The sequence below is a fragment of the Numenius arquata genome, chromosome 10 (assembly GCF_964106895.1).
Source record: "Numenius arquata chromosome 10, bNumArq3.hap1.1, whole genome shotgun sequence".
Classification (NCBI taxonomy): Eukaryota; Metazoa; Chordata; class Aves; order Charadriiformes; family Scolopacidae; genus Numenius; species Numenius arquata.
This window is the reverse complement of record NC_133585.1, coordinates 51,422,811-51,526,225: the sequence shown is the minus strand read 5'-3', so window position 1 is coordinate 51,526,225 and position 103,415 is coordinate 51,422,811. Positions and strand designations below refer to the sequence as shown.

Sequence of the window (103,415 nt, the reverse complement as noted above, 5' to 3'; positions counted from 1 at the left end):
ACCTGGACCCAACTGGACTGCAGTAGTACATTGAATTAGTGGGACTATTTTGAAAAACACAGCTCAAGATGCTTGTAGTTACGATTTGCCTATTTGCACCTTGCTTTGAATAATTACACATAATTTGGGGTGGCAAATCCTCCCTCTAGTGAAAGAAGAAAGGAGTTCTCCGCAGGAATGCGTGTTACGGGGCTGATAAACAGCATCCAGCCCCGCAGGAAAGTTTTGGTGTGCACCTATCAAAATAGCAGAGGTGAGGGCAGATGGAGCTGCCAGGTGGAGGCAGAGCTCCTCCTTTCCCAGTAAAGGAGTTCTATGGGAATGCTGACTCACCTGCTCCCTAGATAATAGAGGTGGAGGAAAAAAAAAAAAAGGCAATTATATGTAATTTCACAGCACTTTTCTTTTCCTCCCGCACCACCATTTCGCTTTGTGGAGTGGATCTGGGTTCTCTGTGCTGGAAAGCCTTATAAAATTATACCTTGGGCTAGATATGTAAAAGCCTGATAAGCAGGTGCTAATAGTTCCCAGCCAGCTTCAAAGAAAGGGTAATGTTTCACCGCTTGGCAAGCCAAGGCTTAATGCACATAAACCAGTTGTAAATAGTTTGTGGAATAGTTGCAGAGCACATTTACACAAAAGCTGTTAGCAGATCAGCTGGTGGTGTTTGCACAGGCTTCCCCTGTATTTAAAGTTTTCAGCACGTTATCTCCCCTCTCTTCCCAACCAGGGGAACCTGGTTCCTTAAGAAGAACGTTTCAACTCATCTCCAAGTACTTGCTCGTCCGCAGGTGCTGGTCCATGGCCGGTTGTCCAAAGTGGTGTGATTTTTAGCGCCCGGCCCTCTCAGCAGCAACATCTCTTACTTCTCCCAGCGAGAAGTCACCACCTGTCAGTCACCACCAGCTGAACGGCTTCTCCCCCTTGGCCAAAGCCAAACGCTGCTGCATTAAATGGTTTCATGTCCAAAAGGGAACAGACACGGAAGGTAGCTCTGAGAAGAGCTTCATTACTTGGCCTATCGTCCCATCTGATCACTCATGTCAAGTCCTTTAACTTCACCATTGTCCCTTGACCCAGCAGCATGGCTAAACCATAATATTAACCAAAAAAGAAGATCAAGATGCCCTATTGTGTTTTCTCCTTAAGTCACTGGCTCTGGGTTGCAGCAGTCCTGATGAGCTGAGGACGTGAGAAAGGCAGGTTGCTCAAAATGCCCCTTTCTCCTGCTTTATTAGTGGTTCTGGTGGAAGACATCACCTCTCTCTACAAGCCCCGTGCTGCGAGGTTGCTCCTCATCTCCTCACCTCTTCTCCTCATCTCATCTCCCACTTCCCACCAGAACTCAGATGCTGTTGTTTACACGCGGAGCTGCTGGTTATTTTGCTAACTGAAGGAAATGCCCAAAGGGCAAAAGCCACGGGGCTTGGAGGGCTCGTTGAGTGTCCGTCCTTGCAGGACTCCTTCTGGCCACTGGCCACCTCTGTTACTCTGTGTTTATGGTAAATCGGGAACGGTGGAGGCACGACCCCCAGCCCACAGGGCTTTTGGGATTTTGGCAGGCCCAAACCAGCTAATCCCAGCTGGAAATTACACCCCTGGAATACAGCAAGCCCCGATGCCCTGCCAGGTACCCCAGCAGTAGGACTTCTCCCTTCTCCTCGCTGCCCAGGTGAGGTTGGCCAGGCTGCTCGCACCTTAAAACAACGTTGGAAATCCTGGGCTAAATTCTCCTTGGTGTGTTTCTTTCCCCTCACCTCCCCCCACCCCCCTCTGGATCTCACTTTAACCTCATTAGATCCGAGTTTCAGTTTTCCCATTTCCCAACCCAAATCCCCGCGGGACCTGAGTGAGTGGAGTTGCAGGAGCGTTGCCGTGGCTTCTGCTACTGTCCCTCGCGGACGCTTCCAAGATGTGGAGCCAAAGCAGCCTGGGAATGGGTGGCACCAGTGACTTACGCCCGCAATCAGTGTTCGGAGTGTTTTGCAACATTTTGCGAGATGGCAAAACAAACGACCCTCTGTTTTAGAAAGGAGGTGAACGGTGAAGTCGGCTGCAGATACCTTATCTCTTGCAGTTGGGGAGAGATCAGGACAGAGGCAAAACAAGAAGCTGGAGGCAGAGGGAGCTTCCCTCTGTGTTTTTTTTTTTTTTTTTACGCTTTTTCAACTCGTATCTTTGAGTTCCGGGGGTTTGTGACATTTTGCTCCGACCTTTTGCAGGGCCCTGGCACAGAAACGACTGGTCGCTCAGTGCCAACATCTACACGTACGTCCACGCTGGAATCTCATTTCCCAGCTTGAGTTTGACACCACCGTGGTTTTATCCTCCTACTATCACGATTCAGCCGACTGCAAGCGGTGGGGCTTTCAGCTTGAACCCGGAGCAAAGCCAGTGAGTGATTTGGCTCCCCCACGAAGCTCCGCAGCGCTTCCCACTTGTAACCCGAATAGCAAAGAGAGGCGGTTGGTTTAGTGGGGTTATTGTCAATCCTGTGAAATGTAGGTTTCCTTTTCTTTTTAAATCACCCCCGGCATTGAAAGGAATGAACCCTAGAAGGTGGTGCTCTCTTTGCACCGCTTTCACGCTGCTCGGCTGCACGTAGGTTTCCACACCACGTTGATGTCTGGGGTGCTGGAGACCCCCCATGATTGAGTACTGTGTCCAGTGCTGGGCTCCCCAGTTCAAGAAGGACAGGGAACTCCTGGAGAGAGTCCAGGGGAGGCTATGAAGATGATCAAGGGGATGGAGCACCTCTCTGATGAGGAGAGGGTGAGAGACCTGGGTCTGTTCAGCCTGGAGAAGAGAAGACTGAGAGGGAACATCATCAACACTTATCAATACCTAAAGGGCGGGTGTCAAGAGGATGGGGTCAGGCTGTTCTCAGTGGTGCCCAGTGACAGGACATGGGGCAACGGGCACAAACTGGAACACAGGAAGATCCATCTCAACATGAGGAGGAACTTCTTTACTTTGAGGGTGGCAGAGCCCTGGAAGAGGCTGCCCAGAGAGGGTGTGGAGTCTCCTTCTCTGGAGATATTCAAAACCCACCTGGATGCGTTCCTGTGTGACCTGCTCTGGCTGACCCTGCTTTGGCAGGGGGGTTGGACTAGATGGTCTCCAGAGGTCCCTGCCAACCCTGACCATTCTGCGGTTCTGTGACAATCAGTGCAAGACACCAAATCACCCATGGCAGCTGTCACTGCCACCCTCTCCCCGGTGAAGAAACATGCGCACCAGAGTCATTTGTTCTGATTTGTTTGTATTTTGGGTTGAATTTTGCTTTGATTTTGGTTTTCAGCCAGCTTTCCTGAAGAAAGGAGGTCACATTCATGACCACGTTTTCTCAGTGCCCCTTTTCCACGGCCCTCAGCATCCCAGCTGTCACACAGAGGAGCTGGGGTGCTGGGGTCCCCCTTCCAGGAGAGCCATGGGCACTGGCCAAGGCGGGCAGGACTTTGCAGAGCACCCAAGGAGCCCTGAGAGAGGAGAGCTCACCCCTTCGCACGCGTGGCATGAAAGGAACATAAACAGGAAGCATAAAGCCACAGGAAATTCAACGACTGAAGTTTCACCGTTCATAGAAGCATTATTTTCTCTTGCTCTGTCGCTATATGTCAGCAAAGAGCGTTCGTTTCCTCGCTCTGCTCAGACCTTGGGTAGGAAAAATATAGTCCCTTTGGGCTATGGGTTGCTTTAGGTTCTGCCTCCCGCAGTGTTACAACCTGGTAACGCCGAGGCCCTGAGAATTCCCAGCGGGGGATGCTGAAGTCCAGCCCCGGGGACACGGCTCCAGCCAGAGCTTGGGAAGACTGGCTCGATGGGAATGTTGTATCGATTTAAATGGGTTTATGGAGCTTGGCAGCTGGGCAAGCTGCTGCTGTCACGTCGTGCCTGCGCTCAGGTGTTGGGAACAAGACATCCTTCAGTTGCTCTGTGCATTTCAGTCACCAGGACAAGGCTGATGGATTGATAACTACTATTTTGTTTTGAAGTAAGGGGGAGAAAATAATGTGCTTTGTGGCGTCTCTCAGAGCACTCCTTTTAATACTTCATAATATTTTTTCGCCGTTTCTCTCCACAAAATTCTCCCATTTATGAATTACACAGATGAGCACTTTTTCTCCCAAATCCTCCAGCTTTCAGCAATGAACAAGGGGTGCCCCATACTTCTCTCGTCCTGAAACACCTCTCCGCGGGGATTTCTTTATCCACAGACACAAACCCCACTGCATCCCCTCTGCTGCTGACTGACAGACTCACTCTCTGCTCCACTACCATTCTCCTGCCAAACTGAAAACCAGGTGGTCCTCAGAGGCAGGACAGAGAGGAACTGAAGCTTCCAGGTCCATTCATCCTGAATAATATGTCTGTCGGTTTGCTGGCACTGTGGGCTGGCAGGGAACCAGCCTGGGGGGACCTCAGCACCTTTCCAAATGTGGGAGCAGCGAGTGAGGGCCGTCGGCAGAGATCTCCTTACCTTCCAGGGCATCCATCCAGCTACGACTCTTGCTCAAGAGCTCCACACCTTGGCCACCGCCAACGCTTTGCTGGGGCCTGGCGCAGGTGGTTTTCCCCGTGGAGGGGTTCCTGGAGGTGGCTCTGCTGGTGGCTTTCCCAGCCCACTGTTGGTCATCGCCCTGTCCTCTGCTATTTCACCGTTCTCTTCGAAATACAGTTTTCTGGCACAGCCTGCTTGTCTTTGCTTTCAAGACTTCTCCTGGTCCCCATTGCCCACCGAAGCCCAAGAAGCGCTTCTCTGCTTCCTCTCCAGCTGCCACCCCCATTCGCACGATTTAAGGCCAGGCTGGATGGGGCTTTGAGCAGCCTGGTCTAGTGGGAGGTGTCCCTGCCCATGGCAGGGGGGTTGGAACTGAGTGGTCTTTAAGGTCCCCTTCCAACCCGAACCATTTTGTGATTCTATGATCCATTCTATGGCGATGCTCTAGAGCAGCATCCCGCACATCTCCTGGCATCTCTTCTTAAATCCCTGCATCCTAACTGCAGATTGATACCGCTGCCTTTCACACTGCCCAGCACCATCTCCTTGCCTCCTTTTCCTTCCCCACTGGACCTCCCTGCTTTTTCCTTTCCTTTCCTTTGCTTGTGGAGTCTTTGAGGTTGTGAAGTTTGGGACTTTCCAGGTGGCAGTAGCTTTCCTCCGCTCACCGAGGTAGCACAGGTCCAGCAGCAACTCCTGCCCAAACTCGTGGTTGATAGAATTGGCCGTTTCTGGGGACATTTTGTGCCCATCTCATGGTGCTGTCACAGCTCCTGGCTACAGCAGGTCCCCCGACCTGCCGGGTCACCCACCCTTCTCCTTCTGGGTGGGTCACCTTGCCCTTCTCCTTCCCCACCTCCCTGGCCCTCTCCTTCTCCCAAGCTCCATCACACGCTGCCATCTGAACACAAATTAGCACCGACGGTTCACCTGCAGGTTTTTACTTCTGCTATTTGGGGCATTCCCCTGGTTTTAGGGTTTTGCTGGTTTAGTCTTTCTCCTTGCAGGTCATTTTTTAGCTCTAGGGTAAGTCCATGCCTGGACTATGATCCCTCGCAGCAACCGTCCTCCTTCCTCCTTAATTTTCTCTGCTCCCTGATCTGTTCCCCCTTGTCCCCCCCCCCGGCTCTGTTTTGTAAGCCAGGCTGCTTCCTCCTTCCCCCCGCCTCTCTGGGACCATTTTCTGAGCATTTTTTTTTTTAGCCACTTCCCTTTTTTCAGGCTTTCCGCGTGGCCGTGGATGGCTGAGGGTCCAGCATCCCGGGCACACACTGGAGTAACCCTCTGCTCCCAACCGCCTGCCGCAGCACATTTTAATCTCATCAACAACTGCACAAACTATTTATAATCAGCTCTCTGATTACATTCCTAAGGTCAACGTCCAGGCTAAAAGACTCAGGGTAGCTGACAGGCCGCTGCTGCAAAGTCTCTTCTCCCCCAGAGGTTTGCAGAGCTGCTGGGCTGTATGTAAAGGTGCCCGTTGGAGGTGCCACCTCTCTCCCAGGTCCCCCACCTCGCTGCTGCTCCTCTCGTCTCCCCTACCCTTCCTGTTTTCTCCCACAGACGTACCTCTGGGGAAAGCTGGTCAAAAAGTGCCTGCGTTGACATGCCCCAGCAGATCAAGCCTGCAGACCAGTTACCCCAGCAGGGTGTCCCCAGCTCACCCAGCCTGCATCTGGCCCCAAGGGGGTCGTAGAATGGTTTGGGTTGGAAGGGATCTTAAAGATCATTTTGTTCCAACCCCCTGCCCTGGACAGGGACACCTCCCACCAGACCAGGTTGCTCAAAGCCCCATCCAGCCTGGCCTTGGACACCTCCAGGGATGGGGCAGCCACAGCTTCTCTGGGCAACCTGGGCCAGTGTCTCACCACCCTCTGGGGTACAGCCCTCGCAACACCCACCTGGGGACCGGAGGCAACGATGCTCACCAGGCTCCTGTCCCTCCCTGCTGCCCGAGGTTTCAGCAGTAGGTGGCTGTTGTCCTGCCATCGTCACAGACCCAGGTCACTTTGGGCAGCCAAGCCACCTCCCTTTTCTTAACTGATTGCAGCACGACCCAAAACCCCACTCTTTTTCCATGACTTACAAAAGTAAGCCAGTGCCACCCTTTGTACTTACCTACAGAAACCCCGAGTCCTGTGGGCCACCGAGTCCTGCACAACACTGGCCCTTAGAGCTGGTCTACAGAGAGACCAGGTAGCCCCTCTACAGCCACGAGGCTTCTACATCAGATGCAGCCCCCGGGAGGATTGCGGGCACAAAATACGGGGACTTGAGAAAGTAGGGGGGAAGAGTGTGGTTGACATTTCACGAACCCCAGGTGCTTTCACTCAGTAGCATTTCAGCAAACAGCTGCTATGAAGCATAAGGCAGAGGTGGTACCAGCTCCCATCACGCTGCTGGAGGCTCAGTAAAGCTGCTTCCTTCTTCTGATGCTTTTCCCTTAGATCTCAGGAGACATTTTTATCACAATAGCGTCATGGAATCTTATATAGACCCTATCCTGGGCAACAAAAGGTTAACCAAGAATTATGGACTCTTGGGTCAACCTATGTCTGCTTTAAATGTCCAGCCTGAAGGGCAGAGAGACCACAGCTCACTTTTGGGGTTATTTATTGCCTTCCTGAGGTCTCAATAATAGGCAGGCTGAATGGAGAAGGCCACACGGGTGGGGTCACCATTCTTATCAGCAGTCCAGCCAATGGGACCAGATGTCAGGTGAGGAAACTATGGTCTCCCAAGTGCTTGGCCGGGCTCAGGACCTCCTGCATCATCATCGTCATCAGGGATGCCATCCAGAGGGACCTAGACAGGCTGGAGAGGTGGGCTCGTGCAAATTGCATGAAGTTCAACCAAGCCAAGTGCAGGGTCCTGCACCTGGGACGTGGCAACCCCAGGCACAAATACAAGTTGGGTGGAGAATGGCTGGAGAGCAGCCCCGAGGAGAAGGACTTGGGAGTGCTTATGGATGAGAAGCTCAACATGAGCAGGCAGTGTGCACTGGCAGCCCAGAGAGCCAACCGTGTCCTGGGCTGCATCAGGAGAAGTGTGGCCAGCAGGTCTCGCGAGGTGATTCTGCCCCTCTACTCTGCGCTCGTGAGACCCCTCCTGGAGTACTGTGTCCAGCTTTGGAGTCCTCAACACAGAAAGGACATGGACCTGTTGGAACGGGTCCAGCGGAGGGCCACGAGGATGATCAGAGGGATGGAGCACCTCTCCTATGAAGACAGACTGAGAGAGCTGGGGTTGTTCAGCCTGGAGAAGAGAAGGCTCCGGGGAGACCTTATAACAGCCTATCAATACCTGAAGGGAGCCTACAGAAGAGCTGAAGAGGGACTCTTTGTCAGGAAGAGTGGTGACAGGACAAGGGGCAATGGTTTTAAATTGGAAGAGAAGAGATTTAGATTAGATATAAGGAAGAAATTCTTTACAGTGAGGGTGGTGAGGCACTGGAACAGGTTGCCCAGGGAAGTTGTGGATGCCCCATCCCTGGAAGTGTTCAAGGCCAGGCTGGATGGGGCTTTGAGCAACCTGCTCTAGTGAGAGGTGTCCCTGCCCATGGCAGGGGGGTTGGAACTAGATGATCTTTAAGGTCCTTTCCAACTCTAGCCATTCTATGATTCTATGATTCTATGATTATTATCCTCATCACCTGAAGGTCAACCCTCACCCAGAAAACTCACATAGCCTCAGCTGAGGCGTGGTGGGAGAGCTGAGCACGGAGAACCAGCTGAGGATGAGGAGGCAGAGAAGGGTGAAGAGGCTCTGCAGGAGAACCCCTCTGTCCAGAGGAGGTTACATCTGCCTTTAACTGACCTTTTTGCGTTGCATCACGCAGGAGAGGCACGGGCTGCGCGTTTGAGGAAGCTGCTTTTAGCTGAATGGGATAAAAGGGAACACAAAATGTCCCGGGTTTTGTATCGGAAGTAGCCAAGGAGAGAAAGAGGAAACGCTTCTTTCTGTTAAGAAGGATCCCACAAATTTAAATCCCCCTGTAAGTTAGTGTTCGGTTTTGTGCAGAAGAGCATAAATTGCACAGCACTGCTTGTTCCCACCGCTCTCTTTAAAAGGTCTTGTGGTTAAATACATAGAACCAATATTTTCCTAATGGTCACGGAGTACTATGATAGTTGTCTTCATCCATAGGTACAACTTTGCACCAGATACTCTCAAACCACTCCGATAACATTACTAAAGCTTTATGCGTGTGCAGGAAAACCTGTTATCCGGTCCTCCTTTAAAGGTGGTGAGACATCTTGGTATAGCCTCTTTCTGTATAGAATCTGAAGCCAGGAGGACCTACGAGACCATCAGGGTTGGTCTCCTACACACCCCACGCTACTGAATTTCTCTAGGCAGGTCCCTGTGAAGCTCACCACATTCAGCCGGGCAGAAACGTGTTGGTCTTGTGCGCGGCTGGCAGAGGCCGAGCATCCATCGCTGGTCCTCGGACGCTGGGGACTCAATCCGATGCCAAATCTTGCCCGCGAACACTGAACAAAACCACTTCTTCTGGAAACTGACTGCTGTGCACCTCGGTGTCTTTCGAGGCGCTTTAATTACACGACTGGCTTCATGACAGAACATCCTGGTCTCTAGCAAATAAATAAAAAAAAAACCATTCTGTTTCATTTGATTGGAAAATTCAGGTCTTAATTTTTTTTTGTTTTGTTTTGTTTGTGATTATCCAGGAAAATCCCAACATCAGCATTCGGTTTTTAAGACATAAAAACAAAATTTGAGAGCTTACAGGGCACATTCTTCCCTCTGCTTCCAGTAATCGCCTTTCATGATGCAAGCAAAGCAAGGTATTGCGCCATCCTTCTGCTTGAAGAGCATCGCCACAGGCACGGCAGAAGCTTTTTGGGGGGGTTAAGTGGATTTTTTGTTTAATTAAACATTACAGGGCTATCAGTGGTATGGCAGGGATCCGCAGGGGGAGATGCTCCACGGCACGGAAGCGTTCTCTGGGTAGGTCTCGGACAGCAGAGACGACACTTTTTGCTTCAAAATTGGCTGATTTCGGTTTACTCTGACACGCAGCGAGAAAGACGGGAGGTTTTCTTGGGAAGCAGCGATGTGAAGTTCTGGGATGCGAATCCCAGGATGTAATAAATACCTCGAGCTGACAGACAGCAGCCGACCACGGAGAGAGGCGGAAGGGTTGCTTCACGCGGGAGGCTTTTGGTTTTGCTTTTAAATGAGTCATTAACGTGAGTTTTGGAGATTATTGCGCTATCTGCAGTGACACCCCGTGGCAGCGAAGCAGAAGGTTCTCTCTCACCCCCCCCCCCCCAGCCCCCCCTTATCTCAAAAAAACCCAGAGCGGTTCTGCTGTGACTGCCCTGCCGCCTGCAGCCATCAGTGGGAGGAAATACACAGCCGAGAGGTAGTTTTTCCTGAAAAATGAGTAGCATTCCTTACGGGATACGAGGAGACGAGTCTTTTGCTGTTACTGTTATAATTTAGCTAATAATAATATTATTATTAATATTATTAGTCGTACGGGTAATATTTCCAAAAGTGATTTCATACGTGTACTGCCTCGCTTTGGCAGAAAACAAATCAATGTGAGATTATGGTTAAAAATATAAATTGCATATGACTGTAGAGTAATATAGTTTAAAATGTAAGGAGATACATATATACTTCCAAGAGGAATGCATTGGGGTGGGAACTAAATGATCTTTAAGGTCCCTTCCAACCCAAACCATTCTATGATAATGGATAAAAAAGGGCCTCGTAGCTTGTTAAAAACTGTATCATTATAGAATAATGGAATAGTTTGGGTTGGAAAGGACCTTTAAAGACCATCCAGTTCCAACCCCCCTGCCCTGGGCAGGGACACCTCCCACCAGACCAGGTTGCTCAAAGCCCCATCCAGCCTGGCCTTGAACTCCTCCAGGGATGGGGCAGCCACAGCTTCTCTGGGCAACCTGGGCCAGGGTCTCACCACCCTCACAGCAAAGAATTTCTTGCTAAGATCTCGTCTATATCTCCCCTCTTTCAGTTTAAAACCATTCCCCCTCGTCCTATGGCTCCCCTCCCTGATCAAGAGTCCCTCCCCATCTCTCCTGGAGCCCCTTTAGGGACTGGAAGGGGCTCTAAGGTCTCCCCGGAGCCTTCTCTTCTCCAGGCTGAACAATCCCAAATTTATACTTTGAGCAATTTGCATGGGTTTTCTTCTGTTACGGAGCAGAGTACCAAAAGTGTGCATTCTGTTCTCAAGAACAGGCTGTTTCCATGAGACTTAGCAGCATCACTGTTTGACTTGCCTTTTTTTCTTTTAACAAAACCAGATTTGAAAAACCTCACTCTCGGAGGGCGGACTGACCTTATTCAACGTAAGGATTGGCTTAGCCACAAGGGAGTGCCTGACCTGGTACAAACCAGGCAGCATGAATTGCCTCCCCAGTTTCAGCCTGGGATTTTTTATTTTCTTCATCCTTCCATTGCTTAGCTTGATGTACGAGACCTCCGTGGTTTTGGTGGCTTTTCAAATCAGCAAAATACTATGGTTAGGCTTTTTAATAGCCTTTTGGACACGATTTAACTGGTGATGCTGTTAGCCATGCAAATATATGTATCTTCAGGTGAAAATACAGGCGTGTGCTTCACAGCTCGGCTTGGAAACAGCAGCCACACCTGGCAGGAAGGTCTTCCCCCGGGAAGCGATGAACTGTTCCCATCAGTTCGTATATTCCAAACTGTGTAACACTTTCATGCAAGTGTTTTCCCTCAGCTTTTGACCACTGGTCTCTGTGAAGGTTTCCGTATTTTAACATACCAATTTCCTTCCCCTTCTGGAAAAAAACCAACAGTTGCTTCCCTCACATTTCAGACGTTTGTTGGACTTCCCAAATTGCTTTTTTTCAAAAGATAACGTGTTAGGAAAAAAAACGTATCAGGCCCTATCCAGCAGCCAAAGAGGTAATGTTGCTGCAGCTCCATAGAATCATAGAATGGTTTGGGTTGGAAGGGACCTCGAAGATCATCCAGTTCCAACCCCCTGCCCTGGGCAGGGACACCTCCCACCAGACCAGGTTGCTCAAAGCCCCATCCAGCCTGGCCTTGAACCCCTCCAGGGATGGGGCAGCCACAGCTTCTCTGGGCAACCTGGGCCAGTGTCTCACCACCCTCACAGCAAAGAATTTCTTCCTAATATCTCATGTAAATCTCCCCTCTTTCAGTGTAAAACCATCACCCCTCTTCCTATGGCTCCACCAGAAGCAGCGCAGGTAATAAATCTGCCTGGAACTGAAGTTTCAATCAGTTAAAATAGACTCACCCTCCCTCACCAAACACTTCAACAAGAGAGAGACAAGATCCCTCAGAGATGGTCATCAGAGAACTCATCTACAATGTTTAAAATTGTCGCCTCTGAGTAACTTTTGAACCTGCACTTCCCATGTCTCAATCACTATTCATATTACCTGGCTATATGGGATACAACACCTTAAAGCAGCTTCTTTTCTGCTTCAGGTGGTAAGACAGGTGGGGAAGACAAGGGAAAGTTGTATTTTGAGAAAAAGGGACATAATTAAAGTTAAAATTAATTTGCCAAAGTTGTCCAATCTTTAACAAACAATACACATAGAAAAGCACGATACAATTTAGGAAACAGTATTTAATTTAAGTTAAAAAAAACTCAAATGCCTCTGGAAGTGAGCATCAATTTGCTAACGTTGTTTATCTACACAATTTAAGAGAGTTTTAAGTCTTGTTTTGCAAGCACCCTATAGTCATTTACCACTCTGTCCTCCTCTGATCTTACAAAGACTGCCACAAGCTGAAACATCAACAAAGATGTTTTACAGTTTGTAAAAGCCGGTTCCACAAAATTCAGAGTTGAGGTATAAATTTACTGTTTGTTAACATAATTTAGTTAAAGTCTTGTAATTAACTCAAATGATATCAGAGTTAAGAAGTTAAATTTCTCCAGCACCACAAATCTAGGTTTCCACATGGTATGCACACAGCACAAAGCAAACCTGCTCTTATTTATGGCCAGAAAGAGGAAAGCAGACAATTCAGAATATAAGCCTTCTTTTGCACCGATTCTTACAACCCCAAATACGCCCCAACAGCTCCCCCCTTCGGGAGCTGCAGGCAGAGACATTTTGGAAGACTGGTCCCTTGGTCACTCAGCTTCAAGGCCAGAATACAAAATCTATTTTGAAACAGCTACTGTGTTGCTATAATCGGCTTTACCTAACACTCCATATGAAAAGTTATAAAATGACCAGGAAAAAAAAAATTGACTGCATTCTAAATACTCCTCCTAATTGTACGTAAAAAATGAAACGGCTGTTTTCCACAGTTGATGCCCTAAGTTATAAAACCAGTTTAGGCTCGTTTATAACCTAAACTTTAAGAACTGGAGTTAAGAAGAAATGTACGACAACACTGCTATCATATTACCACCATTAGTGAACGTATCAGGTTCTGAATCTCCTTCCTATTGGCAAAGATACGGAACCAAACTATTTACAAGAACTGTTTCTTTTCTCTGCCCCTTCTGCAAAGTGAAATGTAGCACCAAATAGATCTGATAAGTGATCTGATCTGCGATCTGATTTTTCCTCAGGCTCCTCTGCCTAATTTTTCAAGATAATCTGAGCAGTACTTTCAAACTTGCCTTTCTAACATAGCCAGATTATGTTTTACTTCTAATAACAGACACATCTAACTTTCAGACAGTCATTATGCCACACGCAGTAGTGAACAGTAATTCAGATTCAAAAGTGGTATTCTGTGCTAACATTGCATATAAATTACAGATAAAAACATGAACTGAAAAATTCCAAGGTGAAATTCGTTTAGCAAGGGAAGTAAAATTCTTTGGTGAGCATAGAGACAATGCACGGAATCTGCTTCTTTGCGTTAAAATCCTGCCGAGTTGAGCAGGACTCGTATTCCGCCACTCTGCGATTTACACGAGTTAAAATCTGCATGAGTTCAAGTTTCCTTGCGTGTTCCTTCAGCATCTTACACAGTGACTGGATAAACCAGGAGCCTTCAGCTGAATTCCTCCAGGAGTAATAGCCTGTGGAAGAGAGAGATGTCAAATTGATCAGATGTAGCAATACAGGACAGGAGAGCAATTAGAGGAAGCAGACACCCACCGACTGGATACAGCTTCAAATTGTCATTCACAGTATCAATACAAGCTGATATCTAAACACAATTTGTGGAACAAAAATTCCTTTGCAAGCCTCACCTGGAGCTGTAGAATATGCATACAGGAAGTCTGCTTCTACAGGTATTTTCTGGCACATTGTTTCCTCTGATCCACTGTCTGCCTCAATGCCGGAATCTAATTCTGTCCCTCTACAAGCCTATTTGGTAGAAAGAAGAATGGAAAATGAAATTTAAAAAATAAAGAAATAAAGGCAGTGATTGTGATCAGAACACTGGGGTTTTGTTTGGGTTGGTTGGTTTTTTTTCATTTTAAAGACAATAATATCCAGATTAAAAACCGGCAAAAATAACAATTTATATGTAATTTCCATTAGACAGACTCAGAAGAAAAGTAACTAGCATTTATTTAAATCAACTACACAGTTTGGCTAAGACATATATTCATTCAGAAGTGCATTCAAAAACTCACTAAAATATTGGCTACTGTTCAGGAAGATTTTACTTAATTCATAAAATTAAGGTAATGCGACTGAAAAAGGCAGACTGTGCCATTTTTGGACCTGAAAAGAATCTTATTCTGAAAATAATTCCATTTAAATCAAATTTAGAAATAATTAACTTTTTTTGCACTAATAATTAATGGGAATCTATTTTCTTTTTTAAGTACCCAGCTGATTTGATGATCGTTGTTCAGCTGCACATTACCTGAATGAAAAAGAGCTTGGGTTTTCCCGCTAAACTCCTGCACCTGTCACCTCGGAAGAGGCTCGTTAGCGCTTTCAGTTCAAGAGGGCCGTCTGTGCCGTAGATTAATCCTTCGTCTCCATGGCTTAGCAACACGCAAACAAAACTGCTCCGCTTGCTGTGATCGTCTTCAGACACTTGGAAGAAAAAAATAGAATTATCTTAACTTCTTGCATTCCCTAAAAGCTTCAAGCATTTGATGCTTCCTATATGACAGAAGTCTTTGGGAATTAAATCCCATGTTTAGAAACTTCCAACCAGCTTTCACTCCCGAGCAAAAGGAACCTGCCTACTTTACTTCAGGAGGTTGAACACAGAAAACCCCTACCCATTCTAAGACACAGCCACAGAACTAGGCCAGGAACAACACGAGGAGACAAAGACGGTATTGCCAGAGTGTCTCCAAGTCTGAAAGGTCCACCTCGCTCATGCAGTAATGGGAACAGTCTCGTGATCTGGGATTAAAGGGCCACAAAGATGACCTGAGGGCTGGAGCCCCTCTGCTGTGAGAACAGGCTGAGAGAGTTGGGGGTGTCCAGCCTGGAGAAGAGAAGGCTCCAGGGAGATCTTAGAGCCACTTCAAGTCCCTAAAGAGGGTCCAGGAGAGGTGGGGAGGGACTCTCGACCAGGGAGGGGAACCATAGGACGAGGGGGAATGATTTTAAACTGGAAGAGGGGAGATTTAGATCAGACCTTAGCAAGAAATTCTTTGCTGTGAGGGTGGTGAGAGCCTGGCCCAGGTTGCCCAGTGAAGCTGTGGCTGCCCCATCCCTGGAGGTGTCCAAGGCCAGGCTGGATGGGGCTTTGAGCAGCCTGGTCTAGTGGGAGATGTTGGAACTGGATGATTTTTAAGGTCTCTTCCAACCTTAACCATTCTGTGATTCTATGACTGGACTGAAGGGAAGTTCTGAGTTTTGGGAAACGATGGGGAAGTCCTACCTCTCGTTCCAATCAGAGAAACTTCACTACTCGGGTTACATGGGAACTGAATGCAGCATGAAAGTTCTTGCTGCTGCAGGGACCTAGGTACCAGCATCATCCCTCTCCCTCTTGCCCTGTAGCGAGGTCTAAAAAGACTTTTCAAGCCTCTGAATTTTGTACTTAAACACATTTATGTTTGATATAAAGTGTTTGTAGATTTGTATTTTTTTCCATCTTATGGTATGCAAAGAGGATAGAACGGAGATTCTCTGATGTCTTTTGTTGCCGGACATTGTGGGGATGGTACTTGAGGACCAAGAGGATTCTTTTAAATACATGAAAAGATACAAACATGGTTTAAAAGAAAGGATCCAAAAGGAATTCTGAGTGGGAAACTCAAGAAGACGCAAGAGTTTGCAGATGAAAAGTGTAACAGTCCCAAAAGCTCTGTTTAGAGCTTGCCAAAACACTTCATTTCTATTCTGGAAAAACTGAACTATAGGCATTTTTCTCAAGTGATGCACACTCAAGCATTTCTAGAATGTATGGACAAGCACTGCATCTAGAAGAGTCGGGAAACGCTGTTTTTTGGGAATCTCTAGTTAGGCTGCAGTCTGTAGTTTACTTTGTCTATTTGGAGGCCTTATGGCACAGGTAAGACAGAGACTTTTCCACTGTCAGCTACTGTCAGCAGACAGGCTGCAACTATACTAATAAATTAACCATTCCTGGGAGCATTCCCTGGCATAAACAAACATTAACTGGCACTAAACCTACACCTATGTTAGCAAACACATTTAAAAGAAAAGCAGGCTTGCTGCAGGCTAACTGGCTGGTGGGAATAATCCCTGGAACACTTTAACTGTTGAACTGTGAGCTGGAACAGTCTGGGAGTAGGGATGAGCCACAGCCATGCCGGAGAACTTCCCAACAGTTAACTAGAACACACTGTATTCCAGGGCTACAGGTACCTCCAGGCACCGCTTAATTTACTGGTCTCGATGTGGCCAAGTCCAAACAAAGCAGAACAAACACAAGCAGTAGCATAAAGCTCTCACTTGACAGAAGGGTGTTTTCTTTCACAAGTCAAACAGAACATGAGTTGTTTCTCTAAAAGAGTCATTCAGTCCACACACTTGCAGTTCTGGTCCCTCGATCAGACTTCCCCCCAGATCAGAACACCTCTTGGGCCAAACCACTCAGCACATTAGCACAGAACCCCTCTACCCAATTAAGCAAGTTTCTTTCCAACTCACAGAGTTTCAGTGATCCCACGGTCAGAATATAAATCAGTCTGCATTTAAGTTTCAGCCTTTTTTCCAGCCTTCTTTAGAAGACGACAAAGGATACGGAGACAACAGTCATGGCACAAAAGATGGAGAGACAGCAAAGATGAATAAACATAGAAACCATGATGTACATGTCATCCTTAGCAATAAACCACCGGTAGGTGTGAAAGATCGTCTAGAAGAACCATGGAAGAAGAGATTTGAGGGCTAGAGATGTATTTGGAAACAGTAGTTGATTTAAACCACACACTGAACATATTATTACTTACCATTTTTCAACAGTTTAAAAATGTCCTCGCATGAAAGATCATTGTTGATCTTTATTTTATATCCCAACTTCATAAAAACTTCTCTGACACTTGCAGCATCCGCATCTGTACCCGAACGGGGTGACATCCCTACACATAAGAGAAATGTATTATTTTTTTAGGATGTACATGGCATGGTCTGATTGAGCCAAACTCTTTTCTCACTTATACCTGTATCAGTTTGGAATATTATTCCATTATTCCAGATGCACTCTAACAGAAAAAAACATTGCATGTTATACATGCACACCATCTCCTTCTCTCTTTACTTCTACTGTAGACTTATGTACTCATTTTTATATCTACCCATCTATATAAAGACATAAAGAAGGATTTCATTTGCAAAAGACAAATCATCACTAAAAGGTAAGATAGACTTCTCGTGCCTATCAATTTTTCTCCCCATTACTGCTGTACCCTAACGTCTTGACTGTAAGCATATTTGGAAGGATGCACTGAAATGAATCACATTCATTCAAACCATTTAATTTTAGATTGCAATCAAAACAGGTCTGCATATTTATTTCTGAAGAATAAAACATGCCACTAATTTATCTAAATTACGGAAAAATCTTAAAAATTTGAAAGTGGTACCGGTGTGTTTGTAGAAGTTCTTATTGTTTATTATTATACATTGCCCCATCTCTGGATAATCCATTCTATAACTGTAGTCCGGCAGAATTCCAGAGTCCATAGACTTGCTAGGAGGTAGGTTCTTTCTGTATAGAAATCAGACAAACTAAGTACCTGGAGGCAAGACCAGCTCTGAGATTGTAAATCTATTCTGAATTCTAACCAGAAGTCATATTACCATTGAATTTCTACAAGTAAACATTTAAAACCTAGAAAACGACCAAGACTCCATACGCAGCTGTAATTCTGCCTTAACAAGCACACCAGCTACACCACCCCTCATGACTCTGCAGCGGCTGTCAATTTTACTCAGTCCATATCTGTTGAAGACAGTATGGATTTTCTCATTTAAGCACATAGGTAAGTGGTTACAAGACTGGGGGCCGCTGTCATATGGTATTCTACAAATAAAAAGTTTGTAATGCCCTTAAGTCTAATTTTAATTGAAATACTAAAAAGAATGACTTCAGAAACAAATTAAGTTCCCAGAAAGAGCATAATCTGGTGCCAGGGCTACACCAGCGTAACAACCGACTGTCACTAGGAAGAACAGGCCTGCGTTTTCTCCCTTCCACCCCTGTACATTCCCCTCACGCTTCTGCACACATAACCCCACAGCAGGTCAGCTCAAGCAGCTGAATCGGTTGCCACAGGTTCAGGCGAGTGTTATCACTTCTACGGCTCTCGCCTTCTGTTACAGCCCAACATTCCTCAAGACTTAAACTGAAGACTTTAACCAGAAGTACCTCACTTACCCTTTGGAACCAGGAATAGATTTTGCATCTGTCAGATCTTCCCCTGAATGTGGTCCATCTCCTGTGTCTGCCATTGTGGCTCTCAATGATCAGCTTGAAGACATAAGAAAATGGAAACAGATGACAGTTCATTTTCATATGAAATAGTACCTTCAGATTGCTTAATTTCTGTTAGGTTTCCTTAAAGCCTTACACAATCAGAGAGCAATTTTTTAGAATTATAGAGAAAACAGGAATGTTAAAAGGGGATAGTCACACTGAATAACTTTAGCCCAGGAGTATTAGTACTGGTAGGCAAAAAATAACATTTCTGAGTAATCCCTACATATATTTGAAAAGAAGAGCATGAAATATTTTTCTAAATTATTGCATTCTAAAACAACTCCGGGAAAAATAGTCTGCAGATCCCTGTGACCAAATCATTGAAAATGCCTAAAAAAGCAGGATAAGAGACAAACAAATTGAAAACAATCTTTGAAATATTATAATGTCCCTACACGCATTAGTCGCATTTTAGTATTATGAATATCGTGTCATATATGGATCCTTCCATCTCCGTAAGACAGAAATTGAAATCCAAAACCAAGCTACACAAGTTATCACGTGTGTGCAAAGACTAACACAGAAGATTAGACTTTGGGTCATAGTATTTTGAGAAATAAAGTATTTCTCTGCATTCCATTTCAAATGAAACATCACTGCATGCATGTGAAGGTAACTATATAATATAAATAACATAAACCCACAATGATATAACTTTTAATAGTTGATGAAATAAACTCTATGCTGTGGGCTGCTATTTACTTTTGATCTGAACACAGGACAAGAAATGATGATTGATACCAAGCCAGACATCAATTTAAAAGCAATAAACCTCCCCCCCCAATTACTCTGTGTGTACTCACGGGACACATTGCCACAACTTACCTTTAACTCGGGATTCAGAAAAGGATTAAGCATCGTAAAGTTAAATCAGCAGATAGGACAAAGTAATAAATGCTCAGAAGTGAAATAAATGCTTAGACCTTAAGAAGCAAACAAGGCACTACCAGGCAAGAATTTTAAAGAAACTTACTTAGCAGATATATTTATGGTAAATAGGGATGTATAAATAACCAGGCCAAATAGCAAGATTTGCTGGTCAGATATGATGAATATTCTTAGTTAAGGCCATCTGCCATCTTACAGCACCATATCATTATTATTATATTAGGTCTTTTCATATCTATTCTCTACCATGAACATCCATTTTCTGTGTCAACAATTACTGATGCATCAAAAGTGCTAATCTGGGTATGTATAACCCTCTATCTTTCCTTGTTTCTTAAAAGACATTTACTTACCTTTTCAGTGACTTCAAAAGATCTTCAAGGTTACTTGGAATACTTTTCCGTGTATCTTGGAGCACTGATGTAATTAAGAAATCTTCTCGCTCACAAAATTATTCCAGATTTGAGAACTGTATCATGTAAATTCGTAGCACACTAGAAATTTCCTGAAAACCAAATTACAGAAGTATAAAATAAGCTTGATATTTTAGAAATAAAATTTCAAAAATACATTATTGCTTTACATTCCAGAAATTTACTTTAAAGACAATATCATGGGGCAGGAACTACATCTACGATGCTGAACTTGCCTGCCTAGCACCATGATCTGGATTAATTCATCCTAACTTCAAAGTCTAATGCCTTAAAAGTTCCTGATGTGAAAAAAGACGAGCACTTCCCAAGGGTAATTCAAGTGCATAAGACCTGTAGCACGACAAGGATCCAACCCTATGCCTTATCACTGGGCAGGGAGCATTAGCATTGACAACAAAGTCTACTCTAGAGTGACAATTTGTGCATCCATCCAGCTGTAACTGAAAAGCAGAGCTTCTGATCCCTGGCAAGTGGAAAGAATGGCTTTCATTGACAAGAACACTGGAAGTTCCTCTTCTACAGCACAGACCAGCTTTCAGGAGTTTCTATGCCTCTTTCAGCCCTGTCCCTACCACAATCATCCTTGGCTTTGGTTTCCAGTCTTCCTGATCTCTCAGCTTGACACTTTTGATCAAAACTTTATTTTGTAGGAAAACATCTACCCAGACTGGCCCACACTTCTGATGCAACTCAGGCTGTTCCTTCTTCTGGAGAAGCACAACCCAAACCCTTCACTGTGGCTGGGATTAATAGGAGAGACAGGGAAAAGGTTAACTTTCTTCCTTGTTTGTTCTTTAACAACAGTAATGAAGAATCACACCATATAAAAAAAGCACAGTATCGCTTCCCAACTCGAAGTTGGGAGCCAGCAGGTGTACTAAGTGTAGCCCCTATCAGCATGGAATTCAGCTTCTGCTAAAAACCCAGGTGTTAATCCCAGCTGTCTGGCACTGGGAAGATCTGCAGTGCCAGTGCTGCAAGTACCAGAACCAGTTAGTGCAAACTAGTAAGTATGTGCCTACCTGAGCTGTGGTCACCTCCTCACTATCATATACACCATCAGTAAACTGGTGGGAATAACACTGGTGAACAGGAGTAGATTAAGTAAGCAAACTGGAGACCTAACAGGCTGGGACCACTGAATGCTTCTCTAACACAAACGTTAAACCATGTTGCAAACAATAAGATCTTCAACACTTAAGTGACCTTAAATTAAAACTTATCTCCTTGACCCTTTTGCAACCTTAAAACTTAAAACTGCTGTCCTTGATCCAACGCCAAAGAAACAATGAAATTAGAAGAAGTAGCCAGCAAACCCTACAATTACAATGAACACAGTACCCCATTTCTGAAAAATGTAAAGCACATTTTGTAACACCGTATCATAAAAATATTTCTTACTAAAGCCTTTTCAAGCCTAGCTCACAGCCTACACTCTCAGTTGTTTAATGGTTAGAGCTTACTGCATTCTACTGCATCATGACTGAAGCTTGTCTTTACAGAGTCAGAGAGAGAGTGAATTAAAACTGGGTATAATACGTTAGCTATTTAAACCACACATGCTTTATCTTCAGAATAGAATCTGTAACTTACCTTCAATATCCATCAATTTCTGAGCACCTTAACGCACCAAGTCACCTGCACTTCTTTAAAGAACAAAAGACATCCACAAATGGATATCTCTTGTGTTGCTAGGCTCTCAAACACACGTTTTAATAGGTTTTCTGGTCTAAAGCACCAGTCAGGGTAACAGCAACGCTCTCTGGAGGATGGTGCTGATTCTAACACACTACTAAGGATTGCCTCATCTTGGTTTACGTAATGCAATGATGTCATGGTTGGTCATGCAGAATACCCATTTCCCTGCAGACAATGATCTCATGCTGTCAGGGATGGGGATGGGGGGGGGGGGGGGGGGAATCAGGACAATGCATTAAGAATTTAATTAAAATTGTTATTCTGTTCCTTGATATTTTTTTCTCTGAAAGCTTAGGTAAGACAAGCTTTTCACTGTAAGGAAACTTAAAAAACAAGTACCTGAAATGAGCAACAGCATTTTTCTAATCTAGCAGAATATGTTCTGTAGGTTTTAGGAAGCTCATTATACAATATTTTATCTTAAAAAAATATATTCACCATCTCTGTTACAAAGTAATTTTTAAAAAACGTTATAAAGACGATGCTACAATGATCTTTATAGGTACCAAGTAGTAAAAAATAATGCGCTTCAGAAAGATCCAAAACTATGTCCAGCAAGCTACTGAAAATGACCAAAGTCTCTCTGTATAGCAACAAAAGCAAAAATTTATTTTGCCTTATATAAATACAGTTGTTCCAATGCTTTTCTTCTGATAGGAAAATTATAAATAAAACAATGTTTGTACTCTATTCCAGCCTAGATTTACTTTTTCTACCTGGACCTACTGAAAATAAATTCATATCATCACATATCACCACTGCCATAAGAACCACCAGGTTTCTTTTTAAAGCAATATTTATTTGAATTGTGAGCCAACAAGGCAAATTAATGACCCAGTGATAAAAATAATGCCAAAGCTTCTCAGACAGGGAAGGAAGCGAATAACTGAATAGTCTCTAGTTACCAACTGTATCTTGAAATATGCAAACCACAAGAGACAAGACAACACATGCTCAGTGTATGTCAGCTGCTACAAAGCAATGACTGTAGCAGTATTAAAATACACATCCAAAAGAGAAACCAGTATCATAAAACATGTCCTAAAAGATTTGAAAAGGGCACAGTTTTCCATCTGACATGACTGCAAGAGAAAATGTCAAGCAGTCAAAGCAAGTTTTTTTTTTTACATATGCAAATATATACATGGAACATTGTACTAATGCTGGCATGCAAATTTATAATTTTCCATTCTACCATGTATAATAATAATTGATAATTATCTAATTAGTAATGGAAGGAAAATATAGAAGCTGACTGTATGAAAAAACTATCATTTGTGTGGCCTTAAATTAAATACTGCTACTATTAAATACTACTGCTACCACCACTGATGGAAGCATGCCAGTACTGTGACAGCCCTTCACATTGCTTCTGGTCTAGATGAGCTCTTCGGAAAGCACTGACAGGGGGCCAACATTCTGATCTTCCAAAAGCAAACAGACTTTCAGTTAGTCAGCATTAATCTGCAAAATCAGCGAGACCTGAAATTATTCTGAGAGCAGATGGGACCCTTGGTTATTAATTCACCACGTCACCACCACAGCAGGTAATAGCCCTGTTGGGCTCCGTAACATTAGTTACGGGCAAGCCTGCCAAGAAATAGAATCATAGAATCGTTTTGTTTGGAAGAGACATTTAAGATCATCAAGTCCAACCGTTAACACAGCACTGCCAAGTCCACCACTAAACCATGTCCCTCAGCACCACGTCTACTCATCTTTTAAATACCTCCAGGGATGGTGACTCAACCACTTCCCAGGGCAGCCTGTTCCAATGCTTGACAACCCTTTTGGTGAAAAAATTTCTCCAAATATCCATCCTAAACCTCCCCTGGCACAACTTGAGGCCGTTTCCTCTTGTCCCATCGCCTGTTCCTTGGGAGAAGAGACCTTTTCCCGCCTCGGCTACACCCTCCTTTCAGGGAGTTGTAGAGAGTGAGAAGGTCTCCCCTCAGCCTCCTTTTCTCCAGGCTGAACACCCCCAGCTCCCTCAGCCGCTCCTCACAAGACTTGTGCTCCAGACCCCTCACCAGCTCCGCTGCCCTTCTCTGGACCCGCTCCAGCACCTCGATGTCTTGTAATGAGAATAATTAAAGGAGAGAATTACCAGTCGGAGGGTCAAAGACTAGATTACCAGCGCCATCCTTCAACCCAGCAGGGAACAGACCGACACCGCCTCATCCAGGGCCGAGTTTAAAACTAAAGCTTTCTTCCCTCCCCCCCCCCTTTTGTTTAGGCAGCTTCTCCACAAAAACAGGCTTAAATGAGCAAATTGTCTTGCCTTAAGCTGCAGGGAAAGCGAGCCCCTGCGCCCTCCCTGAGGGGAGGGCCCGGCGGCCGCTCTCCGCCAACCGCGCCCGGGAGGCCAAGCGCCGCGGCGGGGGGTAAACCGCCCCCGATCACGGCCGGGCCGGCCATGGCAGGCGGCCCGGGTGGCTCCCCTCAGCCGGCTCCCCGCCGGACCCTGGCCCGCCCCACCGCTCCGTTCGGCCCGGCCGCCCCCATCCCTCCCGGCCCCGCCACCACCCACCGGCTCCGCCGCCCGCCCGCCTGCCCGCTCCACCGCCGCCGCGCTCCGACCTGCCTTCCCCGGGTCGCGACAGGGAGCTGGGGGGAGGAAGGGCCGCCGGTGTCCGCCGCGGCCTCACGGCTCCTCCCCGCGCGGGGCGGGGGAGCCCGCCTGCCCGCCCCTAACGGCACGTCGTTCAAACGCCAACGGCGGCAGCGCGCGGGCTGTGGCGGTGAGTCGGTGGCCGCCGCCTTCCCCGTAACACGCCCCGGTGCTGTTCCCCGCTGTGCCAGGCGGCTCCCGGCCGTGAGGGGGAGGTGGTGCGAGGCTGAAGGGGGGGGCCGTGGCGCCGTGGCTGAGGGGTCTGGGGCGCAATGGCCAAGGGGCCCAGCGCCATGGCTGACAGGGGCTGGGGCGCTATGGCTGAGAGGATCCCTGGGCGTCGTGGCCGAGGGGCACAGCGCCATGGCTGAGGGGGTCGCCGGGCATCATGGCTGGGTGCCATGGCTGAGGGGGGCCAGGGCACCATGGCTGAGGGGGATCCTGAGCACCATGGCTAAGGGGGGCCTGAGTGTTACAGCCCAGGGGCCCAGTGCCATGGCTGAGGGGATCCCTGGGCACCATGGCTGAGGAGATATGCAGGCCTTGCCGTGGAGGACTGGGCCCCTCGGTGTGCTCTGTCACACAAGGGGGTACATAAAGAACCGGGCCCTTTGGCTGCCATTCTGCCCCGGTTACCCACCTCACCGCCCGTGTGGGTTTTTGAGTGCCGAGCCTGTTGTGTTATGTTTGACTTGGTCTAACTCAAATCCTGTTGTTTTTTTGTCTTCTGTTTTAGTTCCTCCGTGTGCTGAAAAATCTTATCTTTCTGACAGGATGGTGGTTTATGAAGGTAGTTGCCATCTGCAGTAATTTGTGGGGATGATTACCACAATCTTGCAGATTTCAGCGAGCTAGAGAAGTGCGAGTGTACCGGACTGTGTCCAAGTAGGACCTTCCCCTTACGGTAGGGTTTATTCCCCACTGCTGCATGAGGAAAGCTTGGAAATCGTAGAGCCAATTGACAAATGCCTGCTGCCCTGCCATCCAGCCTCACACAACAGCCCCCTGAAGCTGAGGGCTAGTTTCAGCTTCACCATCAACTTTCAGGTCAGTTGGTTTCGTATTTGTACATTGACCTTTGGTAGCAGGAGTCAGAGTAAGTTTAACATTAGAAACTGAGTTTTCCAGCTTCTCACAACAGGCACTAGCCTGTTTTTTTTTGAGGTCTTATCACGAGGTGTAATATCCTGCATTTTGCACAAAAATCCTCAAAGCTTAATTGCAGAAGCTACTTTTATTAGGAGCGCAAGATGGAAATTTGGTGCTCCTTGGTTTTGTTGAGGGAAGATGAGCGATGTTGTCAATATGTCACAGTCAGCTCAATGTAAAGATAACTAAGCTAATTTTTGCTGATGTTAAGAAACTTAGCACTGGGGAGAAGGTTATTAAGTAAGTTCTTCTAAGGCTGAATCAGTAGCTGGGAGAAAATCTCATGGATTTATTGGTGTTGAGCAGCATGAATTCTGCCATAGAGCTATGTTGCATGATACACACAGGCCAGGAAACCGATGTAATCATGGTATTTTGAGCAGGGGTTGATTTGCATGTCTAAGCTTCGTTTCTCAGCAGGTGTGGGTAGTGTGTTTTGGCCGTAATTGTTACAGATTTTTGAGTATGCGGCTTTCTTTTTTTTTTAGCAAAAAGGTAGGGACACGTATGATGAAATCACGCATTTGTGTTTGTCTTTCCCCAGTAGCACAAGGGAGAAAATTACCATTTCTGAAATGGTGAGTCCATTTGTCTAAAAAAAACCACCAACCAACAACCATCTAAGATATAAAAACACAAGATATCCACTCCACTATCCTCATCACTAAAAAAGAAATAGCCTTCCATCAAAGCAGGGGAAACAAAATAGCAAGTTCTTTAAGTCATCTCCCCCGGGGACACATTTTTTCCCAAGGCCTTCATGTGATCATCCTGCTGAGTCAAAACCACTGATGTCCAAACATGGTGATGACAGAATTTCTTTCTGGCAAGTAAAATAATGACTCCCCTTACTTCTGGTGGGACAGAAGAGAGGGCAATGAAGTGGTAATTTCCCGGTAAACTCGGAAGGCTAGTCTGTAGTTACACCTCGTCTGCAGGTGTAAATTGTACCTGCTATAAAGAGATGTGTTGTGTTAGGTGTAGTTGATACAGGAGCTGAAGTTACCTTGAAAAGACCCAACACGTTGGGCTGCGGAGTATATAGGAGTGTTTGGACTGCAAGAAAAGTGACAGATCTCAGTTGAAAGTAAGGGTCATCGGCCTTCTGCCACGTTCAGATACCCTCCCAGCTGTGATTCTGCAACAGTACGTCTTGATCTAACTAGGAAGTTTAAAATGAGTAGAGAATTACGGGAATTGTCCTTTGCTTCCCTTCTTTTTAATGGTCACCTTGTGGGAAAGTGCTGATGTAGGGAACGCCTTTTGCACCCGCTTAATTTACAACAGAGTCAACAGCATCAAAATGAAACTGAGAGTTGTGCTAGCACTTCTGAGAAATGCTGATTGCTGCCTCTAATTTCATATTTCATTCCCAAAGAAGAAACTAATTGCAATAAGAAGAAAGGAGTGAAGGAAATTCGTAGGTCAGGAGACTGGTAAGGACAGAGAGGTAATATGTCTGTAAGAGGGAGAAAACATTCCATTATTTAGACTTGACATAGGTACTAAACTATCAAAACACAGGCAGGCTTAGACACACCATGGGCAGAAATGTAGGTGTCCAGAAATCTTTACTGTGGAAAACTTGCAAGGGGATTCAGAGGATTTAAAATCTGGGCTTTGGGACCCACAAGAATATTTAGAGACTTAAACTCACCATGTGGATCCAGCTTATTCAAGGTTTGAATACTTTTGGGTATAGTCAGTTTAATTGTTATCTCTCATTGTAACTGGGAGGTTGTTTTGGGAACCAAGGGTTGGTAAGTGGTTATGCTGGACAGAACAAAAAGATGCACCTTCATCTCTTTCTGCTTCTTGCCCCTCTTCATCTGTTTCACAGTTTCTTAATGATGCTCTTTATTGATTTGCAGGCGTTCAGAGGGGCAATGAATTTTCCCAGAAAAAAGTTAATTAAACTTACAAATATGTATAACACATATGCTAATGTGTGTTTATGCTTTGCTACGTTACTTTGCAATGTTTGGATTACTTTATGTGACTAGAAGCTTAAAGGTTGCAAGATAGCAAGCATTACTGCATCATGTGCTGTTTCTTGAGATAAGATTGCTATCTTAAGTTTGCAAGAAAGTACATGAGATTTTAAAGCAGAATGAAAGTATTAGTGATGAATAGCAAAGGTCGGTGATGGAGAACGGTGCCATCATTTCGGATTTCAGTTCTTTTACTTTGAGATACAAAGCTCAGAGCTAGAGTCACTGAAATCTGAATTTTTCTCAGGAAATCAATTGCTGTACTACCCATACAAATTCATTATCTCATCTGTCTCTCAACCGTAAAGCAGAAATAATAGTATTTTTTCACTCCTTAACTAAGGTGGTGTGGCCAATTAACACAGTTTGTATAATACTTTTTGAGGAGGAATGTAATACCATTCTGTAAACAAAAATGAAACTTCATAGGCCTTCCCTTATCATGCCTATTCTGTTGTGTTTAACTTTGACAGTATTAATATGAAATTCTTACTTCCAGAACTACGTAGAAACGATGTTAAAATGAGTATCATAGCGGAGTTGGGTGTTGATTTGGAATACAGGTTACTTTCAGTTAATAAATAAAATACATTCAACAAAACCAGAATCAAAAGCAGTGATGGGTACAGGGTATTTTAAAAGTGAGCGACAACCAGAAACTGATACTGATTTGACAATTTGCAATTACTTTAGGACAAATGAAGAGAAAATGGGAAGAGAGAGTGAAGAAAGTGGAGGAACTAGCGGCTCACTATGAAAGAAACCCTCTGCCTCCCGTTTATAGACCAAAACTGTCCAAACCCTTTCTGCCATCCTCTGTTTGGAAAATATTTTGTCGTCAGGCTGAAGCTTTCAATTATGTGAAAACCTGCAAAGAGGTAAATTATTTGTTAGGTGAATGTCTACTCTTCAGGTACTTTCAAGTTTGAACTTAACTTAAAAACTTAGTTGACAGTAAAGTCTTTATCAGATTGCAAGTGGTTTGGTTTTTTGTTTCCTTTTTTCTTCTCCCCAATCCTGAAACAGCAAAGGGGTTTTTTTGGTCTTTGTGGGAGATCATGCTACACTGGAGGTAGCTCCAACAACTATTTGTTCTAACACGTGAATTGATCTGTAGTGTTAACTTCTAACGGTAAAAGTGCTTTTTTGCTAACAATGTAGTGATAGATTTGTGCCTTCTGAAGACAAGCAAGCTGTCAGGGTTGGCAGGAGAATGGGAAGGTAGAGAGAGTTGAGTGGGAAGAAAGAGGAGGAAAAAACTGAGGAAGAAAAAGAGATAAACGGGAGTCAGAGACAAAATAAAAACAGTAGAACTCTCCAATGGCATCAGAATTCCAAGTTCAGCTGATAAGAAGTTACGAGCCAAATAAAGATTATGCAAAATGTTTTCAGTTCAATACTTTTCAAATTGATTGCTGCTTTTAAAGAAAGCACTGGCTCTTTTTCCATGCTGCTTTAGGTGTTTAACTGATCCTGACAGTCTGTTTTCCAAAATGCACTCCCGCTGGTTTGGCAGTAGGGTTTTTTTTTGTTTTAAGGTTTCCATTTTTGGATTTAAATAATATAGAGTCTAAAGAATATTTGCTATAAAGCCATATGCTGCCATCGTGTCCATGAGGCTGTTCCTTTCAGGACATGGTTTCTCTTCCTGTTAGATGTGCTTTTCACTGATCAAAAAAAAAAAAAAAGACTTTACAGAGAAAACAGAGTTTATATTAATGCAGTGCAAAGAAAAGCTTCAAATTTTTACTCATGTAACTGAAATCAGAATGATGTTCTTAATTAAAAACAGATGCTACTTAGCTTGAAAAATGATGTGATCTACTTAAAGTTTTTTAGTATTTACTAACCTTTGACCAAAAAAATAAATGTCAAATAGGAACTTAGAATCATAGACTGAAGTTCTGAAGACTTTAACTGATTTCTTTGAATAAAAAAAAAACCTCCAATGTTTTTATTTTAAAAGGATGTTCACGTATTTGCCTTGGAAAAGAACACACGAAGTGGACAGAGGTTTTACCTTGTGACAACATATAAAGAGCTTTGGTTTTATTACACGTGAGTAGTTGAGAAGGTCCCCTGTATGTCACTGTAAGACAGTAGTATACTGGATATACTATTGGCTAGTAATGGCTGTTACTGGGTAGCTAACCCCAGTAGCTATCTGCTGCTCTGCCTAGTACAGAGCTGTAACAGGTGGCCTGAGGTTTGATCTTGGCCACGGGAAAACCTTCGTAAGGACAAACCAATCTATTCTATACTGGGTTTCAACTTTGTTGGGAGTTGCAGACTGCCATGATTTCCCCATCTACTGAACTTAAATCTAATAGCAGTAGATTTGCTTTTGCTGTCAGCTTTCCTCGGGGAATCATACCGACGCGTGACACAAACCTATTTCTATGATTAGTCACATATCCATTTACATGGGCATTAATATAAATGTCCAGTTACTGATTTATGGTTTTGTAGTTGCATGATGGAGTTTCAAGTATTGACAACTTGATTGTGCGCTGAACATTTTTTCCCAATTTTTTGTTTTACAATAAAACATTTGGTTATGAAGTAAAAGAAATCTAAGAGTCAATTTTTATACAAAAACTAAGCTTGAAATTTTTTTCTGAGTTTGAAAATGATATTAATTTTTAATTTAGTGGGAGAAAAGGCTACTTAATCTAATTTTTAGTGCTTAAGACATATGAGTGATAACTTACTAAGTTTTTTACTGTAGGTTCCATTATTCCTTAAATTCTTAACAGCTTTTCTGTTGACAGTATGTGTTGTGAGACTTAAAGGGGACGGGGAGGAGAATACTTAACAAACATTCTAGGCCAGACAGATACCTTTGTTGGTATTTGATGATGAAGTTAGTTACAAATTTTTCAAAGCACTTCTTTTTAATATGGGTGGTTGACTGAAAAATAAAAGAATATTTAGGACTCGTGGGATCCATGTTTGCAGCTGATAAGTATGTATTAATGTTTATTATGAGAGGTTGTGATTTGTTTTTGTTTTTCCTTAGCAAAGGTTATAAAACGAGTCTTATGCATTGCTATGAAGTCATTCCTGAAAAAGAGGCTTGCAAGCTTTATTTTGATTTGGAGTTCTACAAACCAGCAAATCCTGGTGCTGATGGCAAGGGTATGGTTGCGAAGTTAATTGAGGTAAACTGGAGCGTAGTCGTGTTGTAGCTTAATATGAATTTGTTGTTGATTTAATATGAAACCAAAGTATTTACCACTTTATCTTGATTATTCTGTAGTACAGTGAAAAAGAATTGTAGACCTAGTGGTTATTTTTAATGAAGTAAAAAGTACTGTTTTAATTAAAGCACAGTGAAAGGTCAAGATAGAGAATGTGAAAGTGAAAGTGGAAAATGGAGAACGCTGGTTGTTGGAATGTTTGTATTCACTCTAGATTTACTGATAGGATAAGTTTGCTTTTGCGGATTGTTTTATGTGCTCTGCCACTTGAAAGCTGTAAAACTGAAGGAGTGTTTAGGTATTTTTCAGAGTAGCATCAATAAAAGTTCCATTGGGATATTCCTCTGTCCGTTTCCTTTGCCAGCTGGTGCGGTCACATGTCAAAGCTTAGATAAATCCCTCCTGATTTTAGGTGTCTTCAGGTGGCAATTCATTATAGTTGAGTTTGATGATGATGATGTAGAGAACATGAGGTGACCACACTTACCAATTTGTTACCTGAAGTTAAATATCTTTGCTAATCATCAATTTTCTTAAATAGTGCAAATTTCCATTTTATTGCGAGTCTGATTGGAAAATGAGCTCCACTGCAGATTCAGTATGTCAGAGATGGAAAATAAAGGAGGTTTTTAGAAGAATATTTTTTGTTCCAATAAAATCTCTTGTGAGAGTTGCCATTTAGTTGTGAGATTCCTAATGCTTACACGTCCCTAGCTAGAAAGGAACAAAAGAAAAACACGATTGAGGTCATTCCTTTGTAAAGAACTCTTGATACAGTATCTGGAGGGGTTTACTCCATTGCGGATCAATTCTGAAATCAAGAGATTCTTCAAGTTAAGAAGAGAACTTTGGATGTGCTTGGTGGGGGATCCAAGATGCTAAAATCCAAAGCTTCCAGAGCTTTGGGTTCTGAGTCCCAGTCCTAAACAGGAGTAATCACAAGATTAACTTATAGAAGGTTTGCAGAGCTATTTAGAGCCAGATACCTTATGTTTTCTGCTTATTAGTGTCCATTGGGTCATACCAATGAATTACCTAAATCAAACAGTGAATACCAACCCTATATATATGTTTATATATATATATATATATATATATATAGCCTCTATCTTCCATCCAAGGCGAGCCTGCAATACAAACATTGTCACTGTGGGTGTGAACTGCTTTGTGGTGGAAAAACACCCCCACAAAGATAAAGCCACTAAATTAGACTTTGACCTGAAACTGAAAATCTGCTCAGCTTATCACTGTTAGTATATTCAGTGACTTGCATATTTCGGGAAATACAGTCTATGTCAAATTTGATTAAAATCTGCTATGTTATGAGTTAGTTTGAATTACAATTCATTTTATGCTCAAAATGAGAAAAAAAAAAAAAACTTGACAAAAAGATGTAGAATCTGCATTTGTGTTGGGTTTTATAGATACTGCTATTAAAAATGCTAGAGAAAATAGCCTAATTAATATTTATAATTTCAGCTTGTCAGCCAAAAATTAAAAGAACTTTATGGTATAAGTTGTTCGGCCAAAGATGTCTTGAATTTAGATTCCAGTACTGAAGAAAAATTTAGTCGACATTTAATATTTCTACCCCAAAAGACTGTATTTAAGGATAATATTCATGTTGGTAAGTGTGTTCTTTTCTCTTACACTGCGAAGCTGTTGCAATCTGTCAGACTGTCTTCATGCCCAGTTTTCCTTCTCCTTTCTCACCCTTATCTCTTTTTCTACTCTGCACCTTCTCTCAATCCAGTCTTAAGTAAATCTTGTACTATATTTCTTCTTCTTTTATACCTCCTGTGTTTTTTAAGTAGTTTCTTACTGTGCAGTGTGTATGTCCCAGCAGGGGATTGCAGAGAGCACAGGGACTATGGGCTCTTTGCTTTTAGTACCTAATGACAGCACGGTGATGTTGTCATTAACGACACGGCGCTGGGATTCTTTCTAGCCCAGTACAGCGTTACTGAAAATCTTGTTTTCCTTTTGAACTGACTAGTTATTTCACGGGGAGTTCACGTGTACTGCTGGATCAAAGCTGTGTAGGGTTCACACATGTTTTGTGTTGCTCTGAGGAATCATCTATGAAAGGTCTTGTCAGCAGGAACAGCTGGAGTAGAGCAAAATGTAAGGAGAAGCTGGATCTTGTAGGCCTGCGTACATGTACAATTTTTTTTCCCACCAGATATTTTTAATAAACGCATGTAGCCCATGGCCTGAGTATCGCTTCAAGCCAAAATTCAGATCCTTACTCCAACAAAAAGAGGCCATAGGATTTCTCAGAACCATTTTTTTTTTCAGCTTTTTTTAACATTAATAAACCTATTTCTCATTCTTAGGAGCAGTAGAATCCGTGTCGCTAAACCTTTTGCGGAGTAGCCGACATGGCAAGCTAAGCCCATTGTCAAAGTTATAATCAAATGCTTATAATATTGGCTGCCAGCCCCAAGTGTGACACAGAGCAGTCACTTCTTACATGACGTTGTGCTAACGGCTCCAAACCTAAAAACTTAAATGGGATTACTGCAATTTTTAGTTCAAAAGTATGGTCTTAAACTCCTCTGCCACTGTAAAACTCTTAAGTAACACACGGATGATAAATAATTTGGTATGACAGCGATTTTAGCCTGTGATCTTGATAACAAGATTAAATTAGGCAGTTCTTTCAGTAGAAGCTTGAACTGTTTATTCTGGTCCATTAGTCAAGTGTTCTGTGAATTTGACATGTTTACTCTCAGACTTAAAATATATTTAGAGATCACGTATTCATCTTCTACCTTTGCCTTTCCAACAAGATGTTGAAGTCGCAGTAAAAATTGATTTATAATATCAGTGTTAAATTCATGCCTGTTACCAATAACATTATTCTCTAGACTTTTCATTAATGCATTTTGGTAACCTGCTTGACAAACTTAGCTTAAATTGTATTAGCTTTGTACTTTGTGCAAAATACTGTGCTGTAGTAAATAACTGAAAATGCAGATAACTTAATGAATTAATTTCACAGAATCTATACGAAAATTCTTTGAGGTGATGGATTTTGTCTAATAGTAAACTTAAAAAGGTTAATGTATTTTTCAGACACATTCAAGTGTTGTCTCTTTTTTTAAATTCATCATTGTGTTGTTCTGTCTAATAATAATTGAGTTAGTGGTATTTACGTGGCATAAACTAGAATATGAACTATCACATGTTGGATGACGTTATTTCATAAGCATTTTATGCCAGGAGTCATGCACAAAGCGCATGGGCTTAAAATGAAATATGATTAAAAACATTTAGTATATAATATTTGGAATTAGTTACTAGTTAGAATGAAAATACAGGGGCTGAGTTTGTAGCTCATGTAAGAAAGCGCAGATCACGTAGGTCCACAGGAAAGCTGTGGAGATCAATGATTTTTACATAGAATTTTTTTTATATAATTTTTTTATAGTTGTATAGTTAGTATAGTCTTTTATAGTTTTTACATAGTTGACAAATCCCAAATATAAAAATACTGTCAAGGATCGAAAGTGTGAAATGCAGGGTTCAGTTCCCACATCTGATCAGTCAGAAGAAATGGAAGAGAGAAAACAAAGGTGTGTGTGAACAATCAAGAACTAACACCCAAAATAATCTTTTACTGACACCTTGCTATTCTGACACCTGACTGATCGCTACTTAATTACACACAAAAAAAAGGAAGTGGTCAACCAGGACTTTAAAAGATACTTTAACTTTTATGATTGAAATTAACTTCAGTTCTGAAATAGGTACGTTTTCTCCCTGAAGATCTGAGTAACTCCTGTTATAAACTCCAAAAATTCTGTGTGCGTATTTGAACACTCAGGGTTAAAGCTATTTATGACAATGAATCATTTGTGTGCCTCAGCAGTCCTGTAATTAATTTTGAGGATGGTGATATTAATGCTCGATACACCCAGCCATTCTGCCGATACACAGCGTAGGAGGAACCTATAGTTCAGATTCTTTCAGGTTCCCCATGGAAGCTTCAACCAACAACTGCAGAACCCTCCTTGCCACTATTCCTTCCGCTTCGTAGTTTTTCTTCCACATTTGTATTTATTCTCTTCTTTCTCCCTGCAAGTAATTTTGCCCTGGTTTTCATTTGCCCGTCTTTAGTTACCATCTGGCAGAGCCTGGGGTGCAATGGGAGCTGGATTACAACGCTAGGAGTTTGAAAAGTCATTACAAAATATGTTTGTAACAGTAATTTGTTGTTCCAGTAAGCCCTGGTCAAACTGTTACGCCAGTTAATATACTGTGAAGCTCCAAGTAAACCTTTTTAATTATTCTGAAAGTGAAATTAGGGAAAGCAGTAGTGAGAGGGAAAATCACCACCTTTTCAGAATCCTACATCTGAGCTTGTTAAGGTCGTTGCATGCTGTCATTAACTACTGCAAAAACATTGTTAAATGATTAAAAACTACCTGTGATTGGATAAAAAAAGTACGTTGTGTAATAGCAAAGTTATATGAATGCTTTATTCATGTATTGAAGAGTTTCACTAAGTGGTACTTGAAATATTAAACTACGTTTTATAAAGGACCTTGACTACTTTACTTATTTTTTTTTTTATATCACTGTCATTAACAAAGTGGTCCTACATTAAGTCTTACTGTTAACAGCCTAGTTTATATGCAGACATGTTCCCACAAAGTCGGCATGAAGACCCAAACTGAACTCGTTCAGTAAGTTGCTGATGTTCTAGTGGAAAATTCAGATTCCCAGAAATTGCAGCGCAGAAGTCTTCCTTGTTTTAATCATTAAATCAAGATCATTTGTGCTCCAAGCATGGGAGCAACTTGAGATCTTGTCCATCAGAGGCTTCAATAACTGCAGTGCTACAGGTGGGATGGGTAGGAGAAATACTTTGGAAAGATATAAAAGACATTTTTCAATTTTGTAATTTTATCCGGGACTTTGAACTTAGTTTGGGAAACTGCAGCAACAGCCTGTGCATTTCAGTTTTGTTTTCTTGTCTTTATTTCTAAAGAGGTGATTGCCAAGCCAAGTCGCTTCTCGCTTCTCTCTATTCTCAGTAGTAAAATTCCAAAGGGCAAGACTGTGGCTGATGATACATTTAATATACACACAATTGTTTACTTTCCTCTGTTTAAAAAAAAAAAGTTAGTAAAAATTGTTTCCAAACATGGGTTTCTTAGTTAAGAACCAGAACCATTTTGTGCACTCGTCTTGGTCCAAAAGAGTTTTTTAAAAAATCCAGGATGGGGGAAAAAAACAACCTCAAACTCCAACCACTTCCATCTTGGCCGTTTTGAAAAATGTTTGCACAGGAACTATCAAGTTCTCTCTTGACTCATAAATGATGTTATCTGCTTTTGGGGGGTTTTTGTGTGTGTTTGTTTTTAAGGTAACTTTGTGAGAAGCATTTTGCAGCCTGCTGTGAGGTTACTGAAGAGCAAAGCTGCGGTTGTGACTCCAGAAGGAGGAGCAGGAGGTGTTCTCCAGTGTTCTGCGGAGGCAGTTGGGTTAGAAGGTTCTCTTACAAACCTCGCAGCCGTCGAAGATGCTTCTGAAGGCCGGGCAGCCATTGCTCGCGAAACAAAGGATGCGGAAACATCACACCAGGGAGAAAATTCAGAATTTGCCTTTCTAATAGTAAATGGTAAAGATGGAGACAAGCAACTTTTTGTGGATCTAGGTAAATATAAGAAGTGCTTTTAAACCTCTTTGGGGGTGGAACAAATGTTAAATGAGATGTTCTTTAATCTTTGATTAATCCTTAATCTTATTGTTGTCCCTACAGTCAGAATTTAAACCAAATACAGTACGTGCTGAAACCCTGATCATAAATGCTGTACTTTAAAGGAGCCTTAAAGTCTTGGTCCATGGAACTTCCTCTATTACTACATTTAACTATTTTCTTCTGAAGTTTGAAGAAACTCTTGCCACACAAGACTAATTTTGTTCCTAAGGACTTGATGCTCCTACGTGGATTAAAAGAGGATAGCTTATATGGCTTTTTTGTCATTTCGGTTGAATTAGAAGCTGCTTAATTACAGAACAAGCCTTAAAGGTGTGGTGTTCTGTATTGTTCTACACGTGTGAATTGAGCCTTTGTCCCCTATTTGGAATGGCAGTTTTAGGCTTTAATGACAGAAATGTTGGGTTGGGCACTTCATGGCCCAGCTGGGCTGAGCCCGTTCGTGGTATTAAAACGTTAAAAATCTCCAGGAGCACAACAGCCACAGTCAAACCAGAGTTAGGAAGTTCCACCCTTCTCCGTCCCCACAGCTGGTTGCTCTGCTTTTCGCCCTGTCTCTGTGCAACGAAACTAGCTTAGCACCCTTTTGCACAGCAGTGTCTTACGTGCTTGAGGACTTCATCATGGTTTTGCTCAGACTTCTCTGAAGAATCCCCGTTTCCTTCAAATTCTTCTCATGGAATTGGGGATTTAATTTCTCGCTGGCCTTGTCAGTATCTCTGACTTGTTGAAATGCAATCCCCAAGTTATAAGGCCCTATAATAGGCTTCTCCATTAATGATTCAGGATTACTTTGCACCTACTGTTCAAAAACAGTTGTGAGTGGAAATTAAAAACGTTATTTACTGCCTCACCTTTTAAGAAATCGACGTTACTCCCCAAAAATCAGCCATCCTCAATATTTATGTTACAACATTACCTCAAAACTGGAAAGCTAAAGTCAAACTAGCTGGAAATACTGAGTTACATCACGAGGCTGCAGTGATAGAAAGCTATGCGGCATTCCTGTTATATCAGTTCTTGAAATTCTTTTACCTTCACGAAAATTAAATGCAACCCAAAAATAAAGTACCCACCTGCTCAATAAATTCTTACATTAGGCAATGTTTAAAGATTCCTTATATTTTTTGGTGGTGGTTTTGAGACTGGAATTGACTTTTCCTGATACGTGCTTCAGGCAAGTGGTGTCTGGTCCACAGAAAACAGGAAGTTTGATGAATCTTAAGTCCTTTCTGGTTAAAATAATCACACAGCCTTTTATGCTCAGGTGTATTTCACAAAGTTTGTGTAAAAGCACCGATTTCTTATACTGAAGGGAAATTTTTAGCAATGGTAATATCAGAATGATTAAAACACCTATGTAGACGTGTTGAGTGTCTTAATAACATAAGCATGAAACATAAATATACAATATTAAAATATTAATATTTATATAGACATAAAAACGTACCTGTGTACTTTGTTGCATTTCTTCTCTGGGATGTCAACCAAAGTCAGTGAGAGTTTTTGTCCGTCCCTTAGACCCCTGGCTGGGTCTACGGAAAACTGTTTAATCTGCAAGCTCTAAGTATCTTAACTCCCAGCCAGCATTGTTATGTTAAGAAATACTTGTTTTCCTGCAGGAGTTTATACAAAGAACAGAAATTTCCGGATGTATAAATCATCAAAAGCAGGAAAAAATGTGATTCTGAAGATAGCAGAGGATAATCAGTTTGTCCCTAACTGCGAAGAGAATGTTTCTTTGGAAGAAGCCTATTTTCTTTCTTCCTTGATCTGCAACATTAGGTAATTGTTTCATTCCGATGGATTCGAAAATATTTTAAATACTTATTTTAGTGGTTTCCTCCTGCAGCAGTTACAAATAACTGCTATCAATGGGCAGTTGTTCCATGAACATGGTTACAGTGTAATTTAGTAGTGTAATTCCAGTAGAATTCCTTTGGTTTGAAGGAAAAATTTCTTGGGACTCTTTTTTTCTTTTTTTTTTAATTTCTTTTTTAACTTACCTTCAAATGGTCAAGGAACACAGAACACGTGGTACTGCTTCCGAGTTGTGCCTCGTTTCTCTATTCTGTATAGCTCTGAAGGGAAAAATCACAGTTTTCCAGTTAATTAAATATGAAAAGGCTAAATATTTTCTGAAGCATGATTAAAAAAATAAAAAAGGATTTTTGTCCGTGTTTACTCGCGTTTCCCATTTGGTACAGATCCCTCCACAGGTTGGATACTGGTACATACAATAATCAAGTTTTCTGTATCTAAACCTCTGATACAGTCAGTGCAGGGTAAGATATATCTTAACATGATCCCAATCATTGCTGCAGCAGAGAGGTGGTTAAAATGGTACATCCCTCTGGAGGGATTTTTCCCAGGAGCCCAATGTTGGTGCTCTGGAGGAGGAATCCCTGCCCTCTGCTGGTGTTGTAAATGGGAGGAAACCGGCCAAAGGAAAAAGTGCCTCAGGGACAGTAGGAGGTGGCATCAGGATGGCAGGGAGTGGGTGGCCTAGGACCGTCCTCTGTTGTGCCACACTGGGTTATTACACCGTACCACGTTACGCTGTAAGAATCACACATTTTCCTTTGTTTCCTCTTTTCTTCAGAATGAGGGATGACACACAAGTTCTGTCATCTGGCTTTCCTGAGGAGAGAAGGACGTCTGATATTTTAAACAGAGAAACTACCAGAAGCAGTAGAGGTACCTTGAGCCTTTTCCACTCTATAGTGAAAGAAAAAGGAAAAAAAACCCAAAACCTCTTAAATTGGTGTTGTGACTGACACCCCTGATAACCTCTAGGAGAGGTGGCCAAATGCCACTTGTCCTCCCCTGCTGCCCCCATGGCTGTCCCATGCGGTTTAAAGATGGATGGGAAATTAACACTGGGTTTACCCTTGGTTTTATTGAAGGATTTGGTGCAAATCACGTGCGTTTTGTGTCTGTGCTGAATGTAACAATTACCTATCACAGTGACCATACCAATAACGGCGCTTATCTGTGGTCTTTGTTTTAACAGATCCCATGGAAGGTTATCAAGAGTCACCATATCCAGAAATTGACCATTTTGTTCATTCTTTGGTTAATAAAGATGGAGTGCAAGGAGGTAAAGACCACTTTGCTATTTAGAAATGAGTATTCCGCAGCAGTGTTTTTAAAGAGTTAATTCATTATTTTTTTTTCCCCAGGGATACGGCGATGGAATTATTTCTCTCTGGAAGAAATACTTGTGTATGATATTTCTGGTTACCGTTGGTGTGAAAATATTGGAAGAGCTCACAAAAGTAACAACATAATGTACGTTCTTGAACTATTCACTTTAAAACAGCCTTTTTTATTTTCCTGCTCAACTGTTATTCTATAAAAATGCTGAAAAGTCATCTTCATGCTATTTAAAATACCTGCCTCAAGATGCCAAGATTACAAGTCAGAGTATGGCAAAGCTGTTAAATGGAACTGTGCTTTGACGCTTCTTCACTAGGAAGCTGAACAATCAGAAATAAGATAAAGAAAACAAATCAGTCCTAAAAATGCAATTTAAGATGCACTGTAAATTAAGTTATTCAAAAGACAAAGGTAGCTCCTGCCACTTCAGTCGAGATGAGTTTTGCCAGCAAATCTGCAAAGACTCAGACTTCGTATGGTTTTAGCAAAATTAGTGTTGAAAAGTCAGGACATTAGAATTGCAGTATGTCATTAGTAGAAAAGTGTTAACTTAAAACTAATTGTATTTAACACTTAAAATAACTGAAAGATAAAGAATGTGTTTTTGAGAAAGACATACATATATAAAAAACCCCACAGCCACTAGGCTCGATGAACTGGGTTGTCTGATCAGTTGACAGGAAACAGTGATTTTGATCTGGCTTTTACAATGAAATGATCTGTAACAGCAGCAGCAACAAAATCTTACCTTATAGTTTGGGTCCCATATACTAATCTTACTTTAAGCTTGGAAGAACAAGTCATTAATGTAATCAAGTTAAACTAAATTTCATTTTCAAATGTTAGTCTTAAGTCTTAAAAGAAATATATTTTTTTTAACTGAAGAAACCTGAATTTTATTGGAAGCATGTAAGAAGTATGTCAGAGTATGAAAGCCATATCCATAGATGGGGACAAACAAACCCTGTCCACTTAAGTGTCAGAGTTTCATACTGTGCCCATTCACTTCATTTACATGCTGTTTCTAAAACTTAAATTATTTCATTCTTAGGATTCTGGTAGACCTAAAGAAGGAAGTCTGGTATCAAAAGTGTCACGATCCTGTCTGCAGAGAACAAAACTTCAAATCACAAAGTATGTATTCTGCGATTTCCAAGCAATTATGCTTAATACTTTTTGGAGTGTTAACTTTACTTAATGCCGTGTATTTGATTTAGGTTTTCCATTACCACCTCGGCTCTGTCTCCCTTTTCTTTTCAAAGAGGTATGTTTTGGTTCTGTTGACACTATCTGAAGTTCTTGTGAGTAAAGCTGTGAGGATGGCACCTCCATATAGTCAATTTTTGAGTTCTCCAGCAGCAGATCTAGCATAAAAAGTAGACATGATCCTGGAATGCTCCAGTCAGAGGCACATCCAAGTCAGTGACCCTCAAATTTGAAGTTCACTTAACTCCGTTTTAGTGTATTAAAGCAGTTCTGTTTACCCACAGGGGCAGAATATTTAAACTGATCTGATACTGCACCGAGACTCTAAGGCATGAAAATAATAGTTTTTTCCACTGAGTAAGCAATAAGAGTTGGCATCTTTGCAGCTTTTAAATTTACACTTTTAAATGTCATATTACAGACAGGTGTGCCATATAAATGCCACATTAAGTGCTACTTAACACTAACAGCTATTGATGATCTGCTTATTTCATTGAAAGTGTAATTTAAATACATTTTCAGGTCCTGACAGTATCTTTAAAAAGACACTAAAATTAGTTTTAACCTTGTAGTCTTTTAAGAAGCTGTGTACAGCAGACTACTTGTAGTTTGTTAGAAAAACAGCAAGTTTTTATTCCTACTAAAATAGGCTCCCACAGGGTAACGTGGCTATAACTGAACCTGTCTTGTTGGCCAGCTCTCTATAGCATCTATTATAGGTGACAATACCAGTGTCAGACTTTCAGATCAGAGCAGTTAAAGGTATGAAGACCGTTTTCATATAGAATCATAGAATGGTTTGGGTTGGAAGGGACCTTAAAGACCATCCAGTTCCAACCCCCTGCCATGGGCAGGGACACCTCCCACCAGACCAGGTTGCTCAAAGCCCCATCCAGCCTGGCCTTGAACTCCTCCAGGGATGGGGCAGCCACAGCTTCTCTGGGCAACCTGGGCCACTGTCTCACCACCTTCACAGCAAAGAATTTCTTCCTGATATCTAACCTAAATCTCCTCTCTTTCAGTTTAAGAGTGGAATAAATAGTATTCTTGTTTCTAAAAGGAAGAAGAGTGTGCACTGACGGATGAAAGGGGAAACACAGAAGAGAAAGTAGAGCTACATTCTGAGGCATTAGACTTGTCAGAAAGATCAGTATCTCTAGAAAAAAGCTTCCTGTGGTCAGACAGCGAGTGGGACAACGCAAGCGATGATGCCTGTTTCCTTGAAGCTACTGATGACGTGGAACTAGCTGAAGCTGCAGATGACAGTCTGAACGAAGCCACGGAAGAAATTCCCGATGAAGTTCTTCTGGAAGCTTTAGGACAGCAGGACCCTTGCGCTGAAGGCGGCAGCTGACCACAGACCTGGCCGGCAAAGGGACAGCCAGCGACAAAACCTGCTTTAACCCAAGGTGCGTATCGCCTGCCTTCTGCCAAAGGCGCTGCCACGGAGGCCAAAAATGCTCTTCCAGAGCTGGAAGACAAAGAACTGAGCAACAAGTATCCTCACAACTGGATGATCTTCAACAAGCAGGAGGAGATCGTGGAGGATTGCATGGGGCTGAAGGGTACTGGACTGAAAACTCCTCACAAATGCTGCTCCAGGTTTAGCACTTTTAACCCTCGCTGCTGTATGGTTTCTGTTTTCTTAGCTGTATGTCTGAGTTTTAATGATAAGCCAAGTAAAACAGATTTCTTTACTTCCAGAAATGGGAGGAAATTTTTTATTTCAAATACAAATATTTATCTATCAATAGTTCAACCACTGTCTATGTGTTCTCTTTTAAAAGTATATATTGCTTTCAAGATCACATTACTTCAATAGCCCAAGACTAAAACCCAACGCTGTCAACAGAGCACAGAAAAGTTTTACTGCTTTACCTGGAATTGCTATTTCATTGATCTCACTGACGTTCTGACTATTTGACAACAGGAGACAATCTCCAATGAAGTCACTGACTTCTTTTAAACACTGAGGCAAAATACCACAACAAAGATTAAACAAGCTCTAAGCACTGACCGTTCTAATAATTGTGACTAACGAATGTCAATAAATCTATTAAAATGACTTAATGTTTCTCTGGTGACTTCCCTCTTTGTGCAGCCAGAGCCTTTTCCAATTTCATATTAATGTTCTGGAAGTGTCTTTCTGCTCCGAGAATTCTCTGTGACTCCACCAGAAGAGCAGGGAGGCTGGAAGTTCCGTACTGTTGTTAAGGAAATAAAATGACAAGGCAACACTTTTAATTCTTGGGAAGAAAAAAAAAAAAAAAAAAATCACTTACATATCTGTATTTATTTTTCCTCTATCTGAAATGATGCAATGCGATTTTTAAGAGTGAAGGAGAGACTTCTGCAAGGGTGGGATTTCCTTACACCTGGCAGGAATGTAGGAACAGAAAGCAGCACACCAGGTCCTATGCGTTAACCACCTTACCTACGGGGAAGTACCAGAGCTTTCCCCACCACCTTTCAACAATAGCAACAAAAGAAACTGGTCACTTCTTTCTCACTGTTAATCTTTCTTCAATTTCTATGAAAAAAATCTTGGGCCTGAGGACAACCTTCTACGTCCTTTGAATTCCTGGACATAGACAGCAAGGGGGCAGAATCCTCTCTGCAATACCTCAGTTTCTAACATGAGACCCAAAAAAAAGTGATACTGTAGTTACAGCGAAGATTCTCAAGTTGCTCCCACAAAGACAATTAACAAAATACTGCTATTCAATGTAAGTTAAACATTAATAGAAACACCCACCAGGCCAGGAAATAAAAAAGGGCAGGGGAGGGCTGATCGAGAACAGTTCAGAAACACCCACAGAGTATCTACTTACGACCACTTTTTCTTTTGGGTTTTCCTCTCTATAATTCAAACATTCTTGCTGTAGCTCCTTTAAATCAGTAAGTAACTCAGTTGCCTGCCTCAAGGAAGATTTCTTCTCCTGCACCTCGGCGTATTCTCTTTGCAGTTGCATCAGTTGCGGTTCAGCTCTGAAAAAGATCAAGGCTTTCATGACTGTAGTTGCATTTTTATTTCACAAGGAACTATGAATGTAGTTCCTCTGAAAAAGACTCAAGGAAAAGCGTGTATGTTATACGCAGCTTGGATTCCGGGAAGCCCAAGGGCTCTTCCAAAAAATATAATTTCTGTCTTGTGCATCTACACTAAAGATTAATGCCAGGTTAGAGAAGGGGAACCGTGTGGCCACAGGAGATGGAAACAAGTCATGTACTCAGAGGCATCCCTGCCAAATTTCACCCTGCCAAGGTGAATGAAATATGTTCTCCCACCTCAGAACCAAAAAAGCTCTGTGCAAATTTATGATTCATCCCCTTTGTGATTCCAATTGTAAAGTTAAGTGTTTTTCTTACAAATGTATGGCCCCAAATGCCATCCCACCAAGAGAACTTGTAAGAATGACTATCTAAGCAACCGAAATATAGACAGAAGAGCTTATCCTGAGCTTTTGTAAAACCATAAGGCAATACAGAAGTAGTTTCATCAAAATAAAATGAAAAAACCCAGAAAAGTTCCTTTCACTTCTGAATTATAAAATACCACACTCAGTTCTTCAGGCTATTATTGTGTATCATTAGCTACATACCCAATTAGTTCTTCCCTGAGCTGCAACAGTCGCTGCCTTTTCTTTTTGATGTCTGTTATAACCTGAAACAAATAGTGAGGAAAGTCGTTGAAATGCTTCTATAACTTCAAAGGCAAACATCTCAAATTTCATCAGCTTTTTCTCTTTGAGGTTTTTACGCTTCTGATTCTGGGTGTGGAAGAACCCAAGCTACCAGACCTCGTAGACTGCTGTATTTGAAATTCGTATTTTAGACATTTTAAAGAACTTTAAAGGGTTAAACTCTCATCACCGTCCAAAATGCTCTTAAGGAACACTGGATTTACAAGCAAAAGGAGTTTGTGACATTTTTGAACTCCAACATGACCAACTCCAGCAGGTTTTGCTTTGTTTCTGTTTTAAAAATGCAGACTAAAACAAATGTATGTTCAGTATGAGTGCCGTAACTAAAGAACTAAGCATAATTAAGCTTTCTTTAATACAACATCTGATTTAAAAACAAAACCAAAACTGATCAAAAATTTAAATTTAACAGCTAACAAATTTGATTTTAAACAACCGTGTAAGAGGCAAAATAAGGGTAACTGAGTGGCTGCGAATGCTAGATGTGTATTCAAATTTTCATTTTACCTGCAGAGCAGCTTACCGTATCACTGCAAATTAACAAGACTTTAGCACACTAATTGCTACCTCCCAGAATAAGCTTTCTGTTGACTTTACTTGTTAAAAGCTATTTTGTCATCGAAATGTTTGCGGAAGAGGTTAATCCAGGCAGAAAGCTTCTTAAATGTCTGCTGCGGGGCATTCACCTCTCTCCTGATGAGAGCACTGCCATGTTTTCCTGCTCTTACACTAATTCCTCCTCCTGCCGACACTTCCCTCTTGCATTTTCAGCGAGTTACTACTCGCTCTGAATGAAGCGAGGAACCGCCTTCCTCCGAACAACAATTTTGCAGGTATTTAGGGAACGCAGCTCCCTTGGACTTCTCTCAACTAAACAATCTGATTCTGTCCTCACAGGTCACCATCTTTTCTGCTTTCCCAGGTTTTATAGTCACCTATGTTTCTTGAAGGTTAGCTCTCAAATCAGGTCTCCAGAGGCCTCTCCAGTGCTCATTAAAAAAATAGAGTAATTCACACGTGTAGATACCTACACATCCTAATGTGCATTCCTTCTTTTTACACCAGAATAGCAGTATATGTACAGTTTTACTCAGATCTTTCCCAAAAAACCTCTGGTGGTTCCCTGTCCTCTATTTGTGCAGTTGATTCTGTAGCACAGTACACTTTTTTTGTGTATTATTTTATTTCTTCTAGTCAACTTCTTGACATTTCAATGCCCAGCTCCATACGCTGTACAATCTAGTGATATCAATGTATTTACCTTAGCATTTTTCTTCTTCATGTTCTTTAATTCCTGGATTTCCGCTATCTGCAGAGGAAAAGAAGAATTACAGAGGGACTATAGATCTTGATTCCATCTCCAGCCTCCTACCCACATGGTTGCAAGGATTACTTTGGAATAATATAAAAAGCTACTTTAAAACTGCAACACTTGGTTCAAAGGAAGATTACAGGTCTATCTTTTGTCTCGCCTCAGGCCAGAGGAAGGCTGTTGTACAAAATTAGTCATCTTGCACCAATTAGTGCAAGTAATACTCCTTGTACCGATTAGTGTAATACTACTAGCCTAATTTTTATATAAATGTATAAATCTAGTAATTTTAAAATTTGTCCATCACTAAGAACTAGTTTCAGTACTTATCCATTGTATTTATCACAACTCCTACAAAGTTCCGAGTTTATTTTACTCGTCTTAATTAGTGAGAAGAAATCTTAGTCTTCTAAGTGAATGAGCTTTTTACAGTTAAGTTCAAACTGTTAATTAAAAAAGGTTGATTTTCCCTGAAAAAGGCCTCTACACAGCAGTCACTGAGATACCGTAAAAAGGTTAAATCATCAACCTTTTAAAACTCTAGTCCATGAGCTTTTAAAATGGTTTTATCCTGACAAAAGCTTAGAAAATTTGAAGTATCATAAAATAAACATGTAAAGGACAACATAAACCCACAGGCATTTTGACTACAATGTAATATACGGCTCTATAATCACTACCACAAAATTGATTTTATTTATGGTCTACTTACCAGATCAGTGATCTGGTCCTTGAAAGCTGAACAGAAGCTGTTGATGGCTTTTCTGCAAGCGTTTGATTCTATCCTTTGTCTGGAGGAGTCAGGGGGACAAAACACAACCCATTTGGTTTAGTGAAGGAGAAATCTCATCCAAAAGCATTCCTTGGAGTAATGAATAAACCCCAGTGTTAAGCAGATCTTTTGTGCACTAGCAATAGCTTAAATTTGGCTTTGAAAAGCATCAGCTGAGATGTGTCATTCTTATGTTTGGAAAAATACCTAATTCTTGGAGACCACCTCAAGATCACATCCAAAAAATATCATTAAAATAACATCAGAAAATAAGTGTGCGTTACCAATTCCCTAAAGGACAGCCCACTAGCGAAAACGCAGGTGATTTGTTTTTAGAACTTTAGGTATTCAGCCATAGGAAAGCAGAATATTTACCTGTAATTTGCTGCTATCTTCTCAAATTCAGCCAGAACAACGTCCAGCTCTGTAATATCTCTGGGAGATCTCTTCAGCTCTTTGGGACACCAAACCGCTACAGAGCACGAGCTAGCCACTGAAACAACAAAGTAAAGACAAGCACTCTACAATTCAGGTACTGGTTCTAAAGTAATAGAAAAATTATTGTGCTCACCATTAAAATAACCATCTAAAAGTTATCAATATTTTAATATGAAACTTGAGAAGAGGGAAATATGAATTATCTCATCTGTCTTTGATGATGGAACTACGCTAGACTTATCTGGAAACACTTTAGAATTTGGATGATCAATTATATACAACTTATTTCTTATTCTTCATCATTTCAAACAAGTCCAGGAACACTTTATTACACTAACTAATAAATTATACAGTGTGCTGTAGATAAAGCAGTTTGTGCTGTAAAAACTATTAGCCTGAGTTGGGCAACCCCCACGACTCAAAGAACCGTGAGTTGTTATATCATATTTGTATACATTTTGTATCAATGCCATATATGCTTCAAAAAAAAAAGCTATACACAAATACGTTTCTTTACATTTTGCAATAGTATCATTAGCTAATTCCACAAAGCTGCAGGCCAGCGATATTGCACGCTTCACCCGCTCAGGGGAGCCATAGGCAGGTCCAGGGATGCCAACCGTGGGGATCAGAGCTCCTCAATTTAACTGTCACTAACGAGGATCTAGACCAAACCTGAAACTAAAACCTTCAAATTCTACAAGCAGTATGCTGCTACCTATCAGAAATTAAAACCACTGAGTTATGGAAAAGCATTCATGTTGAATGAGGAAAAGCCGTATGGGAATTCTGAAAAGTCTACTTTACCAGAAGGATCTGCTGTGTTCTCTGATGATGTGTTCTCTGATGTGGCCTCCGAAGGCCGCTGCTTCTTTTTTGCTGGAGTTTGAGCAGTATTCAGAGTCTTCTGTGATATAAAAAGCAGATTAATGTCAAAAAAACCTCAAACCCCTAGGTTTACTCACCTAAAATTCTGACAGATGGCAGCTGGGCAGAACACATGGAAGTATTTCACCTTTTCACGACTGACTCATCAGTTACATTCACTAAGGGCTTTTTTTTCCAGAATCACAGCACAGCGATCACACCGCTGGACTGAATTTTACATAAGGATTTTCAACAATTCCAATGAACTTCAGCATGTAAAACACTTTCACACAAACTACTGCATAGCTCCTTTTACCATGGGCCTATTTTCTCCAGTCTGCAGAGGGTTAACCCTTCCTCGGTGCGCCTGGAAGCTAAGGGGGCCAGAAGCATTTCACACGAATTGCAGTCTAAGTGGGGAAAAACACTCATTGCAAACCAAGTGGGCTTTTTTGTCTATTTTTGATGTATATTCAAAATTCATTTTATCCATGAAAAATTCAATTCTCATAAATATGTTCTTACTTCAATACTGAACAAGTATGAGAGATTTACATTCCATTTAGTATGCCACTCTTTAAGAACATATATTCCAGATATAAAGAAAATATAGAATGTATTCCCAAGAGAAGGGGCTACAGGACACAGGAACACCGGGCTGTTACATTCCCCACTGACGCGAGACTGTAGCTTTACAGCATTTCCCTTGGCCATCTCACAGGAATACTTTGAGGATTAATTATTTGGGACACAATTAAGTACCAAGGAAGTACTAAGGAATAAATGAAAGGTCTTGCTCTCCGCTCCTCTCTAATGTGAGCATGGCATGAAGTAATTTAAAATTAAATTGACCGATACACTCGTGCAATTTTCTCTGTACCATGTTCTCCTTAAGGGGTTCAGGATCAGCCGTGCTCAATTTCTGAGCGTCATCACTAGACGTTTTCGAGCGATGCAGTCTCTTACTAGGAAAAGAAAAATATCCACGTGTAAATCCACTACACACTGAGAAAGAACGATCTTCAACCATATAAACAAGAAAATCTCAGGTTTCCGGGAACATTTTGTGTCGCTACATCACTCAGTTTGTGTCTCCTGTCAACTACGTAAAAAGTTGCAAATGGCAGATAAAGGGAAATAGAAACTTCATCCCTCAACAGCAACCCTTGCGACAATTAGAAATCCATTACTACTTGACCATGTTGCTTTGAGAAGAAACTTCAAAACAGAAACAAAATTATTACTGAGGATATTTTAGCAAGAAAGGAGGCAGCTTTCTTGGTGGCAGGGCAGGGTTAGAAATTAAAACACAAAAAAACCACTCCTACACTCTCATACAAGCTCTATTATTGTCTTGCTAGTTCATTCAAATAAGAACTAGTTCAGATTTAAACCAAATTTGATTTAACAAATGAGAAACACACTAAAATTTGTATTGAAAGATTTTTTTTTAAATTAATTTTCTTTGTTATATGTCATTTACCTGGCTTTTACCTTTTTTCCATTTTTTCAACTTTTTAACTTTAAAGACACCAGCATTTAGAGGACTAATCAGTATCTTACAGGGATATTTTAAAATCTTTTTATTTGGAAAAAAATACAGTGAGTACTTAAATCAATGTACTGCTTGCAAAAGGCAAACACTAATTTATTCTCCCATTTCTTTTCTACATTCCCCAACCTTACTTAGTGTTTTGGTTTCTCATCTGCAAAATTCTAAGTTATAGTTTAATAAGCAAGTAGAGAAACCTGACAAACAGAACATTTTTTCCCATTTAATCTAAAAAACTAAAAGATTAAAAGCTGGCAATTGTTTTCTTTTCCACCAGACCTTCTTTCTGCCTTTTTCCTCTGCAGAGCTGAAACACGACCAAGCGGCTCGTGTTGCGACTGCTCCTCTCCGTAAGCGTCCACGGCAGTACTGTGCAACGGGTGATCTGGAAAGGGCAGAAAATAATGATCTATAAAGAACAGAAAATAACCCCTATGAAAATTGTTTCCCTCTGTCCAGGCAAAGACTGTGGACACGCCAGTACTGCCCACCGTTAAGCACTTAGTTAGAATATTTGTGGTTTGCTCACTAATACAAAGGAAATCTTGTAAAATGTATTATTTGAGGATCAGGAAAAACATGTATAGTGAAAAGCTTCATAGTTCTATGCCTTGAGAGGTGGGCCCATGCAAACCTCATGATGTTCAACCAAGCCAAGTGCAAGGTCCTGCACCTGGGTCATGGCAATCCCAGGCACAAATACAGGTTGGGTGGAGAATGGCTGCAGAGCAGCCCTGAGGAGAAGGACTCCCAGAAGAGGCCAGGAAGGTGCTCAGAGGGCTGGAGCCCCTCTGCTGTGAGGACAGGCTGAGAGAGTTGGGGGGGTTCAGCCTGGAGAAGAGAAGGCTCTGGGGAGACCTTAGAGCCCCTTCCAGTCCCTGAAGGGGCTCCAGGAGAGATGGGGAGGGACTCTTGATCAGGGAGGGGAGTGATAGGACGAGGGGGAATGGTTTTAAACTGAAAGAGACGAGACTTAGATTAGATCTCAGGAAGAAATTCTTTGCTGTGAGGGTGGTGAGACACTGGCCCAGGTTGCCCAGAGAAGCTGCCCCATCCCTGGAGGTGTTCAAGGCCAGGCTGGATGGGGCTTTGAGCAACCTGGTCTGGTGGGAGGTGTCTCTGCCCATGGAAGGGGGGTTGGAACTCAATGATCTTTAAGGTCCCTTCCAACACTAACCATTCTATGATTCTATACTCATCCACCCACTATTTCTTTACAAACTGGAACCAAAGGTGCAAGAAAGCTCAGCACGTCTGTATCGCACACAGCAAGCAAAACATTTTGCACAGCTGATTTAAAGTCTCTCTTTGCTAAGGCATACACCAATCTTCTATACATTTAAACAACTACTTTGTAAGTTTTACCTTTTTTAAATATGGATTTTCAGCTGATCTATTGGATGCTACAAGAAGACAGTCACAGCTGCTTCAGAAAGTTTGTAAATGTAGAATTCTCGAAGGTGGCTACCAGGATGGATTAAAACACTGAGAACCCTAAGGTTTTAGCCTGCCTTCCGTAGTGTGTATTTCTTTTCTCAAGCATATTGCTATGAAAGTTTAGTGTTAGCTTATATTAGTGTTAGTGGACATCCTTTTTATTGTTTTTAACACATACCACAGAAGCGAGGAAGAGTTTTTCCTTTTGCAGACTTTCCCTTATGACAACCCTTTTGTTATATTGTTCTTTATTGTTCACTTTCAACACTGTTTCTAGTAGTTACATGTATATTTCCGTCGTTTTCTTAGAATAATAACTATTACAGCTGAGAAACAGCCCTTATTTTTTTCTCTACAACTTCTAATTACATGTTTTTTCTTACCAATGTTGACATGTATGTATTTAATAACAGAGAACTTCACACAGGTGCACAAATCCTTCTAAATTCTCTTCCAGTATATTGAGGCCTCACTGCACAAGCCTGAGGCCTCATGAAGCATGAAAATGGTTTTAATGCTGCACTAAAACCAGTATGTTTTTATGAGGTTACTTCTTAAGTAGCACAACATCCCTGTGAATGTCTGAGTTTGCTGCCATACAAACTTACGATTGCTCTAACAATAGCAAAAAATTTCACTTTACGATTTGTGTAATTATTTTAATACAGTAACTTAAGATATTGAACTTTTCTTTTAAAATGTAAACTCTTACACAATTGCAATGTTATATTGTGTGAAATTCTACCATTCAGACTATAAAACTTGAATAGACAGTATTTTTCTTTTACTTGCACATATTAGAGCATTATTATTGTTACTTCCTAAGTGACAGAAAATAATACCACTCTCAAAAAACCCCCTCCGTCTCTCCTGCCCATAACTGTCTCTGGCAAAGAAACAATACCTCTTCCTGGGAAAGCACTGAAATATTTTGCCCATACGGTTTGTTCATGCAAATCATATATTATAGATTCATAGATTGGTCCAGGCCGGAAGGGACTTCCAAAGGTCATCTAGTCTGACCTTCCTGCAGTCAGCAGCGACAACCCCAGCTAGACCAGGTTGCCCAGGGACTCATCGAGCTTCACCTTGAATATCTCAAGGGAAGGGGCCTCAACCACCTCCCTGGGCAACCTGTTCCAGTGTTCCACCACCCTCAGAGTAAAGAACTTTTTCCTAATATCCAATCTAAATCTCCCCTTCTCCAACTTAAAACCATTGCCCCTCGTCCTGTCACTGCAGGCCTTTGTAAACATACTCTCCCCAGCCTTCCTGCTCACCAAACGAATCGTCAAGCTCCTCCAGTTGATTCACTTCTGCCACCTTCAATATCCTGGAGACATCTGGTTCCTCCGGCAGAAGCAACTTCCAGCGAGAATGGGAGCTGGCTTTGTGTTCCTGCATGAGTATGAAATTAATCAATAGCTACTTCATCCAGCTTTTTCAGCATAAAACACATTAAATATGACAATGAATTTCACAAACGTTTTACTAGAAATACATTTAACTTGGACCGTATTGACAACTGACCTACGTGATATAAAGTATTTAAAGCATGTGCTTTTTCCTCAGACTGTTTTTTTTTCCCTCCAAGAGAATTAAAGGCATAAAACTAATCTACTCTCCTATTTGCTACCATACTGTAACGTGAGCTTTATCTTATTTTATAAAACTAAGTGTGTAAGCTTAGAAATCTAATAACAGTCTAATCTGGTTTTTATGATCTGTGGCCTTTTCAGGCATTAAAATATTTCTTCTTTCACCTCTGTATTGCATTAAAGTCCATCCTTGTCCAATCTAATGATTCTCACTTAAAAAAAAAAATATAATGAAAAGCTATGCGCAACTTCTCATAAAAGGTGGAATTTATAAGTCAAGCATCAATTTTACAAGCCCATTTTCAAACTGTCACCTGTCTGAAAGTCAACGGCCCGTTTTGCCTGATGATGTGCTACTCCTAAAAGAAAAATAAACCATAGGAAAAGGAAAACCCCAGCACCCAAACAGTCCCCAGCAAAGCCCTGCGTTAACGCCTGCACCTCCAGAGCCAACGCCACAAGAGCACGGCAAAACAACACAACATTTGCTGCTTTAATTCTGCTCAAGCTAGAAAAATTTACCTTTAATTTATTTCCAGAATGATTTCTCTTCCTTTTCTTCTTGGAGGACATTTCAGTGTTCGGTATAAGCTGGTAAACACACAACTGAGGATACAGTTACCAAGGATACTGACAGTTACCTGAGGATACCAACACAAATCTGCGTTCTCTGTCTCAATACCTGGGAGAGAACGGGAAATCTTTGTTAATTCAACGTATTATGCATAACTCGCTTCAAAAGCACTAAAACTCACTCTATTAGAGCAGCCCAACGCCTGATGTAGCAAGTATAAATCAGTAACAAAACATACATATTAAAAATTTAAAGCAAGGTGATGCATAACACTACTTACACCTTTTCTTTAGCTCCACAGCTGCCGTTCCCCTCAGGCAGGAGCCCCAGACCCGGCCTGGCGCCTCAGGGAGTAAAATGGCGGTCGCCAGCCTCACCCACCGCCCCCCCGCGGGGACACCGGCCCCCTCAGGGCACCCAGCCGCCTTCCCGCCGCGATTCAAACCGGCCGGCGGGAAGGGAAGAGAAGGGAAGGAAGGGAAGTTGACAGAGAAGGAAGGGGAGGCGCGACGAGGCGGCAGAGCGCCGGAACGGGAAGCGGCGGGAGCCGCCATGAAAGGATCGCCCCGTCCCCGGGCTGAAGGGAGGCCGGGGAGAGAAGCGGCGAGGCCGGCCCCTGTCAGGAGGTAGAGCCGGTGTGAGGGGGCGGCCCGCCTCCGAGATCGCTTTAAAATGGAGTACTGAGGTACTTGTGCACCAGGTTGTGGATCGGAGTTTTCTTTCTTTATTTTAAAAGAGATGGGGGGGGAAAAGCTGTTTCCTCATTCCAAGTATAGAGGTGTTTTTTTTTTTCCCAGTACCCAAGCATAGCCCCGTTGCTAGCTGACCAGCAGCCCTAGAAGAATTCACCTATATTTTTTCCTATAAACTACGCTACAACAACACCCAAAGCCCGTGTTTTCTTTTCAAGACGTTGCTGGAGACCAAGACTTATTCCCCATCTAGAAAAGCAAGTGAACAAGATCACATCTACAAAGATAACCTGAAATCTAAAGGTCGAAAGAACCTTGCAGCAGTTAAAAAAAGAAATTGATTTGAAACATGCAAAAAGACTGCTGGCTGTAAGAGTGTGCCAATAAAAAAAAAAAGTAGGATTCAGATTGAAAAGTTGTAATTCCAGGTTTCTGGCATTTAGTTACTCAGCAATTTAATTGCTAATGGGAGGCTTAGCAATTTGTCCACAAAAGCCTTATTAGGGGGGCCCTTGTCATGTCACATCTCTCCCTCCACAAGAGTGTTCCTCCAGGGATCTGTTGTCCCCCACCCCGCTTTTTCCAAGCAAATAAGCTAAAACTTCAGGAATATCACATGGAATGGTCTCCTTACAATTATAGTTTAGCAGTCCACAAGCTGATGGTACCAAGCAGTAATACATAAAATCACAGAATGGTTTGGGTCTCCCACAGGACTAGGTTGCTCAAAGCCCCCGTCCAGCCTGGCCTTGGACACCTCCAGGGATGGTGCAGCCACAGCTTCTCTGGGCAACCTGGGCCAGGGTCTCACCACCCTCACAGCAAAGAATTTCTTCCTAATATCTAATCTCAATCTCCCCTCTTTCAGTTTAAAACCATTCCCCCTCATCCTATGGCTCCACTCCCTGGTCAAGAGTCCCTCCCCATCTCTCCTGGAGCCCCTTTAGGGACTGGAAGGGGCTCTAAGGTCTCCCCGGAGCCTTCTCCAGGCTGAACCCCCCCAACTCTCTCAGCCTGTCCTCACAGCAGAGGGGCTCCAGCCCTCTGGGCATCTCCATACATCACAGCTTCATTTCTGCAGTGAGAAGTGGCTCTTCCAGAAAGCTTACTTTGACAGGATGAGCCAAGAACATAAACCTTAGATCCAGCTCTCAACTGTCTCCATTAGGAGAGGCGTGGTGAGATTTCACTCTTTCCAAGCAGCATACACACATACTTGAACATAGTATTGAATAAGCAACAAAAACTTGGTTTAGAGTTCTTTCAGCAGGGAAGGAATGTATAAAAGGACATAGAAAATTACTCAAAAGGAAAAAAAAGTCTGTGACTAGAAGCAGAATTGTGCTTATTTCACGGTAACATCAGGATGGCTCTAAGCATTGTCTTGATTGGTGATGCTTCATCTACTACGGTCTGATAAATCTGCCCATGAAATCTTTCATGCCCCACTGCTGATTAAAGCCAGATACATGGTATAAAGGGGGAAGGGGAAGAAGGACAACACAGTAACAACAACCACCATGATCCCCAAAAGCAGAACAAGAGTTTAAGAAAACTCTAGATTTCATTCAAGTCATTTATGATGATCATAAGAAACCTGTCAGAAACCATTACTGAAGACATAGAGCAAGTTACATACAACACCGTCCCTTTCTTAAAAATACTGGCCAAAAACCTACCCATAAATATCAGACTGAAACAGAAAGTCACCTTCCAGAAGTAAAGTGTCAACCACCAGCATTTCTGCTCCATTTAGAGTATTTGGAGCAGTGGAGTTTCACAGCTTGTCAAGAGTTACCAAGTTACACCTCAGCAGCATCCTTCCTTGATAAAACACACATACTTCACCCACTTGAAATGCAGAAATATTTATTTTGGTTTCCTTCATTGGTTTTGAAAATTGTTTTGGTTTTATAAAACATAGAAATAGCCAACACTAAGCAAACATTTGAATTCCAATGTAACAAACTACCGCTCTAACAGTTGACTCGGATTTGTGTACTTTTAATTGCACACAGGTATGAAATTATGCTACAGAGTAGTGCATTACAATCACACACAAATCTTAGTGCAAACCTCGTTGTGCTTGTATTTTACATATATCCATGTTTTAAAAAAAAAAAAACAGCAATGAATGCTAATGCAAAACCAACTCTGTTAAGGATAGCAAGACTTATGCTGTAATAAGGCTTATTTCTGCTGATTTCTCAAAAAAAAAGGTAACCAGTTATTTTTGTAATTTATCTGTGAATTAGGTTTTTAATCCCTGAACAAATACCTATCCTGTGCCAACACACAGTTCTGTTGGCGTATTTAAATACTTCCCAATTGCTGCAAAGCATCAGGCAAAAAAAAATAAAATAAAAAATAACCATTCTACCTGACCTATTTTGCTATTCGGTGAAGAAATATACTCAGTGGCTCATACGTAAAGCACAGAAAACCGAGAGGTTATGTCAGAAGCTCTTCTGCTTACAGAGGACCTGGCACATTTTAATTTTTTTTTAAATAAAAAGATGCATTTTAAATACAGGGAAACGAGTGGGTAGTACAGGTGGGGTGTTTACCTGACTGTTAGCACAGCCCAGCCTCCTGAATGGTTTTGGTTTTCGGTCTCTAGCGTTGTGGTTTTGTTGGGTTTTTGTTTTGTTTTGTTTTTTTTTGCCAGAGTTGGGATCTGTTGGTTTACGGGGCTGCCATTACCCTGGGGGTGTGTTAACATAGCCAAGGCCACGCCAGCTGAATTACCCGCGCTTTCAGCACGGAACCAGCGAGGAACTTGTACTCAGCAGTCTCCTCCGGGTGGAGTTCTGACTTCTACCCTTATGGAAAGCAGATCTCAGAACTGGCTGCAGATATAAAAGGGAGAAAAACCACTCAAAATCCTTACCCCAGTTAATATTAGGACTAATGCAAGGTGTGATACCGGCTGTACAACCGTAGAGGAGGGTATTTTTGGTGGTTGGTGTTTGGTTGTTGTTTTTTTTTTTACTAAGTCATCCTTCTGAGGATGCAAGATAGAGGCATTTTCAAACCCGCCAAATCCTTTGTGGAATTGACAACTGCAAGAGACACTGCAGACAGCAAACACGCTGGCAATAAGAAAACCGTAGCTCCTTGGTGAAGGAGAGTCCCATTTGTTTTTTGGCCAAGGAAGTCTTAAATAACTTACATATATAGTTACCATTTATAGTTAAGGCTCTTTTTGGAAATTGTAGGTCACCATAAAAACAGTATGCAACACAACTCGACAGTAAGGCAGTGTGTCCATCTCTTCCGTGTTCCTATGGCAAGTACCCATTTTTGTACAAGTTAATGATTGCACAGTTTCCTTCCCTAGGTTTGCTGTAGTCAAATTACAGATATGAAGGCCAACAGTAGACATCAGACACGCGCCACTTTCCCTCGCAGTTCTGCTCAGCAGTTACATTTTGGCATTAGCATAGAGTTCGTCTATCTGCGACTGGAAATATTTTCGCAGCTCTGGTCTCTTCGCCTTCAGTGTGGGCGTCAGCAGGCCGTTTTCAATAGAAAACATTTCCGTGTGCATGAAGATGTCTTTAACCTGGAAAAATAAAATATATTACTAGCTAAGCTGCACTCCTCGGAATAGACAAGGCCATTAAAAAGATTGCCTAGACATCCTAACAAAAGCCCACCACTTTAAAAGATCTTCCAGCTGCAAATGAAAACCAGTTTCCGCAGAGTCATATTATATTGGGATTGAGAAGTTTGAAGAACAAGGTGTTCGGTTCTCATTAGCATCTTACCTGTTCAAATGACTTCAAACCAGATTCTTTCCCGATCCTCAGCATGTCTTCCAGAATGCGTTTTTTGAGGTCCTGTGGATACAGGAATATGTTGTACGGCTTGAAACAGCTGGTGCAGAACAGCTACACGGCTTCCTTAGCCAGGACTCACCTTGTTTTTGCAGAGCTCTTCATACGAGCCTTCAAATCCCTTTTTCTTGGCCCAGTTGCGCAAAGTCTCAGGATCTGGTACCACAATTGCTACTAAGAAGGCCTAAAAAAGGAATTTTTGTCAAGCTTTTTTCTTTTTCTTTTCCTTTCTTTTTAAAAATCAACACTTTCATTCCTACAGATTTCTTGCTCATCAGGGTTAGGTTTTGGACAGCAGGTCTCATCCTGCTGTTAAGTCAGCATCTTCCTGCTACTTGGACACAGAGTGCAGTTCAGAAGCTTGCACTTCACAAGAGTAATAATTATCAAGACCCACATTTCAATTTACACCTGGATATCTTGGGTTTATGGAGGTTTTGTTAGGGCTGTGTTTTTGGGTTTTTAATTATTATTTTCCCTGCACACTCTTAGCAATTTATGTACAGTCATTAATACTCAGTTAAGTTATTCCAGCTCTACTATCTGGTCTGAAATTAAACCCAAAAACATGCTGTATAACTGCTGGAGTTGGAACTGCATTCAGAACCAAAATGCGTAATGTTAAAATTTTTTAAGATTTCAGTCTCAAGTTTGGGTTGGAGGGAGGGAGAAAAGCAAAACCCTTTTCTGCCATCTCCTCTTGCATTCATTTTTTAAATGACCTGAAGAATGCTTACCTGCAAGCTCTCTCCGTGGACAAACACTTGAGCAAGTGCTTCACATCTCAGGTACACGTTTTCTATTTTCTCTGGTGCTATGTACTCTCCCTGGGCTAGTTTAAATATGTGTTTTTTCCGGTCAATGATCTTCAACGTACCATTCTGTTGACAGAAATAACTTCCACTCAGAAGAGGCACTTCAAGTGGAAAACCAATCTACGCAGCATTAGTGCACCACGCTGGATCACATAATGAACCAGAACAGAATTAAAACATACAAACAAGAGCTTTTTTCTGTGTATTTCAACTTCAGGTATTACCGTGCAACCTTTGTTAAGCTTTCGACAACAGACCGAAAGTGCTATTGCCTGAATCCTGGTTTAATACAAACTTAAGTGCTGGGAATGATCCAAGACAGTTTATTTAAGGTAGATTAGGCTGTACAGTAAAATAGTGCCAGAGCCAGAGTACTGCCAAAGTAATGTTAGAAGAAAACAGGCTCTGCACCCATCTAACCTGAGGTAGGGAAAGCCTCAGGATTGGCACTGCTAATACCTTTCTAGCACACAGATTTATCTACAGCAGTAATTATCCTCCTCCTAAAATTACTTGTCTTTCACCTAATTAATTGTGTTTAATGCCAAATATTTTCAATTTTTTGTGTGTTAAATTCCTGCTAATGACTACAGAAGTACATTTCAGCTCTATACATTAACTTACTGGTAGCCATTTCCCAATATCTCCTGTATGGAGCCAGCCATCTTTGTCCAGAGCTTCTGCTGTTTTTTCTGGATCTTTCAAATAGCCACGGAATACGTTTGGCCCTTTCACACACACCTGCAAACAGCCACTTGTTAGTGTGTGCTACGATGAAGGGAAGTTAACAAACACTCTTTGCAACAAACACTTTCTCCAGTGGTTCTCAATAACCCCCACTAAAGAGGCAAGATGAAGTTTATGCATTAGTACAAAAATCTCTACTCGTGGTTTTTGAGACCCAACATTTTCTATCAGTATGAAGTATAGTAAGTAGTAATTGGAAGCATCTGTTGTCTTCCAGCCTAGCAGCAGTGTTCCTACCTGCTATTTGAATAATATGAATTTATCAGAGGAAACTTATTTTTATTTATTTAAAGAAATTCTGCTGGATCCAGAAATATTACCCCTCAGCCTGGCAATGTGTCTGTTTCAGCTTCAGGAAGCAGCAGGTGCATCACACTAAAACTAGTGACAAAAAAAACCTGTGTATTACACAATCACCTGTTTGTTGTCCAAAAGTAAACAAGTTAATACCTTGGGGCTCAGAGCACTCAAGACTTCTCTATAAGGAAACCTGCAATTTCTTTAAATTGAAGGTTATCCAGATTTGTGTACCAAGTGGAAAACTAAGAACAACTTCTCTGGATAGAACTGGGTGTATGGGCACTATTAGGATCAAAAACCAAGGTCACAAGATATAAGAAAAGCACCAACAAGATTAAAGGTTTATAGGTAAAGAGGTTGCCAGAGAATCAGGTCAGACCTTACAAGCTAAATTAAAAAAAAAATCTGTAGTAAGAGAATATATAAGTAAAACAATGAGTCAGGAACAGAGAGAGCCTGAAGTACCCAGAGATGATCCCCGATTTAAGTATTTTCTTCTCCAGATAACACCCAGGGGTGTGTAAGTTTTCTTTGGTGGGTAGAAGGGGGACACAGGACAGGACTCTTGTTATTTAAGGATCAGCAGGACAATAAAATACCTTTTAAGAAGTGAGGACAGAGAGATAGGCAAGATAAACAAGACCGAGGCAAAACTTGAGATGCCCACTGCACACAACTGTGGGGGAAGCAGGAGCTCAAAAACTCTGAAAGCTCCACACAAGAGTCCTCAGAAGCAACAAAGATCCAAACCGTCGCACCAGCTTGGGAGCACCTCGGCATGTCTGGGTGACAGGAGACAGTAAGAAGAGCCTGGTAAATATTATCAGGACTCTAAAACTGATCTAGAGGAATGGGACAGAAAATCCAGTTTTACGTTAAGGCCACATTGGTAATAACTATCAACAAGGGCTGATAAAATACCAGGCCAACTATTAGCCTAGGGGATTAGTACAATTGTAAAATGGGCAAGGAACTGGCTAAAGAATCTTCAGGCACTAATATAAATTCTCAGACTAGAAGAAATCACTAGTGTAGTTCAGAGACCAATTCCTGAAAAACTCATCCCAAGTGTTCCCAGTGCTTACCTCAGCACAGGATATAGGAATGCTGTGAGCTACAACACGGTGAACAGGAGGTGTGTCAACAGCAGGGAGATGAGAGTATCAGTGAGGGTTCTGGTGCCCTCATAGAAACAGTACCGAACTCATCACCTCATCACCAAACCAAGCTCATGTTTTAAGAGCCAAGTCATTTCTGCTCTAAAACACAGCTTATTGGGAAGGATACGAGTAGAGAAGAACTCTATATGTCCCAGTCAAGTCAAAGGCTGACTAACCAAACATCTCACTTCTCATGGCTCCTACAGTCACAGGGTGGCAGTAGCTGACAACTCTCCTCCAGTAGAGGCAGCAAGCCATTTATCTGTATCCTGCTAACTGGCACTAAGACTTTACCTGCATATCAGCATATATAATTCTATTCACAGATTTATCCTTCTTGAACATGAAGAACTAGCACAAGTGAAAAGCAAGGCTGACAGAACAGAGAATATTGAAAGCTGACTCTCAGAAAAGAGGACTGGGAGCGTGAAATCCAGCTGAAGAGCAGGACAATGAGGAAGAAGATCTATTTTAGGCAAAGGATAATGAGAGCCAATTCTATAGCTATGGTCTTCAGTTCTGTGAAACAAGTTACAACACTTATTTGTTAAATTCAGAAGAGTTGACACTGAAAGTTTGCTGCATTAGGAGTTTCTTTGGACTTGAAAAAATACAGTAGCCCCTTAATGTATCAGGTACCATCTTTTAGTCTTTCACTCCTACCTTCCTCAAAGTGCAAGCCAAACATTTTTAGAAGTTTATTTTGAAAGCTACTTAACTGTTTCTCATTATGACAATTTATACTCAGTTTCTCTAGCAGATTGAGCTTTAAAAGCATATTTAAATTGAAGCAAAAACTGCTAATGAAGACTAAACATGGGGTCATATGCAAGACAGGAAAGAATCTTAACATTGCTCCCTACTTGCAAATAGTTTCCCGCCACCATCCACAACTAAATCCTTCAGTATTTCCAGGAATTAAAGCCCAATGATTTATCTTTAGTCTCATACAAACTACAACCAAAACAAAGATTATATATTCTTTGCAGTCAAATTAGCTACTTGCTTAAGCTACTTTTTATTTACCCATTTCTTACCCACCAACTGCTTGAAAGCATATGGAAAACATCAGTTAATTTGCTTTCAGGGTTGGGGAGGGAAGGAAATAAATCACTACATCAACATCTGTTCAAAGTCTCCAGACAAAGTTCAAGCTTTATACATTTTTTTTACTTAAAAAAAAAATATATTGAAAAAGACAGCATATAGCATTACATACAAAGCTGAGTCCTCAAAGTGCAATTTGTAAACCACACGATTTGTGCAGCCTGCAGAAAAAAAAAGTTAAGAACATGCAGGCAGTTGTCACAAATCATTAGCAGCCTTCATGGCATTTTATCTCCATTTCTCTTAATGGTGTCCCAGCCACTTTAAATTGCCTCATCTCACACATCACAAGCTGGGTAACAAGCTACACTCATCAGCTCTTCTCCAGCACTTGGCAGGGGGTGGGAGAAGCCCTCTGCGAGCACTTTACTGAAGGATACATGCAGGATACATATATATATATTTGTACACAGAGATAGCAAGCTTCGCTGCTGTCCCACAACCAGAAGATGGAACCCCAGTCATACAACCATAAATATATAGCATGTTATCCCACAGTAACCTGCTTTTTCTCCTGTCTAATACATTTTCTGTTTTGCATCTGTGAATCATTAGCTGACATTGCACACAGGCAAAGCAGACATCTGATTTTAGGTAACAGGCCACATTTAGCTCTTTTACTAAATTCAGTTACTTGCTATTTCTGGAACGAAAAAAACATTTTCCAAGATTCCATAAGAGGCTTTTATTGACCTTTTGAAATTACTTACCTCACCCTCTCCTTTGGCAGCGAAGTAATTCATTTCTTGTACATCAACAAGCTTGATGATACTGCATGGCATGGGCGCTCCAACATGACCTATTAGGGACAGTAACACTTCAATAGCCTGAACGGCTTTTTAGTCAGGTTCTTAGAACAATAAGCTGGTTACATGCAAAAGTAAAAAAAGATGGAAACCTGATTTCTGATAATATACCACACCAATACCACTACAGCAATAGCTTAAGTTTATTGGGACTGAAACATTACATTCTAGGGATATCTGAGAATGTAACAAGCTGAGCCATGTACTCAGGCTTGCTTTTTCTTATAACCAGGATCCTCACTCTATGGACATATTTAAGTAGCAAAAGTCCCACTATAGTTTTAATTACCAGTGTTATTTCAGTTAGGGAGCTAGAGATGTAGCAGCTGAAAGAAATGCAGCCTGTTTGTTCCAACACCAAAAAATACCATTTAAATTTCCAGCACTGTGTTTATACACAGCAGATTCTTGTTCTGCAAAAGTTACAAGGGTTGATACTATGACTTCCCCCCTCCTAAATCCACTTCAACTTCCAAGGACAAAGCCTATTACAAGTTTGGATTACTGAACATTCCTAAGCTATTTAGGGGTAGAAACTTCAAGGGATCCCTTCAAAACTTTTTTACTTCACTTGAAGGAAAACAGAATCTTATGCTTCATGACAGGTGCACTGAAGGCTAAATAATGGGATCAGGGACCTCTAGAGCATCCTGAAATTTGACAGGCAGACCATTAAACACCGTACCTGCTGTCCAGTCACCAGGCAGTGACAGCGAGCATCCAGCTGTGCATTCCGTCTGTCCATAACCTTCATAGAACTAGGATGTGAAACCAGAAGACTATTTAAAATTCTTACTTTTCAACATATAGTTTCTTCATTAAGCTGAAATTAATCACAGAGTGGTTTGGGTTGGAAGGGACCTTTAAAGACCATCCAGTTCCAACCCCCCTGCCCTGGGCAGGGACACCTCCCACCAGACCAGGTTGCTCAAAACCCCATCCAGCCTGGCCTTGAACCCCTCCAGGGATGGGGCAGCCACAGCTTCTCTGGGCAACCTGGGCCAGTGTCTCACCACCCTCACAGTAAAGAAGTTCTTCCTGATACCTAATCTAAATCTCCCCTCTTCCAGTTTAAAACCATTCCCCCATGTGCAATCTGATTCTCCCCAGTCTCATCTTCAAAGCAACAACACTACAATTATCGTCATGTTGATTGGATTCTCTACAGTAGTTATGAATACTTCTGTAAGGAAGGCAAGTCCCAGGAACTTAATCCAAGAACATTAATTATTATGCAGCCTGCATAAAAATCTTTCCCTTAAGATAGTTCAGCTGGTTACTTCAGTTATAATAAAGACTTTGGGATGAATCCAGAAATCCCAGGGGACAAAGAAACTCTAGAAAGGAGTATGCACATGTGTAGTCTCCAAGAAGAATGCCAGAAAGAATTAGCCAATATCATCAGACTACTAAAAATGCTTTAACATCAAAGCTGGAATGAGTACTAAGAGTCTTTGTTTTAGGATTAGGGCCAGAAAACTCACCTGACAGCCAAGAGCTGTTCTCAGGAAGGTCAGAACACTTGCAGATACAGGTGCTGCTCCTGTGATCATGAGCCTCACTCTTCCTCCCAAACTTGCCTACAACAGACACAAGATACTGTGGACACCAAAAGCATTTTAGAGAAGTTTCCAGAGTCCTTTTCCATCCCACCCTCAGCCACTGTTCACCTACAGTGCCACCCACAGAGATTAGAGATTAAAATTTAGTCTTCTGTTGCAGGTTGTCTTTTTTTGTAGTGTTTTGAATATCATTAATGGCTGGAAGAGGCAGTATCTCAAACATACAGTATCCACAAAGACTGTGCTGTAGTGTCACTGCAACGCACGCTCGGCCAAAAGTCTAAAAGAGCTTAAGTTATGGCCTTACAGCAATGACTATTTTTAACTGCCTTCTCTCAGCTTCTTCTGCATCCTGAGCGCTATAAAAAGCCACCCCAGGGGCACATTGTACGACCAAGGTTAGGGCTGCAGCAAGCGAGTGCCAGATAATAGCAGGCATAGCTTACTAGTGACCAACAGCCAGGAGACAGTAGGGGCTACAGGTGGCACTAAGTCACATTCAGCATTCCTCCTCCTGCAGAAGGACAGTGTTTGCTCTCAAAGCGGCAAGAGAGAAGCACCAGGCTGTTTTAGAGAAACCTCCCTAATACAGTTATCGAGTATTATTAGAACAAAAGGAATTGAAAAATGGAGTTGGAAATGAGTTCCAATATCCACCATGCAAAGACTCGTGGATGCAGAGGCTTTCAAGCATACCTGTATTTTACGGAAGATGACTTTATCCCAGAAACTGTTATTTCTAACTATACCACTTCTGAGTTCTGCTTCTTTCCTCTTGGAAGCAAAATCCAGCATCCACCTCTTTAATGAAGTATCTGCCTGTCCAAAGATCTGTTGACAAAAAGTATCTGTTATTAGAAGCTTCACAGACTACTGTTCCCTTTCTTACAGAAGCATGCAGAGAAACTCTTAACAGTGAAAACCAAATAAATTAACCTCTATTGGTAAACATCTTAATCCTGGTAAGAAATACTTGCATTTTGACCTCTTTACCTCAGTTCAGGAGATGTCCACCAAAATTAGCACATAACTAATTCCTGTTTCCCATCCAACTGTGTGATGCTTTTTCAATGTATAGTTTCTCCATTTAAAAGTATGATTGAAAGGTGATGTTTTACTTTTCTATTCCACTTTGATCAAAAGCAGAATTAAGTATAATCCTCACACATCCTAGAGAGCACACCATCATATTATGTAAAGTAACACAAGGTTTTCTGAGAAGATGCAGCTCCCTTCAGAAATAGCTGAGATTTGTCTTGCCTATATAAACTTGCTGTTTAGATTACTTTTCAAAGGCTCCTTCTGGTTGTTCTCAGTCACAGCAGACTCAGCAGCAGACCACGAATAAACATATTCACTTGGAAAGAGACAGACCCAGCAGCTTTTCAGCATTAGCCCCCCCAATTTCCCACTTAACTTCACGTGCTAGTTACTGCAAGGCTGGGTGAGATTGAACCAGTGCCACAGACGCATACATGAAAGCCTCCGGGCAACAGAGTCAACAAGCAAGACAACATCAGGAAAGAGGAGAGTTCCAAGCTTTGGCTCCATTTCCCAAATTCCAGTACAGAATGAAGGGGTAAAATTTAAGTACTACAGGCAGGGCTTACAATTTGTTCCCTCCAAATGTATCAGAGTTGAGCAACTTGGTCTAATGGGAGGTGTCTCTGTCCATGGCAGGGTGGTTGGAACTGGATGATCTTTAAGGTCCCTTCCAACCCAAACCATTCTATGATTCCACAATTTGTTCCTGGGACCAAACAGAACCTTGTTTTACTCGCTGTTCTTCTAGTCTCCTGATTAGAGCAGTGTCCTGGCTAAGACAGCAAAGACAGGTCTGTCATTTCTTTAGCAGTCACAGGACTTCCTGCTCTATCCTTCAGCTCCTCTGGCTGTATCCTAAGAGTCAGCCACCCACAGGCAAAAGGATGACTTAAAAATCTTAAGTTCAAGGAAGAATCTACTTCTCAGATGACCCTGGGCAGGCAAGCAGAGGAGAGACCAGGGTTGCTGACACACCCTCTCCCCAGTGCTCCTAACTGGCTGGTTTCTAATTCTCCCTGCTAGAAGAACGCTGGCTGCTGCATAGGAAACATATGCGTCCATGCAAACATAGGCAGACACCTGACCTTGGTTTGCAAATTCCACTCCATGAGTCAGATGCTAAAAGCGTGGCATGCAGATGCTAAGCCAAGTTCATGGTGTAGGCTGGACTTAAATAACTTGCTCAGAGCAAAGCAGTAAGTCATTAATCAAGCTAGAGAGAACCCAGTACCCCAGTCAGTCTTTTCAACACCAGTATTTGCTGCCTGAAAATGTTTTCATACAACCAGTACTACTCTCTGCACTTTCAGCTCTATTTTAGGAAGATAAACCAATTTGCCAGCATCCCATTGAACGTCCCAGAGCACAACAGTTCCAGCACAGACTTCACAAAGTCTGTTAAAACCCTGCAGAGATCCAGACTCATGCCTGTAGACTTACCTTGTCAAACATTCTGTTCAATAACCTGGGTACTACAGGAAATACAGTTGGCTGCAGCGTTTTTAGGTCATCCATAAGTAGTCTGATATCCCCTTGGAAGAATCCTATCCGAGCTCCGTGGCACAGAACCACACACTGTTAGAAAAAAGTAAAAAAAAAGTCTGAAAAGACAGCACGTATGGTGTGTTATAGCTCTGTGTGTATGACAATCCCATGCAGGGTGGACATTACAGTATCCACCTTAAATCCTCTCAGATTCTGGACAAGTTCTGCATCATTCTCAGACTATAGGATGGGAGTGGAAAGACCAAATAGCATGACATGCCTGGTGTACACAGGTCTTCGATAGAATGAGATATAGCACAAAAGCCCCTATCCAAAAAAGAGCAGTTGGCCAAATAAGGCAATACCAGCAACTCAGAGGTAGCAAGAGACTGAAAAAAGAATAAATATTTCAAATAGGAAAGTTCTTATCAGGCTTATTTAGAAATACTAGTACTTTGTTCCCTGCTATACACTAAAAAGGTCAGCACATGCTATGTACTGGTCCAGCAGGGATTTCTGCCTTGTGCTACTTGCGTTTCATTCTCTTGCACTGTTTTTCCTTTCTGTTTCACAAGATTGATGCAAGCAGAACTGTGAGGTGACCAAGATGCTCCTTGGAACATTCTAGTAGACCCGCTGATTATTTTTGCATCACTTAAGACCTACACCAAGGAAGGCAGACTTAACCCTATTGTGCTCTATATTCTGCATTAGAGTCTAGAAGCTCTAACCCCCCACACCGACATATCCCTTTTCTTCCTATTTATTTTATTCTTTTAAACACCCCTACTCTTCTTTTGTTCCTCTATACCCACTTGTTCTTCTTTCTTCTTCTTCCTCCATAACACCTCTTCCTTCATTCCCTGCCATCCACTCTCATCTTTTCTGCACGAGACGTGTTAAAGTGTCACTTCTCCCTTCACTTCACCTGTGCTTTGCCACCATCTGCTAAAAAGCTGCAAATGCATCAATCCAGATGGAGTGAGCAGGAACTGCCTTTGCTAGGTGGGAACATATTTGTCCTGTCAAGTTCACTGACCCTCTACCTTCGTCAGGAAGCAAAAAGAAAAATAAAAGAAAAATCCACAAACATGAACTTAACAAGAGGGGCACGCTCTAAAGGCTGATTGCTTCTCACAGAGCCTGTGGTCATACCTACCCCAAACAGTAATAGATCTTTTCTCCTTTCTACCAGAGGTGTCCTTGCTTAACCTCCTTATGTAAGTACACAGGTAAACACCTACTTTGTAAAGACCTCAAACAGCAGAGGACTACTGACAGCCAAACACTTTCTTCTGATTTTATCCTTTAGAACAGAAGTTCCCATCCTGTTTCCACTGCATGGTGAAGAGCAGAGCTTTTACCTACAGACCTTGTACCTTCAGATGCAAGACAGGCATCTGAGACACTGAAAGATAACTGGTATCCAGGTTACCAGGAGAAAAAGTTCTGAAAGCCTATGGGCACCTGTACACCTCAGTTAAGCTCTATTCCCAATCTTCATAACACATGCATACACAGACATATATGCATTTTTATCTATGTGTATATAGACACTTTTTTGGTAGAAAGCTCAGGATTCCTAACTGAAATCGCAGGATGATTTCTGGCTCCATATGCCTTCTCACACTTGCACAGAGGCTGTTTATTTCCCTAAATAAACTGGGACATGACCTTCCATATACATATAAGGGAGAGGTGTTAATTCAACTTCAATAACTATGGTTACTAAATACCTGTGCCTCTACTGTATAGAAGCAGCTTGAGGAAATTGCATCCTTTCGATAATTCATACCTCTTAACTATGGGCTCAGATGTCCTTATTCAGGCTGCCAGCATTAAGACAACCTGAGCCCCCTCATCCTCACAAATGAAGCCCCAGGTTTTGCTACACGCTAAAACAAACTACCCAAGAAAACTTCAGAGTTTGCCATTAAGTAGCATTAAAAGCCATTTTCATTTCCTGCAGGAGCACTCCACTGAAACAAAACCTCTCCCTTTTATTGAAGTTTCTTGGAAGCAATGGTACGTTTAACCAACCTAAAATTAGTATTGTGTAAGCAAACAGGATGCCACATAATAAATTAAATTTTTAAAGTTTGAGGACTGAAGAGTGGAATGGATTTTCAGTTGTGCACTGATTATTGTAGAGGGAATTTCTAGGCAGTTTCTGTGCTAAGGGATTGTCTCGTGTTCCAGTAAACCAGTTTCTTATTAACTCTAGCCGTAAGGTTAAAACTTATATTTCAGCATGAAAGCCAATTGTCTAGAACTCACTAGATGTTGTTTATGGGATATTGTTTTCCTGAACCTTACCTCCAGCTTTCACACACGTGCAACTCAGAGGAACAGCGTGTATCACTGGGATTCAGGAGACACGCATTCTGTAAGAAGAGCAAGCTTCTCAATAGTTCAGTACAACAAATGGGTGCTTACCTCAACGATTCTCTCAAACATATGAGCCAAGGGCAGGAATGATATCAGAACGTCATCAGAGGAAGGCATAAATGTTTTCTGAAAGTGGAAGTGTTAGTAAAATTAAATTTTATTCTCATTGATCCTCTAAGTTAAACACAACAATGAAATCTGAAATCTAAACTCTAGAGCAAGGCCTTTGCTTCAGTTTTGTTTGTAATGAAGCTGCACCTTTCTTTCATTAAAAATATTACAGCCATGACTTCTAGCTTAAACACACACTGCAGAAATGGTACTCTTAGAGTCGAGTACAGTGACCAATTTATTACAACTTATCACTCATACGATTACGAATAGAACAGATTATATACACTAGGAGGGAGAGGGAATGAAAAAGTTAAAGTACTGTGCCTTAAGGGTTTAAAAAAATAAATACACAGTTTCATCTTAGATTAGAAAGTTTATCCAATTTGCCATAAGCTTGATATCAAGAGTACCCTTACGTGATCTAATTATGAGACCAGCTGTGTAATTTAAAAACAATTCTACATGCAGAATACTTGATAAAATTACAATTGTATTTTTAATTACATCTGTGTATGTTAGAACTTAGAACCATCGTCTTAGCTAGTCTGCAGATTAAGTTTAGTCGGCTATATTGTAAGCTAAAAGTTAACACTGTATCAAGTAAAAATACAGGTTCATGCTTCTTGCTCATTTATGCGTGTGCTTTAATTATTTTGGGGGATTAAAATACATTATAGCTTCTCCCATGCTTAGTGCAAAAGGTTAGCCTCTACACTAACCCTCTAATATAGAGCTTGCACTAATGACAAATCTGATAAGCCTGTGGCAGAACATAATATATACCCACATCAGGATCTTTATAAGATTTTGCTTGGATCAGACCAAATTGTTAATCTGTCAGGGTCTTGACCCTGACAGAACAATTCAATAAGTATTGACTTTTGACCAAGCACGGGCAGAACGCTGTCAAGTTACATTTTCACTTGGATCTTACTAAAAGTTAAGACCAAAGTTAATGAGATTTCAATGTTGGTTTTCCTTCCCCTTCATGCAAATCCACAAGGTTTAACCTTTGCAGTTTACCTCTGTAGTTTTCACAAAAGCTGAAGCATTGCTGACTATGTTTTGGTGAGTGATCATCGCTCCTTTGGGGTTTCCTAAGGAAGAAGCACATCAGCATGCAACAGTGAGATATATTTTTTAGATCCTTTAAATTACCAAGCAATGGCAAAACTAATCTAACAGCATTTCAGTCAATCAGTCCTCCTTCAATATTAATATATCTTACTTTGTAGATCAATTAAAGGCAGAGAACTGCTAACACACTGTCAAGCACAGCTGGTAACAGTGAAGTAGTAAGTTTGTGTTCAAGTCCTCAAATTTCATAAAGAGAACAAATCCTTAAAAAATTGTCATGTTTCTCAGATGAGCTCCTCTCATTCAATATTCAACACTTCCGTGAAGATGCAGTTATCAAACCCAGACTAATTTCTGTTCTCACACCTGCTTTAAAAGCATAGCTTGTCGCTGTACTTTTCCCTTCTTCTCCCTGCCAGAGCTGGATATTAACTTAGAAATGTGAACCGAGTGACATCTAGACAGTCTTCCTGTTTTAATCTTACAGCAAGGTTGCTCAGAGCTAACGAACAGATTTTGGTAATACAGTTCAAAAAGACTATGGAAGAACTGAAAGTCTGATGCAGAGCCCTTATTATAATGAAAATATAGGTTCAGTATTTATTTCCAAGCCCAAAAACATAACACCTCCACACACCCCCAACACTGCCACGCTGTATTGATCAATGGGAAAAAATCAAAGGGAGCCTTACCATAAAACTTCCCCAGCTACTACTTGCCAAAAAGATGCAGCAGCAGGGGAGAGTCTTGAAAAAAAAAAAAGTAGGAGGACTTCTGAATTAATTTTGCACATACGGGATAATAAATTCTGCATAATGTAATGAGGTGTACCTGTCGTTCCACTGGTGAAACAGATGACTGCTAGATCTTCTGGCTTTGGAGGCTATGAGAGTTAAGAAAGTATTAGTATGGTTAAGATAGCAAGGAGAAAAAATAAGATTTTCCTGAACAAAACACTGAAATACTAGTGTTACTTTTGAGCTATGGGAGGTAGGGAGATTTGCTAGTTTGATCTACAGAATACTATCCAGCTTCAGATTGTCACTTTAATTTCATACTTACCATAGGTTTTTGCCTGTGTGCTCTTCCCAGATCCTGCAGAAAGGAGAGAAAGAGGAGAGACACAGTTTACACCTGAGCATGTAACTTTTTTTCTCTAAATTTACCAGACAAATGTTACCAAACACCATAACATTCCATTATTTAGACTGTCTGTTAGGGCATTTTAACTTACAAGAAGAGTAACAAGGCTTTAAAGGACATTTTAAAGATACATAGAATAACTACCATGTTCTACAAACACAAAAGTGATAACTAATCTAAAACTCATAGGGTTTTTTTTCCAGCTAGGAAACCAGAAGTCTCTCACTCTAGAGAGGCTCAAGGTTAAGCAGTGTTCTGACAATCCACAGCAGGGAATCAACCCTGCGCCTCATGCAGAAGACATATGCCACTGACAACCGTTGAGTAGATGAAGCAGGATTCATCTCAGCAAGCACCGCACACCAACATCACTGCTTGTGAGAAGGAGCACCGAGTTTCCCCATGAAGGGTCATGGGGTGGTTTGTACTCCTTATACTGAAGGGTGGAGACCCCAAGAGTCTCTCCTCCAGAACCTCTTCTCCCCTCTCCATCCTTAGGATCATTCAGGCCTGACCATTAGTTATATTGTATTTCTTTAGGCAGAAGGGAATGGATAGCAAGAAGATCCTTGTATCATCAAGGATACAAGGATCAAGAGGAAAAAAGTTTCAAATCAACACTTATTGTCATGCCTATTTAAGACTAGAAATAATACTATTTTGAGGACTTAATGCAAATTAGAATGGACCTTTTGTTAAGTATAGCTTTGGAAGCACCCATTAAGGACAGGCATTTCAACCTCCCATTGCCTTTACATTCCAAGTAGGAAAGGACAGAACTACACATTCCTTTCCCTAGCCCTACACGGCCTTTAGTATGATGTACCTTTTAGATTACCCAAAGAGGTTTAAGAAAAACAAAGGACTGTCTGGAAACTCTGTTAACATCCCTATACCTGTAAGTTTGCCCTTTTGAAACACTGCCATTATGCAAAAATTTGCCACTATGAAAACACAGCTCAAAACAAAAGCACCTGCATCTCAAATACCACCAGAAACTCAATGCTCCTACAGCCCGTTTTGAGTAAGGTCTGGTATTTACTGAATATACAGCTATCTAAACACACACATCTGTTGATATCCTAGATCGGAACTCCAACATCTCTTCCTACCCAAGAGCCATTTATTCACAGCTACTCAGCTCTAAGTAACCACAGTAATCCAAACATCACGTGCTGTCGTTAAGAAAGAGCAAAGTACTACTGGAAGTCACTGCTTAAGCATCTGAACGATAACATTCACCCCCTGGTTTTATTTTCCTGTAACTAGAAGATCCAGTGGAAAGCATCTTCCTCTGCCAGAAATGAGTTCATTCAAGGAAAGAAGCTGATTTTAGTGTACCAACTCGCAGTTGGGTCCATCTTTTCCCAAGTTTAACCCAACCCTTTTGCCAGCAAGCTACAGCACGGTGTTAAGTCACTTACTCCACATAATGTTTTTAGCCCCACTTCAGCCCGGCAGCCTCGCTGAGGCTGGTTAGCTACCATACAGTTAATCATCTTTTAAACAACACGCTGGCATTTTTGTATCTTTACCAGAAGGTGGCCCTGTTAACATAGAAGCTAAGCCTGCTGTGAAAACAAGTTCAGTGAAATGAAGTATTTCACACGGGTTACTGACACTTGCAAAAGACAAGCACACTTTTATTTGGAGATATACAGTCAAGTCCTGGTGAGCCAAGCCTTCACCAACTCCAGCTGGAGCCAGGCTAAACCCGGTTTCATAATCTCACAGTAAAGATGCACTTTGTCCAATTCGATCCTGGGACAGAGTTTTCCAAATAGTGAAGTTATGAAATAGCCTTGCATAAGAGATCTATGCAGACAAAACAAGCAAAACCAGACTTGAACATTAAGTGGTGAAGAAAAATGGTTTCTACTTCCAAAACCTGGAAGTCTCGTTCCCCTACATTACCATAGGCTTGCCCTGGAACAGTTTACTGCCATTTTCCTCCTCCTCCAGAAAACATTTTGTAGATTCAGTGTTAAGGGGAAGATGCCATTTTTCACAAGACCAAAACCTACACGGGCTCTTTTTGACGTAAGTATTTCTGAAACATTAATCACAGTATATAATTATCATTTTACTGCTTCACATAGGCAAGCCTTAACACTCCGAGCAAATGTTCGCTCTGGACTATGTTAACAAGCTTTTTTTCCATCATCTTGGTATACACAACTTTTACATTTTGAGCATTGTGAAATACTAGTAGCAATTTGTTTTCCTTCTGGTTTGGGGTTTTTTGTTTTGTTGGGGGTTTTTTTAATATTTTTTGTGTAAACCTCAATCCAAGAGATAGTTAAGTATTTTCAAACTAATCCACCACATTTTGTTCAGTCCTAAAAATCTGTTCAGACACCGTCTTCTTCCTCCCCAAGTGAATGGGAGGAAAGCAGTAGAGTAGGTTAAGCGTGCTTACCTCTAGTTCTCTCATGCTGAAGACTTCCACCCCACACTTTTTGCCACGTTCCACGAGATCCATGCCAAAAGACTCCATGATAACAATGGTGTTGAGTATTGGAGTTTCCCCCTTTTCCACACCGGTTAGCAGAAGTTTGGCCTTGTCAGGTTTGTCACAGAAAACCAACGACAAGTCAGCTGATGAAAGCACAATGTTATCAGTATGACAAGTTGAGTGTAGACTAGATCCATACATGCTTCAGAACGTGGTAATGGAAGACTCTTCTGAAGAAGGCTGAAGAAGCCCTCAGTCAGGTCTTTCGTCATACATTCAGTCACTGAGCTATGAGAAGTGTCCTACCTTTGTTCACGATGTAGGTAATTGCCTCAGTTCCCAGTGTGTCATAGAGCGGCACCACCACCATGGAGAAGGCGTAGCATCCCTGCTCAATGATCACCCACTGCACAAAAAGAAGAGATGTGAGTCACTAGGCGTTTGCTTATCACAAAGACCTCAAAGACAGACTCGTATTTGGATTCCAACAAGGAATCCAAATAGGACAGAGCTCATTCGGACAAGTCTTGCTAAAAAAAAAAAAAAAGAGTAAGTGGCAGTTTGTATCATTTATTTACTTTGAAGACCTACTACATTTTTATCTGTGAAAAGAAGAAAAAAATCCAAACAATAAGGAGCTATGGGAAAGATCCCAATCCGGTAAAATTCAATTCTGCCCCTAAGACTAATTTTAAGTACTTCTGCAACACCAGTTAACATTAACTGTCTCCTTAGTTTACCTATTAACAGAAAGGGACTGAGTACAGTATTTTTTTTTTCTTGGTTTTAGGTTACTGAGGTAGCCAAAGCCTCCGGTGTTCTATATTACCATGGTATATGAATCAGTAAAGAACTTGCTCATGTCTTGACACACATTAAGTTTATATACACAGAGTATTCTTACCTCTGCATTATCTACATCTCATTTGATGGCCAGATATGGAACAAACAGTTAAACTAGAAGTCCTTTGGAAAGCCAGCCCCAGAAAGTTTTTCAGCACTTTTCAAGACTAACCATTATGCTTTAAAGGAATCTAATCTGAAGACTTCTATAAAAAAATTCATTTACATCCCTACAAGCTGCAGTAAGGAGGATTTGCCTGCTAACAAGTGCAGCACTCATAACATGCTGGATATTGCAGCCTTCCTGTGTGTGACCAGCTGACAGTGCTTTACAGCAAGCCTGATTTCATCCAAGGTACCATCAAGGTAAAACAGTCAGGCAATTCTTTTTCCAGAGAGTAGCTATTGGGTACAGTTTGTAAACAATGAGGTACACCAAAATACAGGGTAACATGTGACTCCTGAAGTGGGAGCCTCAGGACACATGAAGAGGCCAGTGGAACTAGAACATTTTAATTTTTTTTCCATCAAAAAAGAATTACAAAAATTCTCAGACACCCTACCTTTATTTAGTCAGTTCCAGTTACAGGAACAAAACAACATGCATCTTTAAAAGTTATCAGAACTTACAATTCGACAAGGATTGCATTAACAAGGGTGCTCATTTCCCTTCTCCACCCCCAAACGTTGTCACACTTTCCAGTGTTTTTGCAGGACAGTAGCCAGTTACCTCACCCCCATATGATGACAAGTTTAAACACTATTCAGCTGGTTATTCCACATAGCATCTAACACAGGGGCAATGTTAACAGAGTTGCTAAATCTCAGTTTTTACAAACTGTTTATTATGGGCAAGCTCCCTACTGATTGAGACAGCCTTAAACGCAGACTTTTTCTGTAACCATTTAGAATAGGCAAGTTGTACACCTCTTGTCCAAAAAGACTTCTTATAAAACTAGTACAAGGCCAGGTAACTAGACTTTCATGCAGACATTAGACATACTGGTAAGTCTAACCATGCACACCTATCCCAGCCATAAAAGGGTTCGCTGGATATTTCTTCCCAGATAACATCCACCTGTACATGTAACAAGGGGGCAGCTTTATTTGCTGTTCACCAGCCTGAAGCTTAAGAGTTATTTTAATAGGGTGGGGGTCCGCTACAGTAGAAGCTGCACACAGTGATAAAAGCTTCCTGTTGCAGCCTCCAACAATTCTTGCACACCATCATTCTCACTACAACAACCAGCATCATCTCTATTTTCTGAACTACCAAGACATTTTTCTACCATTTTAGCTTCTAAAGTTAAGAGTATTTACATACAAATATCAAACCTTGACACTTGTGTTCTCTCTCAAAGCCCAAGCAAGCAACTAGTACTCAATACAGACAGTCTGAAAGTTTTGTAAGATCAGAAAAAAAAAAACTATTAAGGGACACTGTATTTCACTGTCCTGTTTTCTTAATCCAAACCACAAACTTCCTTGCCTGCAAAAAAGATCATCTGTTTTCCAGCTACTCAAAGAGAAAGTAGAATTTTTATTTATAAATCCAAGTTTGTTTTTTTTTAGTGAGTAGTTAAGCAATATGCTAGGATCTTCCCCATGAGGGGATTTCCCCAGCAGTTGTTCCCTGAACTGACAAACGTGAATCATTTCACATCAAAAAAAACTTCAAATAATCTTCTGTCTGGATTAGTGATTATGATGGGGATGTCACAATACCCATCCAGTGGTTTTCAGCAGGGAAAACCCCAGATTTAAAATTGCTGGTTTAAACAATCCCTTCCAGCTCATCCCAAGCCCAACTCAAAGCCTGCAGGAGAAATGGAGCTCAAGTGCATTTTGTCTCTGTGACCCAAGAGCAGACCATGCTACCCTGCTCTCCTTCAGAAAATCCATCAACCCAGTCAAAGACTTTGCACCCAAAGGCCTACGGACAGTTCAAACTGGCACAACGCTAACATCTGGCTCCCTTTTTTAGAATTATAGAATGGTTTGGGTTGGAAGGGACCTTAAAGATCATGCAGTTCCAACCCCCCTGCCCAGGACACCTCCCACCAGACCAGGTTGCTCAAAGCCCCATCCAGCCTGGCCTTGAACACCTCCAGGGATGGGGCAGCCACAGCTTCTCTGGGCAACCTGGGCCAGTGTCTCACCACCCTCACAGGAAAGAAGCTCCTAATATCTAATCTAAGTCTCCCCTCTTCCAGTTTAAAACTGTTCCTCCTCATCCTTTTACTTCCAGTTCATCATGTTATAATCACATGAGACTGAACTGAAGAGTTTGTAACACGATGTCATTTAACAGCTTTCCTCGTTGGAGACATCCCAGCCTTTTTTTATTACATAAAAAAAACTGTAGATGATAGAACCAAAACTCCAGCAGGAAAATCCAAGCAGCAGACTACTGTAGATTTCAGAGTCTGGAAAAAATGCTTTTCTTCATCTGTACAAGGCCAGAGTTAGGGTTCTTTTTGTGGTATAGGTTGGGAGGAGAAGAAGGGGTCAAGGTCACTTGTCACACAGCTTGCATTTTAATGACAGCAGCGAAGGCCCAATGACAAGCTGAAATCAGAAGAGATCCAACAGCAAGCTGTTGTCCAGCACGACTGAGACACTGATACGACTCCTAGCCCTGTCAACACTGTGGATGGCTCCAGATAATGGCATCCAGCTGGGAGCGTTTAATCAAGAGGGACAGCATATTCTTGACAAAACTTAAGAACCCATCTCCTGTCTTAATACAGGTTTGGATTGAACCAGCTCAAGCTACTAAGCACATAAGCATAGGCTAGAGAAATTCAGTCCTATTAAATAGATTTAATAAACAAGTCTAGAGAATAATTATTTACTATTTCCATAATATTTTCTACATCAGCAATCTAGAACCACTTCAGGGTTAAAATGGAGAGACACCAGCTAATCAATCTAACTATGCCTATAGTTGTCTCAGGTTTGTAACATCATTTTGCTTTGTCAGGTGGTCTTCTTTAATTATGTCACTATTAGTCTTTCTGCCCCTTTATTAAACTGCAATTAGTTTTCAATTTTTTGTCTTCATCAGCAGTTCTCCTTCCCAGAATCTTTGTGCCCAGGGCCTCTGGCAGAGACAAAGCTATCACCTTGAGCCATCTTCTATTTGTCCAAATATTTAATCACTAAGTGCTTTGTTGGGTTTTGCAGGGTTTAAACACCTCCTTATGACTTCCAACCACTTTCAATTACCTCATACTCCAACACCACATTTTAAGAGAAAGCAAATGGTTATTACATCCACTATGTACTGCATTAGCTTCCCATTAAACAGCCCTCCTCTATGATCTGGAAAAAGCAGAAGAGAATGAGTTGAGTTCTTCTGCATTCAGCTCTAGGAGTTAAAGAAAACCAAACAATGTAAGACACTAACAGTTGCATCAATTATCAGTTGCGTTTCTTAGCTAAAGATGCTGTGCCTATGGCTTGGGGGTCTACAATGTCAGCTTTTAGCCTTTCCCCCCGCAACACCAAATCAACTCTTAGCGGGGAAGCTCAGTAGACTGCCAAAAAGCAACAGATATTACGAGGAGGCCACTTCGGTAACAGCTCAACCACCAATACAAACACTGTCAATTAAATTACCTCAGGTCTGTTTTGTGCGAAGATTCCTATATATTGAATTTGCGATGGTTTGAAGCCTCGGTGGAGTAATGCAGAGCCCACGCACTCAGCTCTGTCTGAAACCTGGGAGGGGCAAAAGTAGAGACAGAAAACAAAATATTGAGAGGAAGCTCATTAGTATACACCCCTCAACATTATTTTACCTTAAGTCTTAGAAAAAGAAGGCAGATAGCTGAGAAAAGCAGTATGAAGCAGACAGAAGTTATTTTGGATGTCCTCTGTGACTTTGATAACCTAAACACTGCAGCGCCATTGCACTGCACTGACTGTAGATACTACACTTGCACTCAATATACAGCAAACGAGACACTTAATCAAGTTGGCCTTCAAAGTGTTAAGTGTAAGTTTAAATGTTAAGCTCACATACACGGAAAAGGCTGGTTTGTTCTATTTGCATCAAACCCCAGAAGTGACCCTGGAACGATTCAGCGTTGTGTTTCGGCTCAAATCACAAGCACTACATGTGCCACCCTTCTGCTTCATTCAGTGCCTATGGCAATAGTATTTCTCCCTTCAAAAAGCAGGAGAATAAGTAGGAAAAACCCATCTAGTTCTGTAAACAAAGCTTGCAAAGGCAGTTTTCTAAATTCTTTCCATATAGCACATGACCTGAATCCATGTTAGTCACATGACTCAAACAGAAAAGCTTTATTAACGAGAGGTCACGCCTAACAAGTGCCCAGCAAAATGACCTTGGAAAAAGTGAGGTCTGCTACATACAAAGGTGTTTAATGACCTTCACAGTATGCAACAGGCAAGCTTTATGCAAATTTGAAGACAACAACTGATTAAATCAGGAACAACCTAAAAGTGCTCAGCTGTTTAAGATTTGCATAAAGGTATTTTTAGCAATCAAGAAGGAGCATGCTACTAGTTAGAAGCATATCTTAACACCCTATACAACCACCATGCAGCACTATGGAGACAAGCTGTCAAGAAGCAGAAGTAACATCTGTAAATAGGACTTCTCCCAATTTAAAATGAGCCTCTCACAAGCAAGCACCTAAAGTAGCAGCAGTCCAAGCCCCCAAATACTACTTCAAAGCTGCGGCCCTTCAGAGGCAGCATCCAAGTTCTAAACAATTCAGCCATGAGATGCTAAAAGCTACCAAGAACCCAAAAAAATTCATAGATAAAACCATTAATAAACCAAGCACAGGAGATACTCTTCTTTTCTTCCCCTTGCACATACGAGGCTGTTCCTTTAAGATACTCTAACAGGAACCTTTCTGCAATATTCCGCTACTACTTTAAAACATCTATAAATAATTAAGATTTGTTATATCACATTACTGGGTGTTGTATCGATGGTCGCAGCAGGCAAAGGCAGATCTAGCACTAAGTCTGAGACTACTTACCTCTTTATAGGAGATCCACTCATAAGGCTGATTTGGTTTTCTAACACCTAGACATGGACCGTTATCTAAAAAAAATTATAATCAAAAGTTACTCAAAATTTAGCTCCTAGTTACCCTAGCTCCTCTGCGCCGACACCACACTAACTACACTGTGTTAACCCTCTAGATTCTTTGCAGACAGCTTCAGAAGACAAACCTTTTTTTTTTTTTTAAGAGGCGGGGGGAAGCTGGGGAAGGACAGAGGCAACATGGTTGGTTTAGGCTAAGGAACACAGTACTGACTTCATTCACATAACTCTGCTCCCCAAGAGGTCACAGTTAAATTTGCCTTCAAGAAAGCTCACATCTGATCCATTTATCATATTGCTAGGTAGATATTCCCTATTCCCAACTGCATTTCAAAAGAGCCCAGACTTTTAGTTCTTGTTGAAAGAGAGTTATCTTTAATTTTAAACTTACTCGATACTTGCACACCCCTTTGGAAGATATCATAGGCTGTTCTCACGTCATCGTAGTAGAAAACCAACGGTTCATCACTGTTAAGAAGAGAGGACCTCCGAGCATGCTCACCACCCTAAGAAAACCAATTAGAAAGGTTAGACACACTCGTTGGTTATGAATGAACAGGAATTTCCTGAAGGAATAAAAAACAACTCATCCATTAAGTTTTGTTATGAGCCTCGGCACATTCTGCTTGAGAGAACTTCAGTGCTGTTCACCACCAGGGGAGAGGTCTGCAGGGCTTCCCAGGACATTGTTTAAAGAGTCAGACTGCTCCCTGCATTACTAAATCCCTGACAGGCAAAAATCTTATTCCTCAACTACCTACGAAACACAGAACAAGCGAGAACCACAGAATGCCTTTTGACATTCCTTACTAGACATAGGGTTTTTCTTAAGAAATGTTTTACTCTATTATTGCAGTACATAGCATAATTAATTCCATCAAGCTTCCTAAATGCCTCAGAGCTCTCTGGATACAATATTAATGCTGAGATCCTAATCTACTTTTCTAATTAAGATTACAAAACATAATCATGCTTCAAACTGTGGTTTCAAAACCTAGATGATTTTTAGGGTGGTTGACACCATCCTGAAACAAGTGTTCTCATAAGCAAAATACCCCGCACCAGATAGAAATGTAGTCCTTTAATCCAATTTAAAGGTCCATCTTACAAAAACGGTGTCCTCCTGACCTAGTTAGAGGCAGTCAGGACAATACTACCTTGAGGATTAAAATCACAGCAGGTGATTTTAGCAGGTGAGCATTTACATAGAGTACAACTGGAAGTAAACACAAGAGTTTCATAGTTTTAACATAGCCTTTTTTTAGAGTGACTGATTAAATAATCTCATTTTATATCAATCAAGTTTCAGACATTGCAATTATACAAGTACTACTGGGCCACATTTATTAGTCCTGCTACAACAGACACCTACAAGCAAGATCTTAGCAGGAAGAGTCCACCTGGTTAAACAGAGGATCTTAGGTAAACATTGCACAAGATTCTGTCTCTATCAGTGGTTGTAGTCAACTCCTGGCCCTTTCACAAACTCAAATCCTAACTAAATCTGTACCCTGTGCCATCATCCAGTGTCAAAAACCTATTCATATGCAATCATAGGCTCTTCCTGCCCATTGGTTTATTTTCCCATTTTCAAAGTACCCTGGAAGACCAGAGAGCATCTGTTCATGTTTAAGTTAGATAAACACAGGTTTATCTGCAGAAGATGTCATATTGCCTGTGTCCACAGAAAGGAGTTAACACATTAAAGGCACATAAGACAGGACAAAAAAAATATATTTTTTACACTAAAATAAGTCTAACTTGTTTTAGCAAAATGTTATGCATAAGGCAGTGCTTGCCACTCCTTTGAGAGCAAGCAGAAATGTACACTGTGAACACAACCCAGAACAAGTTAATGACTGGCTTACCTCTAAAAATCTGTAACATTAGAAATTCAAGAGCTTACTTGCACTCAGACCAACATCTACTCCATGGGAAATTAAGAGATTGCTAGTACATGTCTTTGCCTGGAAAGAAAGGCAAGACTACTTGCTTTATTGCACTGGTTTCACAGATATTGGATAACCATGGCCAACTTGTAGATTTTTCCCAGTTTTACCACCTCTGGACCTAACCTGGGGGAGATCACACAAAGTAGTTTTCCCACTTATTGACATTACCTATGACTGTGGGTACAATGTATTGGTACCACATTTGATGTGCTACAATTCCCATGCCAGGTGAAATATCATATCCTAAGCCATTTCTGGGCAACAGTCAAGAAATATTTGTTTTCTCCTCATCTCAACTACTACTGTTTTGTTTACACGCCCTATTAGTCAGCAACACAAAAGCATTTTTTTTGCAGGGCCTGGGGCACTCACCAAATTTGCGGATGAGACTTATCAGACAGACCACACAGTCCCTAGACAGAACACTGACTGCACTGACCTCCTGAAAAAACAGAAACTCTGTTAACAGACTACTGTTGAAAAGTAGTTCTCATAAGCTTTCAGTAGAGGGAAACACAACCAACCTACGGTTATGCTTAATTTCACTTCACTTTGGGGAAAAAGAATAAGGTAACTGAGTTTTCAACAGCCCTAGAGAAGGACGTTCACTGAAAGACACCCAGCTCCTTGTGTGAAGGCCGTCAATTCTATGTTATTCTTCAGGGAAGAAGTGAAATACACCTGGATATGCTGAAGATCACTTAGACCTTACTTACACACCCAGTTAGAGCTCATCTACTGGGCAGTATTTGGTATTGGTCTACATTTAACTTGAGAGTAGCAAGAACGACTATTTTAAGAGCCTGTCCAAAGGATTCTTATCTAGAATATTTGTGCAATATCAGGGAAAGTTCTGTTCACAGAAAGCTTTTTAAGGAAAAAAAAAAAAAAAAAAATCACTGGTCATTACAACCACCAAACATTTGAATCTGAGGACTGGAAAGTTTGGCTGGTTTCACAGAAGTTATTCAAATGGGATCTAGCAGATCTGCCCGGTACAGAGGTAAGCACTCAAAAGGGTTGTCAGTTTTACCAAAGTGTTCTTAAGGAGCCAGGCAATAAAATCTTATTAATGTGAGAACAGCCTCTGGTCACTTGAGCAAAGCAGCCCTTGCAGCAGCTCAGAGAGTGGCAGGGAATTGACCCATTACACAGCAAGAGCTGGACATTAAGAAAAGCCTTGGCACTGGTTCAGAACAGCAGCAGCTGAGGGAAAACAGATTTATTCTACCACAGAGGCATGTATTACTCTGTCAATGCCTTTTTGGGTCACATAACAAGATAGCTGCCTTTGTTCAAGCCCTGGGTTTGCTTCTTGTTGACACAGGCTGTTTAGGATTAGCAGTAATATCAAACCAGACTCTTGGCTCCACCACGTCTCAGAGGCAGGAGACCCAATTCTCATTTTCCTGAGAGGGAAAGCACAGCAGCAAGTGGTGCTTAGGTCACCAACATGCATATTCTGAGCAGCAAGAAGTATAAATTGTTAGAGATCTCAAAGCAGCCATATAATTTTAAGCGTGCTAATGCCTAGGTAAGCACAAAACAGCTAAAACTGATCACTTAATAGAGAGACAAGCATATGTTTAATCAAGTGATTCTTGAAAGACAAGGCAAGCTACAGTTCTGTTAATGTATCAGGAAAATGCAAGGAGATTTAAAAGATTGGAATTCTTACTACTAGAAAATACTGACATCCTAGTATTTATTTATATTTTGTCCTCCTACATGTTTTAGCGGAACTTGAGCCAAAATAGAAGTATTTTGGTTTTTAAAGCAAGATTTAACATATTTGACAGCCATACACCTGCACTCAAATCAATAGCCAAAGTTATTCAGCTATCCATCACCAACGGATAGAAGAATCTAAAAGCTGACAGATCCAGATGTGCCTACAATTACAGACATTATTAAGGGTGCACAAGGTTTGCAAAACACAGGACTAGAGCCCTACTTCTATTACCGTAACACTGAAATTCTTAACAATATGGCACATGATTGAGTATAGCATGAGCCTCAGCAACGCAGTCTCACACTAGTCAGACTTTATTTAGAATTACTCTTCATTAGCCTTGCCTCCCCTCCTACAGACAATGGATTCAAGTGGATCCTGAAAGAATTTCCACCTATAACTCTGAGAAGTTCCCCTGAAGAGAGATCAGGTTGGGAGCTTTGAAGACAAGAGGGTTTCTTTCAGCAAGATGTTAACTGTAGTAATGCATACTTTAAAGATGATACTCCACGTCTTCTAATTACAGCATCTACTCTGGAAGAGCTGATACTTTAACTCTTTGTATCGATATTCAACTAAGCATGGAATCTTTATGCTCACTCAGTGACAGTTAAAATGGGTCACTGGGTGCTGGCCTACCAAATCAAAGCTTTCCAGAGATGGGAAGTGACCTGGAACAGCAGTGAATAGGATCCTTTCTCCTCTCATACAAAGTTATGAAAATTTATTATCAGAACATGTAGAAACTCTAGTCCAGTCACTGGCTTCATTTAACTTTGCTAGAGGCCAAGGAAATAAGACACAAGTAAGAATTAAGCAAGAGCTTATTTATAGTTCAAAATTTTTATCATTAATGATCAGGTAGATTAGATTTTAAAACAGTAGGGAAGAGGAATTGCCTTCTGCCATGCCTTTTTTGGAGCACATTTCTTACTCCCTAGACCTTTTAATATTGTATTGCTTAGCCAAAAAAAAGTTAAGACATAGTTTGAGAGCAGTATTTGATAATTTTTTTCTATGGAAGTGACAATCCATCTTAACACATGCATAAGAACAGAATAAGTGAAGTGAAATTCTACACGTGGTGAGGAACTGAATCCCAAGCACTGTATTACACTCTTGTTACTGTTATAAAAGTACCAATTCTAACAGACACTTGAAACTTGCTTCAAAACATACATTCTCATTTGATTACACTTTAATACAGTTTACAACATTAAGGGCTGTGTCATCTGAATGTCAATAAACAAAACTGGATAGATCTTGGTCGTTTCAAGATGTTCTCAGTTTCAGCACTTTTATCACCAAGACACGCTAACACACTCAGCTGTTTTTTCATTTAACTTTTACTGCTGTTCAGCCTTCCTATTAAAGGGTATTTTCTGAAGAGGCACTGGAAAATAATGCTGTTATACCTCATCAGAGCAAGATAGGTAATTAGTACCATATGGATCAGCGATGCATTACATAGTATGAGACTTCCCTAAGCTACCAAACAACAACTTCAATCACAGAATCCAGCAGTGACCAGCTATTTTGCCCAAAGACAAAGGTGGTGAACTAAGACTGCTGTCAAGAGTCTCAAGCAAATAAGCATTTGTCACTAGTTTTATGGCCAGTTAAGAGTCACCGTTTTACCCATCTTCCAACGCAAAGCCCCCCAAATCTGCTGAAGTCTCTACTGACTAGTGAGGCCCTCCACAGCCAGAAAACTTTCACTGCTAGTTTATTCCAGCCACCAAACCTTGCTCCTCCACAAGACTGTTCCACCCACTGCCTAAGCACCTGCTGTCAGGGTTGGCAAAGCTCACCAAGAGAGGCAAGATCTAATCTCTGGATCCTTACTCTACATGTGTTTCTTGAAAAGAGACGTTTTTGGCAATTATCACATTGCCAGAGCACATTTTTATTTCCCCTTTGTGTACTTCTAACAGCAGACCATTTCTTGCTATAGTAACACATGTCAGTGAGCTTACTATAGAAGATGATTAGGAAATAAATGGTACCAACTAAACTTTTGAATGGAGGGGCCAGTTAACGCTTCATTCTTCAATTTCAATATCAAACATTGCGAAGAAAGTGCTTGATTTGAGGCTATGACAGGAGCTTGCTTTGCTAAAGATCATGAGAGTCTACCTACTGTATATTTCAAACTGCTCTGCCACATTTGTTTACATCAGCTTGTAGCCACATCTACTCTTAAACGCAACAAGAAGTCATGCTAATTGCATTCGATACAGGACAACTAGATGCAGCCTATCCACACAGAAGAATGTGCTATAGAGGTAGACTTCAATTGCAAGTATATATATAAAAAAATATCTGTAATGGTAGTTTCTGACTATAAAGAGTAACACAGGAAACTGTCAGCCTTACAGTCCTACATTTTGTAAACATTTCCTTTGAAGATCGCAACTTTTTAAGGCGGTCTCCCTCCTTCAAAAGGAGGAAAAGCCTTGTCTACCCTGAAGAAACATAAACACACTCTTGAAAGAATGAAACAAGTAGTAAAATCTTGACTCTGTAGTGAACAAGGGAATTGATATAACTGCTGCTGAAGAAACCTCAGCCATGTAATCAGTTGTCTATATTTGCTTCTAAGCAACAGTTCCTCCCAGTCAGACTTTCCATATTTGACTTTACTATTAAAAAAACCAAAACCCTAACAGCAACTCTGCCTCTAAAAAAGCACAAAACAAAAGCTAAGCTAGCATATCCAGAGTTTATCAGGTGGTTGCTTTAATTTCAACTTACTCTATGGCTGTGATCTCTTGGCAGGACTAATATATCTTTCCACAGATCATCCGAGGACAGTTAGTACCCTCTTCATGCTTGTAACCCAATATAAAGTCTCATCTGTCAGCTATTATAATCTAATTATAATAACAGAAAATTATTAGCCTAATCAGTATACACCAGCACACATACCCTGACCCCAAGACCTAATTTAATAGGACATCACCCAAACACGTGGCCAGGAATTGAAGACTGCTCTGAGCCAATTTTAACATTCACAAGTCTCCTCCCACCAGTCAGATCAGAAGCTCGGTTTTCTCAGCACAAAGACTTTCTCCCCTGCTAGGTATTACCACTGACATCAACCCTCAAACTGGTTTTCACATTGAAAAAGCTAACACACCGAGTTCAAGCCATACTTCAGAAAAAACAACAAAAAAACCACCATGCCCTGAAATGCGTTTCCCCCTTCACTGTAAGTTTGGAAACACTCACATAAAATCAGTGTTTGGTCTCTCCCAGAAGACAGCAACCATCAAGTGACACTCACCTCCAGTTCCACAGACTGCATTGCTAAATCACATGGTGGTTTTAGCGCTTTTGGCCTTGTCGCATACCAGTAGGTCGTGAGAGCTGCGAAAGCACCAAAGCCCATCAGCGTATTTGTTGGAAGGGTGCGCACATACTGTCTGACGTCCCCAAGTTCTGGCATTCGTAGGTATCTGAACAACTCATGTGCTTGCATTGCAGTTCAGTGCGGGTTGTCCCGATGCTGGAATCTGTTGATATGAAAGAAAGTTACACACAAAGATTTGAAATCCCCTTTTGATTCACTGTTGTTGTAGGAGAGCAATGTATGCTTTGTCCTGCTAGCTTCCCACTATCAAAATAATTTGATCTGCCACTAGGCAGGCACAGGCAATACCTTTAGACTTCTGTGCTGCAATTAAGCAAGCAAGCAATTACTGGTTCATGCTCTAGAAAAACAGGTGGGACTGACAGGAGGAAATTCTGCAGGGTTTTAATATTGCTTTTAACAGACCTTGCATTTTAACAAATGTTTGGCTTTTTTTATTTTCAAGGATGGCTTTTCACAAATGCTAAATCTTTACTTGTAGAGTAGCTGTACTATAAGATGGTTCAAACAGTGTCGAACAGGGAAGTCAGGGGTATAAGATGTTAACTTGCCTGCATTAACCTAACAGAGAGCATCCTAATCCTATAGCAGGAGCAGGATTTTTCACCTCTGAAGTCTGTTAAATAAACTCACTCTCTCTTTTCTACTGTCTGTTCAATTGTGCACAGAAAGCTCACTACAGCAAGCTGCCTTCAAAGCTGATATCCTCCCGTAGCTCCTCTACGCTAGCAAGCTTCCTATTTCTCCCAACACCATGCCAGCAATTTATCTCTGGTCACGAGGCAGCCTAAAGCAGCATCTAAGGAGGCCCAGGGCAGCAGCACACAGCAATATAATCAAGTACAGGAAGCACATTTGATTTGTCACGTTCGCGCAGAAGGAAGAGCCGAAAGAGGCTGCTCCCCGACATGGATATTCCACAGCAAGAACCAGCCATGGAAAAAATAAAAATAAATAAAAGGGATTGCAGTCAGCTCAGCTGGTGCTCTCCTCTACAGCCAAGGTCTCCCGGGACATTTGTCACATGCCAAACCCACCAGCCCCTGCCCAGTAGGTGAGAGGTAAGCAGCAGGCAGCTGGCCTGCCTGGGGGCCAATGGTAGCCGGCACCCGGTCACCCCACTGCCTGCTGAAGGGCTCCTGCCTGCCCGACTGGCAGCAGCCCTCACCCCTGCCTGTCACCCGCTCAGTCCCCTGCCACCCACGGCCAGCCAGCAGCGGCCACTGTCGGGAAACCACACGCTTTCCTGCTTGCTTGAAGAGCCCGAGATGCATTTACCCAGATAATTTAGGCCCGGCCGCTCCCTATGGACAACAGAATTAAAACAAAGGGCCTAAACAATGTCAGAATGTGTGCTTAAATAGCTAGAACACACTGTGTAACAATGCACTGCTGCCGGACGGCAGCGTAGGAGACACTGAAATCCAAATGGGCAGAATTATATGCTTATTAGTTTTAAAGCCAACCATACCAGGCTAAGATTTCATATTTCTTTAGGAAAAATCCCTACTTTACAGCCTGCCCTTGAAATCTTTGCTGCTGCAATCAGTTATTCAACTGGGCAGGAGAGAAGTTGTCTAGTTCCAAAAAGAATAACCAGTATTTGGACAATTATTTGCTAGAAACAGCAAAAAAAACCCATGAAAATAGTTCAAAGGGCCCATGATTTCACAACATTAGCAGAAGGACAGGCAGAAGTAAGGTCACAGATGGGGGGGAGCGTCAGGATGGAGTCAAGTTCCACCTCTGGAAGGGTCCCGGACCCATGGAGAGCACCCCAGCCTGCAGGCACTGCCTGTCCTCCCCACTTTCCTTTACTCTTATGGCAAAACCTCAGGGCTGCAGCACCCAGATACGCAGTGCAGGGCCACTACAGAAATGCCTTTGGTTATTTGCACTGTGATACACTGCAGCCTATGGTCAAAATCCACAACACGTCAAGCTGTAGTAATGGAAGGTAGAGAAGAACCAAATATATTAACAAGGGATCTCTCCATCTTCCCTCGGCATAAAAAAAATTAAATAAATAAAAAAATATCAATTACTAACTGAATAGTTAGGATTACCACACTGTTGCTTTTTATGCATCAAAATATGTCCATTAGCATTGCAGGCATGAAAACTACCTCTTAAGTTTTAATATACACAGACGAACAGTCAGAATAAAAAGTCATTCCAACAGGGATGTCTTGGGTTACAAGTAAATTTTGGGTATATTATAGACACCATGGTAATGAACTAGAAGAAGGGGGCTATAATGTATGTAAGGACTAAGAGCAAGCTTAGCTCTTTCCTCCTCAAGCCCTGCAATAAGCACCTTTGACTTTTAGAACACATACTGGCTTTCCTCTCTGCATTAGCCCTGCACACACACTGTATGAATTAGGAATGCAGCGTAATTAGAGAGTTACTCTTTCAAAAGGCTGTGGTGCCATTACAGCTAACAAGAGCTGAAGTAAACATGATCATTTCATTCACAAGTCCCATTGTAGTCCAGCAGCTGCTATGATTTCAGCCCAGGTAAAGAGAAAGATGTACAACCACTACTTTTCATTGCCTCAGCCAGTGGTTTGTAAAGAAGCCTGTAACATAAGCCTTTGAGCAGCTACACCACAAGTTATCACCAGTGACATAATGATACCTCAATATAAACCTAAGCAGTAAAATGTATTACATTTTTTTATTACACCTTCTGCCTCATCAGCACAAAAAACAAGGTTAGGACAGAGTTTTCTGCAAGACTAGGCAATTCCTACCTTTCACACTATCTGCTAAGTCCTATCAACTCTTGCTTTCTGTATTTAAGACAAAGCCAGATGCAACAGGGACAATATATTCACATTCTTAACAGATGCATCCAAATATGCTCTCTTCACAAACTCAGGTCCTGCAATTGCTTCTCATCCAGACAGGATCTGGACCACAAGGAACAGACTCAGAAACTCAGCCCCAGTGTGAGACAGGACATAGGAAGTGATTGGAAGTCACAGCTGGCGACCTAAAGGAAGAAGATCCCAAATAAGAGAAGCACCAGACTGATACTCGGGCTGCCACATGTAGCAAAAAAGAAAATAGAGCAGAATGGCTAACATTCGAGGTCAAAAGAACTTTTCTCCTCGATGCAACCAATACACCTTGGTTCCTTGGCAAATTGAGAAACAGTAACAGACAGATACGGGAAAGTTGTTTTCATAACAGAGAAAACTGCTTTAGAGATACCTACCTGTGTCCTGGCCACAGCAATTCCCAAAAATCCAGCCCATGAAAGCAATGGCATCACCAATTCTATTAAGGATTTCTGTATGGCTCAGACAAAGGCAGCTCTCTCTGCTCACACATACCCCACATCACCCAAGACTCGTTCTTTACAGCAGAGCCAGTATCTCAAGGCAACAGCCCAAGTTGGCAGAGCTCCGCCGTTCTCTGCTGCTCCTACTCGCAGGGTACAATGGGCTATTTACAGCAGGCAGCAGCCTGCCTATTGTCTATCCATAGCCAGACATCGTTCGAGTGCGACGGAAGAGAACAGGAGAGCGGCCGTCAGCTTCTGTACCACAAAGAAAACAACCCCCAGAGCCAATGGCCTCTCTTCCCCTCTAGCCCAATATTTAGACGAACGGCACACTTCGCACTGCAGTGGCCTGACATAAAGGCAGGTCCACCACATCGCTGTAGAAGAAGCGGCTGTGTTATTTCTACAGCCTCTCGCAGGCAGGAGAAAGCTACAGGTTTCCCATCTCTTATTATGGGGAATATGGCATCAAGATGTTTTCACTGTGATACGCTGGAACAGGATCAGCCACCCATATACCTTTAAGTTATCCTGACAACCACTTGCCGTTGCAGTTTGTTGTTTTCTTACTGTTACAGGTTACGCCACACAGCTCCCACGGTTCTCTGTTTTACTCAAGTCTCTCTCCGCTCACCTTTTGAAAGAGCAAGTGCAGAATCTTGTTCGAGCTCTTTCGTTGAGTATAAGAGGGTGCAACAAATAGCTTTGGCCATTAACAAGGGAAATCCCTTTGAGTAAAATACATAATCCTAATCTCAGAGTGCATTTACAATCAGCTTAAATTTGAGCCAGTCCAACCCGTCCCAGATACACGCTCCCACAACCCTCTTTGTGCTGGCCAGGCACTCAGCTGGTTGTGCAGTCCCACAAGGGAGGTAACCGGGCCAACACCATTTTCCTGGGTTAGTTCTGATGCTAGTTCTCAGCTAGACCAACTCTTGTCTGGATGACCAGTTAGCCATTAGCTCCCAGAAGGAAGCAAGACAGCACAGCTGGGGGAAGGGATGGACTGTTGGAATACTGCATCTTAAGCACAAGACTCCAAACACCTCCCAGGATTTTTTCCCCTCTGCCCTGCAGTAAAGGCAGTGACTTGCCCGAGGTCTTGCAACCACCTGTGACAGAGCCAAACTGTAACCAGCAAGGAAGCCACAACCACCCTAAGATACAGCAAAGGAGCATAGGTAGAATGAGAATCCAGCTACGAAGAAGCCTCAGTTTAAGCCTTGTATAATGTGAATATGACACCAAGACGTCTCCTGTGGTGCAGCCTGTCACGTATGACGTTACAGTCTCCTCTTAGCCACAAAGGACTTTTCCAAACAAACCAAGAACTGTTGAACTGTCTAATCCGCTACTCTGCCCTCCTCCACCAACCAACCCGCCCCCCCAGTTAAAAAACTAATTATCTCATCTTACCCAGAATCACCTAGATCGCTCAGCCAGGCTTCGGAGCTATACACCCTCCTTTTAAAGCTGTAAGTGACAGATCCACTTTCCTGCAACAGTAAAGAGGGAGGAACTAAAAAGCTGTTAGGGAGGAACCCATCTCAAGCACAGACATGAACCTGCAGGTCCTTAATATTCACCCCCTCACATCCAGCCCCTCAGTCTGTCTCTGAGCAATGACAAGACATCATGCAGTGGTTCAGGTCGCCTCTGCTGGTTCAGTTTCTGTTCCTGCATTTGGGACAGGGCAGGACCAGAGGGAAGCAGTCTGGAAGCTGGACTCAGGCCCATCAGTTGGGCCACACTGATTTACTTCATAAGCTGCAACTGAAGTTACAACTCTTGCTGCAACCTTTAAGAAGCACTACATCTGACACTGATGTGTGAAGGCTCTGTCCCCATCTGCAAGGAAAGTCACAGCCCTGTCCTCAGAGGTTTGGCTGCAATCCTCCTGCAATCAAGTGGAACAACACCTGGATTCTTGCCTGTTAATGATGTCCAACAAGTAATCTGAGTGCACTCCAATGAGGTCACTGGAGTTTATTCAAGTTCAGGAGCTGAACCACATGACAAGAACCTGCTCAATGCCTTTTGTGCAACTACAGTCCTCCAGCAGCACTTGGTGACCCTGTATATTAAGGAAAACCAACACTTCCCACTAAAACCTTTGAGAGAATGATCGATTTAAGTTTCCTTTGATCCATGCCTATACACATTCACACTACGTGTCACTGAACAGTCTTACCAGTTTCTCATCTTCAAAGACCACAGAAGATGCTTGCAAATAATCTATTTTGCAGCCTAAATTACTGTCCATTATATCTGCATCCCTACAACTCCAATACGCAAGTACATCATCGCAATACTCTGTTAATTTAGCCTCAATCCAAATACAGTTTAGACGAAAAACCAACCTACAGAAGCAAATTGCTACAAACCAGCAGCTTTCTTACAGCACTAACACCTTGGGCAGATCATACCAACTTATTCATTCTACTCCTCCCAGGAAAAGTCTACTATTCAGAAAGCCCATGCTTTCTCACATGGCTTTCTCACACTCACGCTTCAGGTGCTCACCTGAGACTCTGCAAGAATGAGTTTCTTACTCATACTTCTGTCACCTGAAGTCTAGCAGAAGGCGGCCTGGGTCAGGCACGCTAAGCCACATTGCATCACACTAGATACGTGTTTTTTTAAAACACCCTTCTGAATGTAAACACTAACCCTTAATGCTGTGAGATTGAAGAGATCAGTAAGTACTTACAAGAAGCGACTGGTTCACCGAGTGACCTCCCAACACCATCATGACAAGAAAGACTATGACAAACCAAGCAACCTTTTGACCTCAGGTACTAAAGTACCCCTGTATATCCTCTGAGTTAGTAGTAGTAAGCATTTTCTTCTAGCTTTCCTAGGAAACTAATCCATCCTCACCAGGCTATTAACGCAGCCCAACTGCAGAGGCAAAGTTTTGGAACCAAGGCACATGTGGTATCAAACTAAAAGAGCTTAAGAGTTCCAGGTTTAAGAACAGTAATTCATACAAAAGTCCTTTTCTGCAAATGGGACATCATGAACTTCTGCTATAAGCCTTAAATGGTCCAACTACAAACACAAAAACCATTTTTTTTCTCTAAATCCCTACAAAACCAAGCAAGTGGTTTTCAGTCAGTTTTGGACAAACTACCCAATATGACTATGATTCAAATCCTAACCAAAAAGGACTACTTTACTATCATATTTTACTTACTGCAGATCAATATCTCCCAACATTAAAGGCAGCAAAAGAGAGCAGAAGCCCTGTGTTATCAAGTGTCCTTGTTTCAGGAGTCAGGCGGGATCTGCAGAAACGCAAGCCCCCCCATCTGCAGCCAAGGTTCAGCCTACCGCCTGTAAAGGTCAGCACTGTACGGCAGCGCTTCCTCGGGCCACACAGCATCAGGAACTCCCACGGAAAACCATCCACTGATGAACAAACCGTCTGCCCTCCTGTTTGTGAGGATTTCTGGGGAGTTACCGCTAGTCATATTTAGTGTATTAGAACATTTAACATACCTGAACCTGTAATTTAGCAGAGCAGGGAAGGAGGATATGGCAGGCAGTCTATTCATCTGACTACCAGAAGCCCCATCTATCAAGCATTGTATCCCCTTGGGCTCTCTCCCTCTCTGCTGCACATTTGAAAAATTGTGTGCCATTAGCCTTTTTGAGTCTACTCATTTCAATTAACTGTATTACCGAGATTTGGAAAAACAAAACACAAAAACCTACTACTACCTCCTATAGTCAAAGTGTTGTTTTCACATTAGTCAAAGTGTTGTTTTCTTGGAGGGGAAAAGAGAGAAAAGAAACCATTTATTCTTCCCCATCGGAGAGCAACACACCCAGGCCAGACAAAGTATAACTCACACCTACCTCCTCCAAAAAAAATCCCATGCAGTACTCATTTCTAGTGGAGCCATAAGGCAGAAGAATCAGCTGCAGAGAGACTTCACTCAAGAAAAAACAGATTCACTTACCCAGATAACTATTTCAAAGTTGTCTTTCCTTCCATTCTGAATCACTGGTTTTGTTTTTCCCATTGACACCAACCTTGTACTTGCCCTTGAAGCAAAAGGCTACTTGGGGATTTGTTTCTCAAGAACCGAAGACTTACTTCCAACCTCGCGTTGGCTGATTTGTAGTTGTAAAACAGCATCTACCAAATTTAGAAGCTGCCTTTTAAATGCGTTACGATTGTGCAGTCCTCAGAATAGGCTAAGGCCGTCTGCTCAAGACCTTGAATTGAGTACGCTACACACAACAGCTACTTGTAATTACAAGCTTTAGATTTTCCCCATCAGCCATCCTCAGATATTTTTATATTCCAACACAAGCAGGCTAGATATCCTTGCACTTTAAAGAATCAAGCAGTAGCAGTATGGCTCCATGAGGAACTTTTGCAGTTCGGTTTTTGCATTATTAATACTACTAATGTTGCAGGAGGAAAAGAAAGGTATTTTTCAGCGAACTCAATGCCGCCTTACACTCAGAATTTCTTGATCCAAGAAATCTGATCCAAATCTCTGGAGCTGAGAAATCTCAGCTTGTGAGTTTGAGAGCACATTCTAAGCAGAGGCAAATACAAACACCCCGGAGCAGGCTGAGGAGAGACTGCACCGTTCCCTGTAAAGCAACGTGGATGAAAAAAAGAAAAATAGTCTGCATAACACCACATGGAATAGCTGTGTGGTCCAGGTACAGATATAGAACCACAGGGCTTTGACTGCAGCCTCTTTAGATGTCACTCTTTCCTATCACAGGACCTGACCATCGTATCTGATTCTAACCCAAGCAAGGCATAGGTTTAGATGGATTACCAGGTCCAAGAGGGTGCCTTTAACACCCCAGACAGCTCACAGACGTGCCCTTTAGAAATTCAGAAGGCTTCAAGTGTTGCAATTCCTGTTCCACAGGAACGAGAAATGTATGCATCCTAGAACAAAAGCATCGCGCAAAGCAGGCTGAATCCCTGCGCTGAAGCACCGCAAGCCCTACCTCACAGCAGAGAGGGAGGCCTGCAAAGTCAAAGCCGCTCAACCTTCCATTTTAGGTCAGTTTGCCTCACGCTGCATTTCCATACACGCTCCCAACTGCTTAAAAACAACAACAACAACAAAAAAAACCCAACCAAACACCCAAGCTGCTTCAAGTACATGCTGCATTCACGCCCCTAAGAACTACCTAATTGAAGACAAGGTCCAGTAATTAAACATGAAACCCCTCAGGTTAACAGGCAGCACGGAGCGGCCGGGCAGCACCGGGGACTACTCGGGGACGGGCTGGGGCGACCACCGGAGCCGCTTACCCCGGGCCGGGCCGAGGGCAGCGCTGGAGCCCGGACAATGTCCCGCAGAGCCGGGGATGGCTGGGGAGAGGGGGGGGAAGGCCAGATCTCTGAGGGGATCGGCGGCCCCGCCGCCCCTCACCACCCGGCCCCGCAGGTGACAGCGGCCGCGCAGGCCGCCCTCAGCCCCGCGGCGAAGGGCAGGCCCCGGCGGGAGCCAGCCCGCCTCAGCGGCGGCCGGCGCCTCCCTGACAGCCCCCGGCCCTCGGCGCGGCCGGGCCCGCCTCCTCGTCCTTTCTCCCCCGGACGGCGGCGGCGACAGCAGCAGCACCCCCCAAACCCCGCTCACCTCCCGGCAGCAACGACGACCACGACTGTGCTGTGCGCGGCTCCCCCCGGCGCCGCCCTATTTAAGCCGAGCACGGCGGGAGCGGCGAGTGCGTCTGCCGGGACCGCCTCCTCCGCCCGCCCTCCCGACCGGCGGGCGCTAGGGCCCGGCACGCCCCGGCCTTCCCTGCCCGCCCTCTCTCACCGCCCCTGGGCCACGGCACGGCTCGGGCGCTCGCCTCGCGGGTTACCGTCTCGCGGCTGCTCGGCTCGCGATCCCCCCCAGCCTCACGGGAGCTCGCCTCAGGGCTTCCCGCCTCACGGGAGCTCGCCTCACGGGAGCTCGCCTCACGGTCTCCCGCCGCCAGCCGGCTGCTCGCCTCCTCCTCACCGTTTGTGAGGGAGCCGGGGGTTTGAGGTGCGTCCCGATAAGGCACCATGTCGGCCACATCTTGACAGTGGTTGGAGCTGTTTTTTGGGTGGCTGCCGGCTTCCATCAGTCCCTTTGACCGGTAAACCATCAACCCACACCTCAAAAATCCCGCAATGATGCACACTCTGCGTTGCCACAGCTGGCTCTTGCGGTTCATGGGTGTTATTTGGGTTATTTTAAGTGTGGGACATGAGTTATGACTACACACATTCATATGTATCGTAAATTATTGGAGGAACTTTTATTTTACGTAAAGGCAACCACTCTTGTCTTGTTGCTTCAGTTTATAGTGGAGTATACCCATAGGACTTCCTGTAAAATAGAGTTATTAGTGAATTAACAAGCCTTTCATCACTTTTTAGCAGGAAGGAGGAGCGCACTTGTGAAGCTGCGGATGGTCCCTCACCTGCTCTTGGGTTCCATCGTGGAAGGGCCCAGAAATGCAAAATAAATGCCTTTCTCAGGAGGGGAAATGGAAGCACGTCATCCAAGGGTGCATCAGATGGACCGCAGCTGCTGACGGGCACGGAGACCATAGCACCACGAAAGGTAAGTCCAAATAAAGCATGGGCAGCACAGACATAGGCCGCTCTGGTGGCCTGTTGCTCCTGCACCACGCTTCATGCTCCTGCACCACACTTCATGCTCCTGCAGACACAGCCAGGCTCTGCCAAGTGGCTTTTTGCATTACGTGCAGGGTTTTGGGTGAAGGAATCGAGTGATGTAGAAATATGCTGTCTCAGGCACCGGTGACTTCATGTTTTGTCCTGAGTGCATCTGGCTTCCATCTGCCAGCCACCAAAACTCATTCTGATTTTATCTGCTGTGCTAATTAATCCTTCATTATCATGTCTTTCTCCATAAAGGCCATAAACAACATGATTTTAGCCCTCTGTCAGAAAAACTTCAGTGAACCGATTTTGCTTTCTCTCTCACAGGAAAGCGGGTTTCCAGAAGGTCTCTCTTTTGTATATACCTTTTAATGAAATTGCAAAAGCCCCAGCAAAGCAATATTTAAATAGGTATCTCACCAATGCCAGGTACCACCTCTCTACTCCTACTTGACACTCACCAGATTATACATCCAGGGACTATGTTACTCTCTGAAATTGGCTTTTTTTCCAGCTGGTCAGAAAAGAGAGGGACCCATTCTCAACCATACTACCTAGAAAAACAGATAGAGAAAACAGGGAAATAGGAGCTGTACATCAACAAAATTTGTCACAACAATATTGGACTGTCGCACACAGGGGAGTTAAGGAACCTGCCTCCTGGGGATCAGCGTGGGCTAGGACACTTTAACAACTACATTTGCATTTTAAATTGTATTTGAGATGTCACCAACTCTTTTTTTTTATTGATGTACAGGGCGCATGGGCTCTAAACCCATTTCGCTAGGGAAATCTACTCTCATTAAGTTAATCAGATGAACGAAATAAGTAAATAAAGAGATCCGAAAGGAGATTTTGGCTTTCTTGTTTAAAGGGAACTCCCTGTGTTCAAGTCTGTGCCCGGTGCCTCTTGTCCTTTCACTGGGCACCGTTGAGAAGAGTCTGCCTCCATCTGCCCCTCGAAAATAGGTATTTATACACACCAACAAGATCCCCCCTGCCCTCAAGCTTTCCCTTCTCGAGGGAGAAGGTGATCCTTGGAAAATCAACCAGCTTTCTTGGACCCCTCTTCTCCCCAGGACCATTTAGTTAATCGGGCAATTATCCTGTAAATTGGTTACCCAAAACAGAGGATTTCCATTTCAGCAATGTATGGATATTAGAATTTTCAGCACCAGCATTTGCTTTTCCCGATAATATTGATATGGAAGTATTGTTCTCATATACATGTATTAACCAAGCAAATTAAGCATCTGCCAGAAAGAAATATCTCTTAGCTGTGTTCTTTTAATTTTGATCTATAGGGCATGCACACCACTCTGCTGAATCGGGTTATCCCAAGCGTACCATTTGAGAGCCATCCCAAGCGTATCGTTTTTATACAAAACAGACTGCCTAGCCTTCTTACCATACTGTATCTGCATCTGCTAGCACTTGCAGATGGAATCTCAAGAGAGGGAAAAACAAAGAAATGTTATGTAAATAAGCACTTCAACATGTCTAGCATATATCGCAATTAAAAAACATGAGCTACTGGGTCCGCGGAGCAGGCATCGTTACTTACGTCTTGTCAACCCTCTTCCCAGTGGGAAATGGAATAATGTTTGTTCTGCATTTGTAACCGTCTCATACCCTTGAGAAAGGGAATGTAAGGAAACACCTGGAAGAGGGAATGGGGTCACCCCATAGCGGGGAGAGAGCCAGCAGCTGAGGGTGACAGGAGCTGATGGGTCCAGGCCACCCGTGTAGGTGACACCAACTGGTTCTGCCGACAGCTCTTGGCAAGTTGAGATAACGGGTCAGGTCTGGGGTCCCCATCCAGTGCAGAACAGCAGAAACCAGCACCAGGACAAGGCTGGGACAGGCATCTAGGACTCACCCAGGAGACAGGACTGGAGACAAGCTACCTGCAATGTCCCTCCAGGCTCCATCCAGGAAAAAAACAAGGGGACAGGCTGGGAATGGCATGGCCTGCGCCTGAGCTCAAGTGGAGACCCTGGATCCCTGGGCAGGGGTGTGGGTGGGGGTCCCAGCTGAGGCTGCTCAGGGTCATTGGGGCCCACAGGTATCCCCAGAGCCCTAGCAGGGACACCAGTGTGCCCCACTCTCACAGATATCTATAGCATGTGTCTGGTTGCGTGTCACCTGGGGTAGTCCTGCCACACATGGAGACCTAAGTTTCTTTGTGGTTATATACTTTGCTCTGGTGAGACCCCACCTGAAGCACTGCATCCAGTTCTGGAGTCCTCAGCACAGGAAGGACATGGACGAGTCCAGAGGAGGCCATGAAGATGCTCAGAGGGCTGGAGCAGCTCTGCTGTGAGGACAGGCTGAGAGAGCTGGGGGTGTTCAGCCTGGAGAAGAGAAGGCTCCAGGGAGACCTTGGAGCCTAAAAGAGCCTAAGACCTTAGAGCCTCCCAGTCCCTAAAGGGGCTCCAGGAGAGATGGGGAGGGACTCTTGATCAGGGAGGGGAGCCATAGGATGAAGGGGAACAGTTGTAAACTGAAAGAGGGGAGACTTAGACTACGTATTAAGAAGAAATTCTTTCCTGTGAGGGTGGTGAGACCCTGGCCCAGGTTGCCCAGAGAAGCTGTGGCTGCCCCATCCCTGGAGGTGTTCAAGGCCAGGCTGGATGGGGCTTTGAGCAACCTGGTCTGGTGGGAGGTGTCCCTGCCCATGGCAGAGGGTTGGAACTGGATGGTCTTTAAGGTCCTTTCCAACCCAAACCATTCTGTGATTCTATGGTATGACAGCTAGAGCTGGGACAAAAAGATACTGTGTGAGGAAGGGACTAGAATAAGATATAGGCTTGCAACAGATGACTGGTTTGTTTAGGACAACTCTGGTTACTTCTATGCCTTTTTTTTTTTCCAGATCTATCTCACTGTACAGGTGCATCTTCACCTGAAATGTTCACAACACATCGCATTGGTCATTACCACAAACATCCCACAGGTAAGAGCCTCCCAGAAGTAAGAAACTCTAAGGTCAAGAGAGAATACATTTGGGGGGATTCCTGATGACCGTAGTCATCTGTCTTCCTTACACACAAATGAAGGCAAAGTCAAACACACTGGTGTCACGAATGAGCTGTACTGGAAGGTGAAGGTCTGTGCAGGGCCAGCCTAAACCACTTGCTATGTCACCTTAAGTAGTTCCTCAGCTTAGAAAGACAGAAGTAAGGAAGTCATGACTTCCATGAAATATAGGTCCTCTAAATGTTGAGCCATCTAGCCAGAAAAATAAAGTGCTCATGAAATCCTCTGTGTAAAAGCACAGGAAAAACTCATTTGCAAAACTTCTATTGCAGACCAGAAAAGAGGCATGATATACACATCCATCCATCCATCCATATATATATAGGTATTTTTCAGGAAAAAAATAGAAACAAAACTCAAAAGCCAACTTAAATAGCAAATGTATGTTTTCAAACATGTAATTACTTTTTTGGTTTTTGAGGGTTTTGAGGATTTTTTAAATGCAGGAAGGATTTTTCAGCTGTGCCTGCCATTCCTTCCACTTTCTGTTACTGTCTTTGTTTATCAAATATTTCTCCTTCTCCTGCTCCCTACCCCCTTGAAGATCAATGCATGGCTTATGGTTTGGGATGTTCTGATGACCAGCAGCTGTATGAACTGACAAAGTCCCCATTTAGTTGACACTCGGCGCAGAGGAACTGCCCTTCCCACAGCCCTGGGGTGTCAGTTTGAGCCCCATAAGGTATGGAGGAGATCGAGGAGTCCTATGGAAATAGTGTATTGTCCAGTAAGAAGAAGACAGCCTGGCCATAACTGATGCGGCTTGCTTAGGTCAACCTAATGAAAATGTTATTTCCTCAAATTACGAGGCACCTGTGTAATGACACAGGACTGGAATAAAACAGCAACAGCGTAAACCAGCAACAGATTAAATTGTGCTCAAGGCAGTTCGTTTGCCACCGGTCCTTTTTCTTTCTCTCTGAACTTTGGTTCACAGGCTGCATTTCCCACCCCCTGCCCCTTTCTCCTCCACGCTGTACACGTGTGCAAGTTTACTACTTGCTTCATCCAAACGATGAACATAAAGCTTTTCCAACCTGAGAGTTATTTAAGTAAAACCACAAACAGGAGGAGGATGTTCTGCTGATTGTTTCTGCCAGCGCAATACGAACAAGCCAACTTCTCCACTTTGCCTCTTCTAAAATATTTTCCCCAATCACCCCAATCTCTGTGTATCTGTCTTTTTGAGGGTCAAAGATGTCACACAAGAAAGATAAAGTTTACATGGTTTACTATCTACTTGAGAACAGAAGCTGCAATGTATAAAGCTATTTTACAGAAATATATAAACCAACAATAATGCTCCACGTGCTCAAGTGAATATTAAGTAAAATATTACACAGGGATAATCAGAGAAAGAAAGATCAGGAGTTAAATATTTATTATGTTTAAACTCCAGCTAGGAAACAAAGCGTCTGTGTCAGAAAATAAAACAGCATCTCATCAGCTGGCACATATCCTGAGTACAATCATTTCTGGCTGACAGGAGGAGTAAGTTTTTTTATTTGCTGAAGTTTACGGTTCCCCAGCACAGGTTTAACACCAAAACCAAACAGCAGAGCCCTGGCCAGCAGCGACCTTCAAATGCACAGCGTGTTTTCACATTCTTCACATACTCACACCTCCTTACGACCGTTTCCAGCGAGTATTGGTGCACAAGCACAAGTTCAGCCCCGGGAACCAGCTAGATGTCACGGCGAGGGACATCTGCTTTTAAAGGCTATCTCAAGTTGACCGTGCTCACGTGCCCAAACCCACCAGCTAAAAAGCATCCTCCACCACTGCAAGGGTTCGTTTGGGCTCCTCCAGCTCAACATTTGCCTACAGGGGTCAGAAAGGGAAAACAGAAAGGATTAACGAAGACTGAGCCTCAACAAACCTTATTTCTTACAAAACACGTCTGTGTATTGGAACATGTACACCAGGGCAGGGGGGTTGGAACCGTGTGATCTTTAAGATCCCTTCCAACCCAAACCATTCTGTGATGCTATGATTAATTCTGCATTTGCCTTTTCGTATAACACCTACATCATGCTTGAACTGTGTGTGTAATCGGAGCTCTGCTTGTGAAGGGACGCCCCACATCTCACCTGCCCGAGCCCACCAAGTGCCACACAAGGTGAGCCTGCAGATGCCAGGCCAAGCTGATGGGCGAGCAGACCTTGGAGGTTATCAGCTGCCTGGCTTCAGCAGAGGGAGAAGACCCACAGGAGCCACCCATGGAAGCAAAAAAAGAGGCTGAAGCCCAGGCTTCTTGAAAAAAATTTAAGATTCCCACGTATGGCAAGCCTTGCTCCTGGTGTTTGGCTCCTGTGGGAAAGGGGGATGAAGTGCAGGGAGCTCAGGCTTCAGTTAATGCTCCTTCTTGGCTACAAAACCCGAGGTTTGCACACTCCTTCACGCTCCGGTGCAGGGCTGTGTTTAGGCAGGGCGAGAGCTAGAGCCAACACACAGGTTAACTAACGCACTGGGGAAGACCAGCCCTGGGAATGTTTTTAATAAAAGGCTTGTTGGACGTGGATAAGATCAGCGTGGCCAACGTACACCCCATTAAAGTATTCCACAACAAGGTACGTCAGTAAACGACATCTTCATTTGGGATAAAAGCCAATCCAGGGATTAAAAGAACAACTTGTCAAGGCCCTTCATCATAAATCACCAGCATTGTCTCTGGAAATGGGTGGAAACAATTCCACCCTCCGCACTGCCATGGGGTGATTCACTGAGCTGCGCTGCACAGGAAAACAAATAGGCCTGGCTCCTGAATAACAAACCTTCCACTGCAAACTCCCAGTTATAGGAAACAGAAAACAGACATGAAAAACAGGCTAAATATGCCTCTCCTTGGTAAAACGGTGCTAATAAGTGGAAAATAAGCATTGTTTGGCCATGTCTATGTTATCAGGAACCACCATTGATCAAATTACACACTGAGGATATATCCAGTTGTCTACACAAAAGATCTGCTGAGTATTACCACCGTTTCTCTGCTGGTGAGCGCTGACTAGTTCTATTCTGCTGTAGTTCATGGACTCAAGCAATCTTTAGAAATGGGACACTGAGTCATTCTTGGAAATGGAGATTCCCTATCCCATTCCTGAACAGCACGAGCTGGTCAAGCCATCACTCCTGACCTGGTGCTTCCCCAGCCCATCCCACTGCCATGCTTACAACATCCCACAAACCCAACTACCCATCGTGGAGACCTCGCTTTGCCATACCCTTGATCTTCCCTGGCTCCAGCCGTGTCCTACCATCAGTGCCATGCTCCATCACCTCATGCAGCACTGCAGGTGAAGAGGGATCCCTTCTACGGGATGCAGGAGCTTCTGTCCCATACAGGAGCACATTCATCCTTGCAAGTTATCCTCTCCTCACCAATGTTCAAGCACCTGCGAGGCTGCTTGAGATTGCTTCCTTTCTCCTACCCTAAACAACGTCAGTGGTCTGTCTTGTCAGATGGGCTCATGAACATGTCCAGGGCTATTTTAATGGTCTAAGTTTATCCTCTCTTTTGTTTTCTTATCTTTTAAGATGCAAACCTCCCAGACTAAGCTACATCCAGCAGTGTTAAAAGTGATGCGTAGGCATTTATCTTTGGAAAGGTATCTTTTACCAAGCACCCTGGTAATGAAATTTCTATTTCTTATATAGAGGTGGGCCTGGAGAAGCATTTGAGTACCACTTTGTGTAACAAACCGCTAAATTATATTAAACATTATTATTTGAAGTGCTTAGTTTTATTTTTATGTAACATTATTGGACATCTACACATCGGTTCTTGAGAAAACTGATTTTCCAAAATCTGTGTCTAGAATAGAGACAAAATACCCCTAAAACTTTCTCAAAAATAACTACATTAAGTTCCTTCCTTATATTTTCTGCTGTGAAACAGTGGCAGATCCTATTGCAACGTTGTTTAACCTCTGTGTGATAATACAAATTTTATATGATTACACCTCTTAGATATTTCTGAGGCTTTAATCACTACCAGATTCGGAGATCA

General features: G+C 42.4%; 4 protein-coding genes across 11 annotated transcripts; 1 reads left to right on the top strand and 3 right to left on the bottom strand.

The window, feature by feature from the left end:
* Nucleotides 1–12,109: 12,109 nt before the first annotated feature.
* Nucleotides 12,110–24,077, bottom strand: CASP3 (caspase 3). Of its 2 annotated transcripts, none has more exons than XM_074154611.1 (8): nucleotides 23,995–24,077; nucleotides 19,636–19,787; nucleotides 18,293–18,385; nucleotides 17,499–17,623; nucleotides 16,866–16,994; nucleotides 14,348–14,523; nucleotides 13,722–13,839; nucleotides 12,110–13,547 (listed from the first exon to the last, which is right to left on the bottom strand). In XM_074154611.1, exons 3-8 carry the CDS (start codon nucleotides 18,364–18,366, stop codon nucleotides 13,321–13,323), a joined length of 849 nt encoding a protein of 282 aa, XP_074010712.1. In that variant the 5' UTR covers nucleotides 18,367–18,385; nucleotides 19,636–19,787; nucleotides 23,995–24,077; the 3' UTR covers nucleotides 12,110–13,320. The 2 variants fall into 2 exon arrangements, with proteins under 2 accessions (XP_074010712.1, XP_074010711.1); XM_074154610.1 differs by having other exon boundaries at nucleotides 23,945–24,060.
* A 3,786-nt stretch (nucleotides 24,078–27,863) lies between these two features.
* PRIMPOL (primase and DNA directed polymerase) lies at nucleotides 27,864–42,516 on the top strand. The gene is made up of 12 exons (XM_074154476.1): nucleotides 27,864–28,043; nucleotides 29,132–29,223; nucleotides 30,185–30,326; nucleotides 31,845–31,992; nucleotides 35,740–36,030; nucleotides 37,716–37,878; nucleotides 38,696–38,790; nucleotides 39,107–39,193; nucleotides 39,276–39,384; nucleotides 40,304–40,386; nucleotides 40,470–40,516; nucleotides 41,519–42,516. Exons 1-12 carry the CDS (start codon nucleotides 27,864–27,866, stop codon nucleotides 41,810–41,812), a joined length of 1,731 nt encoding a protein of 576 aa, XP_074010577.1. The 3' UTR covers nucleotides 41,813–42,516.
* Nucleotides 42,155–53,169, bottom strand: CENPU (centromere protein U). The gene is made up of 12 exons (XM_074154478.1): nucleotides 52,993–53,169; nucleotides 52,661–52,820; nucleotides 51,821–51,938; nucleotides 49,383–49,488; nucleotides 48,432–48,516; nucleotides 47,492–47,591; nucleotides 46,622–46,739; nucleotides 46,187–46,265; nucleotides 45,424–45,471; nucleotides 44,061–44,122; nucleotides 43,290–43,446; nucleotides 42,155–42,662 (listed from the first exon to the last, which is right to left on the bottom strand). Exons 2-12 carry the CDS (start codon nucleotides 52,709–52,711, stop codon nucleotides 42,525–42,527), a joined length of 1,062 nt encoding a protein of 353 aa, XP_074010579.1. The 5' UTR covers nucleotides 52,712–52,820; nucleotides 52,993–53,169; the 3' UTR covers nucleotides 42,155–42,524.
* A 2,089-nt stretch (nucleotides 53,170–55,258) lies between these two features.
* On the bottom strand, nucleotides 55,259–95,402 carry ACSL1 (acyl-CoA synthetase long chain family member 1). 7 transcript variants are annotated; one of them, XM_074154519.1, is made up of 22 exons: nucleotides 95,349–95,402; nucleotides 89,189–89,430; nucleotides 86,346–86,574; nucleotides 79,767–79,881; nucleotides 79,308–79,372; nucleotides 77,911–78,012; nucleotides 73,753–73,852; nucleotides 73,411–73,589; nucleotides 70,911–70,943; nucleotides 70,680–70,731; nucleotides 69,795–69,868; nucleotides 68,706–68,783; nucleotides 66,225–66,359; nucleotides 64,437–64,571; nucleotides 63,663–63,758; nucleotides 62,864–62,936; nucleotides 62,083–62,171; nucleotides 58,683–58,799; nucleotides 57,981–58,124; nucleotides 57,326–57,427; nucleotides 57,175–57,246; nucleotides 55,259–56,969 (listed from the first exon to the last, which is right to left on the bottom strand). In XM_074154519.1, exons 3-22 carry the CDS (start codon nucleotides 86,538–86,540, stop codon nucleotides 56,829–56,831), a joined length of 2,097 nt encoding a protein of 698 aa, XP_074010620.1. In that variant the 5' UTR covers nucleotides 86,541–86,574; nucleotides 89,189–89,430; nucleotides 95,349–95,402; the 3' UTR covers nucleotides 55,259–56,828. The 7 variants fall into 7 exon arrangements, with proteins under 7 accessions (XP_074010620.1, XP_074010619.1, XP_074010621.1 ...); XM_074154518.1 differs by lacking the exon at nucleotides 89,189–89,430 and having other exon boundaries at nucleotides 95,349–95,384; XM_074154520.1 differs by lacking the exons at nucleotides 89,189–89,430; nucleotides 95,349–95,402 and adding an exon at nucleotides 89,656–89,967.
* Between the last annotated feature and the right edge of the window lie 8,013 nt (nucleotides 95,403–103,415).

Bases quoted from the DNA above. Each gene is read 5' to 3' on its own strand.
- CASP3 (XM_074154611.1), bottom strand. From the start codon at position 18,366: ATGGCAGACACAGGAGATGGACCACATTCAGGGGAAGATCTGACAGAT. The intron at 16,995-17,498 runs GTACCACTTTCA...TCTTATGTGTAG, and splicing joins GAACTTCTACAAACACACCG to GGATGTCACCCCGTTCGGGT. The intron at 14,524-16,865 runs GTAAGTAATAAT...TTTTCTTCCAAG, and splicing joins TTTTAAACTGTTGAAAAATG to TGTCTGAAGACGATCACAGC.
- ACSL1 (XM_074154517.1), bottom strand. From the start codon at position 86,540: ATGCAAGCACATGAGTTGTTCAGATACCTACGAATGCCAGAACTTGGG. The intron at 70,944-73,410 runs GTAAGCACGCTT...TCCTTTCTGCAG, and splicing joins TCAGCATGAGAGAACTAGAG to GATCTGGGAAGAGCACACAG. The intron at 63,759-64,436 runs GTATGCTTGAAA...TGTCTGTTGTAG, and splicing joins TCATCTTCCGTAAAATACAG to GCAAGTTTGGGAGGAAGAGT.
- PRIMPOL (XM_074154476.1), top strand. From the start codon at position 27,864: ATGAAGAGAAAATGGGAAGAGAGAGTGAAGAAAGTGGAGGAACTAGCG. The intron at 28,044-29,131 runs GTAAATTATTTG...TTATTTTAAAAG, and splicing joins ATGTGAAAACCTGCAAAGAG to GATGTTCACGTATTTGCCTT. The intron at 40,387-40,469 runs GTATGTATTCTG...TATTTGATTTAG, and splicing joins ACAAAACTTCAAATCACAAA to GTTTTCCATTACCACCTCGG.
- CENPU (XM_074154478.1), bottom strand. From the start codon at position 52,711: ATGTCCTCCAAGAAGAAAAGGAAGAGAAATCATTCTGGAAATAAATTA. The intron at 46,740-47,491 runs GTAAAGTAGACT...TTGTTGTTTCAG, and splicing joins GAACACAGCAGATCCTTCTG to TGGCTAGCTCGTGCTCTGTA. The intron at 44,123-45,423 runs GTAAATACATTG...TATTTGTTTCAG, and splicing joins TGAAGAAGAAAAATGCTAAG to GTTATAACAGACATCAAAAA.